Source organism: Staurois parvus, unplaced genomic scaffold, assembly GCF_062004578.1.
Source record: "Staurois parvus isolate SC_StPar_1 unplaced genomic scaffold, SC_StPar_1.0 ptg001341l, whole genome shotgun sequence".
Lineage (NCBI taxonomy): Eukaryota > Metazoa > Chordata > Amphibia > Anura > Ranidae > Staurois > Staurois parvus.
In genome coordinates, this window is record NW_028319137.1 from 1 (window position 1) to 112,451 (window position 112,451).

Below are 112,451 nucleotides of genomic sequence, written 5' to 3' on the forward strand. Positions count from 1 at the left end.
GTGCCTCCCCCGGATGTACAGGATCCCCGCCACCTCCCCTGGCACTGGGCGGTCCTTAGGGATTCAGAGAGTGTTTGTGATGTGATAGTGTCATCACCATTTTCTGTGACATTGTACATCATGGGTGACGCCCCCCATAAGGCGGGTCCCTGACACCCTGCGCTCACAGGAAGTGGATTGCATGATGCTGGGTGTCAGTGAGCCCAGAAGAGGGCCACACACTGGATCACAAAAAGACGAGTCTGCAGAGGACAGCCCTAGACAGAGGGCGAGTTCTGCAGCAAGAAGTGACAGTTGTATCACCCTCTGGTTTTGGGGGGAATGCTTGGCTGGAGCAGAACTTTATCTCTTCAGTATGTACCAAAAACATTCAAATATTTCAGTTTTCGGACTGACCGTTTTATTGCATCGAACGAACACCAGGCAGGACTGTAATAGTCGTCACTTTTACCTTCCTAATTGCTCCTCTTTTCTTGTCTGCAGATTCCAGGCTACTCAGACCGGAAGCGGTTCGGAGGATCATTCAAGAGCCTGCACTATGACTGAGATCATTTGGGGAGGAGACGCCACACCTGACACCTCCCATGAAAATGTGTCCTTGCCCGCCCCCTTTAAATGAGCAGAACAGGGAATACACCCACTGCATTGTGGGAACATTTTTAAATTTTTTTTCCTGGTTCATACCTGCTCTGCGTCCCGAGGAGGAGCGAGCACACACAAGGTTTCATTTTTTTAATCTCCCCACCCGAGGCTGACTGTTCGAGGGAATGACACCCACAGACAATGTTTTCGTCACTGGTGTCAGGTTTATGTCACACGGCCACTTCATCTGCAGATATTGCTTAGCAGAAAAAAAAAAATGGCATGCACCAGGGGCGGATTGTCAACTCGTGGGGCCCTTGGGCAATAGGGGATCATGGGGCCCCTGTGTCCTTGCCCAAACTCAAAAAAGCCCATGAAAAAGGTACCAGGGGCATCTCATGGGGCCCCCTACTGACCCCGGGCCCTCGGGCAGTGCCCGAGTTTCCAAATGGTCAGTCCGCCCCTGGCATACACTCTGCTAAATATGCATTCGTACATTTGGGACGAATTCAGCCCTTTTTCCTGGACTCCGGTTTTTGGAGAATTTAGGCCAGTCTGACCAGAGTATGTGCCGGGAATATGTTTTGCTCATGATACCTGGTCCTCCTGCTTGTTGGACGCCACGGGGAGACTGAAACATATCATGGAAAATTGCAGGCACGCTGTGATCTGTTATGGAAAACGTCTTTCGTTTTTCCATGTTTACCTTTTGATGCGTTTTTTTTCCCTTGTATGTTCTATCACAGAGATCAATGCAACCAATAAACCGAAACAAGACCCGTGTGTTACTTCTTTAACCACTTGCCTTCTGGAAGGTTTTACCCCCTTCATGACCAGGCCATTTTTTTGCTATTCAGCACTGTGCTACTTGAACTGGTAACGGTCAAGCAACACTGCACCCAAATGACATTTATATCATTTTTTACACCAACAGAGCTTTCTTTTGGTGGTATTTGATCACCCCTGAGTTTTTAATTTTTTTTATTATAGAAAGGAAAATAAACTGAAATTTTTGAAAAAAAACATTATTTTTTACTTGCTGCTATTAAACGTCCAATAAAATCAAGTTTCTTAACCCCTTGCCTACTGGGCACTTATACCCCCTTCCTTACCAGGCCAATTTTCAGCTTTCAGCGCTGCCGCACTTTGATTGACAATTGCGCGGTCATGCAACATTGTACCCATATGAAATTTTGATCATTTTTTTCTCACAAATAGAGCTTTCTTTTGGTGGTATTTAATCGCCACTGGGTGCTTTACTTTTTGCACTATAAATTAAAAAAAGTGCAAAAAATTTGAAAAAAAAAAAAAAGTTTATTTGTTTCTTTTATAAAATTTTTCAAACAGGTATTTTTTCTCCTTCACTGATTTGCGTTGATGAGGCGGCACTGATGGGCACTGATAGGCGGCACTGATGGGCACTGATAGGCAGCACTAAAGGGCACTGATAGGCAGTACTAATTAGGGGTCACGGATAGGCGACACTGATATGCAGCACTGATAGGCGGCACTGATAGGTGACACTGATGATGGGTACTGATAGACGGCACTGACTGGCATCACTTCTGGGCACTGACTGGCGGCACTGGCACAACCCCTGGGCACTGACTGGTGGCACTGACTGGCAGCACTGGTGGGTGGCACTGGTGGACAGCACTGGTGGGTGGGCACAGGTGGGTGGCACTGGTGGGCACAGGTGGGTGGGCACAGGTGGGTGGCACTTCTGGGCACAGGTAGGTGGCACTGCAGAGTGGCACAGGTGGGGGCACTGCTGGGCACAGGTGGGGGCACTGCTGGGAATGGGTGGGCGGGGCTAGTGGGCGCACTGCTGATCGGAACTTGCGGGGGTCACTGCTGGGCACCGATCATCAGGGCACTGATCATCAGTGCCCTGATGATCGGTGCCGATCCCCGCTCTGACAACTGCTGGTTCTCGGCAGTACTTTCCTCACGATCTGACAGCGTGAGGAAAGTGCAGCCGAGAACCGGCACTTGCATTTTCCTGTGATCAGCGTGTCATTGGACACCGCTGATCACGTGGTAAAAGGCCGGTGGGATCGGCCTTTCACCACATCACGTGATCAGCTGTGTCCGTAGGACACAGCGATCACGGAGATCGCCGTTCTGGGAGGACGTCATATGACGTCCACTCAGAACTGGCCGGCCGCGGTGAAGCCGTCTTTCGGCTATGCGCGGTCGGCAAGTGGTTAAAGTTTGGTGGAAAATGGGGGTAATGGTCTGAGAAGTATTGATCTCACTCCAGCATGTGCAGTGATATGTAACAGGTGTAGTGCAATATACTCATATTGCCAAAAGGTAGCTCAGACGATGGAGAAGAGGTCCCTGTTAAGATCAAGCATACCTGACCCCATGAAGCTGAAGTGCTAGGATCACATGACTTGTCTCATATGCAGCAGAGTACCAGTACTAGTGCCGCACTACCTTTTGGTGAGCTGGTGAGCACCAGTGGCCTAGTACAGTTGCAAGAAAAAGTATGTGAACCCCTTGGGATTACATGGAGTTTTGCATGAATTGGGCATAAAAATGTGCTCTGAACGTCGTCTAAGTCACAATAGAAGAACGCAGTCTGCTGAACATAATACTACACAAACATTAGATGTTGCCATGGTTTAATTGCGCATAACATGTAAACATTCACAGTGCAGGGAGGAAAAAGTATGTGAGGCCCTAGCTTAATGACTTCTCCCAGAGCTAATTGGAGCCAGGAGTGAGCCAACCTTGACTCCAATCAGTGTGATGATATTGGATGTGTTGCTGACAGCTGTCCTGCCCTTAAAAAACACACACCTGTTTTGGGTTTACTGGTTTCAAGAAGCACTGTCTGATGTGAACCATGCCTCGCGAAAAGAGCTCTCAGAAGACCTACGATCAAGAATTGTTGACTTGCATGAAGCTGGAAAGGGTTACAAAAGTATCTCCTTGAGCCTTGATGTTCCTGTGTCCACGGTAAGACAGACTGTCTACAAATGGAGAAAGTTTAGCACTGTTGCTACTCTCCCAAGGCGTGGTCGTCCTGTAAAAATGACTGCAAGAGCACAGCGCAGAATGCTGCATGAGGTAAAGAAGAATCCCAGAGTGTCAGCTAAAGACCTACAGAAATCTCTGGCACATGCTAACATTTTTGTTGACACATCTACAATAAGGAAAACATTAAACAAGAATGGAGTACATGGGAGGACACCACGGAGGAAGCCATTGCTGTCCAAAAAGAATATTGCAGCACGTTTGAAGTTTGCAAAAGAGCACCTGGATGTTCCACAGCACTACTGGCAAAATATACTGTGGACAGATGAAACCAAGATTGAGTTGTTTGGGAAGAACACACAACACTATGTGTGGAGAAAAAAAAGGCACAGCACACCAACATCAAAACCTCATCCCCACTGTGAAACATGGCGGAGGGAGCATCATGGTTTGGGACTGCTTTGCTGCCTCAGGGCGTGGACGGATTGTTGTCATTGATGGGAAAATGAATTCCAGAGTTTATCAAGACATTTTGCAGGAAAACGTACGACCATCTGTCCGCCAACTGAAGCTCCGCAGAGGATGGGTGATGCAACAGGACAATGACCCAAAGCATACAAGTAATTCAACAAAACAATGGCTGCAACAGCACAGAATACGCCTTCTGGAGTGGCCCAGTCAGAGTCCTGACCTCAACCCGATTGAAATGCTGTGGCATGACCTTAAGAGAGCGATTCACACCAGACATCCCAAGAATATTGCTACACTGAAACAGTTTTGTGAAGAGGAGTGGTCCAAAATGACTCCAGATCGTTGTGCAGGTCTGATCTGCAACTACAGGAAACGTTTGGTTGAGGTTATTGCTGCCAAAGGAGGGTCAACCAGTTATTAAGTCCAAAGGTTCACATACTTTTTTCCTCCCTGCACTGTGAATGTTTACATGTTATGTGCAATTAAACCATGGCAACATCTAATGTTTGTGTAGTATTATGTTCAGCAGACTGTGTTCTATTGTTGTGACTTAGATGATGTTCAGAGCACATTCTATGCCCAATTCATGCAAAACTCCACTCCACGAGTTCACATACTTTTTCTTGCAACTGTACATCCTGGTCTTTCACATACCAGCACTGCAGTATCACTTGGTGACGTGGCGAGTCCCATAAGTGCAGTACAAGCTGGTGCGGTGACAAGCACAAGTATTGTCCCGCAGCCACCAAGAATTCGCACACAGGCCCGTAGAGCCCATAGTGTCCTTTTGGACGTGCTTGCAAATCCCGATTGATAGCCCACAGATTCTGCAGCACCCGTACTTCCCCAATTCACTGCCCAACCCGGAATTCAGATGGAAACAGCAAATTTAAATACTCCCCTTGATTTTTTGGAGCTGTTTTTCAAAAAAGATTTGTACAATTTGCTTGCAGGCCAAAGCAATTTATATGCTCGACAATATATCGCCTCAAACCCAAATTCAAACCTTGCCAGACCATTTGTATAGAAACCCATTACGGTTTGCGAATGTAAAACTTTCTTGGGCCTAACCCTCAACATGGGCATTACTAAAAAAGAATGAGTTGCGATCGTACAGGTCCACAGACCCGATTCGTTATGTGCCCGTGTTCTCTGCTGACCTGGCCAGGCATAGATATAAGACGATAATGCACTTCATGTATTTCAGTGATAACACACTCTGTCATCCTCGGGGTGACCCTGAACATGACCGGCTCTACAAAATTCGACCCCTCATAAACCACCTCACAGAGAAATTTGCAGATGTGTATACTCCCCAGCAAAACATCTGAGTGGATGAGTCCCTTATTCACTTTGCTGGCAGCCTTGCATTCAAACGGTACATCCCCAGCAAGCGTGCCAGATATGGGGTCAAATTGTATAAGCTCTGTGAGAGGGCCACAGGCTATACGTACAAATTTAGGGTTTATGAGGGAAAAGACAGCGAAGTAGAGCCCCCTGACTGCCCAGACTACATGGGGAGCAGTGGCAAGATAGTTTGGGACTTGGTGTCGTCTTTGTTCTGTAAGGGGTACCACTTGTACATGGACAATCTCTATTCAAGCGTGCCACTATTTAGACATCTGTACAATCTTGGAATTGGCTCATGTGGAACCGTGCGACCTAATCGCCGGGGCTTCCCCCAATGGCTTGTAAATACAGGGCTTAGAAAGGGGGAGAGAGCCTGCTTGAGGAATGATGAATTGCTCGCAGTGAAGTGGAAGGACAAATGGGATGTTTTCGTCCTGTCTTCCATTCACGTAGATGCGACAGTCCAAATTAACACGACATCTGTTGTTGTGGAGAAACCCCTCTGTGTCCATGACTAGAACCTTAAAATGGGAGGGGTGGACTTCAATGACCAAATGATGATTCCGTACTTAGTTTCCCGGAAAGCTCGATACAAAAATATTTTTTTTATTTCAATTGGCTATATACAGTGGGGCAAAAAAGTATTTAGTCACCACCAATTGTACAAGTTCTTCCACTTACAAAGATGAGAGAGGCCTGTAATTGGCATCATAGGGAGACCTCAACTATGAGAGACAAAATGAGAAAACAAATCCAGACAATCACATTGGCTGATCTGGAAAGAATTTATTTGCAAATTATGGTGGAAAATAAGTATTTGGTGAATATGAAAAGTTCATGTCAATACTTTGTTATATATCCTTTGTTGGCAATGACAGAGGTCAGATGTTTCCTGGAAGTCTTCACAAGGTTGGCACACACTGTTGCTGGTATGTTGGCCCATCCTCCATGCAGATCTCCTCTAGAGCAGTGATGTTTTGGGGCTGTCGCTGGGCAACACGGACTTTCAACTCCCTCCAAAGGTTTTCTATGGGGCTGAGATCTGGAGACTGGCTAGGCCACTCCAGGACCTTGAAATGCTTCTTATGAAGCCACTCCTTCGTTGCCCGGGTGGTATGTTTGGGATCATTGTCATGTTGGAAGACCCAGCCACGTTTCATCTTCAATGCCCTTGCTGATGGAAGGAGGTTTGCACTCAAAATCTCACAATACATGGCCCCATTCATTCTGTCCTGTACATGGATCAGCCGTCCTGGTCCCTTTGCGGAGAAACAGCCCCAAAGCATGATGTTGCCACCCCCATGCTTCACAGTAGGTATGGTGTTCTTTGGATGCAACTCAGCATTCTCTCTCCTCCAAACACGACGAGTTGTGTTTCTACCAAACAGTTCTATTTTGGTTTCATCTGACCATATGACATGCTCCCAATCCTCTTCTGGATCATCCAAATGCTCTCTAGCAAACCTCAGACGGGCCCGGACATGTACTGGCTTAAGCAGGGGGCCACGTCTGGCACTGCAGGATCTGAGTCCCTGGCGGCGTAGTGTGTTACTGATGGTAGCCTTTGTTATGTTGGTCCCAGCTCTCTGCAGCTCATTCACTAGGTCCCCCCGTGTGGTCCTGGGATTTTTGCTCACCGTTCTTGTGATCATTTTGACCCCACGGGGTGAGATCTTGCGTGGAGCCCCAGATCGAGGGAGATTATCAGTGGTCTTGTATGTCTTCCATTTTCTAATTATTGCTCCCACAGTTGATTTGTTCACACCAAGCTGCTTGCCTATTGCAGATTCAGTCTTCCCAGCCTGGTGCAGGTCTACAACTTTGTTTCTGGTGTCCTTCGACAGCTCTTTGGTCTTCACTAGAGATGAGCGAATCGAACCAGGCGAAGTGGAATTCGTTTCGAATTTCAGGAAAAATTCGATTCGCGGCGAATCCGAATATTAGCATACTTCGGGTGCGCGAATCGGATTTTCCCGATCAGCCGGCAAAAGTGTCCCTGCAGAGAGCTCCGCTATTTCTGACAGTTCTCTGACAGTTCCTTCACATGTACAGCGGTTGAAACATTGTATCTATTTGTTTCCATTTAGGATACAGATGTTTTTATTCGGAAATAGATACAATGTTTCAACTGCTGTAAATGTGAAGGAACTGTCAGAGAACTGTCAGAAATAGCGAAGCTCTCTGCAGATACACTTTTTGCTGTACTGGAATACTTCTTCTTTTCATTCTTGTTTTCATTCTTCTTTTCATTCTTCTTCTTCTTTTCATTCTTCTTCTCATTCTTCTTTTCATGAAGAAGAAAAGAAGAATGAAAAGAAGAATGAGAAGAAGAATGAAAAGAAGAAGAAGAATGAGAAGAATGAAAAGAAGAAGAATGAAAAGAAGAAGAATGAGAAGAAGAAGAATCTTTTCATTCTTCTCATTCTTCTTTTCATTCTTCTTTTCATTGTTCTTCTTTCATTCTTCTTTTCATTCTTCTTCTTTTCATTCTTCTTTTCATTCTTCTCATTCTTCTTTTCATTCTTCTCATTCTTCTTTTCATTCTTCTTCTTTTCATTCTTCTTCTTTTCATTCTTCTTCTTTTCATTCTTCTTCTTTTCATTCTCCTTCTCATTCTTCTTTTCATTCTTCTTCTTTTCATTCTTCTTTTCATTCTTCTTTTCATTCTTCTTTTCATTCTTCTCATTCTTCTTTTCTTCTTCATGAAAAGAATGAAAAGAAGAATGAAAAGAAGAAGAAGAATGAGAAGAATGAAAAGAAGAATGAGAAGAATGAAAAGAAGAAGAATCTTTTCATTCTTCTCATTCTTCTTTTCATTCTTTTCATTCTTCTTCTTTTCATTCTTCTTCTTCTTTTCATTCTTCTTTTCATTCTTCTTCTTCTTTTCATTCTTCTTTTCATTCTTCTTCTTTTCATTCTTCTTCTCCTTTTCATTCTTCTTCTTTTCATTCTTCTTCTTCTTTTCATTCTTCTTTTCATTCTTCTTCTTTTCATTCTTCTCATTCTTCTTTTCATTCTTCTTTTCATTCTTCTTCTTTTCATTCTTCTCATTCTTCTTTTCATGAAGAAGAAAAGAAGAATGAGAAGAATGAAAAGAAGAATGAGGAGAAGAATGAAAAGAAGAATGAGGAGAAGAATGAAAAGAAGAATGAAAAGAAGAATGAGGAGAAGAATAAGAATGAAAAGAAGAAGAAGAATGAAAAGAAGAATGAGAAGAAGAATGAAAAGAAGAAGAAGAAGAAGAAGTAGGATGAAAATAAGAAGAATTCCAAGCCGGCAAAAAGTGTATCTGCAGAGCTCCGCTAAGTGTATCTGCAGAGTTGACAGTTCTCTGACATTCACTCCATACAGCGGTTGAAACATTGTATCTATTTGTTTCCATTTAGGATACAGATGTTTTTATTCGGAAATAGATACAATGTTTCAACCGCTGTAAATGTGAAGGAACTGTCAGAGAACTGTCAGAAATAGCGAAGCTCTCTGCAGATACACTTTTTGCTGTACTGGAATACTTCTTCTTTTCATTCTTCTTTTCATTCTTCTCATTCTTGTTTTCATTCTTCTTCTTCTTTTCATTCTTCTTCTCATTCTTCTTTTCATGAAGAAGAAAAGAAGAATGAGAAGAAGAATGAAAAGAAGAATGAAAAGAAGAATGAGAAGAAGAATGACAAGAAGAAGAAGAATGAAAAGAAGAATGAAAAGAAGAAGAATCTTTTCATTCTTCTCATTCTTCTTTTCATTCTTCTTCTTTTCATTCTTCTTCTTCTTTCATTCTTCTTTTCATTCTTCTTCTTCTTTTCATTCTTCTTCTTCTTTTCATTCTTCTTCTCCTTTTCATTCTTCTTTTCATTCTTCTTCTTTTCATCTTCTTTTCATTCTTCTTCTTTTCATTCTTCTTCTTTTCATTCTTCTCATTCTTCTTTTCATTCTTCTTTTCATTCTTCTTTTCATTCTTCTTCTTCTTTTCATTCTTCTTTTCATTCTTCTCATTCTTCTTTTCATGAAAAAGAAAAGAAGAATGAGAAGAATGAAAAGAAGAATGAGAAGAATGAAAAGAAGAATGAGAAGAATGAAAAGAAGAATGAGGAGAAGAAGAAGAAGAAGAATGAAAAAGAAGAAGAAGAATGAAAAGAAGAAGAAGAATGAAAAGAAGAAGAAGAATGAAAAGAAGAAGAAGAATGAGAAGAAGAAGAAGAATGAGAAGAAGAATGAAAAGAAGAAGAAGAATGAAAAGAAGAATGAAAAGAAGAAGAATGAAAAGAAGAAGAATGAAAAGAAGAAGAATGAAAAGAAGAAGAATGAAAAGAATGAGAATGAAAAGAATGAGAATGAAAAGAAGAAGAATGAAAAGAATGAGAATGAAAAGAATGAGAAGAAGAATGAAAAGAAGAAGAATGAAAAGAAGAAGTAGGATGAAAATAAGAAGAATTCCAAGCCGGCAAAAAGTGTATCTGCAGAGCTCCGCTAAGTGTATCTGCAGAGAACTGTCAGAAATAGCGGAGCTCTGCAGATACACTTAGCGGAGCTCTGCAGATACACTTTTTGCCGGCTTGGAATTCTTCTTATTTTCATCCTACTTCTTCTTCATCCTCATCCTCAGAAGAAGAGGATGAAGAAGAAGTAGGATGAAAATAAGAAGAATTCCAAGCCGGCAAAAAGTGTATCTGCAGAGCTCCGCTAAGAAATAGCGGAGCTCTGCGGATACACTTTTTGCCGGCTTGGAATTCTCCTTCTTCTCATCCTTCTTCTTCTTCTCATCCTTCCTTCTTCTCATCCTTCTTCTTCTTCTCATCCTTCTCCTTCTTCTCATCCTTCTTCTTCTTCTCATCCTCCTTCTTCTTCTCATCCTTCTTCTTCTCATCCTTCTCCTTCTTCTCATCCTTCTTCTCATCCCTTCTCCTTCTTCTCATCCTTCTCCTTCTCATCCTTCTTCTTCTTCTCATCCTTCTCCTTCTTCTCATCCTTCTCCTTCTTCTCATCCTTCTTCTTCTTCTCATCCTTCTCCTTCTTCTCATCCTTCTTCTTCTTCTTCTCATCCTCCTTCTTCTTCTTCTTCTCATCCTCCTTCTTCTTCTCATCCTTCTCCTTCTTCTCATCCTTCTCCTTCTTCTCATCCTTCTCCTTCTTCTCATCCTTCTCCTTCTTCTCATCCTTCTCCTTCTCCTTCTCCTCCTCCTCCTTCTCCTCCTCCTTCTCCTTCTCCTTCTCCTTCTCATCCTTCTCCTTCTCCTTCTTCTTCTCATCCTTCTCCTTCTTCTTCTCATCCTTCTCCTTCTTCTTCTCATCCTTCTCTTTCTTCTTCTCATCCTTCTCTTTCTTCTTCCTCATCCTTCTCCTTCTTCTTCTCATCCTTCTCCTTCTTCTTCTCATCCTTCTCCTTCTTCTTCTCATCCTTCTCCTTCTTCTTCTCATCCTTCTCCTTCTTCTTCTCATCCTTCTCCTTCTTCTTCTCATCCTTCTCCTTCTTCTTCTCATCCTCCTTCTTCTTCTCATCCTTCTCCTTCTTCTTCTCATCCTTCTCCTTCTTCTTCTCATCCTTCTCCTTCTCCTTCTTCTCATCCTTCTCCTTCTCCTTCTTCTCATCCTTCTCCTTCTCCTTCTTCTCATCCTTCTCCTTCTCCTTCTTCTCATCCTTCTCCTTCTTCTTCTCATCCTTCTCCTTCTTCTTCTCATCCTTCTCCTTCTCCTTCTTCTTCTCATCCTTCTCCTTCTTCTTCTCATCCTTCTCCTTCTTCTTCTCATCCTTCTCCTTCTTCTTCTCATCCTTCTCCTTCTTCTTCTCATCCTTCTCCTTCTTCTCATCCTTCTCCTTCTTCTTCTCATCCTTCTCCTTCTTCTTCTCATCCTTCTCCTTCTTCTCATCCTTCTTCTTCTTCTCATCCTTCTCCTTCTCATCCTTCTCCTTCTTCTCATCCTTCTCCTTCTTCTCATCCTTCTCCTTCTTCTCATCCTCCTTCTTCATCTCATCCTTCTTCTTCTTCTCATCCTCCTTCTTCTTCTCATCCTTCTTCTTCTTCTCATCCTTCTCCTTCTTCTCATCCTTCTCCTTCTTCTCATCCTTCTCCTTCTTCTCATCCTTCTCCTTCTTCTCATCCTTCTCCTTCTTCTCATCCTTCTCCTTCTTCTCATCCTCCTTCTTCATCTCATCCTTCTTCTTCTTCTCATCCTCCTTCTTCTTCTCATCCTTCTTCTTCTCATCCTTCTCCTTCTTCTCATCCTTCTCCTTCTTCTCATCCTTCTCCTCATCCTTCTTCTCATCCTTCTCCTTCTTCTCATCCTTCTCCTCTTCTCATCCTTCTCCTTCTTCTCATCCTTCTCCTTCTTCTCATCCTTCTTCTTCTCATCCTTCTCCTTCTTCTTCTTCTCATCCTTCTTCTTCTTCTCATCCTTCTCCTTCTCATCCTTCTCCTTCTTCTCATCCTTCTCCTTCTTCTCATCCTTCTTCTTCTTCTCATCCTTCTTCTTCTTCTCATCCTTCTCCTTCTTCTCATCCTTCTCCTCATCCTTCTCCTTCTTCTCATCCTTCTCCTCATCCTTCTCCTTCTTCTCATCCTTCTCCTCATCCTTCTCCTTCTTCTCATCCTTCTCCTTCTTCTCATCCTTCTCCTTCTCCTCCTCCTCCTTCTCCTTCTTCTTCTTCTCATCCTTCTCCTTCTTCTTCTCATCCTTCTCCTTCTCCTTCTTCTCATCCTTCTCCTTCTCCTTCTTCTCATCCTTCTCCTTCTCCTTCTTCTCATCCTTCTCCTTCTCCTTCTTCTCATCCTTCTCCTTCTTCTCATCCTTCTCCTTCTCCTTCTTCTCCTTCTCATCCTTCTCCTTCTCATCCTTCTCCTTCTCATCCTTCTCCTTCTCATCCTTCTCCTTCTCATCCTTCTCCTTCTCATCCTTCTCCTTCTCATCCTTCTTCTTCTCATCCTTCTCCTTCTCATCCTTCTTCTTCTCATCCTTCTCCTTCTCATCCTTCTTCTTCTCATCCTTCTCCTTCTCATCCTTCTTCTTCTCATCCTTCTCCTTCTCATCCTTCTCCTTCTCATCCTTCTCCTTCTCCTTCTCATCCTTCTCCTTCTCATCCTTCTCCTTCTTCTTCTTCTTCTTCTCATCCTTCTCCTTCTTCTTCTCATCCTTCTCCTTCTTCTTCTCATCCTTCTCCTTCTCCTTCTCATCCTTCTCCTTCTCATCCTTCTCCTTCTTCTTCTCATCCTTCTCCTTCTTCTTCTCATCCTTCTCCTTCTTCTTCTCATCCTTCTCCTTCTTCTTCTCATCCTTCTCCTTCTTCTTCTCATCCTTCTCCTTCTTCTTCTCATCCTTCTCCTTCTCCTTCTTCTTCTCATCCTTCTCCTTCTTCTTCTCATCCTTCTCCTTCTTCTTCTCATCCTTCTCCTTCTCATCCTTCTTCTTCTCATCCTTCTTCTTCTCATCCTTCTCCTTCTTCTTCTCATCCTTCTCCTTCTTCTTCTCATCCTTCTCCTTCTTCTTCTCATCCTTCTCCTTCTCCTTCTTCTTCTCATCCTTCTCCTTCTTCTTCTCATCCTTCTCCTTCTCCTTCTTCTTCTCATCCTTCTCCTTCTTCTTCTCATCCTCCTTCTTCTTCTCATCCTTCTCCTTCTTCTTCTCATCCTTCTCCTTCTTCTTCTCATCCTTCTCCTTCTTCTTCTCATCCTTCTCCTTCTTCTTCTCATCCTTCTCCTTCTTCTTCTCATCCTTCTCCTTCTTCTTCTCATCCTTCTCCTTCTCCTTCTTCTTCTCATCCTTCTCCTTCTTCTTCTCATCCTTCTCCTTCTCCTTCTTCTTCTCATCCTTCTCCTTCTCCTTCTTCTTCTCATCCTTCTCCTTCTTCTTCTCATCCTTCTCCTTCTTCTTCTCATCCTTCTCCTTCTTCTTCTCATCCTTCTCCTTCTTCTTCTCATCCTTCTCCTTCTTCTTCTTCTTCTCATCCTTCTCCTTCTTCTTCTCATCCTTCTCCTTCTTCTTCTCATCCTTCTCCTTCTTCTTCTCATCCTTCTCCTTCTCCTTCTTCTTCTCATCCTTCTCCTTCTTCTTCTCATCCTTCTCCTTCTTCTTCTCATCCTTCTCCTTCTCCTTCTCATCCTTCTCCTTCTCCTTCTTCTTCTCATCCTTCTCCTTCTCCTTCTCCTTCTCCTTCTCCTCCTTCTCCTTCTCCTTCTTCTTCTCATCCTTCTCCTTCTCCTTCTTCTTCTCATCCTTCTCCTTCTCCTTCTTCTTCTCATCCTTCTCCTTCTCCTTCTTCTTCTCATCCTTCTCCTTCTCCTTCTTCTTCTCATCCTTCTCCTTCTCCTTCTTCTTCTCATCCTTCTCCTTCTTCTTCTCATCCTTCTCCTTCTTCTTCTCATCCTTCTCCTTCTCATCCTTCTCCTTCTTCTTCTCATCCTTCTCCTTCTCCTTCTTCTTCTCATCCTTCTCCTTCTCCTTCTTCTTCTCATCCTTCTCCTTCTCCTTCTTCTTCTCATCCTTCTCCTTCTCCTTCTTCTTCTCATCCTTCTCCTTCTCCTTCTTCTTCTCATCCTTCTTCTTCTCATCCTTCTCCTTCTCCTTCTTCTTCTCATCCTTCTCCTTCTTCTTCTCATCCTTCTCCTTCTCCTTCTTCTTCTCATCCTTCTCCTTCTCCTTCTTCTTCTCATCCTTCTCCTTCTCCTTCTTCTTCTCATCCTTCTCCTTCTCCTTCTTCTTCTCATCCTTCTCCTTCTCCTTCTTCTTCTCATCCTTCTCCTTCTTCTTCTCATCCTTCTCCTTCTTCTTCTCATCCTTCTCCTTCTCCTTCTTCTTCTCATCCTTCTCCTTCCTCATCTCCAAGGGCATTTAAATTAAAGGTACAGTGTTCTGCACTAATATAAAGGCTCTCTGAAGCCTAGAAACCCTTTTTATAAGTTAAATTCGTAGCAAATAAATTTGCATCGAATTGAATTTCTTCCTCAAATTCGGCGAATCAGCCGAATCGAATTTTTGAATAATTCGCTCATCTCTAGTCTTCACCATAGTGGAGTTTGGAGTGTGACTGTTGGAGGTTGTGGACAGGTGTCTTTTATACTGATAACAAGTTCAAACAGGTGCCATTGATACAGGTAATGAGTGCAGGACAGAGGAGCCTCTTAGAGAAGAAGGTCCAGGTCTGTGAGAGCCAGAAATCTTGCTTGTTTGTAGGCGACCAAATACTTATTTTCCACCATAATTTGCAAATAAATTCTTTCCAGATCAGCCAATGAGATTGTCTGGATTTGTTTTCTCATTTTGTCTCTCATAGTTGAGGTCTCCCTATGATGCCAATTACAGGCCTCTCTCATCTTTGTAAGTGGGAGAACTTGTACAATTGGTGGGGACTAAATACTTTTTTGCTCCACTGTATAATGCTTTTGTAACTTACAAAGCAACTGGACGAAGTGGATTCTTCCTAAAATTTCAAGAGATCATCACGTCCCTTTTGTATCCAGAGGGTGCTGTGGCCCAATCCTCAAATCCAGATGCAGTTAGCCGGCTGCCTTGGATGTCCTCTCTGGTACCCCAACCCAAAGGTCACCCCAAAGAAGACGTTGCGTCGGTAGCAAACATGGAATAAGATGCAACACCCGCTTTTTTTGTCCCTCCTTTCCTGGCCCACCTGGTCTCTGCCTCAAGGACTGCTTCCGTCACTACCATACACTAGTGGAGTATTAGTATAGGGTACAGCACGGCACAGTTCAGGGCACATATTCACCATTTTCACAAAGGGTCTCCAAAAATGTTTGATAGGAAAGTGTTCATCACATTATGAGAGATCCGAAACTCAGAAGTAGTTACAATAAAGCATTGACCCCGTGCCAGTATGTGAGCAGCGGTTGCACCATACATGTGAGGTATCATCGTGAATGCCAGGTCAAGGGCAGTAATTCTAGCACTAGACCTCCTCTGTAAATCTGAAATTGTAGCTTGTAAAGGCTGTTAAACATTGCCTATGGATATTAAAAATGTATGCAGTTTGCTGGGCAGTTTCCTGTGCTAAGCACAGGTGGGTGGCACTGCTGGGCACTGATCTTCGGTGCCCTGAGGATTAGTGCCGATCCCTCCTCTGACAATTGCCTGTTATCGGCAGTACTCAGGCTGTGACAACGTGAGGAAAGTGCAGCTGATAACCGGCAACTGTATTTACCGGTGATCTGCTGTGTCATTGGACGCGGCTGATCACATGGTAAAAGGCCGCTGTGATTGGCCTTTTACCACATCACGTGACCAGCTGTGTCCATAGGACACGGAGATCGCCGGGTGTGCTCCCCTGGGAGCGTGCGGGAGGGCGCGTTGTGGGAGGACATCGTATGACACCGTCCCAGAACCGGACAATCGCGCTGTAGCCGTCATTTGGTTGGCTAGCGGTTAAACACAGAATTGTAATGTCCTGAGCAAGAACAAGACGCGTCGTGCCCTGGAAAGAGAAATCCTCATGGGTCCCGCTGGTGACACCACTCTGCTGGGAAGGATCCAGAAGAGAGGGCTGGAACGCCCTTTAACCTCCCTGGCGGTATGATTATTTCAGATTTTTGGTGCTGAAAGTGGTGCCATTTTTTTGCATGGAAATATGTATTTTTTTTATTGTAGGCCTGTAATTTAGGAATACAGTGGGGATGGAAAGTTTGGGCACCCCAGCTAAAAATTTCTATTAATGCATAAAGAAGCCAAGGAAAGATGGAAAAATCTCCAAAGGCATCAAATTACAGATTAGACATTCTTATAATATGTCAACAAAAGTTAGATTTTATTTCCATCATTTACACTTTCAATATAACAGAAAACAAAAAAAATGGCGTCTGCAAAAGTTTGGGCACCCTGCAGAATTTATAGCATGCACTGCCCCCTTTGCCATGCTGAGACCTGCCAGTGTCATGGATTGTTCTCAATCATCGTCTGGGAAGACCAGGTGATGTCAATCTCAAAGGTTTTAAATGCCCAGACTCATCTGACCTTGCCCCAACAATCAGCACCATGGGTTCTTCTAAGCAGTTGTCTAGAAAACTGAAACTGAAAATAGTTGACGCTCACAAAGCTGGAGAAGGCTATAAGAAGATAGCAAAGCGTTTTCAGATGTCAATATCCTCTATTCGGAATGTAATTAAGAAATGTCAGTCATCAGGAACAGTGGAAGTTAAAGCAAGATCTGGAAGACCAAGAAAAATATCAGACAGAACAGCTCGCAGGATTGTGAGAAAAACAATTGAAAACCCAAACTTTCGATCCCCATTGTAACTCACTGAAATCTGTCCGAACAAGAGTCTAGTAAACATCCCGGGTAGGATAAAACTTGAAACACGAAATCATAAATTATAATTTAATAATCATAAAAAATAATAATATAATAATAATAAATTTAATTCCATAATATAATCAAACCAAAAACACTGAAATGTGAAATAGAGCGCCAAGTTCGCACATCGCTGAGCTCAGTCGCAGAATCGTTTTCAGTGTCTGATGAGGAATTTCCCCCACGAATCATTATCACTCAATTCTGCAAGTGGTTCTGATTTACTATCGCTGTTCTCTAGCCGCTCTAAAACCGCGTCTGACCTAAAGGGACGCTTTTTGGACGCCATGGACGTTTCTCAGTTTCCAGGCAGAAAGAACAGTAAAAATGCAGGCAGGGCGCCGGACAAAGCACTCGGGACAAAATGTATGTGAAATGGTTTGATACAGGAATGTTATACTATGTAATAATCCTTTTAAAAAAGATGTCGTTTTTTAAAAATTTTCAAATTTGGCGCCCGTATGTCCCGACGTCACAGGGACCGGAACACGGAAGCCGGATGCCGGCATCGGCTGGAGGAGATGGCCGGGGACGCTGCAGGGGACACATCGTGGGAGCGAAGGACAAGGTAAGTGCTGCAGGGACTCCATGGTAAGCCTGAGTGTAGCTCGGGGTTACTGCTTTTGGTACTGAAACTTTACCCCGAGCTACACTTGGGAATGCCGCCAGGGGGGTTAAGCGCGGTGTCCGGCGCGATGACGTCACTGGACAAGTCACGACTCATTTCCGAGCATGTGCTTTTGGTGATGGCCGGTCACCTTTCTGAGGTTCGGCTGCTGGGGGGGGGGGGGGGGTAGCAATCCGGAGACCTACCTCACATGCCCACAGAAGGGGCTCTGCATGCCAGCTGTGACACATGGGCCATAGGTCAGCCAATCCTGGTTTAGTTGCTCGGGTGTAACATTATTATTCTTTTTTTTTTCACTAAACTTTATTTTTTAGCACCAAACGTGCAGATTGCCTCTGCTAACCGCCTTCTGAAAATGTTAATTGATTGGCTGTTTTTGATTTTTAGTTCTTCTGCTACTACACCAGTCTTGTCTTCACTTGTTGCCAGGGGCGGACTGACCATTTGGAAACTCGGGCACTGCCCGAGGGCCCGGGGTCAGTAGGAGGCCCCATGAGATGCCCCTGGTACCTTTTTCATAGGCTTTTTTGAGTTTGGGCAAGGTCACAGGGGACCCATGATCCCCTATTGCCCGGGGGCCCCATGAGTTGTCAGTCCGCCCCTGGTTGTTGCATACTTGTTTTCATTCAAGCCAGAAAACTTGCAATGTACAGTCTGATCTCTGGGCTCCTTCTACAAAGTTACAATGTACAGTCTGATCTCTGGGCTCCTTCTACAAAGTTACAATGTACAGTCTGATCTCTGGGGGAGAAGAGACTGAGGAAATGCTGCTTTCTACCTGCAGCAAACTGATGATATCATCTGAGCCTAGGTAAAGTCATTGGACTGGAGCTCAAGGATGGCCTTGGATAGGTAGGTAGGTTCTTTTCTGATCAATGATCCCGTTGGTGTACATCGTGGTATGCCGGGAATTTATTCCTTGAGACTTGTACAGATAATGATTTTGCTGCAGATGGCTGTGTACTTTTATCTGTGCCGAGTTTTTCTCTCTGAGTTTTTCTCTCTGTGTTTTTTGGTTGTCTTTTCACGTCCCAACTCCCCCCCCATCCCACCCCCAGCCAAAATTGTGCAAGAGTCCAGAGGCCTGTGTTTGATTAAAGCCACATTGAGGGAATGTTTAAATCTGGAGGAGGCCAGTCAGAGCTCAGCAGAGGAGCAGAGAGGTGACAACGGCAGAGATGGCGGAGCTGAAGGTACGTCTCCTGCTGGAATATATAGATATATATATAATTTTTGATGATTTTCTTTTTTTTGGCTAGTAAAATCAGGCGTGGATTCTGACATGTCGAGGGTGGCGGTGGTGAGATCTCTGCCCTGTGTTCCCAGCTCCACCCCCCTGCCGCATTTATTAGAGGGGACGCTGCTGCTGTGATTATTTAGAGGGGTCGCCGCTGCCGCGATTGTTAGAGGGGACGCTGCTGCTGCGATTATTAGAGGGGTCGCTGCTGCTGCGATTATTAGAGGGGCTGCTGCTGCGATTATTAGAGGGGTCTGCCGTGATTATTAGAGGGGACGCTGCTGCTGCGATTATTAGAGGGGCTGCTGCTTCGATTATTAGAGGGGACGCTGCTGCTGCGATTATTAGAGGGGTCTGCCGTGATTATTAGAGGGGACGCTGCTGCTGCGATTATTAGAGGGGCTGCTGCTGCGATTATTAGAGGGGACGCTGCTGCTGCGATTATTAGAGGGGTCTGCCGTGATTATTAGAGGGGACGCTGCTGCTGCGATTATTAGAGGGGTCGCTGCTGCTGCTGCGATTATTAGAGGGGACTGCCGTGATTATTAGAGGGGTCGCTGCTGCTGCGATTATTAGAGGGATCGCTGCTGCCGTGATTATTGGAGGGGTCGCTGCTGCCGCAATTATTAGAGGGGTCGTTGCTGCTGCGATCATTAGAGGGGCTGCTGCTGCGATTATTAGAGGGGTCGCTGCTGCTGCTGCAATTATTAGAGGGGCTGCTGCTGCGATTATTAGAGGGGACGCTGCTGCTGCAATTATTAGAGGGGACGCTGCTGCTGCGATTATTAGAGGGGACGCTGCTGCGATTATTAGAGGGGTCGCTGCTGCTGCGAATATTAGAGGGGACGCTGCTTCAAAGATTATTAGAGGGGTCGCTGCTGCCGCGAATATTAGAGGGGTTGTTGCTGCCGCAAATATTAGAGGGGACGCTGCTGCCATAATTATTAGAGGGGTCGTTGTTGCTGCGATTATTAGAGGGGTCGTTGCTGCTGCGATTATTAGAGGGGTCCTTGCTGCTGAGATTATTAGAGGGGTCGTTGCTGCTGCGATTATTAGAGGGGACGCTGCTGCTGCGATTATTAGAGGGGTCCTTGCTGCTGCGATTATTAGAGGGGTCCTTGCTGCTGCGATTATTAGAGGGGACGCTGCTGCTGCGATTATTAGAGGGGACGCTGCTGCTGCGATTATTAGAGGGGACGCTGCTGCGATTATTAGAGGGGATGCTGCTGCTGCGATTATTAGAGGGGACGCTGCTGCTGCGATTATTAGAGGGGTCGCTGCTGCCGCGAATATTAGAGGGGACGCTGCTTCAAAGATTATTAGAGGGGACGCTGCTGCCGTAATTATTAGAGGGGTCGTTGTTGCCGCGATTATTAGAGGGGTCGTTGCTGCTGCGATTATTGGAGGGGACGCTGGTGCTGCGATTATTAGAAGGGACGCTGCTGCTGCGATTATTAGAGGGGTCGCTGCTGCCGCGATTATTAGAGGGGACGCTGCTTCAACGATTATTAGAGGGGACGCTGCTGCCGTGATTATTAGAGGGGTCGTTGTTGCTGCGATTATTAGAGGGGTCGTTGCTGCTGCAATTATTAGAGGGGTCCTTTCTGCTGAGATTATTAGAGGGGTCGTTGCTGCTGCGATTATTGGAGGGGACGTTGCTGCTGCCATTATTAGAGGGGTCCTTTCTGCTGAGATTATTAGAGGGGTCACTGCTGCCGCGATTATTGGAGGGGTCGCTGCTGCTGCGATTATTAGAGGGGTCCTTGCTGCTGCGATTATTAGAGGGGTCCTTGCTGCTGCGATTATTAGAGGGGTCGTTGCTGCTGCGATTATTAGAGGGGTCCTTGCTGCTGCGATTATTGGAAGGGACGCTGCTGCTGTGATTATTAGAGGGGTCCTTGCTGCTGCGATTATTAGAGGGGTCCTTGCTGCTGCGATTATTAGAGGGGTCATTGCTGCTGCGATTATTGGAAGGGACGCTGCTGCCGTGATTATTAGAGGATCGTTGTTGCTGCGATTATTAGAGGGGTCGTTGCTGCTGCGATTATTAGAGGGGTCGCTGCTGCCGCGATTATTAGAGGGGTCACTGCTGCCGCGATTATTAGAGGGGTCTCCTGGAACTGCAAAGACTGCAGCAACGTTGTCCCTTCACAGCTCATAAAAGACTGGTTACAATACGCCCGACAACACCTTGACCCGCCTCTCCGGGCTTTTGTGTGGCGTCGGCGCAGTAAAGGCTTCTTTCTGGCAACTCCACCATGCAGCTCAATTTTGTTCATGTATCGTATTGTCCTCCTTGAAACAACCGCACCATCGTTTTACAGAGCAGCCTGCAATTCTCCTGAGGTTACCTGTGGGGGGTTTCTCTTTGTATCCTGAACAATTCTTCTGGCAGTTGTGGCTGCAATCTTCCTACCTGGCCTTGGCTTGGTATCAAGAGATCCCAGAACTTTCCACTTCCTAATAAGTGATGGAACAGAACTGATTGGCATATTCAAGGCTTTGGACATCTTTTTATATCCTTTTCCTTCTTTATAAAGTTCTATTACCTTGCTACGCAGGTCTTTTGATAGTTCTTTTCTGCTCCCCATGGCTCAGTATCTAGCCTGCTCAGCGCATCCATGTGAGAGCGAACAAACTCACTGACTATGCACAGACACGACTTGCAATTTAAAAAGCCACAGATGTGGGAAATGACCCTTTAATTGTTATTGTACCCAGTGTGTGTCACCTTGTGTGTCTGTACCAAGGCCAAACATTCCAGGGGGGTGGAGACTTCTGTACCAAGGCCAAACATTCCAGGGGGGCAGAGACTTCTGTACCAAGGCCAAACATTCCAGGGGGGCAGAGACTTCTGTACCAAGGATGAACATTCCAGGGGGCGGAGACTTCTGTACCAAGGCCGAACGTTCCAGGGGGCGGAGACTTCTGTACCAAGGCCGAACGTTCCAGGGGGGCGGAGACTTCTGTACCAAGGCCGAACGTTCCAGGGGGCGGAGACTTCTGTACCAAGGCTGAACGTTCCAGGGGGCGGAGACTTCTGTACCAAGGCTGAACGTTCCAGGGGGCGGAGACTTCTGTACCAAGGCTGAACATTCCAGGGGGGCAGAGACTTCTGTACCAAGGCCAAACATTCCAGGGGGGCGGAGACTTCTGTACCAAGGCCAAACATTGCAGGGGGACGGAGACTTCTGTACCAAGGCCAAACATTCCAGGGGGGCGGAGACTTCTGTACCAAGGCTGAACATTCCAGGGGGCTGAGACTTCTGTACCAAGGCTGAACATTCCAGGGGGGCAGAGACTTCTGTACCAAGGCCAAACATTGCAGGGGGACGGAGACTTCTGTACCAAGGCCAAACATTGCAGGGGGACGGAGACTTCTGTACCAAGGCCAAACATTCCAGGGGGGCGGAGACTTCTGTACCAAGGCCGAACATTCCAGGGGGCTGAGACTTCTGTACCAAGGCTGAACGTTCCAGGGGGCGGAGACTTCTGTACCAAGGCCGAACATTCCAGGGGGGAAGATACTTCTGTACCAAGGCCGAATGTTCTAGGGTGGCGGAGAGTTCTGTACCAAGGCCGAACATTCCAGGGGGTGGAGACTTCTGTACCAAGGCCGAACCTTCCAGGCGGTGGAGACTTCTGTACCAAGGCCGAACATTCCAGGGGGCGGAGACTTCTGATCCGGGCCATTTGGGGGATTTCTGTTATTAGGATTTAAAAAGGAGCCAAACAACAATGTGATCATAAATGGCTTCATATCATCTCTATCCTTCAATAAAAGACAGATTTTGGCAGATCTGTCAGATTTTCAATGTCAATGCCGAAATGTCCCCATTTCTGCCAGGGGAGTGAGACTTCTGAGCACAACTGTACCTTCAGCACGTCTGTGTACGCAAAGAATCGAGCGCAACCTCATTCACACTGAGCCAGAAAGGATTAAGTGCCGCTCTGCAGCGCAAACAAATGTCACGTGTGCCCTGCTGTTCCTGCTCGCTCCCCCTTCCCCCTCGCCGCATCCTCTCATTCTGCACACAGCCTTGAAGCGGGCTGTGCAGGATAAGGGGAGGGGCCGCCGGGAGTTCTCTGCACGCCCCCGGTGGGCGCAGTGTGGGCACGGCTTCCCGCGCTCTGCGCTCACCAGTGACAAAGGCCGCGCTCACGAGAGCGCGACCCGAGTCAAGGGGGCTTTCCCTAGTTGCCCCGGCAACGGCCGGCCCAGCGCCGCGAAAGCGTCCTGCGTGGCTTTAAAAGGCTGGCGTGGGACCAGGCCGGTCTCTCTCTTCCTCCTGTGCCACTGCTGAAGCCACAAGCCGCTGGGAGGCCCGGGTGGGGGGACCAGACCTCCGCAGCCATCCCTGCTGAGCACTCTGCAAGAGACCCCCCCAAGGTCAGGACTATTATTCGCTGCAATGCCCCAGGGTTGGGAGTACCCACTGCCCCTCTGCTAAATACCCCAGGGTGGGAGTATCTGCTGCCATCCCCCCCATACTCTGGGGCCTGGATTACCCACTGTGCTGTGTGCTAGACTTCTTTGCTGTGGGCCCCATGATACCCTACCTAATACTCTGGGGCCCGGGTTATCCACTCTGCTGTGTGCTGAGGAAGTTCGCCCCCCTGCCTTTTTGTTCCTGTTGCCTGCTGTGATCCAGGACCTACCTGCCAGAGCCGTGAGTGTCCGCAAGCCACCTACCTCCCTGGAAGCCGCCTGCTGCTGAGCGTCCGCAAGTCACCTACCCCCCCCCCCTCCCGGAAGCCGCCTGCTGCTGAGCATCTGCAAGACGCCTATCATGAGTGTCCCTAGAAGCCATGAACTGCCCCTATTGTGTGCTCAGACTACCCTAGCCATGAACTTTTTGCTAAAAAAAAGTCTAAGAACGCTGGTTTGCCACGTTTTACTGCGTTTTGCCGCATTGTAACCACTTGCCGTCTGGACGGTGGCAGTACAGGGGCGGGTTGCCATTCATAAATTCATTTTATCATTTCCGGACGTCCGGCGAGAAGGACGTGCGTCGGCGAGCTCCTGCTCCCCTAGCCCCAATCCGCTGCCATCTGGGCAGCAGCGGACCCTAACGGGGGCCCCACGATCCTTCGGTCCCTGCTCATCAGCCAGGTAAGGCCACTGCACCTTTTCCCCGGACCTCCGGGACTTGCGGCCTACCCGGCACCCGAAGCCGCGGCCTCTATTTTTGGCGCGGCCGACCCGGATCGCCGGGCATCAGCCCAGGCCGCCGCTGCTCTGTTCCCCGGTCCCCGCCGATCAGCCAGCCTCCCCAGGGCCCCCCTCACTGGCCCTGGGTCCATCCCGACCACCGGGTACCAGCTCGCCCGGAGCAGCCACGTGCTCGTCAGCTCCGGCGCCCCCGCGCCCGATCCGCTGCCATCCGGGCCCCTGAGCCTGCTGCCGATGTCCCCACCAACACCCTGAAGGGGACACAGGCACTCCGTCCCTCCAGCGGAGCTCCGGCGGTCCGAAGCAGCTTGAGGCCTACCACGGCACCCGAAGCCGCGGTGTTTCCTGCCGGCCGTGGCTGGAATCGCAGCGGGACGCCTCCGCTCCTCCGGGGAAGCTACCACCACCAGCACCAACGGTCCTCCTAACATAGGAGGGATCCACTTCCACCCCGACGCTCCAGGACATCAGGTACTCCACCAGGGGCACCCACTACCCATCAGGGAGCCCAACCACCATCCCACCGCCAGCCACCAGGGATCCCACCACCCACCAGAAACCCTAACCACCAGGGACCCCTAACCACTATCCCTCCAGGGATCGCTACTAACCCACCAGGGATAGCACGGCCACCATCCCACCAGGGATCCCCTGCCCTCCACCCCACCTGGGACTACCAGCCACCTCCCACTGCGTTTCGGACACTGCTTCGCCATCCCTGACCAGCACCCCCTCACCCACCCTGACCCTTCCTGCACCCCGCTCACCCCAACATGCCGCCCGCGCTCCTCCTCCTTGTCCTCCTCTCCTCCATCCCTAAAACCGCCTTCCTCTACCCACCCACCCCCGCTAAGCAGCTCTATATCGCCCCCTCACTTCTCCCCTCTCCCCACTACGGCACCCACCACCTCCTCCTGCTACTCCACTTCCCCGCTGACCCACTTGCCACCACTTTCAGACCCAAGCGCTCCTACACCTCCCGTTCCCACGCCACCTTCCTCACCCTCCTCCTTCTCATATCAGCTGGGGACATCTCCCCAAACCCTGGCCCCTCACCACCTCACACCCCCCCTAGAGCCCCCCCTGCTCACGCCAGCCGACGCGACCCCCTCAACCTCATACATGTACCCCTCCTCCCCATATCTATCCCCCCTCTCTCGGTTGCACTCCTGAATGCTCGTTCGGTTTGCAATAAGCTTACCGCCATCCATGACCTCTTCATCTCTCGCTCCCTCAACCTCCTAGCAATCACCGAAACTTGGGTACAGGCCACCGACTCCACCTCCCCTGCGGCACTCACTCATGGAGGTCTCATCTGGACCCATTCACCAAGACTGAGCGATCGCAGAGGTGGTGGTGTCGGCTTGCTCCTGTCACCGCTTAGCACCTTCCAGGTCCTCCCTAACCCACCCTCTCTTTCCTTCCCCTCCTTTGAGGCGCACTGCATCCGACTCTTCTCACCCACCCCCCTAAGGATCGCAGTGATCTACAGGCCTCCCGGACCCATAGCCCGCTTCCTGGATGACTTCGCCGCCTGGCTTCCCTTCTTCCTCTCCTCTGAGCTCCCCACCATCATCCTCGGGGACTTCAACATCCCCATCAACGACAACACCCCGGCTACTTCCCAATTCCTCCACCTAACCTCCTCTTTCGCGCTCACACAGCACACTCAATCCTCCACCCACCTCGGAGGGAACACCCTGGACCTCGTCTTTTCCCACCTCTGTACCCTCAACCAGTTCGCGAACACCCCCTTCCCTCTCTCCGACCACCACCTCATCACCTTCTCCATCTCCCCTTCCCCCAACTCCCCCCCTCAAAAACGCCAAACCATCACCAGCCGCAACCTCCGCAACCTGAACCCGGCCCCCCTCCACTCTGCCGCCGACTGCCTACACGACAGCATCCTCTCACTGTCATGTCCTGACATAGCCACCACCTTGTACAATGACTCACTGTCAGCTGCCCTAGACTCTCTGGCACCCCTTACCACACGCATCATCAAACCCAGACCGCTTCAACCCTGGCAGACCGACAGCACTAAACGCCTCAAACGTCGCAGTCGCGCACTGGAGAGACTGTGGCGCAAAACCAGGTCCCCTCATACTTTCTCCCTCTACAAATCTGCATTTCTTATCTACACCTCCTCCCTCCACGCCGCCAAGCAGGCCTACTTTGTTAACCTAATAAACACCCTCTCCTCCTGCCCCCGCCGACTCTTCTCCACCTTCAACTCCCTGCTCTCCCCCCCCCCTCCTCCACTCAGTACCTCTCTCACCGCCCACGAAATTGCCACCCATTTCCACAACAAGATTGACGCTATCCGTAAGGACATCGTCAACTTGCAATCTACCTCCCCACCTAGCCTCCTCGCCCCCGTCACCCCTTCATCTCCCCCCTCCTCTGCCCTCACAACCGCACTGCCCCCCTCCTCTCCCAATGCCCCGCCCACCATAACCCCCCCCGCACTGCACTCCCTCCAAAGTCGCCAAAGTCCTCTCAAAAGCCCGCCTCACTACCTGCCCCCTGGACCCTATCCCCTCTCAACTCCTCCGGTCACCCCCCTCTTCCCTCATCCGCTCCCTCACCCACATCTTCAATCTCTCCCTCTCTACTGGCGTATTCCCCTCCCCCCTAAAGCAGGCGCATATCACCCCCATCCTCAAAAAGCCCTCCCTGGATCCCGCGGACCCCAACAACCTCAGACCCATCTCCCTGCTGCCACTCACCTCCAAGCTCCTTGAACGCTTAGTCTACGATCGCCTAAGCTCCCACCTAACTGACAACAACCTCCTTGACCCTCTACAGTCCGGCTTCCGTCCCCTACACTCCACCGAAACCGCCCTCCTCAAAATCACCAACGACCTACTAAACGCCAAAGCCAAGGGCGACTACTCTGTCCTCCTTCTCCTGGACCTCTCTGCGGCCTTCGACACAGTTGACCACCCCCTCCTTCTTAATAAACTACTCTCCCTTGGCATCGGAGATGCTGCTCTCTCTTGGTTCTCATCCTACCTATCCCGACGCTCCTTCAGTGTCACCTACAATGGTGCCACCTCCCTCTCCCTCCCCCTCTCTGTTGGGGTCCCCCAAGGCTCTGTCCTTGGACCCCTTCTCTTCTCCATCTACACCTCCTCCCTGGGCAAACTCATACAATCTCACGGCTTCAACTATCACCTCTATGCTGACGACACCCAAATCTACCTCTCCACCCCTCACCTCACCCCCACTATCTCCGCCCGCATCACTCACCTCCTAAATGACATCTCAGACTGGATGTCGCTACATTTCCTCAAGATTAACCTCTCCAAAACCGAGCTTCTCGTCTTTCCCCCTGCCCACACCCCCCCCCCATCCTATCCATCATCACCAACAACTCCACTATCACTTCCGCCCCGCAAGCCAAAGTCCTTGGCGTCATTCTTGACGCGAACCTCTCCCTCCAACCGCATGTCAAATCACTCACAAACACATGCAGGCTCCATCTTCGCAACATTGCCAAGATCCGCTGCTTCCTCACCCCAGACACCACCAAACTTCTAGTACACTCCCTCATCATCTCACGCCTTGACTACTGCAACTCCCTCCTCACTGGCCTACCCAAGTGCAGGCTCTCCCCGCTCCAGACCATCCTGAACTCAGCTGCCAGACTCATCCACCTCACCACCAGCTCCACCTCTGCCACCCCCCTCTGCCTCTCCCTCCACTGGCTCCCGATTGCCCAACGCATCAAATTTAAACTCCTTACCCTGACCTACAAAGCCGTTCACAACACTGCCCCTAACTACCTCACCAATCTGATCACCAGGTACCACCCTACCCGTACCCTTCGCTCCTCACAGGACCTCCTTCTATACTGCTCCCTGGTCTCCTCCTCCCATGCACGACTGCAGGACTTCTCCAGGTCCTCCCCCATCCTCTGGAACTCACTGCCCCAATCCATCAGACTGTCGCCTTCTCTATTCACATTCAGGCGCTCCCTCAAAACCCATCTCTTCAGGGAAGCCTACCCCACCCTCACCTAACGGCCATCCTCCCTCATTCCTCCTACCACTTCATCCCCCCCAGCCACTTCCTACTGTACCTTTACCCCCTCCCTCCTAGATTGTAAGCTCGTAAGAGTAGGGCCCTCTTACCCCTCGTACGCTGTCTGTCTTTGTTGTACTGTGCCATGTATTGTCCCCCCCTATTGTACAGCGCTGAGCAAACCCTTTGGCGCTATATAAACTCGTAGTAATAATAATAATAATAAATGGCGCCTGCCATTTTGGACTGTGGAAGCATGCAGCACCGCGATCTGGTGCCCACTGTGTCACCGATCGTCGTACAGGACCTCTGTGTGAGGTCCCGATCATGTGATCACTGATTGGTCAATCAGTGATCATATGCAGAGTAGTAAGCAAGATGTCACTTCTGACATCATTGCTTACTATGTGTGAAATCTGTAAATGATCACAGAGGTCACATGGTACAAGGCTGTTGTGAATAGCCCTGTACCATGTGATCTCTGTGATCATTCACAGATTTCACACGTAGTAAGCAATGATGTCAGACTTGCTTACTACCCTGCAAGCTGTGACCAATCACAGCTTTCACAGTATTTCCCAATGGCTGCAAAAATGCAGCCAGAGAGGAGAAATGATTGCTTTTACAGCCTTTATGGGTAGAAAAAAATCTTCATCACCCCCCACAAGTAGTACAGTGTCACCATGGTGATACTGTACTGCTAGGGTGACAGTATGTAAAAAAAAAAACAAAAAACAATAATATAAAAAAAAAATTTAAATTATAATTTTTGGTTATAGACTAATTTGGGTTTTTTTTTTTTTTTACTAAAAAGATAACTGAATAAATTTTGGCCAAGATTTATGATGAAAGATTATTTATTTGCAAAATTTTATCAGAACACTTTTTTTCAACATTTTTAGACTTTTTCATTTATAAAGCAAAAAAAAATAACAATCCCAGCGGTGAATAAATACCACCAAAATAAAGCTTTATCTGTCTCAAAAAAAATGCTAAAAAATTCCTATGGGTACAGTGTTGCATGACCGCGCAATTGTCATTCAAACTGTGATAGTGTTGAAAGCTGAAAATTGGCCTGGGGGGGGGGGGAGGGGGTGAAAGTGTCCGGACTGGAAGGGGGGAAAGCATCTGGACCGAAAGGGGGGTGAAAGCGTCCAGACAGGAAGGGGGTGAAAGTGTCCGGACTGGAAGGGGGGGGAAGCGTCCGGACTGGAAGGGGGGGGAAGCGTCCGGACTGGAAGGGGGGGAAAGCGTCCGGACTGGAAGAGGGGGAAAGTGTCCGGACTGGAAGGGGGGGAAAGTGTCCAGACTGGAAGGGGGGGGAAGTGTCCGGACTGGAAGGGGGGGGAAGTGTCCAGACTGGAAGGGGGGGGAAGTGTCCGGACTGGAAGGGGGGGGAAGTGTCCGGACTGGAAGGGGGGGAAAGTGTCCAGACTGGAAGGGGGGGGAAGTGTCCGGACTGGAAGGGGGGGGAAGTGTCCGGACTGGAAGGGGGGGGAAGTGTCCGGACTGGAAGGGGGGGGAAGTGTCCGGACTGGAAGGGGGGGGAAAGTGTCTGGACTGGAAGGGGGGGGAAAGTGTCTGGACTGGAAGGGGGGGAAGTGTCCAGACTGGAAGGGGGGGGAAAGCGTCCGGACTGGAAGGAGGGGGAAAGCGTCCGGACTGGAAGGAGGGGGAAAGCGTCCGGACTGGAAGGAGGGGGAAAGCGTCCGGACTGGAAGGGGGGGAAAGCGTCCGGACTGGAAGGGGGTGAAAGCGTCCGGACTGGAAGGGGGTGAAAGTGTCCGGACTGGAAGGGGGGGAAGCATCCGACTGGAAGGGGGTGAAAGCGTCCGGACTGGAAGGGGGTGAAAGCGTCCGGACTGGAAGGGGGGGAAAGCGTCCGGACTGGAAGGAGGGGGAAAGCGTCCGGACTGGAAGGGGGGGAAAGTGTCCGGACTGGAAGGGGGGGGAAAGTGTCCGGACTGGAAGGAGGTGAAAGTGTCCGGACTGGAAGGGGGGGAAAGTGTCCGGACTGGAAGGGGGGGAAAGCGTCCGGACTGGAAGGGGGTTAACAGCTTAAAAAACTCCTCTAGAATCCCACTAGTCCTGTTTTTTTTCCAGCCAAAAAATGCTGATTCCAGTCTGTGTGTACCTGGGAATATAGAAGTCTGTGTGTACGGACACCGAGGATAACATGCTGGGGGGGTTTACTAACTGTAGAAAAAAACGCCAAAAGCCGCTGTAAAAACGTCCCGTGTGCATGAGGACTAAGGCTCCATGCACACTGGGTGCGTTTTAATGACGCTGGTAGCATTAGCTGTATGAAGTCACAATAAAAACAGCGTTTGTTAGCATTTTTGCATTAGCGTTTTGCTGCTGTTTGCGTCTTTTAGCGTTTTTTTTACCATAAAAATTTTTTTTTTTGCTCAAAAATGTCCAAAAACACTGGTTTGCCACGTTTTGCCACGTTTTAACAGCTACAAAACTCCTCTAGAATCCCCCTAGTTCTGGGTTTTTTTCCAGCCAAAAAACACCCCTGCAAAAAAACGCTGATTAAAGCCTATGTGTGTACAGACACATCAGAGAACATGCTGGTGGGTTACTGGCTGTAGAAAAAAAAATGCCAAAAACAGTCGCTGTAAAAACGTCCCGTGTGCGTGAACTAAGGCTCCATGCACACTGGGTGCGTTTTAATAATGCTGGTCACGTTACAAATATGAGTTTTTCAGCGTTTTTTTGCATTAGTGTTTTGCCACTTTTTTCCATGTTGTGCTGCTTTTGACTCTTTTAGCATTTTTTTATGCTCAGGAAAAGCCCCAAAACGCTGGTTTGCCATGTTTTAACGTGTTTTGCTGCATTTTAAGCCCTCATGCACACTGGGGGGGACATTTTCATCATGCTGGAGACGTTAACTGTGTAAAGTTAAAAACGTGAGTTTTTCAGCTTTTTTAGCATTTTTGCATTAGCGTTTTCCCGCATTTTTAGCGGATTTTTGGGGTCAAAAAAACTTCCAAAAATGCTGGTTTGCGGTGGCTTACAAGAGTACAAGGATGATGAAGATAGATATGTGCTTACTTGCTGACTGATTGATACAGAGAAGAGTACAAGGATGATGATGATGATAGATATGGGCTCACTTGCTGACTGATTGATACAGAGAAGAGTACAAGGATGGTGATGATAGATATGGGCTCACTTGCTGACTGATTGATACAGAGAAGAGTACAAGGATGATGATGATAGATATGGGCTTACTTGCTGACTGATTGATACAGAGAAGAGTACAAGGATGATGATGATGATGATAGATATTGGGCTCACTTGCTGACTGATTGATACAGAGAAGTGTACAAGGATGGTGATGATAGATATGGGCTCACTTGCTGACTGATTGATACAGAGAAGAGTACAAGGATGATGATGATAGATATGGGCTCACTTGCTGACTGATTGATACAGAGTACAAGGATGATGATGATGATAGATAGATATGGGCTCACTTGCTGACTGATTGATACAGAAAAGAGTACAAGGATGATGATGATGATGATAGAGAATGGGCTCACTTGCTGACTGATTGATACAGAGAAGAGTACAAGGATGATGATGATGATAGATATGAGCTCACTTGCTGACTGATTGATACAGAGAAGAGTAAAAGGATGATGATGATAGATATGGGCTCACTTGCTGGCTTTGACTGATACAGAGAAGAGTACAAGGATGATGATGATGATAGATATGAGCTCACTTGCTGTCTTTGATTGATATACAGAGAAGAGTACAAGGATGATGATGATGATAGATATGAGCTCACTTGCTGTCTTTGATTGATACAGAGAAGAGTACAAGGATGATGATGATAGAGAATGGGCTCACTTGCTGACTGATTGATACAGAGAAGAGTACAAGGATGATGATGATAGATATGGGCTCACTTGCTGTCTTTGTCTGATACAGAGAAGAGTACAAGGATGATATATGATAGATATGAGCTCACTTGCTGACTGACTGATTGATACAGAGAAGAGTACAAGGATGATGATGATAGATATGGGCTCACTTGCTGGCTTTGATTGATACAGAGAAGAGTACAAGGATGATGATGATAGATATGAGCTCACTTGCTGACTGATTGATACAGAGAAGAGTACAAGGATGATGATGATGATGATAGATAAGGGCTCACTTGCTGTCTTCCATGACCTTTGAAGCTTAGCAGGCTCTGGTTGCACTTTGGATGGGCCCATTAAGCGGAGGGGTGGAGGGGAGTGTTCTCTTCCCAGCCAATCACAGCCTCCGATTACACATCTGCCCAGTGGTTCCCGACACATGGAATCCACACGAAACTTCAAACACAAGTCAGATTCCTGCCGCTGTCACCGCTTAACCCCGTCCTGGCCAGGACCGCCCGTCGGTCCGTTGCCAAAAGCTTTAAAGGATCAGCGCAGCGAAGAAGAAAGTTACGTTGTATCAAAATGATACATTGGGGGGTTATTTACTAACACTGGAGAGTGCAAAATCTGGTGCCGCTCTTCATAGAAACCAATCAGCTTGCAGGGTTTTTTGTCAAACAAGCTGAAGTTGGAAGCTGATTGGCTCCCAGACACAACTGCACCAGATTTTGCACTCTCCAGTGTTAGTAAATCTCCCCCATTGCGTCAGATACCAGCGCAGAGAAATCTATACAGAACCTGAGATATTTAGGATCCATGCACCCCGTTCATGTGAACCGCTGCGGGTGTGTATGTTAACCACATCATTGCTTACTACGTGTGAAATCTGTGAATGATCACAGAGATCACATGGTACAGGGCTATTCACAACAGCCTTGTACCATGTGACAAGCTGTGACCAATCACAGCTCACTCAGTACTTCTCAATGGCTTCAGGAATGCAGCCAAAGAAGAAGGAGAAATGATTGCTTTTACATCCTTTATGGGTGTAAAAGCAATCAGTGTAAAAAAAAAAATAATAATAATCTTCATCACCCCCCACATGTAGTACAGCGTCACCATGGTGACACTACTGCTAGGGTGATAGTATATAAAAAAAAAAACCATAATCCTATTAAAAAAATAAAATAAAAAATGTAAAAATGTTTTTGAGAAATTATAATTTTTGGTTATAAACTAATTTGGGTTATTATTTTTTTTTACTAAAAAGATAACAAAACATTTTGGCCGAGATTTATGAAGAAAGATTATTTATTTGCAAAATTTTATAAGAAAAACACATTTTTTTTCAAAATTTCTGGACTAATTCATTTACATAGCAAAAAAAATAAAAATCCCAGAGGTGAATAAATACCACCAAAATAAAGCTTTATGTGTCTCAAAACAATGCTAAAAAATTCCTATGGGTACAGTGTTGCATGACCGCGCAATTGTCATTCAAAGTGTGAAAGCTGAAAATTGGCCTGGACTGGAAGGGGGTGAAAGTGTCCGGACTGGAAGGGGGTGAAAGTGTCCGGACTGGAAGGGGGTAGAAGTGTCCGGACTGGAAGGGGGGGAAAGTGTCCGGACTGGAAGGGGGGGAAAGTGTCCGGACTGGAAGGGGGGGAAAGTGTCCGGACTGGAAGGGGGGGAAAGTGTCCGGACTGGAAGGGGGGGGGAGTGTCCGGACTGGAAGGGGGGGAAAGCGTCCGGACTGGAAGGGGGGGAAAGTGTCCGGACTGGAAGGGGGGGAAAGTGTCCGGACTGGAAGGGGGGGAAAGTGTCCGGACTGGAAGGGGGGGGGAGTGTCCGGACTGGAAGGGGGGAAAGCGTCCGGACTGGAAGGGGGGAAGCGTCCGGACTGGAAGGGGGGGGGGAGTGTCTGGGACTGGAAGGGGGTGGAGTGTCCGGACTGGAAGGGGGGAAAGCGTCTGGACTGGAAGGGGGGGAAAGCGTCCGGACTGGAAGGGGGGGAAGCGTCCAGACTGGAAGGGGGGGAAAGTGTCTGGACTGGAAGGGGGGAAAAGCGTCCGGACTGGAAGGGGGGAAAGCGTCCGGACTGGAATGGGGGGGGAAAGCGTCCGGACTGAAAGGGGGGGGAAAGTGTCCGGACTGGAGTGGGGGGGGGAAAGCGTCCGGACTGGAAGGGGGGGGAAGCGTCCGGACTGGAAGGGGGGGGAAGCGTCCGGACTGGAAGGGGGGGAAGCGTCCGGACTGGAAGGGGGGGGGAAGCGTCCGGACTGGAAGGGGGGGGAAAGTGTCCGGACTGGAAGGGGGGAAAGCGTCCGGACTGGAAGGGGGGGGGAACGTCCGGACTGGAAGGGGGGGGGGGGAAAGCGTCCGGACTGGAAGGGGGGGAAGCGTCCGGACTGGAAGGGGGGGGGAAAGCGTCCGGACTGGAAGGGGGGGGGGAAGCGTCCGGACTGGAAGGGGGGGGAAGCATCCGGACTGGAAGGGGGGGAAAGTGTCCGGACTGGAAGGGGTTAAGTTAACAACATCCCGAAATTGGTTCACAAAACGTGGTGCGATTTGCAGAATCGGATCGCATGGGTGTGAATACCTATGCGATGCAATTCTAGTGCAGACAAAAAAAAAGGGTCCTGCGCCTTTTTGGTGCAGAGGCGGAGCGGTTTGCGCAGGAATGCGGTGCGGTGTGAGTTACATGCGATATGCCGTGCCGCAGAAGTGTGATCCCGGGCTCAAGCTCAAAAAATGCCTTCACACCATTTAGCTTCTAGGAGCTTAAAAAAAACACCGGCGCCTATGGCAGCATTCATGAACGTGTACAAAAGCATGCGATTTCACGCAAGTTTTACCGCTGTTACCCTCGCCTTTCCATTCAATGTTAATGACACCCAAATGCAGCAAAAAAAAAAAGACTTTTTTTATCATGAAAAAAGCGCATCAAATGCAGCAAAATGTGTGATTAAAAAACACACACAATGCTTGGTGTTGAAAAAGGTTACAACCTACTTTTGCGCATTTGTCACGGGTAGGCTGGCCCCATTGAAACCTATGGGTGAACGATGCAAAAAAACACGCAAAAATGTGGCGGGATTTGGCTTGAGTTCACAAAACACCAAATGTGAATGCGGCCTTAAAGGTGAACTCCGGGCCAATGGTGAAATACACAGATTAAGGCCTCATTCACATGCCATACACCTCTGCAAAGGACCATTTTTACACGCAGATTGCGTACTGAGCCCTTTGGTTGTCTGGCGTGGATGTACACTTGCGACGCGCTTGGAGTTCCAGACAGATCTGCGCAGATGTCCCCTGGCCATTGTTTTTAACAGGCAGCCTGAGTACAGCTTCCCAGAACACCTGAACCCTCTCTGCGGGTAAAGTTGGCTCTTTGCATGGATGTACAGAACAGACCACCTGTGTGAATGAGGCCTATATACACCATATTGCCCCAAGTATTGGGCCGCCGGCCTTTCCACACACATGGACTTTAATGGCCTCCCAGTCTTAGTCCGTAGGTTCAATATTGAGTTGGCCCCGCCCTTTCCACACACATGACCTTTAATGGCCCCTCAGTCTTAGTCCGTAGGGTTCAATATTGAGTTGGCCCCGTCCTTTCCACACACATGACCTTTAATGGCCCCCCAGTCTTAGTCCGTAGGGTTCAATATTGAGTCGGCCCCGCCCTTTCCACGCACATGACCTTTAATGGCCCCTCAGTCTTAGTCCGTAGGGTTCGATATTGAGTTTGCCCCGCCCTTTCCACGCACATGACCTTTAATTGCCCCCCAGTCTTTGTAGGGTTCAATATTGAGTTGGCCCGCCCTTTCCACACACATGACCTTTAATGGCCCCCCAGTCTTAGTCCATAGGGTTCAATATTGAGTTGGCCCCGCCCTTTGCAGCTATAACAGCTTCAACTCTTCTGGGAAGGCCGTCCACAAGGTTTAGGAGGGTGTCTATGGGAAGGTTGGACCATTCTTCCAGAAGCACATTTGTCAGGTCAGGCACTGATGTCGGGGGAGGAGGCCTGGCTCGCAGTCTCCGCTCTAATTCATCCCAAAGGTGTTCTATGGGGTTGAGGTCAGGACTCTGTGCAGGACAGTCAAGTTCCTCCACCCCAAACTGGCTCCTCCGTGTCTTTATGGACCTTGCTTTGTGCACAGTCATGTTGGAACAGGAAGGGGCCATCCCCAAACTCTTCCCACAAAGTTAGGAGCATGAAATTGTCCAACATGTTGCTTTAAGAGTTCCCTTCACTGGAACTAGGGGGCCAAGTCCAACCCCTGAAAAACAACCCCACACCATAATCCCCCCTCCACCAAACTTTACACTTGGCACAATGCAGTCAGGCAAGTACCGTTCTCCTGGCCACCGCCAAACCCAGACACGTCCATCGGATTGCCAGACAGAGAAGTGTGATTGGTCCCTGCAGAGAACACGTCTCCTCTGCTCTAGAGTCCAGTGGCGGCGTGCTTTACACCACGGCATCCGACACTTTGCATTGCACTTGGTGATGGAAGGCTTGGATGCAGCTGCTCGGCCATGGAAACCCATTCCATGAAGCTCTCTACGCACTGTTGTTGGGCTCATCTGAAGGCCACACCAAGTTTGGAGGTCTTTAGCTATTGACTCTGCAGAAAGTTGGTGACTTCTGCGCACTGTGCGCTTCAGCATGCGCTGACCCCGCCCTGTCATGTGACATGGCCTACCACTTGGTGGCTGATTGGCTGTTGTTCCCAGTGGCTTCCACTTTGCTATAATCCCACTAACAGTTGAGCGTGGAATATTTAGTAGCCAGGAAATGTCACGGATGGACTTATTGCCCAGGTGGCCACCTATCACGGGACCACGCTTGGAGTCACTGAGAGCGACCCATTCTTTCACCAATGTTTGTAGAAGCCGTCTGCATGCCTGGGGGCTTGATTGTATACACCTGTGTCCATGGAGGGGATTGGAGCACCTGAATCACATGATATGGAGGGGATTGGAACACCTGAATCACATGATTGGGAGGGGATTGGAACACATGATTGGGAGGGGATTGGAACACATGATTGGGAGGGGATTGGAACACCTGCAGCACATGATTGGGAGGGCGGGGACAATACTTTCGGCAATATAGTGTGTGTGTGTATACAGTGGATATAAAAAGTCTTCACACCCCTGTTAAAATGTCAGGTTTCTGTGATGTGAAAAAATGAGACAAAGATAAATCATTTCAGAACTTTTTCCACCTTTAATGTGACCTATAAACTGTACAACTCAGTTGAACAACAAACTGAAATCTTTTAGGTGGAGGGAAGTAAAAATAAAACACTAAAATAATTTGGTTGCATAAGTGTGCACACCCGTACACTAATCCTTTGTTGAAGCCCCTTTTGATGTGATTCCGGCACTCAGTCTTTTTGGGGAGGAGTCTATCAGCATGACACATCCTGACTCAGCAATATTTGCCCGCTCTTCCTTGAAAAACACTCCAAATCTGTCAGATGGCGAGGGCATCTCCTGCGCACAGCCCTCTTCACATCCACCCACAGATCTTCCATCGGATTCAGGTCTGGGCTCTGGCTGAGACATTTCAAAGCTTCCATCTTCTTCTGGTGAAGCCATTTCTTTGTGGATTTGGATGGATGCTTTGGGTGGTTGAAGGATGAAGTTCCTCTTCATGTTCAGCTTTCTGGCAGAAGCCTGAAGGTTTTGTGCCGATATTGACTGGTATTTGGAACTGTTCATAATTCCCTCTACCTGGACTAAGGCTCCAGTTCCAGCTGAAGTAAAACAGCCCCAAAGCATGATGCTGCCGCCATGCTTCACGGTGGGTACGGTGTTCTTTTGGTGATGAGCAGTGTTGTTTTCGTGTCAAACATATCTTTTGGAATTATGGCTAAAAAGTTCAACCTTGGTTTCCTCAGACCAGAACACATTTCCCCGCATGCTTTTGAGAGACTTCAGATGTGTTTTTGCTAAATTTAGCCGGACTTGAATGTTTTTCTGCGTAATAAAAGGCTTCCGTCTTCCACTCCCCCCCATAGTCCTGACATATGAAGAACACGGGAGATTGTTGTCACATGGACCACACAGCCAGGACTTGCCAGGTATTCCTGCAGCTCCTTTCATGTTGCTGTAGGCCTCTCGGCAGCCTCCCAGACCAGTTTTCTTCTCGTCTTTTCATCCATTTTGGAGGGACGTCCAGTTCTTGGTGACGTCACTGTTGGGGATGTCACTGTTGGTGACGTCACTGTTGGTGAGGTCACTGTTGGTGATGTCACTGTTGGGGAGGTCACTGTTGGTGATGTCACTGTTGCGCCATATTTCCTCCACTTGATGATGACGGTCTTCACTGTGTTTCATGGTATATCTAATGCCTTGGAAATTCTTTTGTCCCCTTCTCCTGACTGATACCTTTTAACAATGAGATCCCTCTGAAGCTTTGGAAGCTCTCTGCGGACCATGGCTTTTGCTGTAGGATGCGACTAAGAAAATGTTAGGAAAGACCGACTACAGCAGCTGAACATTATTTGGGGTTAATCAGAGGCACTTTAAATGATGGCGGGTGTGGACTGACTCCTGTGTAACATGATTGTGAATGTGATTACTTAATTTTGAACACAGCTGCATCCCCAGTTATAAGAGGGTGTGCACACTTATGCAACCACATTATTTTAGTTTTTTTATGTTCCTTTCCCTCCCTAAAAGATTTCAGTTTGTTTTTCAAATGAATTGTACAGTTTTGAGGTCACATTAAAAGTGGAAAAAGTTCTGAAATGATTTATCTTGGTCTCATTTTTTTTACGTCACAGAAACCTGACATGGGGAGGTTATGTCCTCTTTCTTTGCTGCAGTTTCACTTTCACTTACAGTTCTAATACCCATTTGCAGCAGACTGAAGAGCTCATCTCTCTGCTGTCTCCTCCTATCAGCTAGCTTCTTTCACTGCAGCAGATTCCTCGTGCTGCTTCTCCTTTCCCCTCTCTGGGCTCCGCTGTACTGAAAGAGTCTGATACCAAATGTCAGATGTCAACTTCAGGACCATATAAGCTTGTATATGATTTGTGGCTTTTAGCGCGGCCTGCAGTCCAGCTTTGAGGGCCCATTCACACAATTGTGGCCCCACATGCTACATGCATTTGTGCCAAGCAGTGCTGTTCATTCTGAATGGCACCCCAATGGACTAGCCGACAGGCATGCCACAAAGGGCAACCAGCAAGCCCACGTTGACTTGCGTTGCCAGCAATAGTTCCATGCACCTTTTTTGTTGCATTACGCAGCCCAATCGAATTAATGTATCTAACAGCATGCGTTATCGTGCTTGTGCCAATGCACCATTGATTCTGAAAATGCCAGTTACCTGGCTGTCATGCTATTCTAATGGCTTGTTTTCCATTGTACTAACCTGGAACCAGTGGCGTTCCGAGGCAGGTACGAGGGGTGGGGTGACACCTACCGCACGGGGTGACACCGGACCCCTCCACAAAAAGGTAAGTTGTAAAGCAAGTTGATGATGCGGGGATCGTCAGCTTTCTATACAACTTACCTTTTCGTGGAGCGGGTCCGGTGTCACCCCGTAGAGGGTGCATGCCGACGATCCCCGCAGGATGGATCGGATCTGCGGATTGGGGAGCATAATGCATCGGAGTCTGATCCATTATGCTCAATCTGCAGATCCCATCCATCCTGCGGGGATCGTCGGAGGGGGTGTCACCAAGTGTTATCGCACCGAGTGACACCAACCCTAGGGACGACCCTGCCTGGAACATGTGTGCATGTCATGTTTGCACTGACTCGACTCACAGATCTGCAAGTTTGTTCAAGCGCCCCCCCCCCCACAAAAAACAACAGACCTCCCCAGAAAAAAATAGATTGCCACACAAAAATAGATCCCAGCCAGCATCAATAGATTCCCCCCCCCAGCAACAATGGACGCCTGCAACAAAATACCACCCAGGAACAATAGATCTCCCAGCAGCCCAGCATCAATGGACCATCCAGCAGATCCCGTCCAGCAACAATTGACCTCAGCAACATAAGCCCCCCACAATCAACAACCGACCTCCCCAGAAAAAAAAATAGATCCCAGCCATCATCAATAGATCCTCCCCAGAAACAATGGACCCCCACAACAAATTACCACCCAGGAACAATAGATGTCCCAGCAGCCCAGCATCAATGGACCCTCCAGCAGATCCCTTCCAGCAACAATTGACCTCAGCAACATAAGCCAGCCACAATCAACAACAGACCTTCCCAGAAAAAAATAGATCCCAGCCAGCATCAATAGATCCCCCCCAGCAACAATGGATCCCCCGCAACAAAATACCACCCAGGAACAATAGATCTCCCAGCAGCCCAGCATCAATGGACCGTCCAGCAGATCCCTTTCAGCGACAATTGACCTCAGCAACATTAGCCCCCCCGTCCCACAATGGACAACAGACCTCCCCAGAAAAAATAGATTGCCACGCAAAAATAGATCCCAGCCAGCAACAATAAATCCCCCCCCTGCAACAATGGACCCCCGCAACAAAATACCACCCAGGAACAATAGATCTCCCAGCAGCCCAGCATCAATGGACCCCCCAGCAGATCCCTTCCAGAAACAATTGATATCAGCAACATAAGCCCCCCCCCCCCAATCAACAACAGACCTCCCCAGAAAAAATAGCTTGCCACACAAAAATAGATCCCAGCCAGCACCAATAAATTCCCCATCAGCCAGCATCAATAGACCCTTTCTGGACACCCCAGAACCCCATGCCCCTTGCCATTACTTACATTCAGTGCTGGAGGTGCCGGAACTGCGTCCCCCCACATTCGTGAAAAAAAAAACCCTTGAATTATCATTGAACAGCTGCACTTAGTTCCGCCCTCATCCCTTATGATTGACAGTACATTGCTCTATCAGCAGGAATTTAGGGAAATGAGCTCAGGGCACCACCCCCAGATTCCCAGCTTCCTTTATAATTAATAAAAGGTAAATTGCATTTCTTTTATAACAAATTACATTGAAAATACTAGATTGAAAAAAAAAAAAATACGAGTGGCTAGAGGTGGACTATGAAAATATATATGTATATATGATGACAGGTCCACCTTAAGTCATGCATAATAATCCCAGGGGAGTGAGGGGTCCCAGGTACATATGGCGGTCTCGATGTCTTTGGCTGGTGTCTTCGGGGGTTAATCCTGCATTCTCTCCCCTCGTGCGATTAAGCACAATGTTAATTACTGGATTCTCAGCCACCTGTAGGAGACGTCCTGCCATTTATAAATAAATGATTGGGGTTTGTTTCGAGCGTCTTACTGCCACGTGCTGCGATCACCAGCGCTGGCTGTGCCGCACCCCGATGGCGCACGGCCTGAAAAGGTCACCCTGCTTGGATATTGGTTCCTTGGTGGGGGGGGGGGTACAGGGGGTGCCCACTAAGATAGAAGGGGAGGGGGCTGCTAAATATTTCACAGCTCTGCGTGTGAGAGAGATTAGCAAATGTCACCAAAGCCACAGACAAAGGCGCCAAAGCCTGGAGCTATGCGGGTTTTGATGAAAGAACAAAGCCGAGAAATACATACAAACTGCCTTCAGTTTACTTGTGGATTCTTCTAAAAGTCATTTTTCAGCTCGTCTGCTGTAATTAATGTCATGAATACTACTGCCAGACCCATCCACCCTACCAACCATCTGCCACTCATCTCTGCCAACCCTCCACTGGTTTCCTTTCACCTCTGTTCCGAGCTATATCACCAACCACCTAGTGTCCACCACCCATCTATGCCAACCCTCCACTGGTTTCCTTTCACCTCTGCTCCAAGCTATATCACCAACCTCCTAGTGTCCACCACCCCTCTCTGCCAACCCTCCACTGGCTTCCTTTCACCTCTGCTCCGAGCTATATCGCCAACCTCCTAGTGTCCACCACCCCTCTCTGCCAACCCTCCACTGGCTTCCTTTCACCTCTGCTCCAAGCTATATCGCCAACCTCCTAGTGTCCACCACCCCTCTCTGCCAACCGTCCACTGGCTTCCTTTCACCTCTGCTCCAAGCTATATCGCCAACCTCCTAGTGTCCACCACCCCTCTCTGCCAACCCTCCACTGGCTTCCTTTCACCTCTGCTCCGAGCTACATCACCAACCTCCTAGTGTCCTCCACCCCTCTATGCCAACCCTCCGCTGACTTCCTTTCACCTCTGCTCCGAGCTATATCACCAACCTCCTAGTGTCCTCCACCCCTCTCTGTCAATCCCTCCAGTGACTTTCCTTCACCTCTGCTCCAAGCTACATCACCAACCTCTTAGTGTCCACCACCCCTCTCTGCCAACCCTCCACTGGCTTCCCTTCACCTCTCTTTGGAGCTACATCACCAACCTCTTAGTGTCCACCACCCCTCTCTGCCAACCCTCCACTGGCTTCCCTTCAACACCACCCTGAGCTACCTCAGAAACCACTTAGTGTCCACCTCTCCTTTCTGCCAATCCCACGACATGCTTCCTTTGACCTCTGCTCCAATTTACATCACCAGCTGCACAGTATCCATCACTTTTCTCTGCCAATCCCTCTTCTGACTTCCCTTCACCTCTCTTTCGAGCTACATTATCAATCTGTTAATGTCCACCACCCCTCTCTGCCAATCCATTCACTGACTTCCCTTCAACTCTGCCCCGAGCTACATCATCAACCACTCAGTGTCTCAGTGTCCACTACTCCTCTCTGCCAGTCCCTCAATTTACTTTTTTATTATTATTATTATAATACAGGATTTATATAGTGCCAACAGTTTGTGCAGCACTTAACAATGTAATCCTTCCTTTGACCTCTGCTCCAAGCTACATCACAAACCACTCAGTGTCTTCCACTCCACCCACCTCTTAGTGTCCACCACCCTTCTTTGCCAGTCCCTCCACTGGCTTCCTTTCACCTCTGCTCTGAGCTACATCATCAACCATTCAGTGTCCACAACCCCTCTGCCAAAACCCCACTTGCTTTGACTTGCTCAACATATACTAAAAACATGCAAAGCCATCTACACCCACACCTGAAATATAACTCACAAGTAGAATGACCATTTAAAGCATATCTAAACCCAAGAACAAAATGAAATATATTGCATCTTACTGGTTTTTAGATATGGTTGCTGCATTTGTTTTCTTTTTTCAGGCCAAGCATATTTTCTGTCTGATCAATGTTTATAAACAATGTTACTTTGTATTTCTATAGCTCCCATCTGAACAATGTTTCTAAACAATGTTACTTTGTCTATCTCCCGTCCGATCGATGTTTATAAACAATGTTACCTTGTATCTCTCTATCTCCTGTCTGATCGATGTTTATAAACAATGTTACCTTGTATCTCTCTATCTCCTGTCTGATCGATGTTTATAAACAATGTTACCTTGTATCTCTCTATCTCTCGTTTGATCGATATTTATAAACAATGTTACTTTGTATCTATCTGCCGTCTGATTGATGTTTATAAACAATGTTACTTTGTATCTCTCTATCTCCTGTCTGATCGATGTTTATAAACGATGTTACTTTGTATCTCTCCATCTCCCGTCTGATCGATGTTTATAAACAATGTTACTTTGTATCTCTCCATCTCCTGTCTGATCGATGTTTATAAACAATGCCACTTTGTATCTCTCTATCTCCCGTCTGATCGATGTTTATAAACAATGTTACTTTGTATCTCTCTATCTCCTGTCTGATCGATGTTTATAAACAATGTTACTTTGTATCTGTCTATCTCCCGTCTGATCGATGTTTATAAACGATATTACTTTGTATCTCTCTATCTCCCGTCTGATCGATGTTTATAAACAATGTTACTTTGTATCTATCTCCCATCTGATCGATGTTTATAAATGATGTTACTTTGTATCTATCTCCCGTCTGATCAATGTTTATAAACAATGTTATTTTGTATCTATCTCCCGTCTGATTGATTTTTATAAATAATGTTACTTTGTATTTCTCTATCTCCTGTCTGATCGATGTTTATAAACAATGTTACTTTGTATCTCTCCATCCCCCGTCTGATCGATGTTTATTAACGATGTTACTTTTGTATCTCTATCTCCCATCTGAACAATGTTTATAAGCAGTATTAATTTGTATTGCTGTATCCTGGTATCAATAATCTGTATAAATGCTGTGTCAAAGAGTCAGTTTTTTTCTTTACAGCAGCTTCTGCATTTTATGTATTTATACAGCAACTCCCAACTGTGATTTTGACAGTTGGGCATTACTGGCAAGTGCGAGGGGGAACAGCAGGGGAGAAGAATGACAGGATGTACTACATACATCTATGTGATTCCATGATTTTGTGAATGCCCAACTAGTTACTAAGTCCTGTTATGGATCCTGGAGACTTTGTAGATCTTTGGGTAGGATAAAAGATCCTTTTCTGGGTCCACATCTTAACTGGTGGTCACACTTCATTGTGAGTCTCAGCTGTCCATAGGCCATCTGACTGATGATCGGGACTTTCTCTCTCTCCTTTATATATATGTGATCTGACTGATGATCAGGGTTCTCCCTCTCCCTTATATACACTATATTGCCCAAAGTATTGGAACCTCATCCCTTTAAAACCAAACACATGTTATTTACAAAGGTTCTGAGGCTATTTTAATTCACATAAGGCACTAAGTGAGTTTAATTACCACCTTAATCAGCCATGGAACCGGTGTAATTAATTTGTGTTTGGTTTTAAAGGGATGAGGTGGCCATTCTAATTGGGCTGCCAGCCTTTCCATGCACATGAACGTTATTGGCAACCCTATGTCCTGCCCTTTGCAGCTATAACATCTTCACCTCTTCTGGGAAGGCCGTCCACAAGGTTTAGGAGGGTGTCTATGGGAAGGTTGGACCATTCTTCCAGAAGCACATTTGTCAGGTCAGGCACTGATGTCGGGGGAGGGGGCCTGGCTCGCAGTCTCCGCTCTAATTCATCCCAAAGGTGTTCTATGGGGTTGAGGTCAGGACTCTGTGAAGGCCAGTCAAGTTCCTCCACCCCAAACTGGCTCCTCCATGTCTTTATGGACCTTGCTTTGTGCACTGGTGTGCAGTCATGTTGGAACAGGAAGGGGCCATCCCCAAACTCTTCCCACAAAGTTAGGAACATGAAATTGTCCAAAATGTCGCCTTAAGAATTCCCTTCACTGGAACTAGGGGGCCAAGCCTAACCCCTGAAAAACAACTGCACACCATAATCCCCCCTCCACCAAACTTTACACTTGGCACAATGCAGTCAGGCAAGTACCGTTCTTCTGGTAACCGCCAAACCCAGACATGTCCGTCAGAATGCCAGACAGAGAAACGTGATGGTCATTCCTGAGAACACGTCTCCACTGCTCTAGAGTCCAGTGGCGGCGTGCTTTACACCACGGCATCCGACGCTTTGCATTGCACTTGGTGATGTAAGGCTTGGATGCAGCTGCTCGGCCATGGAAACCCATTCCATGAAGCTCTCTACGCACTGTTGTTGGGCTCATCTGAAGGCCACACCAAGTTTGGAGGTCTTTAGCTATTGACTCTGCAGACAGTTGGCGACTTCTGCGCACTGTGCGCTTCAGCATGCGCTGACCCCGCCCTGTCATGTGACGTGGCCTACCACTTGGTGGCTGAGTGGCTGTTGTTCCCAGTGGCTTCCACTTTGTTATAATCCCACTAACAGTTGAGCGTGGAATATTTAGTAGCCAGGAAATGTCACGGATGGACTTATTGCCCAGGTGGCCACCTATCACGGGACCACGCTTGGAGTCACTGAGCTCCTGAGAGCGACCCATTCTTTCACCAATGTTTGTAGAAGCCGTCTGCATGCCTAGGGGCTTGATTGTATACACCTGTGTCCATGGAGGGGATTGGAACACCTGAATCACATGATATGGAGGGGATTGGAACACCTGAATCACATGAGTTGGAGGGTGGGGCAAACACTTTTGGCAATATAGTGTGTGTGATCTGGCTGATGATCAGGACTCTTTCTCTCCTTTCTATATGTGATCTGACTAACACTCAGGGCTCTATCTCTACTGTGGTAATTTTCTGCTGGGTGAAAAGACTGAGTACTGACAAAACACTAAAAATGTGATATACTACGCACTTGCTCTACAAAGTCTTTCTGCATCGAACTATGTTTGTTTACTTCCAGGACAAACCTACTCAGACTGTTCCTGGGTGTCCCTGTCTCATGCATGATTTACTGCTGCTACCACTTGATCCTGTACCCCTTACACAAAAAAAAGTAAATATCAATTAGTACTGTGATTGGTTGCTAGGGTCTCCTGTACATCATTGATCTTTGCACCATATTATGAAATATAATCATTTTTATTGCTGTGCATCAATGAAGATAAGTATTCATGGCCCCCGTCCCCCTCTGGTTGATGATGCAGTCTCTGAAATGCATCCCAGATGCATCCGGAATCTGACACATTCTGACTCAGCATCTTTATCTGGCAGACAGCGAGTGATGGTGCGTTTGCAGCCGTATACAGGACCGATCAATACGACTCTGTCTACCCCCTAGAAATTCCACCCACATCCACCAGCAGGAGGACCAGTCCTATCCATCTTCTATGCTGGAGGACAGTCCTATCCATCTTCAATGCTGGAGGACCAGTACTATCCATCTTCTATACTGGAGGACCAGTACTATCCATTTTCTATACTGGAGGACCAGTACTATCCATCTTCTATACTGGATGATCAGTAGTATCCTTCTTCTCTACTGGAGGACCAGTACTATCCATATTCTATACTGGAGGACAAGTAGTATCCTTCTTCTATACTGGAGGACCAGTACTTTCCATCTTCTGTACTGGAGGACCAGTTCTATCCATCTTCTATACTGGAGGACCAGTCCTATCCATCTTCTATACTGGAGGACCAGTACTATCTGATGATCTGTACTATCCATCTTCTATACTGGATGACCAGTAGTATCTTTCTTCTCTACTGGAGGACCAGTACTATCCATATTCTATACTGGAGGACCAGTAGTATCCTTCTTCTATACTGGAGGACCAATACTATCCATCTTCTGTACTGGAGGACCAGTCCTATCCATCTTCTGTACTGGAGGACCAGTCCTATCCATCTTCTATACTGGAGGACCAGTATTATCCATCTTCTGTACTGGAGGACCAGTACTATCCATCTTCTGTACAGGAGGACCAGTACTATCCATCTTCTATATAGGAGGACCAGTACTATCCATCTTCTGTACAGGAGGACCAGTACTATCCATCTTCTATACTGGAGGACCAGTACTATCCATCTTCTATTTAGGAGGACCAGTATTATCCATCTTCTGTACTGGAGGACCAGTACTATCCATCTTCTGTACTGGAGGACCAGTACTATCTATCTTCTGTACAGGAGGACCAGTACTATCCATCTTCTGTACTGGAGGACCAGTACTATCCATCTTCTGTACTGGAGGACCAGTACTATCCTTCTTCTATACTGGAGGACCAGTACTATCCATCTTCTATGCTGGAGGACCAGTAGTATCCTTCTTCTATACTGGAGGTCCAGTAGTATCCTTCTTCTATACTGAAGGACCAGTGGTATCCTTCTTCTATACTGGAGGACCAGTCCTATCCATCTTCTATACTGGAGGACCAATCCTATCCATCTTCTGTACTGGAGGACCAGTCCTTTCCATCTTCTGTACTGGAGGACCAGTCCTATCCTTCTTCTGTACTGGAGGACCAGGTATATCCTTCTTCTGTACTGGTGGACCAGTCCTTTCCATCTTCTGTACTGGAGGACCAGTCCTATCCTTCTTCTATACTGGAGGACCAGGTCTATCCATCTTCTGTACTGGAGGACCAGTACTATCCATATTCTATACTGGAGGACCAGGCCTATCCATATATACAGTACATATAGTGACAATAGAAAAAAAAATTTCAGCGGAACAGTCAAGTGCAGCATATAAAAATCAAATATAAAAAATGTTCAATAAATGTGAAACAGTAAAGTGCAGCATAAAAGTGAGAATATATAAAGTTCATAAAATATCAGTGGAGTAAGAGCTATAAATTGTCCGTAAGGATATAAGTACGGCAATCCCGGTGAAATATTGTGAAGTGATCCAGTAGGGAATCCACCACCTCTGTCAGATGTACACTCACCAGACATCTACTGGTAAACGGCATGTAAGCACATCTCATGTGGGTACAGGTAAAAGCAATGAAGTCTCTGCAAGGGCTGCTCAGCCAAGGGCACAAAACGCAGGTGGACCCTCTCCTATGAGGAATAGCAAGATGACCACCGTTCCAACCTTCGGCAATGGCGGCGTGATGTCAGCAAGTGCTGCTCTACCCGACGCGTTTCGTGCGCATGCATGTCTTCAGGGGTACGCTCACTGTGGGTGTTGCATGTCATTAGAGACTGCAAAGTCTATTCTTTTCAATCTGACAGATCCTGCCTGACTTGAAGTGGGTTCATGTAGAAGTAAACCGTAACTGGAGGATATTTTGTTTGCTCTGTGCTCTTAAAATTTTTAAAGGTTTTCCCCTATAAATTTTTCACCTTTTTTCATCATTTTACCATCTCAGTGCTGTTGATTGCTCCTAGCCTCTTTCAACCACTTCCTGTCTACATACACATGCAATGTCAGCAGCAGGGGTGGACTGACAACTCATGGGGCCCCCTGGGCAATAGGGGATCATGGGGCCCCTGTGTCCTTGCCCACACTCAAAAAAGCCTATAAAAAAGTTCCAGGGGCATCTCATGGAGCAGTGCCCGAGTGCTCGAATGGTCAGTCTGCCCCTGGTCAGCAGTACATCATAGCCTTGAACCAGCTTCTGGATAGTGACAACAGTGGACCATGTCTGATCGATGCGTGTCCCTATAGTCACTTGTGGTCACCACCAGAAGCATTGTGAGAGGTGACAACGTAGGAGAGAAAATTGCGAGACAGTTGTCACCCCATTACGAGAAGTGCCTGTTATTCAGCAATCTTGTGACTTCTATCAGTGTCCAGCAGAGCACTGGTTAAAGCTTGTAGGAGGAGTTTTTATTCTGCTCTGACTGTCCTATGAGGCTGCATAACCCCTGACCCCATGGCTGGACACTGCTGATTGGCCCTTTGCTGATCACATGCACCCTCCCAAGAAAAAAAAAACTCTCTAGCAATAGACACCAAATTGAGCATGTGCAGCTTGCCCCCAAGTCTCTCTTCTATCAGCAGATGGATTGGGGATAGTAGAAGAAGGGGAGGATCAGAGAAGACAGGATCAAACAGTCTTTTTGCACCCCTTAGGTTCCACAGTCAGAATAACAAGTGCCTGTCAGGCTCATTGGAGTTTGTGTTAATGAAGGCTGCAGATTGAAAAAGACTTTTGAAATGACACTAATATGTTAGAGCTTACGAGATTTTAGTGATCATTTACTTTACGTATTTGTCTAACTCAGCCTTTCTCGATAAGGGTGCCATGTCCTTCATGTAAACCTCCCCTGAGTGCAACTCAGGCTGGCCATACACTATACAATTTTCTGTCCAATTTCTGCCTAATTTCCTTTAGATTTACCTTCAACTATGTAGTGCAAGAGCCGGCCTGATTGGATACAACCGAAAGTGTTGTTAGGTTTGACCTCATATTATATGGTTTTTGGTAAATCTAAACCAAAAATCTCGAGAAAATTGTATAATGTATGGCAAACTGCTCAGATCTACACAGTACAAGAAGAAAACAAACGTGTACATTATATTGTATGATAAGTAACAATGTAACATACAATGTATCATCAGTTTGTATGCTGACACCTCTGTCCCTCTCTGTTCCCAGTATATGTCTGGATTCGGCAATGAGTTTGCCTCGGAGGATCCTCGCTGCCCAGGTGCCTTACCTGAGGGACAGGTGAGTCCACAGTTATTATACAGGGTGTCCCTGAAGTCAGGACATGTCGGCCAAATGCAGATTGTCAATACATTTATCATCGTTTTATGTCATTGGAATATTAATCAATAACATCTTCAATGGGATTTCCTCCATTTTTGAGGCAAAGTTCCATATGCTTTGCAAGATTCACATGAACCCGATGCAGTAACTCCCCATTTCCGGCAATTTGAGTACATTCGTTCATGATGCGTTCCTTCAGGTGATTCACATCTGTGATTTTCACTGACTACTCCTTTAGCATACCTAAAAAAAGTCAAGGGGACCCCGCATTCACTATATCTGCTCTCCCCGGACCCCGCATTCACTATATCCGCTCTCCCCGGACCCCGCATTCACTATATCCGTTCCCCCGGACCCCGCATTCACTATATCCGTTCCCCCGGACCCCGCATTCACTATATCCGCTCTCCCCGGACCCCGCATTCACTATATCCGCTCCCCCCGGACCCCGCATTCACTATTTCTGGTCTCCCCGGACCCCGCATTCACTATATCCGCTCTCCCCGGACCCCGCATTCACTATATCTGCTCTCCCCGGACCCCGCATTCACTATATCCGCTCTCCCCGGACCCCGCATTCACTATATCTGCTCTCCCCGGACCCCGCATTCACTATATCTGCTCTCCCCGGACCCCGCATTCACTATATCTGGTCTCCATGGACTCCGCATTCACTATAGCCGCTCTCCCCGGACCCCGCATTCACTATATCCGCTCTCCCCGGACCCCGCATTCACTGTATCCGCTCTCCCCGGACCCCGCATTCACTATATCCGGTCTCCCCGGACCCCGCATTCACTATATCTGCTCTCCCCGGACCCCGCATTCACTATATCCGCTCTCCCCGGACCCCGCATTCACTATATCCGCTCTCCCTGGACCCCGCATTCACTATATCCGCTCTCCCCGGACCCCGCATTCACTATATCTGCTCTCCCCATACCCCGCATTCACTATATCCGCTCTCCCCGGACCCCGCATTCACTATATCCGCTCTCCCCATACCCCGCATTCACTATATCCGCTCTCCCTATACCCCGCATTCACTATATCCCCGAACCCCGAACCCCGCATTCACTATATCCGCTCTCCCCGGACCCCGCATTCACTATATCCCCTCTCCCCGGACCCCGCATTCACTATATCCCCTCTCCCCGGACCCCGCATTCACTATATCCGCTCTCCCCGGACCCCGCATTCACTATATCCGCTCTCCCCGGACCCCGCATTCACTATATCTGCTCTCCCCATACCCCGCATTCACTATATCCGCTCTCCCCGGACCCCGCATTCACTATATCCGCTCTCCCCATACCCCGCATTCACTATATCCGCTCTCCCTATACCCCGCATTCACTATATCCCCGAACCCCGAACCCCGCATTCACTATATCCGCTCTCCCCGGACCCCGCATTCACTATATCCCCTCTCCCCGGACCCCGCATTCACTATATCCGCTCTCCCCGGACCCCGCATTCACTATATCCGCTCTCCCCGGACCCTATATGTACACATATAGTGATATTTCCTGTGTCCAGACTTTAGTGACATCCTGTAGAAGAGGTTATTGGGTGGCATCACAAATTCTTCAATAGGGAGAAATAAACTTCCACCATAATGTGTGTGCTTCACTCTCAGTCACCAACCAGATTCCACTATTCTCTGCTGGTTTTATTAATATTATTTTTATTTAAATTTAATATGATACAATAATATAGCTCTGACATATACCACAGCGCTGTACAGAGATCACTGAGCCAGTCACATGTCCAGAGGAGCTTACATGCTAATGTCCCCTCCCCCACAGTCACATCAGTCTCTGTACCAGAGGAGCTTACACTCTAATGTCCCCTCCCCCACAGTCACATCGATCTCTGTACCAGAGGAGCTTACACTCTAATGTCCCCTCCTCCACAGTCACATCAGTCTCCGTACCAGAGGAGCTTACACTCTAATGTCCCCTCCCCCACAGTCACATCAGTCTCCGTACCAGAGGAGCTTACACTCTAATGTCCCCTCCTCCACAGTCACATCAGTCTCTGTATCAGAGGAGCTTACACTCTAATGTCCCCTCCCCCACAGTCACATCGATCTCTGTATCAGAGGAGCTTACACACTAATGTCCCCTCCCCCACAGTCACATCTGTCTCTGCACCAGAGGAGCTTACACTCTAATGTCCCCTCCCCCACAGTCACATCTGTCTCTGTACCAGAAGAGCTTACACTCTAATGTCCCCTCCCCCACAGTCACATCAATCTCTGTACCAGAAGAGCTTACACTCTAATGTCCCCTCCCCCACAGTCACACACTGTTCAATGTAAATCTGTCAGTGTGTGGGAGGATCCCTGTTTCTATTGTCTGTTACAGAATAATCCTCAGGTTTGTCCGCACGGTCTGTACGCAGAGCAGCTCTCCGGCTCGGCCTTCACCTGTCCCAGGAGCTCCAATAAGAGAAGGTACCCTCTGATGTTCTGTGTTCATTCTGTGATTTGTGCCCAGGATCCGATCTATGACAACCTGAGATGCCAGCTGTATCGTCTAATCCCCCCCGGGGCCCAGTATGTGGCAGGAGGGTCACATGTGGCCCTTTGATACTTCTCGTGTGGCCCTTTGTAGACCCCAGTTATGGCAGTGGGAGCATTGATTTGTAAAGAAGCTGTAATAACAGAGATTTCTAACCATCTCCCATCACAGATTAATGCTGAATTCTTTTTTTAATCACACCAATATTTGATGACAATTAACAATGTATCGACTCATTCATTTTTTTCATCTTTGCATATATATTCTTCAGCTGTGCTGGAAAGTATTCTTCAACGAAACACTTCAGTGGGCCATTCTGGGTTTTTTTCCTAAATGTAGAACTCCCAACCAGGGGCAGACTGACAACTCATGGGGCCCCCGGGCAATAGGGGATCATGGGGCCCCTGTGTCCTTGCCCAAACTCAAAAAGCCTATGAAAAAGGTACCAGGGGCATCTCATGGGGCCCCCTACTGACCCCGAGTTTCCAACTGGTCAGTCCGCCCCTGCTCCCAACATGAGTTTTCTTTCCATCTCTGGATAGTGAGAGGAAGGATTGGATCCCCTTCCTGACACCAGATGCAAAGGGTGCCGGAGTTCCGGTTCAACGTAATTGGAGTCGTTTGCTATTGGTTACCACCCTTGGCACAAAACCACTTCTTCTTGCATTGCTTCCTTCAAGGGACAGTCCACCTAAAAATGATGTCAGTCAGTTGTAGGAGGACTGTTCTGGGCTGGGCTTCTGTTGTATCTTGGCTGGTTGTTTTCTAGCTCAGACTTTGTATGTTCCAACTCTTCCTGTTATATCCTTCATAACGTAAAGAGACTTGGGAACTCAGCACAGGGATGGTGGGAACCCCTCATAATGGGCACAGCGGGTGTACAGACCCGGGAACTCAGCACAGGGATGGTGGGAACCCCTCATAATGGGCACAGCGGGTGTACAGACCCGGGAACTCAGCACAGGGATGGTTGGAACCCCTCATAATGGGCACAGCGGGTGTACAGACCTGGGAACTCAGCACAGGGATGGTGGGAACCCCTCATAATGGTCACAGTAGGTGTGCAGACCTGGGAACTCAACACAAGGATGGTGGGAATCCCTCATAATGGGCACAGCGGGTGTACAGACCTGGGAACTCAGAACCGAGATGGTGGGAACCCCTCATAATGGGCATAGCGGGTGCACAGACCTGGGAACTCAGAACAGAGATGGTGGGAACCCCTCATAATGGTCACAGTAGGTGTGCAGACCTGAGAACTCAGCATAGGGATGGTGGGAACCTCTCATAATGGGCACAGTGGGTGTACAGACCTGGGAACTCAGAACAGAGATGGTGGGAACCCCTCATAATGGGCACAGTAGGTGTGCAGATCTGGGAACTCAGCACAGGGATGGTGGGACCCCTCATATTGGGCACAGCAGGTGTTCAGACCTGGAAACTCAGCACAGGGATGGTGGGAACCCATCATAATCGACACAGTAGGTATGTAGACCAGGAAATTGGTGCAGGGATGGTGGGAGTTTCTCATAATGGACACAGCAGGTGTACAGACCTGGGAACTCCGCACGGGGATGGTGGGAACCCCTCATAATGGGCACAGTAGGTGTGCAGACCTGGGAACTCCGTATAGGGATGGTGGGAACCCCTCATAATGGGCACAGCGGGTGTACAGACCTGGGAACTCAGCACAGGGATGGTGGGAACCCCTCATATTGGGCACAGCAGGTGTGCAGGGAACCTGGGAACTCTCTGGTTCACTGATCCAATGGAGATCTAGTACTATGTACCTCCAGTAGGACACTAGAATATCCTGAAGACCTTTCTTCTCTGACTTGATAATGATGTCTTGTCCTTCACTGTTGGCAGCTGGCTGTATCGTATTTTACCTTCTGTCCGCCACAAACCATTTCAGCCGTACAAGCAGAGTAACCTGACTCATAACTGGGATGAAGTGGAACCGGATCCCAATCAGGTACTGTGGGAAAAAGATCGATATTTTACATTGGGTGATGGATCGGTCATTATAAATGGGTGAAGTAAAAAAACGCCAACAAACCTATCAGTGTGTGAAACGGACATTCCCTATTGACCATGGCCATATCTGTTCACTAGCCACACAGGCTATTCGCTATGGCAACATGGCCAATGGGTGGGAGGGGGTCAAGGGCGCTTAGATGCCAACATAGGGCGCTGATAGTCAGTATCACAATCTGGTGTCTAATTAAATATTCAAGACTGCCTGCCAGTGCTATCCACCCATGCACATCCTTTTTTTTATCTTTACACCAGAGATACATATGGCCAAAATTATGTGGACCCTTCGCCAAACAACTCCAGGTGTCTCCTGCGAAGGGTACTGCAGCACACAAAGACATTTTAGGCAATTGTTCGCTATCAACCTTTTGATGGTGAAGGACCTTTTTTGTTTCAGAATGACTGTGCCCCTGTGTACAAAATTGACTCCATAAAGACATGGTTTGACCTGTTTGGTATGGAGGAACTTGAGTGTCCTGTACAAAGCCCTGACCTCAACCCTACTGAATACTTTTGTGATAAATGGGAATGCTGAGTCAGGTCTTCTCATCATCAGGACCTGACCCTACAATGGGTACAAATTCCTGCAGACACACTACAAAATCTTGTGGGAAGCCTTCCAGATGAATGAAGGCTGTTATAGCCACAACGGAGGGGGCAACCTCATATTAATGCCCATGGTTTTGGAATGGGATGTCCTACAAGGTCACTTGGGTGTGATAGTCAAGTGGGATGTCCTACAAGTTCATAAATGTGTGATAATCAAGAAGGATGTTCTACAAGCTCATATAGGAGTGATGATCAGGTGGGATGTCCTACATGTTCAAATAAGTATGATGTTCAGGTGGGATGTCCAACAAGTCCATATAGGTATGATGGTCAGGTGGGATGTTCTACAAGCTCATATAGGTGTATTATGTCCTAAAAGCTCCTATAGGTGTTATGGTCAAGTGGGATGACCTACAAGCTCCTATAGGTGTTATGGTCAAGTGGGATGACCTACAAACTCATATAGGCATGATGTTCTGGTGGGATGACCTACAACCTCATATGGGTATGATGCTCAGGTGGGACGACCTACAAGCTCATATAGGTATGGTGTTCTGGTGGGACGACCTACAAGCTCATATAGGTATGATGTTCTGGTGGGACGACCTACAAGCTCATATAGGTATGATGTTCTGGTGGGATGACCTACAAGCTCATATAGGTATGATGTTCAGGTGGGATGACCTACAAGCTCATATAGGTATGATGTTCAGGTGGGATGACCTACAAGCTCATATAGGTATGGTGTTCTGGTGGGATGAACTACGAGCTCATATAGGTATGATGTTCAGGTGGGATGATCTACGAGCTCATATAGGTATGATGTTCAGGTGGGACGACCTACAAGCTCATATAGGTATGATGTTCAGGTGGGACGACCTACAAGCTCATATAGGTATGATGTTCAGGTGGGACGACCTACGAGCTCATATAGGTATGATGTTTAGGTGGGATGACCTACGAGCTCATATAGGTATGATGTTCTGGTGGGATGACCTACGAGCTCATATAGGTATGATGTTCTGGTGGGATGACCTACGAGCTCATATAGGTATGATGTTCAGGTGGGATGACCTACAAGCTCATATAGGTATGGTGTTCTGGTGGGATGACCTACGAGCTCATATAGGTATGATGTTCAGGTGGGATGATCTACGAGCTCATATAGGTATGATGTTCAGGTGGGACGACCTACAAGCTCATATAGGTATGATGTTCAGGTGGGATGACCTACAAGCTCATATAGGTATGATGTTCAGGTGGGACGACCTACAAGCTCATATAGGTATGATGTTTAGGTGGGATGACCTACAAGCTCATATAGGTATGATGGTGAGGTGAAATGACCTACAAGCTCATATAGGTATGATGGTCAGGTGGAATGACCTACAAGCTCATATAGGTATGATGTTCTGGTGGGATGACCTACGAGCTCATATAGGTATGATGTTCAGGTAGGATGACCTACGAGCTCATATAGGTATGATGTTCAGGTAGGATGACCTACGAGCTCATATAGGTATGATGTTCTGGTGGGATGACCTACGAGCTCATATAGGTATGATGTTCAGGTAGGATGACCTACGAGCTCATATAGGTATGATGTTCAGGTAGGATGACCTACGAGCTCATATAGGTATGATGTTCAGGTAGGATGACCTACGAGCTCATATAGGTATGATGTTCTGGTAGGATGACCTACAAGCTCATATAGGTATGGTGTTCTGGTGGGATGACCTACAAGCTCATATAGGTATGATGGTCAGGTGTACCCAAACATTAGGCTATATAGTATATATAATTATACATTCTAAATTCCCCTATTAACTAGTTTGTGTTCCTCTGCAGTTGAGGTGGAAATCATTCATAATAGAGGAGAAGAAGCAGGACTTTGTGGATGTAAGTATTTTTTTTTGTAACAAAAGAATCAAACCCCCACCCAGCTCATGAACTGTGTTTGCTGATAATATTTATGTTGACAATCTGTTTACTTTCAAATCTGACAAAATGGCATTTAACTCCTATGTAAATTTAGTTGATAAGTAAGAAGTAATGACCTGTGCCGTCTATGCCTTGGCAGGGTTTGCGCACAATCTGTGGAGCCGGTGATGTAAAGTCACGCAATGGAATTGCCATCCATATTTACACGTGCAACACCTCCATGATTGACAGGTATGAGGGTAATATGGACTTTCTGTACTTTTTCCCTGAACTCACACTCTACCCTCTAATATAGCACCATGTGCAACGTGTATCTTCATACTGTCCCTGCTCTCTATCCTGCCCCTGTCCCTGCTCTCTATCCTGCCCCTGTCCCTGCTCTCTATTCTGCCCCGTCCCTGCTCTCTATCCTGCCCCTGTCCCTGCTCTCTATCCTGCCCTGCTCTTTATTCTTCCTCTGCTCTCTTTCTTGTTCCTGTGTCTGCTTTCTATTTTGTACATGTCCCTGCTCTCTATCATTTTCCTGTGTCTGTGCTCTCTCCTATCCCACTCCCTGCCCTCTTTTATGTCATTGTCCCTGCCCTCTATCCTGTCCCTGCCCCAGTTGTCTATCCTCTCCCTGCCCTCTGTCCTGTCCCTGCTCTCTGTCCAGTCCCTGTCCTCTATCCTGTCCCTGTCCTTTATCCTGTTGCTGCTTTCTATTCTGTCCATCTGTCTGCCCTATATCCTGTCCCTCCCCCTGCCCTCTATCCTATCCCGTCCCTGCCCTCTGTCCCGTCCCTCCTCCTCCTCTCTATCCTGTCCCTGCTCTCTATCCTGTCCCTCCTCCTCCTCTCTATCCTGTCCCTGCCCTCCATCCTGCCCCTGCTCTCTATCCTGCCCCTGCTCTCCATCCTGCTCCTGCCCTTTATCCTGTCCCTCTCCCTGTTCCTGCCCCTGCCCTCTATCCTGTCCCTGCCCTTTATCCTGCCCCTGCCCTCTATCCTGTCCCTGCCCTCTATCCTGTCCCTGCCCCCGCCTTCTATCCCACCTCTGTCCAGTCCCTGCCCTCTGTCCAGTCCCTGCTCTCTATCCTGTCCCTGCCCTCTGTCCAGTCCCTGCCCTCTGTCCAGTCCCTGCCCTCTGTCCAGTCCCTGCCCTCTGTCCCTGTCCCTGCCCTCTATCCTGTCCCAGTCCCTGCCCTCTATCTGCTCTCTATGCTGTCCCTGTCCCTGCTCTCTCTCTCTGTTCTTCACTCTACACTCTGTCCCTGTCCCTGCTCTCTCTCTCTGTCCTTCACTCTACACTCTGTCCCTGTCCCTGCTCTCTCTGTCCTTCGCTCTACACTCTGTCCCTGTCCCTGCTCTCTCTGTCCTTCGCTCTACACTCTGTCCCTGTCCCTGCTCTCTCTGTCCTTCGCTCTACACTCTGTCCCTGTCCTTCGCTCTACACTCTGTCCCTGTCCCTGCTCTCTCTGTCCTTTGCTCTACACTCTGTCCCTGTCTCAGCTCTCTCTGTCCTTCGCTCTACACTCTGTCCCTGTCCCAGCTCTCTCTGTCCTTCGTTCTACACTCTGTCCCTGTCCCAGCTCTCTCTCTCTGTCCTTCGCTCTACACTCTGTCCCTGTCCCAGCTCTCTCTCTGTCCTTCGCTCTACACTCTGTCCCTGTCCCTGCTCTCTCTGTCCTTCCCTCTACACTCTGTCCCTGTCCCTGCTCTCTCTGTCCTTCGCTCTACACTCTGTCCCTGTCCCTGCTCTCTCTGTCCTTCGTTCTACACTCTGTCCCTGTCCCAGCTCTCTCTCTCTGTCCTTCGCTCTACACTCTGTCCCTGTCCCAGCTCTCTCTCTGTCCTTCGCTCTACACTCTGTCCCTGTCCCTGCTCTCTCTGTCCTTCCCTCTACACTCTGTCCCTGTCCCTGCTCTCTCTGTCCTTCGCTCTACACTCTGTCCCTGTCCCTGCTCTCTCTGTCCTTCGCTCTACACTCTGTCCCTGTCCCAGCTCTCTCTGTCCTTCGCTCTACACTCTGTCCCTGTCCCTGCTCTCTCTGTCCTTCGCTCTACACTCTGTAGAGGGAAGGACAGAGAGAGCAGGGACAGGGACACTCTGTCCCTGTCCCAGCTCTCTCTGTCCTTCGCTCTACACTCTGTCCCTGTCCCAGCTCTCTCTGTCCTTCGCTCTACACTCTGTCCCTGTCCCAGCTCTCTCTGTCCTTCGCTCTACACTCTGTCCCTGTCCCAGCTCTCTCTGTCCTTCGCTCTACACTCTGTCCCTGTCCCAGCTCTCTCTGTCCTTCGCTCTACACTCTGTCCCTGTCCCAGCTCTCTCTGTCCTTCGCTCTACACTCTGTCCCTGTCCCAGCTCTCTCTGTCCTTCGTTCTACACTCTGTCCCTGTCCCAGCTCTCTCTGTCCTTCGCTCTACACTCTGTCCCTGCTTTCTCTCTCTGTTCTCCGCTCTACACTCTGTCCCTGTCCCTGTCCCAGCTCTCTCTGTCCTTCGCTCTACACTCTGTCCCTGTCCCAGCTCTCTCTGTCCTTCGCTCTACACTCTGTCCCTGTCCCAGCTCTCTCTGTCCTTCGCTCTACACTCTGTCCCTGTCCCAGCTCTCTCTGTCCTTCGCTCTTCACTCTGTCCCTGTCCCAGCTCTCTCTGTCCTTCGCTCTACACTCTGTCCCTGTCCCAGCTCTCTCTGTCCTTCGCTCTACACTCTGTCCCTGTCCCAGCTCTCTCTGTCCTTCGCTCTACACTCTGTCCCTGTCCCAGCTCTCTCTGTCCTTCGCTCTACACTCTGTCCCTGTCCCAGCTCTCTCTGTCCTTCGCTCTACACTCTGTCCCTGTCCCAGCTCTCTCTGTCCTTCGCTCTACACTCTGTCCCTGTCCCAGCTCTCTCTGTCCTTCGCTCTACACTCTGTCCCTGTCCCTGCTCTCTCTGTCCTTCGCTCTACACTCTGTCCCTGCTCTCTCTGTCCTTCGCTCTACACTCTGTCCCTGTCCCTGCTCTCTCTGTCCTTCGCTCTACACTCTGTCCCTGCTCTCTCTGTCCTTCGCTCTACACTCTGTCCCTGTCCCTGCTCTCTCTGTCCTTCGCTCTACACTCTGTCCCTGTCCCTGCTCTCTCTGTCCTTCGCTCTACACTCTGTCCCTGTCCCTGCTCTCTCTGTCCTTCGCTCTACACTCTGTCCCTGTCCCTGCTCTCTCTGTCCTTCGCTCTACACTCTGTCCCTGCTCTCTCTGTCCTTCGCTCTACACTCTGTCCCTGTCCCAGCTCTCTCTGTCCTTCGCTCTACACTCTGTCCCTGTCCCTGCTCTCTCTGTCCTTCGCTCTACACTCTGTCCCTGTCCCTGCTCTCTCTGTCCTTCGCTCTACACTCTGTCCCTGTCCCTGCTCTCTCTGTCCTTCGCTCTACACTCTGTCCCTGTCCCAGCTCTCTCTGTCCTTCGCTCTACACTCTGTCCCTGTCCCTGCTCTCTCTGTCCTTCACTCTACACTCTGTCCCTGTCCCTGCTCTCTCTGTCCTTCGCTCTACACTCTGTCCCTGTCCCTGCTCTCTCTGTCCTTCGCTCTACACTCTGTCCCTGCTCTCTCTGTCCTTCGCTCTACACTCTGTCCCTGTCCCAGCTCTCTCTGTCCTTCGCTCTACACTCTGTCCCTGCTCTCTCTGTCCTTCGCTCTACACTCTGTCCCTGTCCCAGCTCTCTCTGTCCTTCGCTCTACACTCTGTCCCTGTCCCTGCTCTCTCTGTCCTTCGCTCTACACTCTGTCCCTGTCCCTGCTCTCTCTGTCCTTCGCTCTACACTCTGTCCCTGCTCTCTCTGTCCTTCGCTCTACACTCTGTCCCTGTCCCTGCTCTCTCTGTCCTTCGCTCTACACTCTGTCCCTGTCCCTGCTCTCTCTGTCCTTCGCTCTACACTCTGTCCCTGTCCCAGCTCTCTCTGTCCTTCGCTCTACACTCTGTCCCTGTCCCAGCTCTCTCTGTCCTTCGCTCTACACTCTGTCCCTGTCCCTGCTCTCTCTGTCCTTCGCTCTACACTCTGTCCCTGTCCCAGCTCTCTCTGTCCTTCGCTCTACACTCTGTCCCTGTCCCAGCTCTCTCTGTCCTTCGCTCTACACTCTGTCCCTGTCCCTGCTCTCTCTGTCCTTCGCTCTACACTCGGTCCCTGTTCCAGCTCTTTCTGTCCTTCGCTCTGCACTCTGTCCCTGTCCCAGCTCTCTCTGTCCTTCGCTTTACACTCGGTCCCTGTCCCAGCTCTCTCTGTCCTTCGCTCTACACTCTGTCCCTGTCCCAGCTCTCTCTGTCCTTCGCTCTACACTCGGTCCCTGTCCCAGCTCTCTCTGTCCTTCGCTTTACACTCGGTCCCTGTCCCAGCTCTCTCTGTCCTTCGCTTTACACTCGGTCCCTGTCCCAGCTCTCTCTGTCCTTCGCTTTACACTCGGTCCCTGTCCCAGCACTGTGTTGTGAAATACATTTTATTTTCTTCCTTCTCTGTGACTCTAATGGTCAAACAGTATTGGACATCCAGCTGAGGCCATTCAACCTCTGAGGGTTCACTGAGCCCTCTAGTCCCTACCCTGTCACTGACATTCCCACTCCTTACCCATCATACAGTCACAGGATATCTAGAACAATCTGCGTTCTCTGAAGTCTTCTGATATATTTCCTCTTCCCATTTCTAGGTGTTTAAATAACTCGGACGGCGACTTTCTCATCGGTGAGCGGCACTTTAGCTACAAAGAATCTGAAAAATAATTTCAAACGTTAACGTCTAACAAAGTTAGAACAGTGAAAGAGGGTTCAGGAATCAGGAATATGTGATTTTACTCTTTAAAATCATCAAAAAGCAATGTGAGACAATTGGAAACTATGTGAGTATAACCTGCGCAGAGAACCAATCAGACTGGCTGCTGCTGCTGGCAAAATCACAAATGTGTACCGGAGAACAAATGTCTGAGTGCAAACAGAAAACTTGCTGCGCTGCCTCTACCAAAGAATAAATAAATAAATGAACTCCCTGCTACATAAAGGAACCCTACAAATGTGCATATAGTACAATGCCCCAATGTGGGCCGACAATTATATCCCTCCTCCCCCCTGTGACTACATCATAAATAAACCAATATGTAAGTTCAACGTGCGTAAACGACAAAAGTGCTAAAAATAGCACATATACAATGCCATCAACCTGTGTATACAGTGAAATTGTGTAAAACAATATATATATACACACACACACACATATATACACACACACATATATTATTATACAGGATTTATATAGCGCCAACTGTTCGCTCAGCGCTGTACATTATAATGGGATAGAATACAAGAGACAGTACAATAACAATACAATGCGATACATGAGGGGATCGAGGGCCCTGCTCCTTGGAGCTTACAATCTAGGAGGGAGGGGATGGTGGTACAGGAGGAGATAGCTGTGGGGGATGGGGTGGTAGGAAGAGTGGAGGAGGTCGGCAAGTTAGCAGGGGGTGGGGTAGGCTTCCCTGAAGAGATGGGTTTTCAGGGTGCGCCTAAAGGAGAGGAGAGTAGGTGATAGTCTGATGGATTGGGGTAAGGAGTTTCAGAGGGTGGGTGATGCCCTGGAGAAGTCCTGGAGGCGGGCATGGGAGGAGGAGACCAGGGAACTAGAGAGAAGGAGGTCTTGTGAGGAGCGGAGTGTGCGTGTTGGGTGGTACTTGGATATTAGGTCAGTGATGTAGTTCGGGGCAGTATGGTGGACGGCTTTGTACATCAGTGTTAGGATTTTGAATTTGATCCGTTGGGCAATCGGAAGCCAGTGGAGGGATTGGCAGAGGGGGGTGGAGGACACTGAGTGGAGGCCAGTGGAGGGATTGGCAGAGGGGGGGAGGACACTGAGTGGAGGCCAGTGGAGGGATTGGCAGAGGCGGGGAGGACACTGAGTGGAGGCCAGTGGAGGGATTGGCAGAGAGAGGTGGAGGACACTGAGTGGAGGCCAGTGGAGGGATTGGCAGAGGCGGGGAGGACACTGAGTGGAGGCCAGTGGAGGGATTGGCAGAGAGAGGTGGAGGACACTGAGTGGAGGCCAGTGGAGGGATTGGCAGAGGGGGGTGGAGGACACTGAGTGGAGGCCAGTGGAGGGATTGGCAGAGGGGGGTGGAGGACACTGAGTGGAGGTCAGTGGAGGGATTGGCAGAGGGGGGGAGGACACTGAGTGGAGGCCAGTGGAGGGATTGGCAGAGGGGGGTGGAGGACACTGAGTGGAGGCCAGTGGAGGGATTGGCAGAGGGGGGTGGCGGAGATGGAGCGGTTGGAAAGGTGAATGAGTCTGGCAGCCGTATTCAGGATGGACTGAAGCGGGGATAGCCTGTTGTGAGGCAGGCCAGTGAGGAGGGAGTTGCAGTAGTCCAGTCGTGATATGATGAGGGAGTGGATGAGCTGTTTAGTGGTTTCTGGGGTTAGGAACGTGCGGATTTTGGCGATGTTGTGGAGGTGGAGTCTGCACGAGTTTGTTAGCGATTGAACTTGGGGCTGGAAGGACAGATTGGAGCCTAGAATGACACCAAGTACTCTGGCCTGCAGGGTGGGCCTGATGGTGGCGTTGTGTATATATATATATACATGCTGCAAACAGTGACCACATAAACACCCAGCATGCCTGAGTAGAGAACACCACCATGATCCTATGATCCTTGGGTGACAGATTTAAATGGTCTGATCATGGTAGTGTTCTCTACTCAGGCATGCTGGGTGTTTATGTGGTCACTGTTGGCAGCGTGGAGAAACCCTCAAAGACCAGGTGAAAATAAAGAAATAATAAAGAAAACGAAGGATTGCTGGTGGAGGAGAACTGTGGAGGTTTTGGAGGAGTTTTGTCGCAGACGATTGGTCTAGAGGTGTTTCCACTATGGAGTCTGTCATCAGCGTATAGAGGTACCAAGACCACACGGACAGCCAACTTTCCTGCAGGAGAGCGCTGCAACATCTCATGCGATAATTGGCCAACCATTCCAGGTGGTCAGTTATCTGTGGTGAGGGGGGGCTCTGGAGGGGGAGCACCGATTGGAGCACAACGTACAGAGAATTGCTATGGATAAGAAGATTTACTACTGTATCACTTAGTATTCACATTGGATGTGGATGGGGGTTTCTTTGTGATGCGATGAAGCCCGCTGACAGCTGAAACATTTAAAGAATGTTTTTAGTTTTAGTAGCTGTCGTGGTCAAACATTCATTAGGTTCAAATGTTCGACCGCAAACCGAACAGCGGCGTATTTGGCCCATCACTATTTGGAAGTATATACGATTGGATTTTCAGACTGGACCAATGCTGGCAGAACTTTGTTCTGAGGACTCCGAATATTTGTATGGGAAAAATATATTTACGACCATCTTAGTGTCTTTAGAAGAAGACACCATATTACAATTTACAGCAGCAAAGTCTCACTTTATGACAGCCACTATAGATACCTAGAATGTGACTATTGTCACTGGAGCTAAAAGTGAGGAAAAATCCAAAATGTTGAGTTGTCAAAAGAACAAGACGCTTATTCCAGTGACAACTGGCCAAGAGGGGATGAGAATGGGTTTGGTCCAAACCAGAAAGCCAGCTGTTGGTGCCAGGCACTTACACAAAGGGGCGGGAATGATCATGACATCATTGCCCTAATATGGCCACTCGGCCACCATTAGGTCGGTCATTGATCAGATATGGCCACTCAGCCATTATTAGGTCGGTCATTGATCAGATATGGCCACTCAGCCACTATTAGGTCGATCATTGATCAGATATGGCCACTCAGCCACTATTAGGTCGATCATTGATCAGATATGGCCACTCAGCCATTATTAGGTTGGTCATTGATCAGATATGGCCACTCAGCCACTATTAGGTCGGTCATTGATCAGATATGGCCACTCAGCCATTATTAGGTCGGTCATTGATCAGATATGGCCACTCAGCCACTATTAGGTCAGTTATTGATCAGATATGGCCACTCAGCCACTATTAGGTCGGTCATTGATCAGATATGGCCACTCAGCCGCTATTAGGTCGATCATTGATCAAATATGGCCACTCAGCCATTATTAGGTCGATCATTGATCAGATATGGCCACTCAGCCATTATTAGGTCAGTTATTGATCAGATATGGCCACTCAGCCACTATTAGGTCGATCATTGATCAGATATGGCCACTCAGCCACTATTAGGTCGATCATTGATCAGATATGGCCACTCAGCCACTATTAGGTCGGTCATTGATCATATATGGCCACTCAGCCATTATTAGGTCGGTCATTGATCAGATATGGCCACTCAGCCATTATTAGGTCAGTTATTGATCAGATATGGCCACTCAGCCACTATTAGGTCGATCATTGATCAGATATGGCCACTCAGCCACTATTAGGTCGATCATTGATCAGATATGGCCACTCAGCCACTATTAGGTCGATCATTGATCAGATATGGCCACTCAGCCATTATTAGGTCGGTCATTGATCAGATATGGCCACTCAGCCACTATTAGGTCGGTCATGGATCAGATATGGCCACTCAGCCACTATTAGGTTGGTCATTGATCAGATATGGCCACTCAGCCACTATTAGGTCGGTCATGGATCAGATATGGCCACTCAGCCATTATTAGGTCGGTCATTGATCAGATATGGCCACTCAGCCACTATTAGGTCGATCATTGATCAGATATGGCCACTCAGCCGCTATTAGGTCGATCATTGATCAGATATGGCCACTCAGCCATTATTAGGTCGGTCATTGATCAGATATGGCCACTCAGCCATTATTAGGTCGGTTATTGATCAGATATGGCCACTCAGCCGCTATTAGGTCGATCATTGATCAGATATGGCCACTCAGCCATTATTAGGTCGGTCATTGATCAGATATGGCCACTCAGCCATTATTAGGTCAGTCATTGATCAGATATGGCCACTCAGCCACTATTAGGTCGGTCATTGATCAGATATGGCCACTCAGCCACTATTAGGTCGGTCATTGATCAGATATGGCCACTCAGCCACTATTAGGTCGATCATTGATCAGATATGGCCACTCAGCCACTATTAGGTCGATCATTGATCAGATATGGCCACTCAGCCATTATTAGGTCGGTCATTGATCAGATATGGCCACTCAGCCACTATTAGGTCGGTCATGGATCAGATATGGCCACTCAGCCACTATTAGGTTGGTCATTGATCAGATATGGCCACTCAGCCACTATTAGGTCGGTCATGGATCAGATATGGCCACTCAGCCATTATTAGGTCGGTCATGGATCAGATATGGCCACTCAGCCATTATTAGGTCGGTCATTGATCAGATATGGCCACTCAGCCACTATTAGGTCGATCATTGATCAGATATGGCCACTCAGCCGCTATTAGGTCGATCATTGATCAGATATGGCCACTCAGCCATTATTAGGTCGGTCATTGATCAGATATGGCCACTCAGCCATTATTAGGTCGGTTATTGATCAGATATGGCCACTCAGCCGCTATTAGGTCGATCATTGATCAGATATGGCCACTCAGCCATTATTAGGTCGGTCATTGATCAGATATGGCCACTCAGCCATTATTAGGTCAGTCATTGATCAGATATGGCCACTCAGCCACTATTAGGTCGGTCATTGATCAGATATGGCCACTCAGCCACTATTAGGTCGGTCATTGATCAGATATGGCCACTCAGCCATTATTAGGTCAGTTATTGATCAGATATGGCCACTCAGCCACTATTAGGTCGATCATTGATCAGATATGGCCACTCAGCCACTATTAGGTCGATCATTGATCAGATATGGCCACTCAGCCACTATTAGGTCGGTCATTGATCAGATATGGCCACTCAGCCACTATTAGGTCGGTCATTGATCAGATATGGCCACTCAGCCACTATTAGGTCGGTCATTGATCAGATATGGCCACTCAGCCATTATTAGGTCGGTCATTGATCAGATATGGCCACTCAGCCATTATTAGGTCAGTTATTGATCAGATATGGCCACTCAGCCACTATTAGGTCGATCATTGATCAGATATGGCCACTCAGCCACTATTAGGTCGATCATTGATCAGATATGGCCACTCAGCCATTATTAGGTCGGTCATTGATCAGATATGGCCACTCAGCCACTATTAGGTCGGTCATTGATCAGATATGGCCACTCAGCCACTATTAGGTCGGTCATTGATCAGATATGGCCACTCAGCCATTATTAGGTCGGTTATTGATCAGATATGGCCACTCAGCCACTATTAGGTCGGTTATTGATCAGATATGGCCACTCAGCCACTATTAGGTCGGTCATTGATCAGATATGGCCACTCAGCCATTATTAGGTCAGTCATTGATCAGATATGGCCATATTAGGGAAATGATGTAACGAGCATCGTGGCTTTTTTTGCGTGGAATCCCCCGCCATCTGCTCATTGGCCAAGGAATGACAACTGCCTTCTGGGTTTGGATGAAACTTCCCATCTTTTCTTGCTGTGTCCCTAAGTCAGGACGTGAAGCAAAATCTCCCCAATGGGACAAAGGCAGGGAAAAAAAATGAGTGAGGCTACAACACATCCAAAAAACAAAAACATTTTTTTTTTTGGCTCTAGATATAATTTAAGAGGGATAAAAAAGAATTAAAGTTATCAGTATGTACTTTTCTTATCTCTGCAGTCACTTCCCGTTTGCATCTGGTCCAGGGGCGGACTGACCATTTGGAAACTCGGGCACTGCCCGAGGGCCCGGGGTCAGTAGGGGGCCCCATGAGATGCCCCTGGTACCTTTTTCCTAGATTTTTTTGAGTTTGGGCAAGGACACAGAGGCCACATGATCCCCTATTGCCCGGGGGCCACATGAGTTGTCAGTCCGCCCCTGATCTGGTCATATTTCTTACAGCAGGTCCAAAGTGATATTGTACTCCAAAAAGGCAAATGGATAGAACTGAGGGTGGGAGCTAAGTGGGCGCTGCGTGCTATCATATGTGTCATGTTTCATATGTATGTAAAGGCAGATATGGTGAAGCAAGCTCTGTGCTTTGTATAGATTTAATTTGAATCTCATTTCCTGATTTGGGGCATAGTTCAGTTGTTGGTATAGGAAAAGTTCCTTTGTCAAATACACTATATTGTCAAAAGTATTGGGCCAGCCCTCCAAATTATTGGATTAAGTGGTTCCAATCCCCTCCATGGACACAGGTGTATACAATCAAGCCCCTAGGCATGCAGACTGCTTCTACAAACATTGGTGAAAGAATGGGTCGCTCTCAGGAGCTTAGTGACTCCAAGCGTGGTCCCGTGATAGGTGGCCACCTGGGCAATAAGTCCATCCGTGACATTTCCTGGCTACTAAATATTCCACGCTCAACTGTTAGTGGGATTATAACAAAGTGGAAGCAACTGGGAACAACAGCCACTCAGCCACCAAGTGGTAGGCCACGTCACATGACAGGGCGGGGTCAGCGCATGCTGAAGCGCACAGTGCGCAGAAGTCGCCAACTGTCTGCAGAGTCAATAGCTAAAGACCTCCAAACTTGGTGTGGCCTTCAGATGAGCCCAACAACAGTGCGTAGAGAGCTTCATGGAATGGGTTTCCATGGCCAAGCAGCTGCATCCAAGCCTTCCATCACCAAGTGCAATGCAAAGCATCGGATGCCATGGTGTAAAGCACGCTGCCACTGGACTCTAGAGCAGTGGAGGCGTGTTCTCTGGAGGGACCAATCACGCTTCTCTGTCTGGCAATCCGATGGACATGTCTGGGTTTGGCGGTCACCAGGAGAACGGTACTTGCCTGACTGCATTGTGCCAAGTGTAAAGTTTGGTGGAGGGGGGATTATGGTGTGGGGTTGTTTTTCAGGGGTTGGGCTTGGCCCCCTAGTTCCAGTGAAGGGAACTCTTAAGGCAACATTTTGGACAATTTCATGCTCCCAACTTTGTGGGAAGAATTTGGGGATGGCTCCTTCCTGTTCCAACATGACTGCCCCCCAGTGCACAAAGCAAAGTCCATAAAGACACGGAGGAGCCAGTTTGGGGTGGAGGAACTTGACTGTCCTGCACAGAGTCCTGACCTCAACCCCATAGAACACCTTTGGGATGAATTAGAGCGGAGACTGTGAGCCAGGCCTCCTCCCCCGACATCAGTGCCTGACCTGACAAATGTGCTTCTGGAAGAATGGTCCAACCTTCCCCTAGACACCCTCCTAAACCTTGTGGACGGCCTTCCCAGGAGAGTTGAAGATGTAATAGCTGCAAAGGGCGGGGCCAACTCAATATTGAACCCTACGGACTAAGACTGGGGGGCCATTAAAGGTCATGTGCGTGGCAAGGGCAGGGCCAACTCAATATTGAACCCTACGGACTAAAACTGGGAGGCCATTAAAGGTCATGTGTGTGGAAAGGCAGGAGGCCCAATACTGAACCCTACGGACTAAGACTGGGGGGCCATTAAAGGTCATGTGCGTGGAAAGGCCGGCTGACCAATACGTTTGACAATATAGTGTACATCGAAATGGAATAATATTGGCTTATTACAAGTCCCAGGATTTATTTTGTAGTTTATGTTCTCATTACATTCTGTACTATAGAATCATTTTGGCAGCTGCTGTAATAAATGGAAAAAAGGACTATATTTCTTATTCCAAACAGAAAGTGTTCCCAGCTGGTACACTGGCGCCCTCTATCGTCTGATCGTAATAACTGTCTGCAAAGAATGGAAAATGTTGGAAATCTTTACACACAGAACTTAGTTTCTATAAAGAGAACCTGTTATTTTAAAAAATGGCAAGGCCTTTCCCCTCCCATTATATGGTTTTAAAAAGAACCCCATATATTTTAATAGCAGTCTGTCCAGTAACATTGTGGGAGCGTTCTCTTTTTCCGTGGTGGTGGCTGGGGGCTCCATTCCTCTAGGACCATGTAGCACTTATATATTGACATATGGAGGCTGCTCAGTCCTGGAGCATCGCAAGTCCAGCCTACCTGATATCAGATCCATACAGGAATTTTAACAAGGCAGTAGTATGTATCATTCAAGCGAGGATAAAGTATTTGTGGAGACCGTACAAATGTACAAGGGCCCTCTGGGACTTAGGGGCCCATTTATACTGGATGTGGTTCGGATAAACGTGCAGTGATCCCATTCATTGTCATGAGACCTGAATACAACTCACTTCATCTATGGATTGTGGATGGGGGGGGGGGGCAAATATCAGCCTTGCACAAGCGATAATACAATTGCCCGCAGTTATGTCATTTTGGGGGGGTTTTATTGCTACAAACAGGTTCTTGTGAATAAAAAAAAAGATTAACAAAAAAAAAAAAATTGAAAAAAAAAGATTAACAAAAAAAAAAAAATTGAAAAAAAAGATTAACAAAAAAAAAGATTTAAAAAATTGAAAAAAAAGATTAACAAAAAAATGTTTTTAATTAAAGCATCCTTAAATTTCCTGTGTTTTTTTTTCTCCCCGACAGTTCCTCAGCAGGGAAAGCTCCTCATCCTGACGGAATTTGGGAAGATTTTGGTGGAGCCCAAGGAGATCTGTGTAATTCAGGTATGACAACACTCATTGATAACACTGCGGCAGTGCATGGAGTCTCCTGTCCCATCCCCCATACCTGAAATTCACCTGTTTTCCCCATTCTGCCCCCCCCCCCCCCAGCAAGGCATGCGCTTCAGCGTGGAGGTCTTTGGGGACTCCAGAGGATATGTCCTTGAGGTGTTTGGCGTCCATTTCGAGCTCCCTGATCTGGGGCCAATTGGTAAGAAAATCTAAATACTGTTAAAAGGAAGGTAAGGGGGGGGGGGGTATTGGTGCTTTTTTTTTTTTTTGTAAAACCCGCTTCCACGCCGCCCTATAGCAGAAATAGTGCTACAGGGTGGCACGGATGCGCAAAATCCCATGAGATATATATATATATATATATATATATATATATATACACACACACATACATATATATATATATATATATACACACACATATATATGGGCCCCGGGCGGTGATTCCCCGCCAGCAACCGGCAATCTCCAAGTATTACCGACAGGGGAGAGACCTGTGTATAAAAAACACAGATCTCTTCCCTGTCAGCTCCTGCACACTGCTTTGTATGGCTCTGCATAGCACAGCCATACCAAGCAGTGTGCTTACAGTGTACATCACACACACAGCATACTGTGAAATAGCACACAGTTAACCCTTTGCTCACCCTAGATGTTAACCCCTTCCTGCCCAGTGCCATTAGTACAGTGTCAGTGCTTTTTATTAGCACTGATCACTGTATTGGTGGCACTGGGGATGTCAGTGACACCAAGTCAGTCCCCCCCCAGTGTCAGAATGCCCGCTGCAGTCCCGCTATAAGTCGCTGATCACCGACATTACTAGTAAAAAAAAAAGAAAAAATTTCAGTATATATACCGCCATTTGTGCACGCTATAACTTTCACGTAATCCAATTAATTTACACGTATTGGGATTTTTTGTTAACAAAGACACAGAGCAGAATACATTTTGGCCTAAATTTATGATGAAATTTGATTTTTTTAAATTTTTTTACTAGACATGTTTAATAGAAAAAAGTCTAAAGTATATATATATATTTTTTTAAATTGTCCGTCTTTTTTTTGTTTATAGCACATACCACCAAAAGAAAGCTCTATTTGTGGGGAAAAGAGGACATACATTTCATTTGGGTGCAGCGTAGCATGACCGCACAATTGTCAGTTAAAGTAACGCAGCGTCGCATCGCAAAAAATGGCCTGGTCGGGGGGGGGGGGGGGGGGTAAATCCTCAGAAAGGGGGGGGGGGTAAATCTTCAGAAGGGCGAAGGGGGTTTTTAGCAAGCTTGCTCTTCTGTATTTTTGTTATTGGATTAAAAATAGAAATGTGCAGATTGGCCACCTAAGGGAGCCTCATTCAACCTCCCTGCTTAAAGTGGACCTGTCAGTAACATTACAAATCTGCATGAATACATTCCTGACCCATTGTTTTGAAACAAATCATTTTTTCCTGAAAACTTCACCTTTATCATTAGAAAGCTGTCCTTGTGCTCCCATCAGTGACTTTGCCTAGGCTGGGATGATTTGATCAGTCTGCTGCAGGCATTAGGAAGCATTTCCTCACTCCCCCCAATGATCAGACAACATTGCATTTGCTACATTGTAACTTTGAAGAGGGGAACCTGGAGATCAGATTGCAACATTGTAACTTTGAAGAGAGGAACCCGGAGATCAGATTGTAACACTGTAACTTTGAAAAGGGGAACCTGGAGATCATATTGCAACACTGTAACTTTGTAGCAAGTCACAGGAGGCTGCAGCAGGGGCTGATCTGTGTCAGACATTTATGAACACAGCAAGGGCATGTGGATTTCCAGTACATGTTTGTGTGCCAGCATCCAAGTTTAGGCAGTAGATGGTCATTCTGTAGAGAAAAATAAATGGAGGCATTGATCACTGTGGCCACTGAATCCACATTGTCAGGCATTGTGATCACTGTACGTGATTCAATGTAACAATTCCAGATATTTAACATTTTATAGCAAGTGTGCACTTATTATGAGAAATATGCCTGGTGCTAGGCCTCTTGGGATAGGATATCAGCTGCAAGATCTGTATTTCCCCATTGGGGTGGACCTGTCTCCATTCATAACATTCCCACTATCAGCGCGCCTAAAGGCATACTAGGAGTCAATTTCTTTATTGTGTGTTGTGCGGTAGACATGAAATCACGGGGTTCACAGATGTACCCATCATGTGTTACCATAGGGGCCAATGGACTGGCAAACCCCAGAGACTTCCTGACCCCAGTGGCCTGGTTTGAAGACCGGATTGTGAAAGGCGGCTACACAGTAATCAACAAGTACCAGGGCAGACTGTTCACCTCCCTGCAGGTATGTCCATCTTTCTGCCAGATACAATGGCAAGCTTGTTCTTCCATATTTTTGTAATAGAGATTTGTAGATTGACCATTAGAGGACGCCTCAACCTCCCTGCTTAAAGTGGACCTGTCAGTAAAGTGTACCTTGCCTTGTCAGTAAAGTGAACCTTGCATCTCAGTGGAAAAAAAAAAAAAACACATGGGGGAAAAAAAGTTAGTTAATACCTACCTCTACCTGGCTTCCTCCTGCAGTTGCTAGGAAAGGGTAAAGTCAGATTCCCCTTGATCTCCCAGAATGTTGAATAGTCCAAATCTTGTGAGATGACCCTGTATTGTGTTGCAGTGAATTCTTGTGAGATTTGAGCTACTCTGCATTGGTGATGTCTTTGTCGCTTGTAAGTTTGGGCCTCGCCTTGCTGTTCAGGATTATCCTGCTGTTGGCCAATTTTACGCCGAGCATGTTGAATAGTACAAATCTTGTGAGATGACCCTGTATTGCATTGCAGTGTCTTCTTGTGAGATTTGAGCTACTCTGCATTGGTGATGTCTTTGTCGCTTGTAAGTTTGGGCCTCGCCTTGCTGTTCAGGATTATCCTGCTGTTGGACAATTTTACACTGAGCATGAGTGTTTTTTTTTCTTATTTTTAATGGATTGGTACATGTACTCCATGGAAGTGTCCAAGCCTCCCATGCCCTTTTTTAACAGTAGTTTGCCTATTAGCCCTAAAGGCGGCCAGAATTTAACAGCAAGATTTGTCCCCCATAGACTTCACCAGAATTCATCTGTAACCCCCTGTTCACATATTTGCGGCTGTGCGGACCACGTTTTGCACGGGCACGAGAGCTCATTCATTTGAATGGACTCCCATGCCCGTGACACACAGGGTAGAAGTCCCTGCACTTCTTTGGAAAACGCAGCCGAGGTTCCCAGTACGGCTGCGTTTTCCAGTGCGGGCGGCGTGCCACTTAGAACTAATGGCACCCACCCGCGGGTCCGCATTTCTCTGTGTGGGTGGTTTTTCGTGCGGCTCCTCAGCGGCACCACCCGCACAGATGTGAACCTAGGGTTAGTGTGGGCTCACCGAATTTTGAACACGATTTGCTGAACCCTTGTCAAGTCGAACCCAGGCAGATTTCCCCATCACTACTACATTGATAACGCATGTGAAAATGCATGAACATACACATGAAATGGTGTGAATCTGACCGTAGGGAGATGTTGGATTATAAGTAAAGATTGTAACATGTACGGCCAGCTTGCAGGTCAGAGAAGAACATTCAACTATACAGATTTTTGTTTTTTATCCCTCTGAAGGACTTTTTTCCGTTTAACGTTGCCGCTTGGCACGGGAACTACGCACCCTACAAGTACAACCTGGATAACTTCATGGTCATAAACTGCGTGGCGTTCGATCATGCCGTGAGTCTGAGGCTGTGTAATTTCATTTTTTTTCAGATGTTCTTGGAATGTTTAGATGGCGCAGTAACAAAGTTGTGTACCTCCTATTTGCAGGACCCGTCTATCTTCACCGTGCTTACAGCCAAGTCTCTGAGGCCCGGTGTGGCGATCGCAGATTTTGTCATCTTTCCTCCACGCTGGGGCGTAGCGAACCACACCTTCCGCCCGCCATATTATCACAGTGAGTAAATTGGGATACCGGGCTAGTGTTGTCAGGGTGCAAACCAGAGACCTTTGTGGACACTGAGTACTAAAGATCCAGTATGAAAAGATAACCTGTCATCAAGGTGAATTTGGAACTCAACTAGAGTTCCTTCAAAAGGTGCTCGGGGTTCCTTGACCTATGAGCAATGTAAGGGACATTCTTCCTTTTGGCCACCAATATAAGCAGCAGTCTTCCCAATGAACGCCATTTTAGTGGCGGGCAGCACAAGGAGGAAATAAACCACTAGCCAAGAGGAACAATTCCTGGCTCTGATTCTGAGGAAGAAAAAACCGCTCTTCTTCATCCTCTTCTTCTTCTCCCTTCTAATCTTCTCCCACCCCTCATCAGCAGAATCCCCTTCAACAGAAGGTGAGACATGGGACATGGACACCCCTCCCTCAGCCCCATCGGCTTCACCCCCATCCAGCACCCCCACACTCTTCTGGCCACGTTGTTGAGAATGGAGGTTCTTCCCAATGAACGCCATTTTAGTGGCGGGCAGCACAAGGAGGAAATAAACCACTAGCCAAGAGGAACAACTCCTGGCTCTGATTCTGAGGAAGAAAGAACCGCTCTTCTTCATCCTCTTCTTCTTCTTCTTTCTAATCTTTTCCCACCACTCATCAGCAGAATCCCCTTCAACAGAAGGTGAGACATGGGACATGGACACCCCTCCCTCAGCCCCATCGGCTTCACCCCCATCAAGCACGCCCACACTCTTCTGGCCACGTTGTCGAGAATGGAGGTTGAGTAGGCCGAGAGGGAAAATCCACTACCCCCTCCCCAGCAGCTTCCGCTAGTCTGGAGGATCTGCACACAGTAGAATTAGGAACCACCGCAGGAGGGACAGACTCAGGGACCACATTACTAGGGGAAACAATCTGATACAACAGATGGAACAGACACAGGAGGGGCAACAACGGTTTCCTCCCTAGCTTCAGCTGCCTCATCCTCTTTATCAAGCCTCTGCATCTTAGCCTCCAATCCTGGCAAGTTATGTAGTGCCTCTGGGCACTGACTATATGGATGACCCAAGTGCTGACACAAACAGGGGCGGACTGACCATTTGGAAACTCGGGCACTGCCCGAAGGCCCGGGGTCGGTAGGGGGCCCCATGAGATGCCCCTGGTACCTTTTTCATAGGCTTTTTTCAGTTTGGGCAAGGACACAGGGCCCCCATGATCCCTTATTACCCGGGGGCCCCATGAGCTGTCAGTCCGCCCCTGGACACAAATTGCACCAAATCCTGGCACTGTGAGCATTTCTTGATGGTGCAGGATGATGCAAATTGACCTTTCTCTCCACAATTATTACATACCTCAGGCTGACCCTGATAGAAAATGGTCAGCCTATCCCTCCCCAAAAAAGCTGAGCAGGGCAGGTGCTGAACCACATTGCCCAGCACCCTCAATTGCAGCACCACTTTCCAGGCCCCTATCCACATTCATCAAGAACCTTCCCCAGTGGAGTGAGAACCTCACCATATTGGCATAGCCACGCTACCAAAACAGCCTCTGGTAGTGATTTGCTACAGACCAGAATTGTCACCGATTTTATCAAAGGCTGCCTTGAAACCACTTTGGCACCAAACCTCTCCACAGCCGAAGGCCCCGGCACTTCCTATACCTCATTAATTGCTGGCGCACTCTTAGTTCCTGCTGTCTTCACAAGTGTCCATACTGCTGCAACCATAGATGCTTCAGCTCCAGCTGGCATCTTCTCCTCCAGCACAGGGCTTTCAGCTGAGGACAGTGAAGTTGAAACAGTTGAAATATCACTGACACAGAAGCAGGGGCGGACTGACAACTCTTGGGGCCCCTGTGTTCTTGCCCACACTCAAACCACACCCAAAAAAGCCTATGAAAGGTACCAGGGGCTTCTCATGGGGCCCCCTACTGACCCCGGGCCCTCGGGCAGTGCCCGAGTTCCCCAATGGTCAGTCCGCCCCTGCACAAGAGACCTCCATGGCTGCTTCCACTCCACATGCTGCACTGTGCTGATCCCCTCCCCCACCAGCATCAATCACCTGTGCAACAGAGGGAGGCTCAGATGCAGCAACATAGTCTTTGGAGCTGGCAGTCATCTTACCTGTAGTAGAAGTCTCAGAGAAACTACTGGTCTCAGCAGGAACAGTGAAAATGTCCAGGATGTCCTCTGATGGTCTGGTGACACCTCTACTAGGGGTTTTCCTTGTCTATCCACAGAGGGTTCCTCCACAGCAGAAGGTCCCACAGGCTACTCTTTACACAGCTCCTTCTCTTTCTGCTCCTTAGCCGGGACACCATCCACCACAGCTGGTGGGGCAGACATGTTGGAAGGAGCCATCTTTGTGTGCTGGGATTTCTCCACCTGTACTGGCTTCACTGGTTTGTACCTCCTGTGCCCATCCTCAGGGACATCTGAAGGGTTATCAGAAAAAGTGAACCTGTCTGCCCTCAGGGGTGACTCCATCAGCTGAATAAATGTTAGGACGCCATGTTTACTCTCAACCCCCTGGCGATTCCCAAGGATGACATGGGGGAAGAGAAGCTGAGGCAGATGGAGCCGGGTCGTCTGTTACCTGAGGTTGTTGATCCACAGAACTTGCTGATGTCTGGCTGGCAAATCGCCTCTCATTGTCAAACTTTTCTTTAAAAGCTCCACTTCTGGTTTTCAACTTTTCCAACAAAAATATTTGTTCCTTTTCCTCCATCTACTGTAACTCTGGCTTCATGGTCAATCGATTCTTACTCCAAGCCTGGCAGTATTTGGCTCTCAAGGATTTGTGTTCAGCTTTCAAAAATTTACACTTCTCCTCAGCTCTTCCAATCGCCATAAAGCGATCAATAATTTTCTGCCTGTAGACATCCATATCCTCACCAGGGCCTGGACCCACATTCAGGTCCTCCTCTTCCTCACTGGGCCCTGTGTCTTTAGGGGAATCCCTCCCTGGGCCTCCCCAGGATCAGGAATAATTCCTGGGCCAAGCAAGCAGTCAAGGCCCAGGCTTGAAAATGTTGGATCTCAGAGAGAGATCCTTCAGTTGGTCCTCCTTCTCCCACTGACCAACAATGTAAATTACATTCTTCCCACTGGCCATCAATGTAAGGGGCATTCTTCCCACTGACCACCAATGTAAGGGACATTCTTCCCACTGACCACCAATGTAAGGGACATTCTTCCCACTGACCAGCAATGTAAGGGGCATTCTTCCCACTGACCACCAATGTAAGGGACATTCTTCCCACTGATCACCAATGTAAGGGACATTCTTCCCACTGACCACCAATGTAAGGAACATTCTTCCCACTGACCACCAATGTAAGGGACATTCTTCCCACTGACCACCAATGTAAGGGACATTCTTCCCACTGATCACCAATGTAAGGGACATTCTTCCCACTGACCACCAATGTAAGGAACATTCTTCCAACTGACCCCCAATGTAAGGGACATTCTTCCCACTGACCCCCAATGTAAGGGACATTCTTCCCCCTGATCACCAATGTAAGGGACATTCTTCCCACTGACCCCAATGTAAGGGACATTCTTCCCACTGACCCCAATGTAAGGGACATTCTTCCCACTGACCCCCAATGTAAGGGACATTCTTCCCACTGACCCCCAATGTAAGGGACATTCTTCCCACTGACCCCCAATGTAAGGGACATTCTTCCCACTGACCCCCAATGTAAGGGACATTCTTCCCACTGACCCCCAATGTAAGGGACATTCTTCCCACTGACCCCCAATGTAAGAAGCATTCTTCCCACTGATCACCAATGTAAGGGACATTCTTCCCACTGACCACCAATGTAAGAAGCATTCTTCCCACTGACCACCAATGTAAGGGACATTCTTCCCACTGACCCCCAATGTAAGGGACATTCTTCCCACTGATCACCAATGTAAGGGACATTCTTCCCACTGACCCCCAATGTAAGGGACATTCTTCCCACTGACCCCCAATGTAAGGGACATTCTTCCCCCTGATCACCAATGTAAGGGACATTCTTCCCACTGACCCCAATGTAAGGGACATTCTTCCCACTGACCCCAATGTAAGGGGCATTCTTCCCACTGACCACCAATGTAAGGGACATTCTTCCCACTGACCACCAATGTAAGGGACATTCTTCCCACTGACCCCCAATGTAAGGGACATTCTTCCCACTGATCACCAATGTAAGGGACATTCTTCCCACTGACCCCCAATGTAAGGGACATTCTTCCCACTGACCCCCAATGTAAGAAGCATTCTTCCCACTGATCACCAATGTAAGGGACATTATTCCCACTGACCACCAATGTAAGAAGCATTCTTCCCACTGACCACCAATGTAAGGGACATTCTTCCCACTGACCCCCAATGTAAGGGACATTCTTCCCACTGATCACCAATGTAAGGGACATTCTTCCCACTGACCCCCAATGTAAGGGACATTCTTCCCACTGACCCCCAATGTAAGGGACATTCTTCCCCCTGATCACCAATGTAAGGGACATTCTTCCCACTGACCCCAATGTAAGGGACATTCTTCCCACTGACCCCAATGTAAGGGGCATTCTTCCCACTGACCACCAATGTAAGGGACATTCTTCCCACTGACCCCCAATGTAAGGGACATTCTTCCCACTGACCACCAATGTAAGGGACATTCTTCCCACTGACCCCCAATGTAAGGGACATTCTTCCCACTGATCACCAATGTAAGGGACATTCTTCCCACTGACCCCCAATGTAAGGGACATTCTTCCCACTGACCCCCAATGTAAGGAGCATTATTCCCACTGACCCCCAATGTAAGGGACATTATTCCCACTGACCCCCAATGTAAGGGACATTATTCCCACTGACCACCAATGTAAGGGACATTCTTCCCACTGACCCCCAATGTAAGGGACATTCTTCTCACTGACCCCCAATGTAAGGGACATTCTTCCCAGTGACCACCAATGTAAGGAGCATTATTCCCATTGCCCAGCAAAGTAAGAAGCATTCTTCCTATTGATCTCTAATGTAAGGAACATTTTTCAAACTGACCACCAATGTAAGGGACATTGTCCCACTAAGCACTCATGTAAGGAGCAGTCTTCCCACTAGTCACCGGTGTAATGGGGCCCTTCTTACACTGACTCTCCCAAAGACCACGAATGGGTCATTTTCCTACTGATCACAAGTCTAAGAGGGCTCATCTCCACTAACCACCAATGTAAGGAAGCATTGTACTGACCATCAATGTAGGGTGGCATTACACTGACCACTAATGTAGGGGGACCTTTACATTGAACATCATGGTTAGTAGGCATTATACTGTAGCCTGAGCTGTAGATACAGTAAGTATTAGCTGGGTGCCTCAAACTTTACAGCTATTTCAAGGGTTCCTCCATCTTAAAAACAGGCTGCTCTAACTCCTTGTAGGTATACCCTGTGGACCCTGTAGTATATAATGTGGCCTACAGAACACCTCTCCTTGTGTCATGCATATGAGAAGTTGGAGGTGTTCAAGATCAAGAGAGCAACCTAGGATGACCAGGCTGCTCCTCTCTAGATACAGTACAGTGAATGACTGATGTCAACCTAGGACAGGAGTGCGATCACCTCAGGACAGGTTGGTCAGGGTTTCTGGAGCCCTCCAGAAAATGATCAACTTTCTGGAAGAGGGGTAGAAGAGGCCCAGATCTACATGTTTGAGGGACCTTGGCCAATCCACTGGCAGGAGGGTGGGATGGTGACCAAGGCAACCCTCAAGTATCACAGAGCCTGGGGAATACTGTGCAGTGTTGGGTGGAAGATGGATTGAGGAAGGCTGGAGTGAGGAGACTGGGATAGGGCCCCAGGGAGGGGCCTACCTACAGGTAGAATGCTGGAAAAGAGGATGTCCACTGCCTTAAGGTCTCCTGGGGAGGACATCCTGTGTAGCAGGGAAGGAGCCAGCCTAGCGTAAGGCCTGAAGGCAGCCACCAACCCACTGAGTTAACAGGAGAGGACAGTGTGAGTACTTCTACACCCCCTGAGCCAGATACAGGGAGAGGGTGGTCAGGTGTAATACCCAACTAGCTTCTCATCTGGGACTGTTCAATCGGCAGCTCTTGGGCCCCCTTGCTCAGGGATACCCTCAGGCAACTGGGTGAAGAGGAGGAATCATCCGGGGTCTGAGGAAGTACACCAAAGAGCCTTTAGTACTCTTTAAGAAGAGACTGTTGCTATCTGCATTTGTACATAGTTGCTAAGGAGTTGTCCTCAAGCTTGACAGTTCCTTGGGCATCCCATGTAATCCTAAACCCCATCCAAGTTCCTAACTGACTGACCATTCGGGTTCGCGGGCACTGCCCAAGGGCCCAGGGTCAGCAGGGGGCCCCATGAGATGCCCCTGGTACCTTTCATAGGCTTTTTTTGGGTGTGGTTTGAGTGTGGTCGAGGACACAGGGGCACCATGATCACCTATTGCCCGGGGGCCCCATGAGTTGTCAGTCCGCTCCTGTTCCCAACCTTAAGGAAAACCATAAAACCGAGCTCAAGGACTGTTTACTGACTCCAAATGTGCAAGATGTGGAAAATGCATGTTGCCTGGCTGCATTGAGCTTTAGGGGGACCCAATTCCAATCCAGCGGCCCCTAAGGGGGTAGTGCTACAGTAGATGAAGGTTTTAGTAGTGTTTGTCCAGTTTTTGTTATTTTTTCTGTCTTTCTGTCCTGGAGACTGCTATTCACTATTTTGTACCCTGGTGTCACTGGGACAGGAAGTTGAAATGTCTCCAGTGGGGACACACTTGGTTAATTTAACCCCTTCCCCACTGAAGTAAGAAATAAACTTTTTGTTGGCACTAATCATGGGGCCCCCGGGCATAATGGGATCATGGGGCCCCTGTGTCCTTGTCCACACTCAAAGCACACCCAGAAAAGCCTATAAAAGGTACCAGGGGCATTTCATGGGGCCCCCTACTGACCCCGGGCCCTCGGGCAGTGCCTAAGTGCTCGAATGGTCAGTCCGCCCCTGGTCACTACATTCAGCTTTTGTTCTCTCCACTCATCCCGGGCCCAGGTATGGCAGGCAAAGAGAACCTGTCACACCATGGAATTTAGTTTTAGAACCTCCACGTTCTATAGGGCGGCCATCGTGGTGAACCGGTGTGGACGCCCTTCTCAATTCTGTATTTTGAAGACGGTGGTCACTTCTGTTTCCTTTATTCGCAGGGAATTGTATGAGCGAGTTTATGGGGCTCATTAAGGGTCATTACGAAGCCAAGGAGGAGGGCTTCCAGCCGGGCGGGGGCAGTCTGCACAGCGCCATGACACCTCACGGGCCGGACTATGAGTGCTTCGAGAAGGCCAGCAACGCCAAACTGGAGCCTGAGCGGGTGGCCGACGGGACAATGGTAAGTGCGACATCTGGTACTGCGTAGAAATCAATTAATTAATATTAAAAGAAATAAAACAAATGAATATTTATTATTATACAATATACTATATTATGGCCAGTAGATGGCGCTGTCAATCATAGGAAATAATCACATCACAAACAATAGGCTGATAATTCATTGCGCCTGTGTGAATGCTTGACATCCGCACGGCAAATCTCTTCTACACAGACCCCCAGGATTAGAATGAGAATACGCATGCAGACGATGTTTGATTAATGCAGGCCATAGACGGTTCAAAAATCGGACGATTTTTCGTCCAAAAAATGAAACATCGTTCTTTCTGTAATCCAATGTTGCCACCAATGATTTCGAAAATCGGTCATTTTTCACGAATTTTCCAGCATGACCGATAAACGAAATGAGGAGGAACCATGAAAATCGGCCGATGCCATTGCCCCACTAACAGTGCGAAAATCGGATGATTTGCGAACCGTCTATGGCCTGCAGAACTCCTTGCCCTCCAGAGGATTCCCCTCCCCCTTCCTGACCATTTTTTGCGTTACTTTAACTGACAATTGCGCGGTCATGCAACGCCGCACCCAAATTAAATTTAAATTCTTTTTTTCCCACGAATTGAGCTTTCTTTTGGTGGTATTTGATCACCTGTGCATTTATTTTTTTTATAAAAAAAAAAAGACCGACAATTTTGAGAAAAAAACTATATTTTTGACTTTTTGCTATTAAACATGTCCAGTAAAAAAAAATTACAAAAAAAAAAAAAAAAAGACCGACAATTTTGAGAAAAAAACAATATTTTTGACTTTTTGCTATTAAACATGTCCAGTAAAAAAAAAATTAAAAAAATTAAAAAAAAAAAAAAAAGACCGACGATTTTGAGAAAAGAAAATATTTTTGACTTTTTGCTATTAAACATGTCCAGTAAAAACATTTTAAAAATCAAATTTTGTCAAAAATTTAGGCCAAAATGTATTCTGCTTCGTGTCTTTGCTAAAAAAAAAGATTCCAATACATGTAAATTAATTTGTTTCCGTGAAATTTATAGCGTTTCATAAAAGCGTTTCATAGATACTGGAATTTTTATTTAGTTATTTTTTACTAGTAATGGCGGCGATCACTGATTTATAGCGGGACTGCGTTACTTTAACTGACAATTACGCGGTCATGGAACGCCGCACCCAAATTAAATTTATGTCCTTTTTTTCCCACAAATTGAGCTTTCTTTTGGGGGTATTTGATCACCTGTGCATTTATTTTTTTTATATATAAAAAAAAAAAGACTGACAATTTTGAGAAAAAAACAATATTTTTGACTTTTTGCTATTAAACATGTCCAGTAAAATAAAAAAAAAAACACCGACAATTTTGAGAAAACAAAATATTTTTGACTTTTTTTGCTATTAAACATGTCCAGTAAAAATTTAAAAAATCAAATTTTGCCAAAAATTTAGGCCAAAATGTATTCTGCGAAATGTCTTTGCTAAAAATAAAAAATCCCAATACGTGTAAATTAATTGGTTTACGTGAAATTTATAGCGTTTGCAAATGGCGGGATAGATACTGCAATTTTTATTTAGTTATTTTTTACTAGTAATGGCGGCGATCACTGATTTATAGCAGGACTGCGTTACTTTAACTGACAATTGCGCGGTCATGCAACGCCGCACCCAGATTAAATTTCCGTCCTTTTTTTTCCCACGAATTGAGTTTTCTTTTGGGGGTATTTGATCACCTGTACATTTCTTTTTTTTATAAAAAAGACTGCCAATTTTGAGAAAAAAACAATATTTTTGACTTTTTGCTATTAAACATGTCCAGTAAAAAAAAATTTAAAAAAAAATAAATAAAAAGACCGACAATTTTGAGAAAAAAACAATACTTTTGAATTTTTGCTATTAAACATGTCCAGTAAAAAAAAAATTACAGAAAAAAAAAAAAAGACCGACAATTTTGAGAAAACAAAATATTTTTGACTTTTTTTGCTATTAAACATGTCCAGTAAAAAAATTAATAAAATCAAATTTTGTCAAAAATTTAGGCCAAAATGTATTCTGCAAAATGTCTTTGCTAAAAAAAAAAATCCCAATACGTGTAAATTAATTGGTTTACGTGAAATTTATAGCGTTTGCAAATGGCGGGATAGATACTGAAATTTTTATTTAGTTATTTTTTTACTAGTAATGGCGGCGATCAGCGATTTATAGCGGGACTGCGTTACTTTAACTGACAATTGCACGGTCATGCAACGCCGCACCCAGATTAAATTTATGTCCTTATTTTCCCACAAATTGAGCTTTCTTTTGGGGGTATTTGATCACCTGTGCATTTATTTTTTTATAAAAAAAAAAAGACCGACAATTTTGAGAAAAAAACAATATTTTTGACTTTTTGCTATTAAACATGTTCAGTAAAAATTTTTTTAAATAAATAAATAAATATAAAAAAAAAAGTCTGACAATTTTGAGAAAACAAAATATTTTTGACTTTTTGCTATTAAACATGTCCAGTAAAAAAATTTAAAAAATCTAATTTTGTCAAAAATTTAGGCCAAAATGTATTCTGCGAAATGTCTTTGCTAAAAAAAAAAAATCCCAATACGTGTAAATTAATTGGTTTACGTGAAATTTATAGCGTTTGCAAATGGCGGGATAGATACTGAAATTTTTATTTAGTTATTTTTTACTAGTAATGGCGGCGATCACTGATTTATAGCAGGACTGCGTTACTTTAACTGACAATTGCGCGGTCATGCAACGCCGCACCCAAATTAAATTTACGTCCTTTTTTTCCCACAAATTGAGCTTTCTTTTGGTGGTATTTGATCACCTGTGCATTTATTTATTTTATAAAAAAAAAAAAGACTGACAATTTTGAGAAAAAAACAATATTTTTGACTTTTTGCTATTAAACATGTCCAGTAAAATAAAAAAATTTAAAAAAAAAACCGACAATTTTGAGAAAACAAAATATTTTTGACTTTTTTTGCTATTAAACATGTCCAGTAAAAATTAAAAAAATCTAATTTTGGCAAAAATTTAGGCCAAAATGTATTCTGCTCTGTGTCTTTGCTAAAAAAAAAATCCCAATACGTGTAAATTAATTGGTTTACGTGAAATTTATAGCAGGACTGCGTTACTTTAACTGACAATTGCGCGGTCATGGAACGCCGCACCCAGATTAAATTTACGTCCTATTTTTCCCACGAATTGAGTTTTCTTTTGGGGGTATTTGATCACCTGTGCATTTATTTTTTTATAAAAAAAAAATGACAATTTTGAGAAAAAAAACTCTATTTTTGACTTTTTGCTATTAAACATGTCCAGTAATAAAAAAATTTTAAAAATTAAAAAAAAAAAAAAACGACAATTTTGAGAAAACAAAATATTTTTGACTTTTTGCTATTTAACATGTCCAGTAAAAAAAATTTAAAAAATCAAATTTTGTCAAAAAATTAGGCCAAAATGTATTCTGCTCCGTGTCTTTGCTAAAAAAAAAAAAATCCCGATACGTGTAAATTAATTGGTTTACGTGAAATTTATAGCGTTCATAAATGGCGGGCTAGATACTGCAATTTTTATTTAGTTATTTTTTACTAGTAATGGCGGCGATCAGCGATTTATAGCGGGACTGCGGCGGACATTCTGACACTGGGGGGGAACTGACTTGGTGTCATTCCCAGTGACACCAATACAGTCACCAGTGCTAAAAACAAATCACCAACACTGTACTAATGAGACTGGGCAGGAAGGGGTTAACATGAGGGGCGATCAAAGGGTTAACTGTGTGCTGTTTCACAGCATGCTGTGTGAGTGCTTCACTGTAAGCACGCTGCTTTGTATGGCTGTGCTATGCAGAGACATACAAAGCAGTGTGCAGGAGCTGACAGGGGAGATCAGTGTTGATTATACACAGGTCTCTCCCACGCAGGGGCGGACTGACCATTTGGAAACTCAGGCACTGCCCGAGGGCCCGGGGTCAGTAGGGGGCCCCATGAGATGCCCCTGGTACCTTTTTTATAGGTTTTCTTGAGTTTGGGCAAGGACACAGGGACCCCATGATCCCCTATTGCCCGGGGGCCCCATGAGTTGTCAGTCCGCCCCTGCTCCCACATACTTGGAGATCGCTGGTTGCTGGCGGGGAATCACCAGCCGGGGCTAACTGTGTGTTGGGTGTGTTTTACTAGGGGGGGCGGTGTCTGTGTGCTTCACTGTACTCACACAGCTTTGGATGGCTGTGCTATGCTGTGCAGTGTGCCCGAGCTGACAGGGAGGAGAACTGTTAGTAAACAAAACAGTTCTCCTCCCCGTCGGAGATCCTCGGTAATCACTGGGCGCCGGTGATTAATCACCAGCCGGGACCTGGTGATTGAAAGACGCAAATGGCGCCGTCTCGCGCGCACCCTCCACCCGGAGATGCAAAATCACATATATACAGTGTACGTGATTTTGCGCCCCCGTGGCGCCCCGTAGCAGTATTTCGGGAAGCGGTTAACCCTGAATTCAGCTTTACTAAACTTGATCATCTGAATACAGATCAGCGTATAAAATGATTGCTTCTCCCCCCTCCACAGGCATTCATGTTCGAATCCTCGCTGAGCATGGCCGTCACCCGCTGGGGGCTGGAGACCTGCAACCGTCTGGACAAGGAATATTACCGCTGCTGGGAGCCCCTCCGCAGCCACTTCAACCCCCCCCTCGGAGAGTAAGAAGTGACCGCCCTCCCCGCCCCCGCCTTATCTACGTCACTTGAAGTCAAATAGAGACAGTCCCGTTATATCCCCTAAAAGTATACAATGTAACTATAAATGATCAATATAATTACCTCGTTATATCGAAGAGGTCACATGACCTGGGTGAAATCTGCTCATGTCCAGGGCCCCTCATCCTCCCCTGTTCATATGTAGCCAATGGGATGCGCTGCTATAGGTGTACAGCTGCACCGCCCGACTTTGATTTGTATCCCCAACACCTGTGACCCCCAGAAATACGCGTTGTACCCCCAACTGCGCCCTAAAAGCTCACCGCACACTGCTGAGGCCCATATGAACAAGGCTTGCAGAAAGGTGTCATAGAAAGCTGCAGACTCTGTAGAGTGGTGTCACCCTCCTTGGTGCTACAGGTGTGCAAGTCACAAGAACGGCTGAACAGAAATGGAAAAATTGCAGCAAATAAAGCTTTTCTCATGCCGGAGTTCAGCTTAAATGTATTAAGAGACGTAATTCGTAATGTTTGTTCCGTGTATAAATTCGGCTTCTTATAAAGTATAATAACCATTCATTCAGAGTGAGTGCGCGTGATTGGACTGAATCTGCAGGTGTGCAGGGATGGTGGGAACCCCTCATAATGGGCACAGCGGGTGTACAGACCCGGGAACTCAGCACAGGGATGGAGGGAACCCCTCATATTGGGCACAGCGGGTGTACAGACCCAGGAACTCAGCACAGGGATGGTGGGAACCCCTCATAATGGGCACAGCGGGTGTACAGACCTGGGAACTCAGCACAGGGAGGGTGGGAACCCCTCATATTGGGCACGGCGGGTGTACAGACCTGGGAACTCAGTACAGGGATGGTGGGAACCCCTCATAATGGGCACAGCAGGTGTACAGACCCGGGAACTCAACACGGGGATGGTGGGAACCCTTCATGATGGGCACAGCGGGTGTACAGACCCAGGAACTCAGCGCAGGGATGGTGAGAATCCCTCAAAATGGGCACAGCGGGTGTACAGACCCAGGAACTCAGCACAGGGATGGTGGGAACCCCTCATAATGGGCACAGTGGGTGTACAGACCAGGGACCTCAGCACAGGGATGGTGGGAACCCCTCATAATGGGCACAGCGGGTGTACAGACCCGGGAACTCAGCACGGGGATGGTGGGAACCCCTCATAATGGGCACAGCGGGCGTACAGACCTCGGAACTCAGCACAGGGATGGCGGGAACCCCTCAAAATGGGCACAGCTTGTGTACAGACCCGGGAACTCAGCACAAGGATGGTGGGAACCCTTCATGATGGGCACAGCGGGTGTACAGATCCGGGAACTCAGCACAGGGATGGCGGTAACCCCTCACAATGGGCACAGCAGGTATACAGACCCAGGGATGGTGGGAACCTCTCATAATGGGCACAGTGGGTGTACAGACCCAGGAACTCAGCACAGGGATGGTGGGAACCCCTCCTAATGGGCACCTGGAAAGGTCTTCATCCATTATTCAAATTGGGCACATTTGTGTTAAATCCACCAAATGTCTTTGCAAACTCAGATATTACCTTGTGACAGTAGCAATGACATCACTGTCCTGTACATAGCCTGGGCAGAGAGCAGAGCTGTGGGAGGTTCTCATTGTGTTTGGAGCACTCGAGCCCTTGAGGGTCCATACTACATCCACCCCAAGATCTGATGTCCCATGATATTCCGTTACCCTTCCCCACGCCTATTTGCCTGGACCCATTCATTCCCAAGCCTGCTCGCTTCTTCCCACCTCAGCCCCGCTGCGACTCTACCCTTCTATAGGATTCTGTTTGGTATGTTTGCCCTCCCCCTAAAAATAACGTCCAGAGATACGGAGGGTTCAAATTTAAACCTGACCTTGCTAAAATGTGAGTCTTCGCCCTCTAATTACTGCTATGGCCAGGGTCAATGTCTACGGTCCTCCGTTTTTTTTAAAACAAAGGATCAGTTCGTATTCTGTGACACAGTTCGGGGGCTGGACCATATTCAGTAGGAGTAGAAAAATGCCCCAATAGGTACAGGAGTCATTATGTCCATGGTCTGCGTGGAGTAGATGTGCCCCATGTAGGTGATCAGACGAGCTACAGGTGCCCCTACGTCAGTGGAGGTACCAGTGGTCCTACGGTGGTGGTCAGAGGAGATACCAGAGGTGTCATTATGTCCATGGTCAGCAGGGTAGATGTGCCCCATGTAGGCGATCAGATGAGCTACAGGTGCCCCTACGTCAGTGGCAGTACCAGTGGCCCTACGGCAGTGGTCAGAGGAGGCACCAGTGGCCCTACGGCAGTGGTCAGAGGAGGTACTAGAGGTGTCATTATGTCCATGGTCAGCGTAGAGTAGATGTGCCCCATGTAGGCGATCAGATGAACTACATGTGCCCCTACGTCAGTGGCGGTACCAGTGGCCCTACAGCAGTGGTCAGAGGAGGTACTAGAGGTGTCATTATGTCCATGGTCAGCGTAGAGTAGATGTGACCCATGTAGGCGATCAGACAAGCTACAGGTGCCCTTACGTCAGTGGCGGTACCAATGGCCCTACAGCAGTGGTCAGAGGAGGTACCAATGCCCCTATGGAGGTGGTCAGCGTAGAGTAGATGTGCCCCATGTAGGCAATTAGATGAGCTACAGGTGCCCCTACATCAGTGGTGGTACCAGAGGCCCTACGGCGGTGGCCGGAGGAGGTACCAGAGGCCCTACGGCGGTGGCCGGAGGAGGTACCAGAGGCCCTACGGCGGTGGCCGGAGGAGGTACCAGAGGCCCTACGGCGGTGGCCGGAGGAGGTACCAGAGGCCCTACGGCGGTGGACGGAGGAGGTACCAGAGGCCCTACGGAGGTGGCCGGAGGAGGTACCAGAGGCCCTACGGAGGTGGCCGGAGGAGGTACAAGTGACCCTACGGAGGTGGCCGGAGGAGGTACAAGTGACCCTACGGAGGTGGCCGGAGGAGGTACAAGTGACCCTACGGAGGTGGTCGGAGGAGGTACAAGTGACCCTACGGAGGTGGTCAGAGGAGGTACAAGTGCCCCTACGAAAGTGGTCATTGGAAGTAAAAAATGCGCATCTTCTGGCTTCCAGTCCCTGACACCCTCTTTCCAATCCTACCACAGGGACCGGTCGTGGGTAACCATTGGGCCGTAGTTTTCAGATTTCTGCTCTAGGACTTGCTGTACTAGACCCTTTGTACTGCATAGAACCCTATGAAGGGGAAACAAAGGAAAGATGGAGGAGTGCGCAGAGGCGTGCGCTTGGTGCGACGATTGCCCAATAACGGGTTTCGGTCACGTTTTACACATCTGACATATTTACACCTTTATTTTAGAATATTTTACAATTCTGTTCCCATATATAGTATTACAGGTTCCTTAGAAATCCAGCCAAACAAGTAAGAGAGGAATCATCGTATGACAAAACACGTTTATTTCGGTGACGCAGGGACTGGCGGCTCTGTCCTGGCGGGCGCAGTGGTGCTCAGAGTGTAAATGAAAAGGGATTGTCGTCCTTTCCTTCCTTAAACTCCCTCTCCTTCCGTGCCTGTGAAGGGGTGAACACAGAGAGAGGGGTCACTTCATTAATGACAAAACAGAAAAAAAACAAAAAAACAGACCAATCGCAGAACAGCAGGCAAGGCCTAAACCTCAGAACATGGGCTGTGCGAGTGCCAAGCCTTACACAGGCTCACCCTTCTGACAAAACCAGGTGATGGCACTCTATGCAGCGCGAGTCCAGGAGAGAAAAAGCTGGCCGCGCTCCATGGAAATGTAGCCTCTGACAACTTTAGAAGTCCAGACAAGCAAGGAGTCGTGGCCTAAGACCCCCTCCTCTGACTGGTTTCCCCCCTAAAGCAAGGGGTGGCGAACTGGTGGCCCTCCAGCTGTTGTGAAACTACAAGTCCCATCATGCCTCTGCCTTTGGGAGTCATGCCTGTAACTGTCAATCCCTCATGGAACTTGTAGTTTGGCAACAACTAGAGGGCCGCCGGTTATGACACCCGTGCCCTAAAGAATAGACGTGGGGGTCAGGCGGGGACTCTTTGTTCATTTGTCTGGTATAATAAAGTTGTCAGCTTTTGAATGTTCAGGACATGCAGCCAGCTTCTTTTTTTGCTCCTTGACTTGCTCAGTCACTGGTGGACGGCCATTCTTCCCACCTGACCAATAACGGTTTGAGCTGCAGCAGCCAATAAATCCGGTCTGCTGCATGACCATAGTCTCCATCCAGCCATTGCACACAATGCAGCCCGATTCACCTGTACTTCTCAACCGAAAATAATCCCTGGTGATCCTGCCATGAAGGTCCCTCCTGTTATAGGGTGACAACGCTCTATCCATGTCGCCCAATTGTGCTCCTGTGTTGTCATATGGAATGAAAACAATGGCTGGCCTTAACTCTGCTCCTATCGGTCTCGTAGATTTCTAAATTGTGCATCAAACCTGACAAAACCTACTGGGGGGAACATCACCACAGGGGGGGTTGTAGGTAAGGCACAATGTAGAACCAATAAATACACTCCTTAGTGTTGTGTAGCCAAAAAATACAAAAAAAAAGCAAAACTATTTATCCTGTGCGACTGTATGTATGTATGTATGTATGTATGTATGTATGTATGTATGTACCTTCTGTGAAACTGGGGACAAAATCGAATGTTATTAAGCTGGTTTCCCTCCAGGTCGAATGTTATTCATTCATAGAGTGAATCAGGAAAATACTACGTTATGTCCACTAGAGGGAGATCATAGTAAATATTTATTGTCTATGATCATCAGCTCCATGTAGTGGACACCAGGCCATGAAAGCCTTGATGCGGCAAACACCATGAACTATGGGAACCACAGATGTCATCTTATATGCTTCCCACCCGCACCTCGGACTCTCACCTCACAGGAAGAACCAGGATGGTGAAGATTGGGGGAAAACCAACAATGAACTCATGAACTACTACCCCCGGCTTCTTACCTCCCTACTCCGAGCTCTGCTGTACAGGGATTATAGCAATCAGGCACCAGACACCACCTCCCACGCGTACCCCCCTCGGCACCAAATACCACCTCCCAAGCGCATTCCCCCCCCAGCACCAGACACCACCTCCCCCACACACACCCCCAGGCAGCAGACAACACCTCCCACACACACACCCCCAGGCACCACCCCCCACACACACACACCCCCAGGCAGCAGACAACACCTCCCACACACACACCCCCAGGCACCACCCCCCCACACACACACCCCCAGGAAGCAGACAACACCTCCCACACACACACCCCCAGGCACCACCTCCCACACACACACCCGCAGGCACCACCTCCCACACACACACCCCCAGGCACCACCTCCCACACACACACCCCCAGGCACCACCTCCCACACACACACCCCCAGGCACCACCTCCCACACACACACACCCCCAGGCACCACCTCCCACACACACACACCCCCAGGCACCACCTCCCACACACACACACACCCCCAGGCACCACCTCCCACACACACACACCCCCAGGCACCACCTCCCACACACACACACCCCCAGGCACCACCTCCCACACACACACACCCCCAGGCACCACCTCCCCCACACACACCCCCAGGCACCACCTCCCACACACACACCCGCAGGCACCACCTCCCACACACACACCCGCAGGCACCACCTCCCACACACACACCCGCAGGCACCACCTCCCACACACACACCCGCAGGCACCACCTCCCACACACACACCCGCAGGCACCACCTCCCACACACACACCCCCAGGAAACACCTCCCACACATACCCCCAGGCAACACCTCCCACACATACCCCCAGGCAACACCTCCCACACATACACCCAGGCAACACCTCCCACACACCCCCCCCCCCCCCCCAGGCAGCAGACAACAGCTCCCACACACACCCCCCCCCAGGCAGCAGAAAACACCTCCCACACATACCCCCAGGCAACACCTCCCGCACGTACACCCAGGCAACACCTCCCGCACGTACACCCAGGCAACACCTCCCGCACGTACACCCAGGCAACACCTCCCGCACGTACACCCAGGCAACACCTCCCGCACGTACACCCAGGCAACACCTCCCGCACGTACACCCAGGCAACACCTCCCACACGTACAACACCTCCCACACACCCAGACACCAGGCCCTGCCATTACTAAATTAGCACTCTCTTTGCACAACACCACAGGAGTATGTGGACATTGACACAACAACGTTCAGGCTGCCAACCCAATCTAACCTCTTCAGCGAGCCAATGATCCATATGGGTGCCGACCACATCAAGGAGCAATAACTAAAATCAGGACAGGCTTATAAACTTCACCCAAAATCCTGGATTGCGTTTGGTAAAACGGCAAAGGGTTAGTAGCCCTCAGATCCCAGGAAGTAAGAAAATCTCCCCAAAAGGGAAACAGGCAAGGGAAAAAAAACAAAAAAAAAATCTCTAAAGAAATCTAAAAAACCCCCAATGGACCGGAGTGATCTTTAATGGAATCTGTTCATTCATATCACACCCCCGAGTCACTTACCCGATCCCAGCCTGCGACAACGTACAAGAAGAGCAAAGGTCCAGCGAAGGACAGGGCGCCGCGCAGACACACTTTAGGGGTCAGTCTGGCGTTGGGCAAAATGTTGTAATTGCGTGCGAACATCCATCGTTCCACCGCCGGGTCTTGCTAAAGGAGACAAGAGAAAGACATGTGACTTCAGGGAGGAGTTCACGGAGCCCGACGCTGTATATTACACCGAGCAGATCACCCCGAGACTCGGAACTAAACGGAACCTTTCTATTCATCCGCTCCTACTGTAGACGGCCATGACTTCCTCGCCGACAGTCACATGTCTGAATTTACTAGGTTGGATGTACAGGTCGTAGGTAATTCGGGGACAAAAACAGTAGGTTGTTGGCAACGACGACTCGGCATGATAGACCTGTCACTATTATCCCTGAAATCTGTGCCGCGGACGGGGTGGTGGTGTCCTCCCAAGAAGCTATTTTGAACGAATTTAAAAATTACTACACCTCATCTTTTCCCTCTAATTTCAACCCTTCTGATTTGGCTGCTCTGTTAGATCCTTTGGCCCTTGGTTGGCTTTCCAATTCGGAATGTGCCGTTAGTTTCGGACATTACCCCAGAGGAGGTCTCCACGGCTGTAGGCTCCTTCCCTAATGGCAAGGCTCCGGGGCCTGGTGGCCTCCAGATGGACTTCTACATGACTCGTACAGATGTTCTAGCCCAGGGGTGGGCAAACTTTTTGACTTGAGGGCCGCAATGGGTTCATATATTGGACCCGGGGGCCAGACCAAGAGTAGATGAATGATGTGTATGTGTCATCCATAGTAAGTATAGTAATATTCCCCCATAGTAAGCATAGTAATTAATCCCCCATATAGTAATTCATCCCCCCATATAGGAATTCATCCCCCCTATAGGAATTCATCCCCCATATAGTAATTCATCCCCCATAGTAATTCATCCCCCATATAGTAATTCATCCCCCATATAGTAATTCATCCCCCATATAGTAATTCATCCCCCATATAGTAATTCATCCCCCCTATAGTAATTCATCCCCCATATAGTAATTCATCCCCCATATAGTAATTCATCCCCCATATAGTAATTCATCCCCCATAGTAATTCATCCCCCATATAGTAATTCATCCCCCCTATAGTAATTCATCCCCATATAGTAATTCATCCCCCATATAGTAATTCATCCCCCCATATAGTAATTCATCCCCCATATAGTAATTCATCCCCCATATAGTAATTCATCCCCCATAGTAATTCATCCCCCATATAGTAATTCATCCCCCATATAGTAATTCATCCCCCCTATAGTAATTCATCCCCCCTATAGTAATTCATCCCCCATATTAAGTCCCCAAGTCCCCCCTGTGTCAATTCACTTACCTTTGCTCCGTGCGTTCCTCTCGCCGTGTTCCCGCGCCGTTCCGGCGTAGCATGAAAATCTGTCTCCTATGAGGATCTGTCCCCCTCGACGTATCTGCGCATGTGCCAGTTTCAGGCATTAGCAGCCGATCGGCGATCTCCGGCACATGCGCAGATACGTCGAGGGGGACAGATCCTCATAGGAGACAGATTTTCATGCTACACCGGTCTTCAGGGCGGACTGTGAGAGGAGCCTAGCTCCGCGGGCCGGATTAAAAGGTCCGCCGGGCCGTAGTTTGCCCATTGCTGTTCTAGCCCCTATATTGATGTCCTTGTATTGACCTCCCATGCATGAGGCACACATAGTATTGCTCCATAAACCGGGCAAGGATCCGAAACTTTGCACTTCATAAAGGCCTATAGCTCTTCTTAACAGTGACCTCAAAATCCTCACCAAACTTTTATCCATTAGGCTGAATAAGGTGATAAAAGTCAATTATAGACTCAGAGCAGATGGGTTTCATGCCTGGTAGATCCTCTAATATACATATCACTCACCTAAATGAGGGCTCTAGGACTACAGCCACTCTAGATATGGAGAAAGCCTTTGATACGGAGGAATGGGTTTACCTATGGGAGGCGTTACGTTGGATGGGTTTCCCTTTAAGGTTTATATAATGGCTACAGACCCTATACTCGAAATCCTCTGTCAAAGCTACGGGTGGGTGGCCTTCTCTCTACTTCCTTGCACTTACAATGTGGTACCAAACAAGGATGTCCCCTCCCCCCAGCCCTCTTTGCTGTGGCGATGGAGCCTATAGCTGAAGCCCTTCCAGTTCCTCCAGATATTGTTGGCCTCCGGGTGGGATGGTTGAAGGAGAGGGTGGCCTTACATGCAGATGACCTTTTATTGTTTCTAAATGATGCCGGGCCTTCCCTTCATCTTATGGACTCATTCTCTAGATTCGCAGGTCTGAGGGTCAGCCGTTAGTTTCGGTCATTACCCCAGAGGTCTCCACGGCTGTAGGCTCCTTCCCTAATGGCAAGGCTCTGGGGCCTGATGTCCTCCCAATGGACTTCTACCTATGGGAGGCGTTACGTTGGATGGGTTTCCCTTTAAGGTTTATAGAATGGCTACAGACCCTATACTCGAAATCCTCTGGCAAAGCTACGGGTGGGTGGCCTTCGCTCTACTTCCTTGCACTTACAATGTGGTACCAGACAAGGATGTCCCCTCTCCCCAGCGTGCTTTGTTGTGGCGATGGAGCCTATAGCTGAAGCCCTTCGAGTTTCTCCAGATATTGTTGGCCTCCGGGTGGGATGGTTGGAGGGGAGAGTGGCCTTACATGCAGATGACCTGTTATTCTTTCTAAATAATGCTGGGCCTTCCCTTCATCCTATGGGCTCATTCTCTAGATTCACAGGTCTGAGGGTCAACTGGCATAAGTCACTGTTCTTCCCAGTGGATGAGGGAGCACCGGCCTCCTCCTCTACTTCTCCCTTACAGTGGGTGGATAAATTTACTTATTTAGGTTTTGTAGTCCCCAAGAAGGCCTCTGATTTTATAGAATTGAATCTCCATCCAATATGGTCCGAGGTCAGTCCAAACTGAAGGCATGGAGTAACTTGCCCCTTTCTCTAATTAGCCGTATTAATCTTTTAAAAATGAAAAATACTTCACAAATTTACGTATATTTTTCAAATTTCCCACATTGGCTCCCCATGTCATTCTTTTTAAAAATAAACCAATTGTTCCCTCCATTTCTTTGGGGAACTAAGCCTCCCAGATAGAAGCTCACTACCCTCACTAGACCTACGGATAGAGGAGGTTTGGCAATGCCGGATTGTTTCAAATACTTCCTTGCTGCTCAGCTTGTTACTGTGCACTGGTGGTTACAGCCAGACTTGACCAACACCTCTGTTTTCCTGCAGGCCGCCATTTTGAAATCTCCGGAAGCCCTCCAATCTCTAGTGTTCAGGGGATTAAGATTGCCCCATAGCCTCACAACATCCATGTATACCACTCTTCGGGCCTGGGCTTAGAACGGAATCCCTCCCCTCTAATACCTTGTCCCGGCATACTCCACATTGGCTGAACAGCTCACTTTCCCACGATCCCAGAATCCCTAGGCCTGGGCTAAATACAAAATTAAAACACTGGAGCACATTACTGGTCATAATGGTTTGATCCCTTTTCATTTCTCCAATCTAAATTCAATCTGCCCTCGCAGTATTACTATAGATATCTTCAGCTTCTCCATGCCTTCAGAAACCAGTTCTCAGGTCAACCAATTTCCCTCTCGTACTCGGAGCTGGAGGCGACCAAATTTGGAAAAACCCACGTTGGAATTATACCGATACCTTCTTGTGGCGGCCAACTCCGAATTGGCATCCCTACATCAGAAATGGAGGGTGAATATCCCTAGCCTGGATGATGAGGACTGGTCCAAGATTTGGGATTCTCCCTTCTCTCCCCTAGTCTCCACCAGAGAGAATTCAATTTAAAGTTCTACAGAGGGCCTACTTGACTCCACATCGGCTGCACAGAATGAACCCTTCCCTCCCTCCAGCATGTTGGCGTTCGTCACATCAGGGTGGGGAATTCTTTCATATATTCTGGTCTTGTCCGCTATTGTGTCTTATTGGCAGGAAGTGTTACAAATAATTGGAGATAGAGTGCAAATCACAGTCCCCCTTGACCCGAAGTATTGCCCGTTGGGGCTGGTGGAACCCTAAGCTCCCGCTGGGGCCAAACGTACCCTTCTTAATACTTTGTTATGTTTGTGCTGGAAGCAGCGCTCTCCTCCTGCCAGAACTTTCTGGAAACGTTTAGTAAACCCTAATCTGCCCCTATATCAAACTAAAGGATGCCCCCGTACATTTGACAAAATTTGGTCCTGCTGGTTAGATAAGGTCTCCACCGCCACCATGGCGGATGATAGGCGGATGATAGGAGGACTTGATTTGTTTGTAGTTATTTACTGTGCGTTTCCTTAATTGTCGAGTCCCTTCCGTGTTCTTATGGTCTCTTCATCTAACTGTACTGGGTTAAGCCTTGCATGTCCTGTACCCCCCCCCCTCCCCCACCTCATCCAGGGGTGCTTTCCAGTTAGTTTCTGTGTTAGATTTGTTGGGCCTATGGCTCTACCCCTGCGGGGGCTCCTTTGGTTTAAAGTTTTCTTCTGTCGTCTGTGTTTATTAAGAATAATAAAACAATTAATAAAAAAAAAAAAAAAAAAAAAAAAAAGGGAACCTTTCTCATACCTCTACCCCTCCATCATACCCATCCCCCTCCACCCATCCATTATACCCACCCCCTCCACCCGAGGGCCTCTACCCCTCCATTATACCCATCCCCCCCCTCTACCCCTACGTTATATCCATCCCCCCCCTCTACCCCTCCGTTATACCCATCCCCCCCCTCTACCCCTCCGTTATACCCATCCCCCCTCGGGCCTCTACCCCTCCGTTATACCCATCCCCCCTCGGGCCTCTACCCCTCCGTTATACCCATCCCCCCTCGGGCCTCTTCTCCTCCGTTATACCCATCCCCCCTCGGGCCTCTTCTCCTCCGTTATACCCATCCCCCCTCGGGCCTCTTCTTCTCCGTTATACCCATCCCCCCTCGGGCCTCTTCTCCTCCGTTATACCCATCCCCCCAAGAGCCTCTAGCCCTCCGTTATACCCATCCCCCCTCTACCCATCCATTATACCCACCCCCCTCCACCTAAGGGCCTCTACCCCTCCGTTATACCCATCCCCCCTCTTCCCTTCCGTTATACCCATCCCCCCTCTTCCCCTCCGTTATACCCATCCCCCCTCTTCCCCTCCGTTATACCCATCCCCCCCTCTACCCCTCCGTTATACCCATCCCCCTCCTCCCGAGGACCTCTACCCCTCCGTTATACCCATCCCCCCCCTCTACCCCTCCGTTATACCCATCCCCCCTCGGGCCTCTACCCCTCCGTTATACCCATCCCCCCTCGGGCCTCTACCCCTCCGTTATACCCATCCCCCCTCGGGCCTCTACCCCTCCGTTATACCCATCCCCCCTCGGGCCTCTACCCCTCCGTTATACCCATCCCCCCTCGGGCCTCTTCTCCTCCGTTATACCCATCCCCCCTCGGGCCTCTTCTCCTCCGTTATACCCATCCCCCCTCGGGCCTCTTCTCCTCCGTTATACCCATCCCCCCTCGGGCCTCTTCTTCTCCGTTATACCCATCCCCCCTCGGGCCTCTTCTTCTCCGTTATACCCATCCCCCCTCGGGCCTCTTCTCCTCCGTTATACCCATCCCCCAAGGGCCTCTACCCCTCCGTTATACCCATCCCCCCAAGGGCCTCTACCCCTCCGTTATACCCATCCCCCCAAGAGCCTCTAGCCCTCCGTTATACCCATCCCCCTCTACCCATCCATTATACCCACCCCCCTCCACCTAAGGGCCTCTACCCCTCCGTTATACCCATCCCCCCTCTTCCCCTCCGTTATACCCATCCCCCCTCTTCCCCTCCGTTATACCCATCCCCCCTCTTCCCCTCCGTTATACCCATCCCCCCTCTTCCCCTCCGTTATACCCATCCCCCCTCTACCCCTCCGTTATACCCATCCCCCCTCTTCCCCTCCGTTATACCCATCCCCCCCTCTACCCCTCCGTTATACCCATCCCCCTCCTCCCGAGGACCTCTACCCCTCCGTTATACCCATCCCCCCTCTTCCCCTCCATTATACCCATCCCCCCTCTACCCCTCCGTTATACCCATCCCCCTCCTCCCGAGGACCTCTACCCGTCCGTTATACCCATCTTCCCCTCCGTTATACCCATCCCCCCTCTTCCCCTCCGTTATACCCATCCCTCCCCAGGGCCCCATCACTCACCACCAGCCCCTTCCTATGGGGGTTGTTAAGTTCCAGTTGATATTCTCTCTTCAGTCTCGCCCGGATGGCCACCCTCTCCTCCTGCAGCCTCCTCTGCTCCAGGGTCTGTTCATAGTACCGGGCCGGGTCCAACCCCTGCGGTCGGCTCGCAAGTTTGCTTTCCGGGTATCTCTCCATGACACAAGGACACTCCGGACTCCGGGCCTCACACAGCTTTATTCACAGCGGACAAACTGACAGCACCGTACCCGAGAGTGCCGCTAGATGGCGCCCGTGACACTGCGATACCACGGAGAGCTGCTAGAGGGCGCCCGAGACACTGCGACACCACGGAGAGCTGCTAGAGGGCGCCCGAGACAATGCGATCCCACGGAGAGCTGCTAGAGGGCGCCCGTAAGACTGCGATACCACGGAGAGCTGCTAGATGGCGCCCGAGACACTGCGATCCCACGGAGAGCTGCTAGAGGGCGCCCGAGACACTGCGATACCACGGAGAGCTGCTAGATGGCGCCCGAGACACTGCGATCCCACGGAGAGCTGCTAGAGGGCGCCCGAGACACTGCGATCCCACGGAGAGCTGCTAGAGGGCGCCCCGTAAGACTGCGATACCACGGAGAGCTGCTAGATGGCGCCCGAGACACTGCGATCCCACGGAGAGCTGCTAGAGGGCGCCCGAGACACTGCGATACCACGGAGAGCTGCTAGATGGCGCCCGAGACACTGCAATCCCACGGAGAGCTGCTAGAGGGCGCCCGAGACACCGCGATCCCACGGAGAGCTGCTAGAGGGCGCCCGAGCACTGCCAACAGAGATGGTGCTAAATACAGAGCGATACCACTTTTAGCCACTAGATGGCGATCAATACAGAGCATCCACCCATCTATCGATTATTCCGTGATTACAATGTATCATCCAGCCGTCTATAGATTATTCCGTGATTACAATGTAACATCCAGCCATCTATAGATTATTCCGTGATTACAATGTATCATCCAGCCGTCTATAGATTATTCCGTGATTACAATGTAACATCCAGCCATCTATAGATTATTCTGTGGATACAATGTAACATCCAGACATCTATAGATTACTCCTTATATTCTCTCCATGTGTCTCCACCCTCCGCGCCTCTGAAATGAACGCAGGCCAGTCCCATTGCCCTGTGCAGACGTCACACTGTGATTGGGTGGAGGATGAGACAGTTTCCCAACCAGAACGGAATCCCAGTGTCCCCGCCAAGAATATTTCTTGCGTCCATCTTGGGCCAGACAGGACGCCCTCTCCCCGCTCGCTGCGTCTCAGCATCTAATGTTTTCAAACACAGCACAGCGCAATTATAACAAAGTGGAAGCCACTGGGAACACAAGCCACTCAGCCACCAAGTGGTAGGCCACGTCACATGACAGGGCGGGGTCAGCGCATGCTGAAGCGCACAGTGCGCAGAAGTCACCAACTGTCTGCAGAGTCAATGGCTAAAGACCTCCAAACTTGGTGTGGCCTTCAGATGAGCCCAAAAACAGTGCGTAGAGAGCTTCATGGAATGGGTTTCCATGGCCGGGCAGCTGCATCCAAGCCTTCCATCACCAAGTGCAATGCAAAGCGTCGGATGCCGTGGTGTAAAGCACGCCGCCACTGGACACTAGAGCAGTGGAGGCATGTTCTCTGGAGTGACCAATCACGCTTCTCTGTCTGGCAATCCGATGGACGTGTCTGGGTTTGGCGGTTGCCAGGAGAACGGTACTTGCCTGACTGCATTGTGCCAAGTGTAAAGTTTGGTGGAGGGGGGATTATGGTGTGGGGTTGTTCCTCAGGGGTTGGGCTTGGCCCCCTAGTTCCAGTGAAGGGAACTCTTAAGGTGACATTTTGGACAATTTCATTCTCCCAGCTTTGTGGGAAGAGTTTGGGGATGGCCCCTTCCTGTTCCAACATGACTGCCCACCAGTGCACAAAGCAAGGTCCATAAAGACATGGAGGAGCCAGTTTGGGGTGGAGGAACTTGACTGTCCTGCACAGAGTCCTGACCTCAACCCCATAGAACACCTTTGGGATGAATTAGAGCGGATACTGCGAGCCAGGCCTCCTCCCCCGACATCAGTGCCTGACCTGACAAATGTGCTTCTGGAAGAATGGTCCAACCTTCCCATAGACACCCTCCTAAACCTTGTGGACGGCCTTCCCAGAAGAGTTGAAGCTGTTATAGCTGCAAAGGGCGGGGCCAACTCAATATTGAACCCTACGGACTAAGACTGGGGGGCCATTAAAGGTCATGTGCGGGGGAAAGGGCGGGGCCAACTCAATATTGAACCCTACGGACTAAGACTGGGGGGTCATTAAAGGTCATGTGTGTGGAAAGGGCGGGGCCAACTCAATATTGAACCCTACGGACTAAGACTGGGGGGGCCATTAAAGGTCATGTGTGTGGAAAGGGCGGGGCCAACTCAATTTTGAACCCTACGGACTAAGACTGGGGGGCCATTAAAGGTCATGTGTGTGGAAAGGGCGGGGCCAACTCAATTTTGAACCCTACGGACTAAGACTGGGGGGCCATTAAAGGTCATGTGTGTGGAAAGGGCGGGGCCAAATCAATATTGAACCCTACGGACTAAGACTGGGGGGCCATTAAAGGTCATGTGTGTGGAAAGGGCGGGGCCCAATACTTGGGGCAATATAGTGTATCACCATAATTTGCCTAATATGCTTCTTTTCTATGAACATCAGCTCCATCTAGTGGCCATAATGTGATATTTTTCTGAAATATCTCAATATAGAAAACATCGCCTAGATGGAGTTGAAGATTATAGTAAATAAATGTATTAGGCAAAAAATTGAGGATCATTCGAGGCGGCTGCACACAATGCTTGAGACGTTCGCACATCGATTGTTTATGAATGAGCCCCCAAGAGTTCTTCATCCCAGAAGACTGAGGACATCTAATGGTCAGAAAGAATTACTGCGAGGACATCACCCAGGAGGAGGAATATGTTGCAGCCTGAGCTGGATTTTCATTTTAATCACCAGCTGGGGGATTATTTTATTTTAAAAAAGTCCCCTGTAGTTGGGCATTACATTCACCACACATGCCAGAATCTGATTGTACAATCTCCTGATATTTGAAATACAAGGGTCAGCCTGCCGGTGAGTGCAGCAAAATATCTTCCCTTAATATCAGAACTGCATCTCACATAATAACCTACAGTGAAGGAAATGTGTATTTGCTCCCCTGCTGATGCTGAATGTTCGCCCCTCACACAGAAATGATCGGTCTAACAATGGGAATGTTCGCCCCTCACACAGAAATGATCGGTCTAACAATGGAATGTTCGCCCCTCACACAGAAATGATCGCTCTAACAATGGAATGTTCGCCCCTCACACAGAAATGATCGGTCTAACAATGGAATGTTCGCCCCTCACACAGAAATGATTGCTCTAACAATGGAATGTTCGGTGTAACACTGAGAGACAGAATACAACAACAAATTCAGCAGAAATGCGTCTAACAAATGATGACTGATCTGCATGTTCATGAGGGAAAGAAGGATTTGATCCCCTTCACAAAACATGACTTCACAAAACAGTACTTGGTGGCCAATCCCTTGTTGGCAATCACAGAGGTCAGACATTTCCTGGAGTTGGCCCCCAGGTTCGCACACATCTCAGGAGGGATTTTGGCCCACTCCTCTTGGCAGATCCCCTCCAAGTCATTAAGGTTTGGTGGCTGACGTTTGGCAACTCGAACTTTCAGCTCCCTCCACAGATTTTCAATCGGATTATGGTTTGGAGACTGGCTAGGCCACTCCAGGACCTTAATGTGCTTCTTCTTGAGCCGCTCCTTTGTTGCCTTGGCCGTGTGTTTTGGGTCATTGTCATGCTGGAACACCCATCCACCACCCATTTTCAATGCGCTGGCTGAGGGAAGAAGGTTCTCACCCAAGATTTGAGGGTACATTGCCCCGTCCATTGTCCCTTTGATGAGGTGCAGTTGTCCTGTCCCCTTAGCAGAAAAACACCCCCAAGGCAGAATGTTTCCACCACCATGTTTCACAGTTGGGATAGTGTTCTTGGGGTCATAGGCAGCATTCCTCCTCCTCCAAACACGGCGAGTTGAGTTGATGCCAAAGAGCTGGATTTTGGTCTCCTCTGACCACAACACTTCCCACCAGTCCTCCTCGGCATCATTCAGATGTTCAGTGGCAGACTTCAGACGGGCTGGACATGGGCTTTCTTGAGCAGAGGGACCTTGCGGGCACTGCAGGATTTCAGTCCTTGTCGGCGTAGTGTGTTTACCAATTGTTTTCTTGGTGACTGTGGTCCCAGCTGCCTGGAGATCATTGACAAGATCCTCACGTGTAGTTCTGGGATGATTCCTCACTGTTCTCATGATCATTGACACTCCACGAGGTGAGATCTTGCATGGTGCACCAGACCTAGGGAGACTGACACTTGTTTTGTGTTTCTTCCATTTGTGAATGATTGCACCAACTGTTGTCACCTTCTCACCAAGCTGCTTGGCCATAGTTTGGTAGCCCAGTCCAGCCTTGTGTAGGTCTACCATCTTGTCCCTGACATCCTTGGACAGCTCTTTGGTCTTTGCCATGGTGGAGAGTTTGGAATCTGATGGTTTGATGGCTCCTGTGGACAGGTGTCTTTTATACAGGTAACACAATGAGATTAGCAGCACTCCCTTTAAGAGACTGCTTCTAATCTCAGCTTGTTACCTGTATGAGAGACACCTGGGAGCCAGAAATCCTGCTGAATGATAGGGGATCAAATCCTTCCTTTCCCTCATGAACATGCAGATCAGTCATCATTTGTTAGACGCATTTCTGCTGAATTTGTTGTTGAATTCTGTCTCTCAGTGTTACACCGAACATTCCATTGTTAGAGCGATCATTTCTGTGTGAGGGGCGAACATTCCATTGTTAGAGCGATCATTTCTGTGTGAGGGGCGAACATTCCATTGTTAGACCGATCATTTCTGTGTGAGGGGCGAACATTCCATTGTTAGACCGATCATTTCTGTGTGAGGGGCGAACATTCCATTGTTAGACCGATCATTTCTGTGTGAGGGGCGAACATTCCATTGTTAGACCGATCATTTCTGTGTGAGGGGCGAACATTCCATTGTTAGACCGATCATTTCTGTGTGAGGGGCGAACATTCCATTGTTAGACCGATCATTTCTGTGTGAGGGGCGAACATTCAGCATCAGCCGGGGAGCAAATACGCATCTCCTTCACTGTATAGTGTATGTGGATTGCTTTAACTGCCCATTTGCTTCTCCTGGTGGTGGTGAGATGCCGCTCCTCGCGGTTTTGGGGGGGTGGGGAATCGCCATGCCCATGAATGGGTTACACTGTAGATCTGTCAGCTATGTGGGGAGATGTATCTGAAATCCAGTATCCAATCAGAAGACACTGCTCCAGCAAGATGCAAATGTGCTTAAGGCATGCTAAAATGATACAGAACAATATGAACCAAAGGCCACTTTAGCATGCCATCAGTGCAGATTAAGGTGCCTTAAAGTACAACTAAAGGCAAGACTTTTTATTTTAGATTTGGAAGGAGTAGTGAAGGGTTAGAACCACCGTCATGTTTTTATTGCTGTCTGCATCCCAGTTAGGGCGCTTTGCTCTCTTCGATTGTCACACGAAATGGAAGCTGCATTGCCGCCAGAACAGGAATAAATGGAAATCTTCCAATGGGGACGCTTGGTCCTGTGACAACCATCTTCAAAGGGATTTGTGAAGATGTTGAGTCTACAAGACAGGAAGTGATGGGAAATCTCCCTGTGGGGACACAGATTTTAAAAAAAGTTTTGTTTTTATACGTTAAGAGCCCACACAGCTTGATCATTTCAGGCCAATATGGCGGCCACTCAGAGGCTGTAAATGCTGCGTCAGGTCGATCGGTTATATTCGCCCCCTGGCAGCGCTGTTTTACTTTTCTGGGTCTCCAGCAGCTCTGAGTTGTGAACTCAAAGCCTAAGTACAGCTGAAGGCCCGGCCCGCTCCCCTGCGCCCACTTGGGCCGCGTCTCATCCCTCTCGCCCGGCGTCTGGGGGGCGATGAAGTCACCGCTGTATGTTCCATGTTTCTGCAGCTTTGTTCTCTTGTTCGGTCCGATCTGGGAAGGCAGATTGTGCTTTGGGATCCGGCCAACAATTACAGAGAAAACGCTTTCCTCTCCCAGTCTGCCCGGACACGTCAGGAGGGGCGCCAGGAATGACATTAACCCATTGGAGGGACCACTGAGGAATGAGGGCAGCTATGAGAGAACTGAGATCCCAGCTCATCACTACTCATACATGTGACATACGTGTGCCTGAATTATAATATACTATAGCGGTGATGTCACTCCTGTATAATATATCCTATATCCGGAGGGCGGTGATGTCACTCCTGTATAATATATCTTATATCCGGAGGGCGGTGATGTCACTCCTGTATAATATATCCTATATCTGGAGAGCGGTGATGTCACTCTGTATAATATATCTTATATCCGGAGAGCGGTGATGTCACTCTGTATAATATATCTTATATCTGGAGAGCGGTGATGTCACTCCTGTATAATATATCTTATATCTGGAGAGCGGTGATGTCACTCTGTATAATATATCTTATATCTGGAGAGCGGTGATGTCACTCTGTATAATATATCTTATATCTGGAGGGCGGTGATGTCACTCTGTATAATATATCTTATATCTGGAGGGCGGTGATGTCACTCTGTATAATATATCTTATATCTGGAGGGCGGTGATGTCACTCCTGTATAATATATCTTATATCTGGAGGGCGGTGATGTCACTCCTGTATAATATATCTTATATCTGGAGAGCGGTGATGTCACTCTGTATAATATATCTTATATCTGGAGGGCGGTGATGTCACTCTGTATAATATATCTTATATCTGGAGGGCGGTGATGTCACTCTGTATAATATATCTTATATCTGGAGAGCGGTGATGTCACTCTATATAATATATCTTATATCTGGAGGGCGGTGATGTCACTCCTGTATAATATATCTTATATCCGGAGGGCGGTGATGTCACTCTATATAATATATCTTATATCCGGAGGGCGGTGATGTCACTCTGTATAATATATCTTATATCTGGAGGGCGGTGATGTCACTCTATATAATATATCTTATATCTGGAGGGCGGTGATGTCACTCTATATAATATATCTTATATCTGGAGGGCGGTGATGTCACTCCTGTATAATATATCTTATATCTGGAGAGCGGTGATGTCACTCCTGTATAATATATCTTATATCTGGAGAGCGGTGATGTCACTCTGTATAATATATCTTATATCTGGAGGGCGGTGATGTCACTCTGTATAATATATCTTATATCTGGAGGGCGGTGATGTCACTCTGTATAATATATCCTATATCCGGAGGGCAGTGATGTCACTCTGTATAATATATCTTATATCTGGAGGGCGGTGATGTCACTCTGTATAATATATCTTATATCTGGAGAGCGGTGATGTCACTTTGTATAATATATCTTATATCTGGAGAGCGGTGATGTCACTCTTGTATAATATATCTTATATCTGGAGGGCGGTGATGTCACTCCTGTATAATATATCTTATATCTGGAGGGCGGTGATGTCACTCTGTATAATATATCTTATATCTGGAGGGCGGTGATGTCACTCTGTATAATATATCTTATATCTGGAGGGCGGTGATGTCACTCTGTATAATATATCTTATATCTGGAGGGCGGTGATGTCACTCTGTATAATATATCTTATATCTGGAGGGCGGTGATGTCACTCTGTATAATATATCTTATATCTGGAGAGCGGTGATGTCACTCTGTATAATATATCTTATATCTGGAGGGCGGTGATGTCACTCTGTATAATATATCTTATATCTGGAGGGCGGTGATGTCACTCTGTATAATATATCTTATATCTGGAGGGCGGTGATGTCACTCTGTATAATATATCTTATATCTGGAGAGCGGTGATGTCACTCTGTATAATATATCTTATATCTGGAGGGCGGTGATGTCACTCTGTATAATATATCTTATATCTGGAGGGCGGTGATGTCACTCTGTATAATATATCTTATATCTGGAGGGCGGTGATGTCACTCCTGTATAATATATCTTATATCCGGAGGGCAGTGATGTCACTCTGTATAATATATCTTATATCTGGAGGGCGGTGATGTCACTCTGTATAATATATCTTATATCCGGAGGGCGGTGATGTCACTCCTGTATAATATATCTTATATCTGGAGGGCGGTGATGTCACTCTATATAATATATCTTATATCTGGAGGGCGGTGATGTCACTCTGTATAATATATCTTATATCTGGAGGGCGGTGATGTCACTCTGTATAATATATCTTATATCTGGAGGGCGGTGATGTCACTCTGTATAATATATCTTATATCTGGAGAGCGGTGATGTCACTCCTGTATGATATATCTTTTATCCGGAGGGCAGTGATGTCACTCTGTATAATATATCTTATATCTGGAGAGCGGTGATGTCACTCTGTATAATATATCTTATATCTGGAGAGCGGTGATGTCACTCTGTATAATATATCTTATATCTGGAGGGCGGTGATGTCACTCTGTATAATATATCTTATATCTGGAGGGCGGTGATGTCACTCTGTATAATATATCTTATATCTGGAGGGCGGTGATGTCACTCCTGTATGATATATCTTATATCCGGAGGGCGGTGATGTCACTCTGTATAATATATCTTATATCTGGAGGGCGGTGATGTCACTCTGTATAATATATCTTATATCTGGAGAGCGGTGATGTCACTCCTGTATGATATATCTTATATCCGGAGGGCAGTGATGTCACTCCTGTATAATATATCTTATATCCGGAGGGCAGTGATGTCACTCCTGTATAATATATCTTATATCTGGAGGGCGGTGATGTCACTCCTGTATAATATATCTTATATCCGGAGGGCAGTGATGTCACTCCTGTATGATATATCTTATATCCGGAGGGCGGTGATGTCACTCTGTATAATATATCTTATATCTGGAGGGCGGTGATGTCACTCTGTATAATATATCTTATATCTGGAGGGCAGTGATGTCACTCCTGTATGATATATCTTATATCCGGAGGGCGGTGATGTCACTCCTGTATGATATATCTTATATCCGGAGGGCGGTGATGTCACTCCTTTATATCTCATATCGGCAGTGTACAGCAGGGACTGTAGTTGTGATGCAGTTTGCACAGTCGGATGTTCCTTGTTCTCCAGCGGTTGGATGCGGCAGTATGTGTCGCAGTGTCGCAGTGTCGCAGTGTCGCAGTGTATCGCAGTATCCAGGCCGATTGAGTTGTATAAATATTATAATGGTTCGGTCAGGAAGGATTGTACACAAAGTCACATTCCAGGGCTCACACAATCCTGTGCTCTATGGGGGTTACATGGGCTGCACTCAGGATTCCAGTTCTCATGGCGGAAAGCAGCTGTTCTCTATTACATGATGTTTATCGCCTCCAGAATGCCTTGTTGTTATAAAGACAGAAAATGCAGCCAAGACCTCTGTACACCGAGATGTGGTTCCTTCACTCCAAAACAATCCATGGATACTTCTTCAGTTTTGGATGGGGTGGGGAAGTAATAGCCCCCCGGTCAGGTTTTATATTCCAGTCTGTTCTCAGGCACTTTCAGTCCTGGTGCCAAAATTGTCAAAATTAGCCTCAAATGTATTCATAAAGACTGCCTAGGTTGGGGGTCAGCAACAGATTGATCAAAATCTACCTGTCTATGGCAGCCATGTAATGGTTGATACTGACCAACAAGCGGCCCCGTCACAAGTGCTTGCACCTGATTGGAGCAGGAATAGGCATCGCAGAGCCATGGGAAGTTCTAGACTTCTAGCTGTGGGGAGACCTTGGGAGGACTTCCCCAACCTTGCTGGATGCCGCTGCATCTGAAATCAGTGCGTATAACAAACGGATGGGAGAATTCGTACTTTGGGCAATTTTATACTAGGGGAGTAGATGTTTGTACTGGAAGGGGGTGTATTTGTGCTTGTGTTACTTACTCCTCCTGACCTCTGCACTGTATGCTGCATACTACTGACCTCTGCACTGAGTGTTACATACTGCTAGCCTCTCCATTCTGTATTACATACTACTGACCTCTGCACTGTATATTACATACTACTGACCTCTGCACTGTATGCTGCATACTACTGACCTCTGCACTGAGTGTTACATACTGCTAGACTCTCCACTCTGTATTACATACTACTGACCTCTGCACTGTATATTACATACTACTGACCTCTGCACTGTGTATTACATACTACTGACACCTCCACTGTATATTACATACTACTGACCTCTGCACTGTATGCTGCATACTACTGACCTCTGCACTGAGTGTTACATACTGCTAGACTCTCCACTCTGTATTACATACTACTGACCTCTGCACTGTATATTACATACTACTGACCTCTGCACTGTGTATTACATACTACTGACACCTCCACTGTATATTACATACTACTGACCTCTGCACTGTATGCTGCATACTACTGACCTCTGCACTGAGTGTTACATACTGCTAGCCTCTCCACTCTGTATTACATACTACTGAACTCTGCACTGTGTATTACATACTACTGACACCTCCACTGTATATTACATACTACTGACCTCTGCACTGTGTATTACGTACTGCTGACACCTCCACTGTATATTACATACTACTGACCTCTGCACTGTGTATTACATACTACTGACCTCTGCACTGTGTATTACATACTACTGACACCTCCACTGTATATTACATACTACTGACCTCTGCACTCTGTATTACATACTACTGACCTCTGCACTGAGTGTTACATACTGCTAGCCTCTCCACTCTGTATTACATACTACTGACCTCTGCACTGTGTATTCCATACGGCTGACACCTCCACTGTATATTACGTACAGTATATTACATATATTACGTACGACTTCTGCACTGTACATTACATACTTCTGACCTGTGGACTGTGTGTTACATACTACTGACCTCTACAGTCTGTGTTACATACTACTGACCTCTGCACTGTGTGTTACATACTGCTGACACCTCCACTGTATATTACATACTACTGACTTCTGCACTGTGCATTACATACTTCTGACCTGTGGACTGTGTGTTACATACTACTGACCTCTACAGTCTGTGTTACATACTACTGACCTCTGCACTGTGTGTTACATACTGCTGACACCTCCACTGTATATTACATACTACTGACTTCTGCACTGTGCATTACATACTTCTGACCTGTGGACTGTGTGTTACATACTACTGACCTCTACAGTCTGTGTTACATACTACTGACCTCTGCACTGTGTGTTACATACTGCTGACACCTCCACTGTATATTACATACTACTGACTTCTGCACTGTGCATTACATACTTCTGACCTGTGGACTGTGTGTTACATACTACTGACCTCTACAGTCTGTGTTACATACTACTGACCTCTGCACTGTGTGTTACATACTGCTGACACCTCCACTGTATATTACATACTACTGACTTCTGCACTGTGCATTATATACTTCTGACCTGTGGACTGTGTGTTATATACTTCTGACCTGTGGACTGTGTGTTACATACTTCTGACCTGTGGACTGTGTGTTACATACTTCTGACCTGTGGACTGTGTGTTACATACTACTGGCCTCTCCACTCTTCATTAGTTAATGCTAATCCCTGCTACTATTGACCTCTGCACTTTGACTTACTTACTACGGACGCCTGCACTGTGTGTTTCATACTACTGACCTTTGGGTTCCTGTGTGTATTGCACTTGCACCCTTTACTCTGTATTACATAATACTGGTCCTCTATATTCTATGTTACTTTCTCCTGACCCCTGCAACTACATTACATACTACTGACCCCTACATTCTACAATACTTACTCCTCACCCCTGCACTCTGGATTACATATGGGCAGCTAAATGGTTAGCACTTCCAACTGGCAGTACTAGGGTTGTCAGTATCCCAACCATAGCACCACCTGCCTGGAGTTTGAATGTTCTCCCTGTGCCTGCGTGGGGTTTCCTCTGGGTACTCTGGTTTCCTAACACACACCAAAGATATGCCGGTAGGTTAATTGTCTCCTGTCTAAATTTATTTATTATTTCATTTATTTCAGGTACTTATATAGTGCCGTCAATTTACGCCGCGCTTTACATATATATTGTACATTCACATCAGTCCCCGACCCTCAAGGGGCGTACAATCTAAGGTCCCTAACCCTCAAGGGGCGTACAATCTAAGGTCCCTAACCCTCAAGGGGCGTACAATCTAAGGTCCCTAACCCTCAAGGGGCGTACAATCTAAGGTCCCTAACCCTCAAGGGGCGTACAATCTAAGGTCCCTAACCCTCAAGGGGCGTACAATCTAAGGTCCCTAACTCACATTCATACATACACATACTAGGGACAATTTAGACAGGAGCCAATCCACCTACCAGCATGTCTTAGGAGTGTGGGAGGAAACCGGAGTACCTGGAGGAAGCTCACGCAGGCACAGGGAAAACATGCAAACTCCAGGCAGGTGGTGCTGTGGTTGGGACACAAACCGGCGACCCGAGTACTGCCAGGCGGAAGTGCTAACCATTTAGCCACTGTGCTGCCCTTAGCCCTAGTATGTGTATGTATGAATGTGAGTTAGGGACCTTGGATTGTACGCTCCTCGGGGGCGGGGACTGATGTGAATGTACTATATATATGTAAAGCACTGTGTAAATTGATGGCGCTATATAAATAAATGAATAAAATAAATAAACATACTACTGACCCCCAAACTATACGTTACTGCTGTTCCCTACGTTCTCCATTACATACTCCTGTGTGTTACTCACTGCTGACCCCTAAGTTCTGTGTTACTTACTCCTGACCTCTGCCCTTAGTGTTATATACTCCTGACCTCTGATATATACTCCTGACCTCTGATATATACTCCTGCCCTCTGCCCTTAGTGTTATATACTCCTGACCTCTGACCTCTGTGTTATATACTCCTGACCTCTGACCTTAGTGTTATATACTCCTGACCTCTGCCCTTAGTGTTATATACTCCTGACCTCTGACCTCTGTGTTATATACTCCTGACCTCTGACCTTAGTGTTATATACTCCTGCCCTCTGCCCTTAGTGTTATATACTCCTGACCTCTGACCTTAGTGTTACTTACCCTGGAGAGGATGGTGATGAGAGAGAAGGAGATATATAACAATAGGGAGAGGAGGGGGACAGTGATAATGAGGTTATATAATGATGGGAGATATAATAAAGGAGGATACAGAGATAATGGAGCAGCTGAAGCTCCATGCAGAGGTGGGATCAGAAGGTCTGTACACTGTACACTGGTGTGATTGGAAGCATTGGGATAGTCCTGACTGGTATGATGTGCTGGGCTGTATCCAG

At 47.8% G+C, this 112,451-nt stretch overlaps 2 protein-coding genes across 2 annotated transcripts; one reads left to right on the plus strand and one right to left on the minus strand.

The window, feature by feature from the left end:
- Nucleotides 1–18,344: 18,344 nt before the first annotated feature.
- LOC149436797 (homogentisate 1,2-dioxygenase-like) lies at nt 18,345–86,738 on the plus strand. The gene is made up of 14 exons (XM_089661450.1): nt 18,345–18,493; nt 49,417–49,488; nt 51,900–51,988; nt 53,925–54,030; nt 56,490–56,540; nt 56,722–56,813; nt 61,238–61,272; nt 70,033–70,112; nt 70,221–70,320; nt 72,326–72,450; nt 73,753–73,857; nt 73,951–74,077; nt 81,278–81,459; nt 86,033–86,738. The coding sequence occupies exons 1-14, from the start codon at nt 18,479–18,481 to the stop codon at nt 86,165–86,167; spliced, it is 1,314 nt and encodes a 437-aa protein (XP_089517576.1). The 5' UTR covers nt 18,345–18,478; the 3' UTR covers nt 86,168–86,738.
- A 2,855-nt stretch (nt 86,739–89,593) lies between these two features.
- Nucleotides 89,594–99,192, minus strand: LOC149436798 (NADH dehydrogenase [ubiquinone] 1 beta subcomplex subunit 4-like). The gene is made up of 3 exons (XM_089661451.1): nt 98,963–99,192; nt 92,722–92,868; nt 89,594–89,724 (listed from the first exon to the last, which is right to left on the minus strand). Exons 1-3 carry the CDS (start codon nt 99,137–99,139, stop codon nt 89,662–89,664), a joined length of 387 nt encoding a protein of 128 aa, XP_089517577.1. The 5' UTR covers nt 99,140–99,192; the 3' UTR covers nt 89,594–89,661.
- Between the last annotated feature and the right edge of the window lie 13,259 nt (nt 99,193–112,451).

Coding starts and splice junctions, on each gene's coding strand:
- LOC149436798 (XM_089661451.1), bottom strand. CDS start 99,139: ATGGAGAGATACCCGGAAAGCAAACTTGCGAGCCGACCGCAGGGGTTG. Junction 92,869..98,962: donor CCCATAGGAAGGGGCTGGTG/GTGAGTGATGGG, acceptor TGTCTCCTTTAG/CAAGACCCGGCGGTGGAACG. Junction 89,725..92,721: donor TTGTCGCAGGCTGGGATCGG/GTAAGTGACTCG, acceptor ACCCCTTCACAG/GCACGGAAGGAGAGGGAGTT.
- LOC149436797 (XM_089661450.1), top strand. Junction 61,273..70,032: donor GGACGGCGACTTTCTCATCG/GTGAGCGGCACT, acceptor TCTCCCCGACAG/TTCCTCAGCAGGGAAAGCTC. Junction 81,460..86,032: donor GGGTGGCCGACGGGACAATG/GTAAGTGCGACA, acceptor CCCCCTCCACAG/GCATTCATGTTCGAATCCTC.